Genomic DNA, 101,123 nt, shown 5'->3' with positions numbered 1-101,123 from the left:
TAATCTTTCACCGCCCAAAATTGGTCACTCGAGGAGTATTAAAAAAAATTCTGTCATTAGATATCTACTGAAAAAAAAAAAAAAAAACAATTCCATGAGCAGCTACAAAATTCCAGGTTTTCCTAATTTTTTCAGGTTACAGACGCTCTCTTGACTCGCAATTGCTAAAAATTTCAATCTCGAACCAAGACTCAGCCTCGTTAGCCTTGTTGATTTCCACGGCGTGGTAACCATTTCATTTTTAAACGCAGGTATAATTTATTTCGTTAGTACATATAGGGACCATGGAGAAACACGCGAGCCCCGCGGTGTACAGAATGAACATGGAACGTCGAGGGATATATTCAAGTTGTCGTTGGATCGGTAGCTTAATTATTGTGTAGCTTGTCAGAGGGCCTGCAGCAACTTCAGCAGCGAGTCTGCAGGTAGCCGGAAAGAAAAGTATATGACAACGATCGTCAACGGCGCTTATTATTAAAGAATATTGATACGACACGCTGTGTCGACACGGAGTCGCATTTCCTTCGGTATAATTATCGAGTCGAAGAGCTTACGACGGCTTCTTCTCAGATTAGGTAGCAATTTCACTCGTTTGATCATTTACAATTATTATTGAGCACTGCCTGATTACGATTGGTAATTACAATTACATTTGTGATTTGTAATTAGGAGAAAAGCTTATTAATGAAAATTACGCGTGTATTTTGTGACCGGGGTAAAATACCGTGCAGATTATATTTTTATCTTGCGAGTCGATTCGAAGAAATGTTATACAAGTTTTAATTTGCTTTTATTTTGTTATCGGGGCCAAATACAATACGAGTTAGATTTGGTTTTTGCACATAGAGCGGAACAAAGTAAATTTACATTTTCACGTTATTTCGGTCTGATTAAAAAACACAAAATTTGATTTGTATTGTATTTAGCCCTGATCACAAAATGCAAGTGCGATTTGTATAGTTTTTTTTCTTCTACTACGTAAACCATGTATTTTGTATCGCAGTTTACTCTAATTAAAAATTATGCAATTCGTACTCTACTTCGTTCTAATTGTAAAATTGTAATTTTTACTCTACTCCGTTCCGATTTCTATTTCTTTCCGATTACAAAACGCTGATATAATTTTTATTTCACGTCATCCGATTCACGAATGTAATTTTTTACATTTCATTGTCCTCTCAGTTACAAATTATAATTTTCAATTTTTAACAGGCTAATTACAACGCTGCCTGTATCACTGCTAAAAAGGTGCAGGCGGCTAATCGCTTGTGACAAAAATAGCCCCAAGAACACGAAGAGGGTAATTTATGGGTCTTGGTTGATCTCGCCGCATAGTCAAGTAAACGTGCGAAAACGACGGTCCTCGTCCTTTCGCCTACAGCTCGGATTCTATTACCCTCGAAACATGCCGTGACAAAGACACCCCGCTGGGCATTCGCTGCTGGACCGTGGAGAATTTGGAAACTAGCTTGCCAAAAACTCGAGAGACGGACGGGAAAGCATTTTGAGATGAAAATGGCTCGATTGTGCTCAACGTTAAATTCGTCGTTTGCCAAACGTCTTGCAACTGTTCACATTGAGTTTGAAAATTCGTCCCGACGCATGACGATTCAATCGAGAAAATAAATTTTTGGGGTATTTCAATCGGGTTCGCAATTTTCGCTTAGTTGTTCACAATGTGAAGTGATTGTTCGGAAGTACGGTGCGAAAGCATTTTGTGTAAATAAGAAAGACGATAAAAATCTTGTATCGAGTTTACGGGCCTCGATTATATACGTCTTTTACGATATTCTGGTATGAACTTTTGTACAACTTGAGTTTGTGTTGAGTCACAAATACGTAAATAGGCACGGATAACAGGAAAGTAAAGAAAAAATATATATTTCTATGAGGAGAGTTTGAGAGAAAAATTTTGTCGTGAAAGAATATACGTATTTTGAATGTGTTGAAATAATTAAAAAATCAGCTTTATCGGGATTTTGTCATTATAATTTAAACTGCATCGTCAATCTAAGAGCATTATTGTTTTTCGGTTCCAATCGGAGAATTCCAGGATGTCATCGAACATTTTAAATTTCAGTCAAATTGCATTGATTGCGGAAGCATGATTTTTACGGAAAAACTCTTATTTCGATAATTGAATAATTTTCTGAAATTCGATCAGTCGTATAGTGAAAAATAACATACTTCGCAAACTCAACTACTTTGAGGCTAGTATATAAAATGCAAATTTTGCAAACAGCATTACATTTTTTACTCGTTTTTGTTTTTTCATCAAATTATTACAATTAACATCATCCTCGTTTTTTTTTTTTAATCTCCGCAGGCACGGAAATCGAAATCACCGTAACTGAGACCAAATCGAGGAATCCGGATCAGAGAGCTCTTACAAGGGTTGGCTGCGTTTTGTTTTTGTAATTCAAGACGGGCCGTGTTTTTTGTGTGTCGTGTGTGTGTCGAGGCCTAGGTGACACCGATAACGAAGAACCTGGAGGCTCGGCTAGCCGGTCCTGAGGATAATTTGTTACGCTGATGATCGTCCTCGCGTTCACCATCCCTTCCTACCTTCCTCCACGCGTTCTTTTTCTTCTTCTTCTTCTTTCTCGAACAACAGAAACGTGCAACATCTCGAGTTTCACAGAACGCTCGGTGCTCCTGCAGGGTTGCAGGATGATCTCTGACGATCTTCCGAGAAGAGAATTATACGGCACGGCAGCTTTTCTCTTTCGGCTCAAATTTGTCCCACATATAGAAGCTCGAAAAAATAACGGTACATAACATAAAACGCAAAGGAGGGCTGAAACGCGTGATTTACCGACGGCTACCGAAGCCTCGACACCAATCAGAGACCATATAACTAAACAAAGAGCCGGTTATCTCGGAATCTTGCTGCACCACCGCTGCGCAGGAGACGCGGAAGAATTAGAAATGAGAAGAAACAGGGAAAAGAAAAATGTCCAATAGTATAAATAACGTCAGGTCGGGTCCCTCATCAAGATCGCATTATTTATTTCTGTTTAACGTTTCTTTCTCTCCTTGTCCTCGTACAAAATAAATGTTATTTACGCACTGGAACAAAGAAGAATGAAAAAAGAATAATCTGCAGGCCGTTTCGGCGTTTATTGAAACGTACCGTTAAACTTTTGTACAACGATTTTCTTCGTATATATATATACCGATAATTAATATTCCCACCTTATTGAAAATCAAGTTTTTTTCCAACTGGTAATCATTTTGTTCTTAATGATCTATAATTCGAGTTGGAGAAAAAAAAAAAAAAAAAAAAAGATAATAATTTATACGCCGAAACGAGATGGAATTTCTCACAACAGCTGTAAAACCGTTTTATATAGGTATCGTTATTATTGAGTCCGTAGATTTTCCCCCAATAAAGACATAATTTCGGTAAAGATAATATCGCGGATCTGTACATACATAGCTATAATAAATAAACGCAGGTTCTTTTCGAGGGTCCGTTTTTTGCCTATTATATACCTGCCCAAAATCAAGCATGATCTGAATGCTAATTTTTTGTCTCACTGTTTTCCTTCGTTATTTAATTTTTTTATTTATTTTTTCTCTCACTCACCAAGCTTCGACACCGATCCAACCTTGCGATAGTCACACAAGACCATCGAGTCTCTGGAATAAATTTTCCGTGCAGCGGTTCCTTTTCTTCCGTTAAAATTCACCCGACTTTCCTCCCCCTAAATGAGGCCGACTTTAAAGGACGTAGAGAGCTGGTCTCCGCGACGAGAAAAAAGAAAATAATAAATCAAACGAGATCAGGAAAAAGAAAAGAAACGGTTCTCACGTGGCGCCATATATAACATTTATATTGTTATAAATCGTAATTAACTGCAACCAAGCGGGATTAAACAGACTTGGCGATTATATTTCCTAATGGGCTGTACGGTGTACATAACGAGAACTCTAAAACGATAAGTATAACAGACAAATAGGACAAGGATCGAAGATAAGATCACCCCTATATCGTATTGATGCGCATTCAGGGTTAGACGAACGACGCAACAATATAACCGTGTATATAATACATATGTACCTACATGAACTTTTCCAATAAGACGCCTGCAGCTCACAGCTCGAGTTCCGAGGGTGAGTGTAATAAATTTTTATTTGGTTTTCTTTCTTCAACTTCCGGGTTGTTATACGTAATATGGGACAGCGTTTCTTGTCTTTGCGTATTTTTACTCAGTATTTTATTTATGTTTTGGTTTTTCGGTATCATTTTTCAGCTGATTATGGGCACTTGAAAATAACTTTTCAACGGGTATGGAAGATATACTATTGTGATGTATAAATTTGACACATGGTGCAATAATATCATCTAGATGAGGGTAAAAATTTGTCAATTATATGTCCATTAAACGATCAAACGTTTTTTACGTCTTTGAATTATAATTTTCATAGTAATTTAGTGTCATTTAGAGAACGTTGAGTTTTAATTCCAAAAAAACAAACCAAAAAAAAAAAATTCGAAATTTATTACTCAATCTAAGTCACGTAACTTTATATCATAATTGACTCAAAATATGATTGAAGAAATTAATAATTCTACGATGTATGATGAAATACGTATTAAAAGATAAATTAGATTTTTTTTCACAATTCTTATCTATCACTATACAACAATCATTGAAGACTTTATTGTTGAGTAAATAATTACGAAATAAAAATAAAACAGCATTTCACGGCTTAAAGTTGACGTTTTACCGACAGGTAAATTGAGAAAATTCATCCGCGGAGAAGAAATTATCTTTTAAAATTATCGCACAAAGATAAATCATTTCATTTTTGGCATTGTATGGATCACTTGTCCCACGAGTCTGCAGTCTTGATAAAAAAAAAATCATCAACGCCATCAGACCGAGCTTGATCCTCGTAATATTCTCGATGAATACCTGCATCGCCATTTGTCACGTGCATTATATGCCTATTCGATCAACGAATATGCATGGCGTGTACCGTATGCGCATATATGTATATACAACTGCACGACTTGACGCGCGGAAATTCCGCATCGCAGCAGCATCTGCAACGTCGAGTTCTCGGCCTCGAGGCCTGAGATGAATATGTTCCCAACCATTAATATATGGCCTACGTAGCCATTGTTGCGAATTAGCCGGCATTCAGGCAGCTTTGTTGAACGCGACGGGGGTTGGACTCGGTTTAATGGTTTATAATATGGTGGCTGGATCGAAGGGGAAACTTTTATCCATCCCCCGTTACTCCGTGCACGTAATGCAAGACGAAGAAAAATGGTTTCGACTTTTTTTTTTCGTATGCTAGGCAATCGATCGAAATCTAAAGTTCGTAGGTGATAATTATACAAATTATCATCAAGCGCTAGATGGTAAAGTTATTTTCACACTGAGTAAATTATTTTCATCTGTAGAAATTTGAGCCTGTTTTGTACGCGGGTAAAAATATCTAGCTCAAGCTGATGAAATTGAATTTTAATTAGAAAGTTTTCTAAGAATAAAAAGGTCGTTAATTAATGGGTAAATTCCACTGTTTAATTTGTAACGATAAGACTCACAATAATAGATATTAAAATACGATCAAAGCTCTGTATAAAATCATTGTAACGGAAATTTTGTACAATAGACCTAAAATTCAATCGTTTCAAACAAATTTTCACGCAAAGGATATTTTGTTTTAATTAAATGCAACTTGATCATTGACTTGTGACACAACTTTCGAACGAATCTTCTTCGTTATTACCTATTCTCTTTCGATACTTTTTATTCGAACCTGTTGCACGATCTCAAATTCGCATTTCATTACAAGCCGCGGTATAAATACGATAAAGATGATGAAAATTGATGAACTTAATAATTCTTGGTTATTATTTCCTATCATGCCAGTAGCCTGGGGGTTAAAAAACTTCTACGAACTGATATCCTGCAGCGGTGGCGAGCGAGTCAAGAGGTCGTTCTCGGCTTAATTACCATGTAAATTAATTATTATTCACGCGGGTCAGTTTCTTCTCTCCGTTTCTTTTTTCGCGGTTTTATATGCGGACAAGTTTAACCGAAATAATGATGTGCTTATAAGGCGTGTTTATGAACTGCATAATATATCGTGCCGTATGATCAGCTACGCGGTAACTACGCGTTGAAACAGTGCCGACCGTTTGAATATATTTTTCGACATTTATACACACAAACACCTAGGATTTTTTTCGGGACCTAAACGTCTTGTAATTAAATGTAAATTTTTGATTAACGTTATTTTTTTTTTCTCCTTGTTCCTAGAATTACAGACCAATTTCGTGCGGCCAAGGCTATACAAGTGATTGTAAAAATACCACTAATGATCACTTTAACCGTGCAGCAGAAGAACGATTGCCTAATCCCCGTATAAACCTTGAAAAATGTATTCGCGGTCTGGAATTATAATATAGGTATGTCTAAGTAATTTCGGCCAGCCATAATATTAACGAAAATTGATACATACAAATATTCCGTTTTAGTTGAATCGTAACGTAATAATACGGTAGCCAAGAAGAAGATTATGAATTATGATCGTTCTCTCGATGATCGATATAACAACATTGAGATTGTAAATAAGATAGAAGTCAAATGTATATAGAACTAAGAAATCCGTATTAAGAAAGCATAAATTTTGTTAATTCTATTTACACGTGTCAATCGGTTTATTGGTTTTTTAATTTTTTCTGCCATAATAGTTGGATGTGATTAATTACCGCAGAATTTTATTGGTGAAATTGCTAAATCGTTATGCAGCGTTGATGAATAGGATGTGATTTATAATTATCTCATTACGGGTATGGGAATCTCATGACGGTGCCTGTTACGCTCATGTAACACCAACAACGTGACGGGAACGTCACAGCAGCACAATCAATAAGTATAATAATCAGCGATACATTACACGAGCGGCTTAATGTTCAATTTTAACGATTCCTGTTATATACGTATACATGTAATATGTATAAGCATATACAAAGATGTGTGTGCAAACATGCTGACCAATTATAATATTATTTAACGCGTAATTATAACTGTGGAAAAGACATTTCGCTCGTACATCATCCTGACAACTTTAATTAACATTCCTAACTAATCTTAGATCTTAATTATTCTCTACCCTTAATTTCCTACCCGCCACCTCGACTCTTCACCCTCACGCGATCTGTGAGAACCTACTTGCAGTTATAAAAAAACATATAGCACGGTACAAGCCATTGTGTTTTTTTTTACCGACTGTTGGTAACATAGAAAGGAGCTCAAACCCGACCCTTCAGGGGATAAGTTATTATTCAGATAATTGATTTCTAAAGAAAATGCGTGAAAAATTAATCGAACATCGGGCAAAGATTGGCAATTTCGTGCTAAAGAGATTGCAAGACAACATAATCGCTTCGTAGTCGTTAGTTAGTAATAAATAAACTGGCGTTAATTATTCGTCGCGATTGTGTTTCGTCGATAACTTGACAGCGATAATCGGAAAGTGGCGGAACTAGGAGGATCCGCAGAGCGATGAACTGCTCGGATGCTTCGTTCGTCTGGCGTGATGGAAAAAAACATGTTGACCAGAAAAATGGCTGACGTCGCATCGGGTCTAAGAGCAGTCAGAGACAAGGTAGCAGCCGCATCGTCGAGAAGACATCCGGTACGTCTTCGTAAAATTCAAATAACCTATCTCACGTAGAGCTCAAAGTTAGCGAATCATAATTCACAAATTTTTTTCGGTTGTTACATAAGCCTCTTTGTACCTACGGCACTCGTCCGTAAATATTGACGGTTATGACGGCGTGATGCGTTCTTTAGTCTCTTGATCACAGACGTTCAATTTTTTGCCAAATTCATAAACCCAGAGAATCGAGTCTTCGCTACGATCTGTCAGTTTTGTTTTCGTACCGTGTCGCCTTATTTCTCCTACATTCAATCGCATATTTGTTACATTATTTTCGTACGCACCTTGTTTTCCTCAGTGTGTTTACGCAGCTGTTCACTTGGCGATCGATGCTCTACACTCTCATTTACCGCTTGTCGTCCACGACGCTGGCCGAAGTCTGATCGTCAACTGTTCTCATGCGCCCTCTTCCTTACCGGCAATCGATACGGCAACAATACAGCCCGAACTTACGTTAGCTAGATAAAAAATTAACACGATATTCGAGCGTGACGCGACCGGGGGCCGTACACTATTCAGGAAAGAAAAGATTGACATCACACTCCACATTTCCATTTCCACAAACCGAACGCGAACTCACTTGATGTTCAGAATCCGACCCGAGTTTGACGGCGGCCCGAATAGCACTGACCATAATTCCATCCGGATCAAAACAGAACCTGTACACAATGTCAAGCCTGGAGAATCGCGTAAACAAACGTATAGGTAGTAAACAAACGGAAAGTCTCGAACTCTGGGAAACCTCTGAGTCTATGAGAAGTACATGATATACACCGTTACAACGAAATTGAGAACATTTTTTCACCGACAAATTATTGTTTATTCACCATTGTTATAATATTACACATCCAATGTGCATTGTATTTATATCCCATCTGCTGATATTTTCTGAACTCGCAACGATTTTTTTTACATCTTCTATTGATATGTACCTTGGGGTGATCTTTAGTTAGGGTGTTGATGATTTATTTTCAGACCACCCCCCAAATCGACTATAAATAATTCAAAAACAATTTCCTAATTCTTTCAGATTTTTATATCAATTCTAATCCGTGCCTGTAAATGGATGGATATCGCCATTTAAAATACACCTGTTTCAGGTACATTCTCAGCATATAATTTATTGTAAGAGTGACGGTGTTCGAATCAATCTGTAATTGCGAGGATTTAGTGAGTATTAGTACTACTATCTGAGAAAAAATTCACATCATCATACCAACCAATCTCGACGAATTGCACACCCTAGAAATTTGACTTTTTCTTTTTATTTATAAGAAATGCAATTGTCTATATTACCTGGTATGATGATGTGAATTTTTTCTCAGATAGTAGCACTGATGCTCATTAGAACCTCACATTCATGGATTTTTACGAACATTATTACTCTTACAGTAAAATATATACTAAGAACGTGTCTGATACACGTGTATTTTAAATTGGGAAATCCTTCCTCTTACAGTCACGGGTTACAGTTGATATAAAAATCTGAAAAAAAATGTGAATTGTTTTTGAATTATTTATAGTTGATTTGGTGGGGTGATCCGGAATAAATTCGTCAACATTCTAAATGAGGACCACCCTAACGTACTTACTTATTTTTAATGCTAATGGATTTATACTTTTCAACGGAAAATTTTGACATACATTGTCTGTGTGTAATTACAAGTTTCTTATACGTACTTACGCGTGTCCGATACATATTATACATTTTTAATTTATGGGACATTCGTTGTCTTCTCTTTATCTCGACCATTAATTTGAAATTACGAAAATTGAAGTCACAGGAGTACGTACAGTTTAGATTTGGAATTCAAGCAATACACCGTCGTAATTCGTGTAATTTCCCATATATTTACAATTTGGAAACAGTCTGTACATAATTACTGACCAGTGTACGAACTTTCAGAGTATAAAATTTGGAATCAAATTTCAGAACAAAATAAGCTTTTTCAACATCGTGAATAACTGTTGCATTTAGAGGGTACAAAATAAAACTTTTATACCAATCATTACAAGAGATCTAAACAAAAACTAGTTTTTCAAACCAAGCACAAATCAAAGGGCGTATATTTTGTCGGCTAAGAATTTTGACAATCATTTCCGTTGTCAGCTGCTTATTTTTTTCTTATTTTAATGCAGGAATTAGCGCATTTCCAGCCTCGACTAGTTGCCGTGAGCAAAACTAAACCTGCCGCACTTGTGATCGAGGCTTATGAGGCGGGTCAAAGGCATTTTGGTGAAAATTACGTTAACGAATTGTTAGAGAAGGGACACAACCCGGATATATTATCAAAATGCAAGGACATACGGTGGCATTTCATCGGCCACCTACAAAGCAACAAGATAAACAAAGTCCTAGCCGTTCCAAATTTGTACATCATCGAAACTGTACATTCCAAACAGCTTGCGACTGGGCTGAACAATGCCTGGCCAAAATTTCGAAAAACTGAAGAGTCTCTGCTGAAGGTGATGGTACAGATAAACACAAGCGGCGAAGAAGGTGATAAAAAATTCTATATTTTTTGTTAAATTTAAAGTTGATAAAAACTGTTGAGCTGTCTTTCAACGAAAGATATGCTTCTACTTTTAATGCTTCATGATTAATGATCCTCTTCTGTCGTGCATAGAAAAAAATGGCTGCCAACCGAGCGAGGCTTCTAACTTGGTGAAACACGTGATAGAGAATTGTAAAAATTTGAAATTCACCGGTATAATGACGATCGGAAAGTACGGTTACGATCCCAGCGCTGGTCCAAATCCGGATTTCCTCAAACTGAAAGAATTGCACAGTAAGATTTGCCAGGAATTGAATCTCGATAGCAGAGCCGTCGAGCTTTCCATGGGAATGTCGAGCGACTACGAACATGCCGTAAGCCCAGTCATGGAATTGAAAAAAAATTCCAGATTCATATCGGCACATTCGTACTTTTGTATTGCAGATCGAACTCGGTAGTACAAACATCAGGATTGGATCATCGATCTTTGGATACAGACCCAAGAAAGGAGAATGAAGGGGAATCTCTGCAAATGATGTTCAAAACGCATAAGTAACAGCACCGAAGAGAACCGAAGAATACTTGAACCTGAAATGTACTTGATTTACGCTTACAGACACAATATGTTATACGTATAATATTACCCGAATCGTTTTGGGAGTACTATGAAGAATAGTCGGAACCGTTCGACAAACGCTTTATTACAATTGACCGCAATTGGAGTACTTAAATCACTGCACCTAGTACTTATTGGTCGCGAGTACGTTAACGTATGTATACCTTAAATCGAACGGTGGTCGTATCGTGAATAAAATCCAAAACTTTTTATCACTGTTGTTTTGAGGTATCATTGCTATTTCACGAGTGATTCTAAATCTCTTTCATAAGCTTCCGCTTCCTTTTCGATGTCCCTGGTCTTTTCCACGTTGCGAAGACCGCAAATATCTTGGCAGAATTTCACGTAGTCTATGAACGTGTCTCCGTCCTTTTTGTAGAGCGGCGCCTCCTCCAGGGCACGTTCTGCTTCTTTTGCCGAGAATTTATCACCCCAGGCCTGAAGATCGCGCTTCAATCTGAAAGATTTGAAATGATGATTTGAATTGTCTATCCTGATATTTTATATAAGTTTATTCACCTTTCTTCCGATATCATTCCGTTCCCGAGATAATCCCAGTTCGATAATGCCGCTAGCAGCTCTTCTTCAGGGTCCAGTTCGACAACTTTGTACCTGCTCATGTTTAAAGCATTATCGTTAACCCGGAAATCGACGCTTCGCTGAACGCTGCGAAGTTTACATCCAATTTATTGGAAGAGCCTAATTTTTTTGATGTTCTGGCATCCACACTATACTCTTAAGGGTTTTTAAGAATTTCTACAGCCTAATGATCAGTGTTCAGAAAATGTTGCGACCTCTCAATTTCCGGTAAATAACTTCCGAGCCATAATTCTGAACACTGATCAAAGAACTCCACAGTTTTATGTTCGCGTAAGCGATATACTTGAAATCTAGTTGAGCTTGTCATGAAAGACTGGTAAAAAAAGGTCTACCCAAAAAAAATACCAACCCAAACAGCTTAACAAACGCGTCAAAGTCGACATCACTAGACGACATTTCGGCGAGCATTTGGTCGAGTGCTTCATCAGCAACATCCGGTTTTCCCATCGAGGTAAAGGTGAACTTCAAGTCCTCTTTGTCGATGTATCCGTCTCTGTTGATGTCGAAGAGGTGAAAAGCCTGAAAAGTGTTGAAAATGGTTCTTAACATTGTAATGGAATGATGACTAAACAATGCAACTGTCAAGACTCACCTCCTTCAGTTCAGCCAACTTCCGGAAGTCCGTCTCCCGCAGCATGGTGACATTCTTTTTTTGTACTTTGGACGATGTTTCGACATCCGGTTTTTCCTCGGCCGTCTCATTGTTCTGCGACGAATCATCGGCTGTGAGTTCTCCTTGAATGACATGTTCTTCTTCCTGGATTTCGATTGCCGCATCACCATTCTCCGCTGGTGAAACGGTCGACGATTTTCTGCTCGAGCTTTTGGACTTTCCCTCGGGCGTTTTAAGCGACTTCTTCTTCTTCTGTAATGGTGATCGAGAAAGAACACAAATTGTGTGAAAAAGATATCGAAACTGTACTGATACACTGTAAGAAAACGCAGTGTCGACTCTTGTAGACTAGAATTTGGTACAAATTCAAGACCGTCTGATGTCAATTATATAACACTATCCGATGCTGAACTTCCGAAATGGCCATAAAAAATGGTCCACACTAGCCAATTACAGTTAACTTCAGTACCACCTTTTTTTACAATGTATACTGCATTCCCAAATTGCATATGATGAAAGAGACCTTATCTTTGCTGGGATTAGACTCCTTGAGTTGTTCAGAGGCGACCGTTGAGTCGGACATGATGTAAATTCAGTTTATGGACTGAAAAATGACGCGAAACGCCGTCGAATTGAGTCGAGACGTAATGTGGACCAACAACTGCCTTCTCAAACGTTGACACGGGTAGTTTTATAGAAGCGCGGTAAGTGCCCGACCCCCACTTGTGGAATGAAATTAAATTCATCTCCAGCAGCGAGATGTTTTTCTAGATAGAAGATGAAAGTATTCCTGAGCAGGGGCGCGTTTTTTTCCTGGACCGAATTTTAGTGGAGGGGTAAACACGGACGGTGTGCCATTCGTCAAATTTAAAATTCAAATCCAAATTCTTTGAGAGAGAGAAATCGACTCCCCCCAAATCGCCAACATGGCGCTCGGCACCGTTCTCACTGCCTAATCGGGATCGACGATGAGTGACGAATTTCATCAGCTGCGACCCTGCAGATCCAGTCTGGAATATATGGTCCATTCCGATTACGCCCACCGTCATAATTCGCGTCACTTGGCAAGTACTCATCGTATTTGCGCTTCCTGTTTCCACCTGTTCCTCGGATGTTACAATTTTCTTCCTCTGGCCCGTTAACGCCGGAGGTTGTAACTCCGCGGATAAGTGGATCGCTTCAGTCTCGAAGAAGACGGCGTTCCCCAGCCTGCGCATCCTCCGGAATCGGTGAGTCTGATGATGTTTTTCACCCTTCTTTACACTGAGAAAAATTTTTAGTTCCGGTTACCGCTCATTCCTTAACCATTGTCATTTTTCATCACAATGGAAAAATATAGCTCTAGGTACAAAATGAAAATTAGTTTTTCACCTGTTACCGGAAAGTCTAGTATCCGTTACTATTCTTTCTCATTACGATCACTGTTACTATATTTTCTTGTAACTGTTGCGAAAATTTAACGCTTGTACAACAATAAATTGATGTTAATGCCTTATTTAACTAAAAATGTAGAGTAAACCGCACAAACTGATTTTGCGTTGCGATTACCAAGAAAGGATCGACAATAGCGTAAAATGGTTGCTTGTACCTCGTTTTTCGTAATACAAACAATATTCAAACAGTTTTTTTTTAACGATACCTGTTTGATTGAATTTTTTTAGTTACTATAACAAATGAAATTTTTCTCAGTGTACTTTTTGGTGTTAATTGATTGCATGCAATTCATCAACGTGAATATAGATTGAAGGTTCCGCTGCTGCGTGGTGTGTTGGAAAAAGAAACATTTATGTTCATATTCAGATATTAGTTTTGATGGTTTATAGCCCCTTTAATTTCGACAACGCCAAAGTTCCCAAATATTTCCGTAGGTCCGTATGAATGATAGTGAATTATTGTTAAGATATTATTATGAATATTGACCAAACGCGTTTGTAAATTTCAAAATGAGCCAAAACCGCTGTTTCTCCGCAAATATTTCCCACCTATTTTTTTATCACAAAAAGGGACAAAGTAGGGAAGACCGAGACAAAAACGAAAAATCATTGTTTTTGCTCAAATTTTTGGAGTCCGTCGTGCCGCAGAATTTTTTTTTTTTTCTTCTAAATTACGGAAATTAATAATGAATTTGTTCGAGACAGATCAAAAAGCAACAAAATATAATTAGCGACTTAGGGGGTCCGTCGGTCCCCGGTCTACCCTACATACATTTTGAACACCATGTAACAATTTCACTTGTCGACTAATGAACTAGAGTGTAGTTTTTGTATAGTATTACTTCATGAAAAAAATAATTCGCTGAACCTGCAAATTTCAGTGTTAATATCTAAAAAACAGAAATTTCAACTGTCGAATTGGACTTTTTACTGCAACGGTAAAGATTTCGCAAATATACCCAAGTGGTATTCCTAATGTAGCAAACCCGTTAATGAAAGTTGCAAAATTCTAGGTGTTGCTACAAATTTCCTTGCTGTCTCTGTATACTTCATATTAAAATTTTCTAGTCCACCGAATTATTTTCTTTCGTATTTCAACGCAGAATACAGATCAGATTTTGATTATTCAAACTCTTCCAACCGATTGCGTGAATATTTATTGACTATACAGAAGATACAACTTTTTTAAAAATATGTTGCTCATTGGCAGCGTTGATAATATTTTTAAATTATGAATATAGTATAAAATCATTACGTTTCTGGTAACACGCCAAAGATGTTTTATCAGTTCTGATGAATTTAGGTTCAGTTTCCTTTTTTAATTTGAATAGATGTTAAAAAATAACTTCCAGATCACTTACAATTAGTTTCATATTTTTTTTATATTACTTTTCTGATTATCCGGAATCTACGGCGTCTTTTATCTGACTTGACCGCAACCCGCAACAAAATTTCGTATCCCTGGTAAATTCATTACAGGGAAAAAATATTTTCTGAATTACTTATTCCATATGATCTTTATTCCCGAATGCACTCAAATGGAACGATAGATCCGAGAAATTAAAGCAAAGGAATTATAGATACGAGAAAATTATTCGTAGAATAATCATAAAAAGATAATAAATTTCACTGCAAAAGAACCTTATTTCGTCTTGGTTTTCACGTAATTTTTTCTTCTAGAAGTTTAAAGCGACACATTTTTTTACATAAATATCGCATTAAAAACGAATTCACTCTCGAAAGTTTTGAACTCTTACCACCAATGAAATTCGTACAGCTGTTGCCTGTTCAAATATTTGTTTATATACAGCTTATCAAAATGTAACTATTTTGAATTTTGATGTCGTTCCAAGTTTATGATGAAGAGGCGTCTTCTCTTGGGTATACGGTGCCAGCAAAATTATAGATGCTTAAAGATGAAGATTGGGGCGGACAGATGATGAGCTTAATAATATCGAGGTTAACTGCGTTATTTTGGTTCAAGCGGTCACCCGGTAATCGTTTAACTCAAAATCCCACTATTTAGACGACCGAGTCACCAAGATTCCAGAAACGAACCGCGATCAACGTTGCTCGTAACTAAACCTTGCAATTGAATTATGACTCAAGACAAATTCTCGTAATTTTCTATCACGCAGCTCGGAAATAATTCATCATATGAATATATTTCACGTAAAGTATCGTAGATCAGCTGTTCGCTAAAGTTATGAAAACATAATTTATGAAATATTTGACAGACGAATTCGAATCCTGGCACTTGGTCAACATGGACGCCGTTCACTCGCTTGCAATTCTATTTCAAATCTACGGTAATTTCTAGTACTCGTCAGCTATCGGGCAACATTTCACGCCAAATAAAATCACGGCAAGAATATATAATCTAGTCATCGTTTCACCCGCCAAGAGAGCGTAGACATTGAAAATTTTTTATTCCGTTATTCACGCGTTTCACATGTAAAATGCATATGCCTGTATGAAATCGGAATTTTGCGCTTCCTTCTTTTTTTTTAACATGCACGATTTTGTGCACATCGTTCAACTATGATTGGCGAAAAATTAGCTAACTCTAAGAATTTTTTATAAATTCAATATGATATAAGAGTTGAGTACACACTAAAACAGAGTTTTTTCTACCGCATACGTTATTAATTCTTACACCATGACTGAAATGTCAAAATGCGATATTAATATTTTTTACGTTTTTGAGGCGACTGACACGGGTGAATACTGATCTTATCGCGGCTTAATTTAACTCTTTCGATAAGATCTTTCGAGTTCGCCTTAAAAATAAAAATATCATAGCTTGAAAAGAGTTAAAATATAGCTAGAAGAAAAATTCTTATTTCTAAATAAATTCTATAAAGGCGCTGAGTTTAGGAAGTTATAATGCTATGGTTATTATTCGCGACATTTCATCGGTGTGCTATTGCATAAATTCTCTGAACAGCTTATAAGATCTGTTAGAATTAAAAATAGCGATAAAGGTTGTTGCAAAAATAGGGAACATTACGTTGTGTTCATACCAAACGGGAACTTTGAAAAAATCATCTTAAGTGTTTGAAAAAGAAACTTGAGAAAACGTCTCATGTATTTAGGTCGTTGGCGCGATTGCAAAATTATCTAACTTTTTGAAAACGAACTGAAAACGAAACTATAGAGAAAAAAAAAAAGTTGGTGGTAAGTTGAGACATAATTATATAATAATAATAGAAATCCGCCTGGGCTTTGAAATAATTTTTTATTAGATGAAAGATAACGTGTGATGGATATGTCTTTGAATATGCGTATGGATATGATGAATGATGATACGGTGAAATGAGAGAATTGACAATCTCACAGGTTGAAACAATAATCCGGCGATAGTTAATTTATGTCATTTTACAATATGATAATGAGTGGTACGTACCTATGTAGGACAACATCGCAAGATTTTTCCCCTCCGCCGAAATATCGATCGCAAGATTTTCTAAACGTGGAATAACTCGAGTTCTAGTATCCTATATATGTTATGAGATATCTATAACATACACGATATATACATACATGTACATATATATATATATATATATTATATGCGGAGCTTGACGTGTGAATTGTATTTAAATAATTAAAGTATTATATATTAACAATGTAGTAATATTAAGTACATAAGTATTTTGGATTTTTTTATTCAAAAAAAAAAACTCTGCATGTTGCGTGGAGATGTTTTTCCGAACTGCAGCCGTTATTCACGCAGTTTTTCGACCATGCGCGTCATTTCTCCATTGTACGTTTATTGTTCTTCATTTTGTATGTGGTTTATTATTTTTCCAATACTTTTCAACTTGTCTCACGCATCGACGGAGTCTCTTTTCCTGTGCATCTTGACAATTGTTATATTCACGACTCCCTCTGCCTCGCCAGTTTAATTTAAACCGGTCCACGAGTCAATCCTGCGACGATGGTGGTGATAGTGATTGTTTGTTTTGTTGTTTGCTGTTTGCGAGGTCTGGTCGTCCTTCTTACTCGTCTTCTTCGTCGCCGGTTCCGGTCAACATGGCGATCAGGGACTGTGTGTCGATGAATCCTTTGTCGTCGATGTACATCTGGTCGAACGCGTCGTTGACCTCTCGTGGGGTGAATTTGTCTCCCCAGGTCAAGAGGGCGTGCCTCAGCCTGAAAAAGTTCCAAAATAATTTTGCACTCATAGCTCAACTTGTTAACCAACTGATTAATCACGTCACTTTTCTTTCTTGTAACGAACTTCGTAAATCGATTGATATACGCAGTACATCAGAGTGCCTCAGATCTTACTTTTAGTATCAGCAACGAATTTTTTAATCTCAGACTTAGATCGTACGATTTTAGCATCATAGCACTCGCCATGTTTCGAAATGCATATTGATATGATAAATTTATGTCTAAAATGCAGATTGTCGGATCAATCCTGACAAATTTTGTATTCACCTTTCACCGTCGATTTTGCCGTTCTCGTCGTAGGTGTTGAAGGCCTTGATGACAACATCATCGTCGTCCTGACCTGTGATGAAGAAAAAAAAGTGGCATCAAACTAGGGCTTACGATTTTATACACTTTGGAAACGCCACCACTTTTTGTTACATCAAATTTTCAAAGTCAATGTCCGTAAAATACTTAACTGAAAAATTGGAATTTGGATAAAAATCAACATGGCCGCTGTTGATGCGCTTCACATTCTACTTTGGCTAAACAGACGTTTTCACAACTTTCCAGTTATCGAGCAAAATTTCAGGCGAAACAAAAAGATGGCAAGAGCAGTTCAGATGCCATTTTACTCTGGATAGAGGCCTAGGAGCAGAGTATTTGGGCTTGTGAATTCGATGAACATGGCGAACGTACCTGATCCAGACATGCGGGCAGCGAAAAGGTTGAGCAGTTGGGTGAAGTTGATGGGTCCTGGAGCCTCACCGAGCATCTCGTCAAGTTCCTTCTCGGTAGCGAGTTTACCGAGTGAGTCCATTGTGGCAGCAAGGTCGTTCTTGCCAATAATACCATCCTTGTCGTGGTCCATTAGCTGGAAAGCCTGTAGATCGGTCCAAAGTGAGTTAGGAGCATTTCCGAGCAAGAGACAAACTGATTATCATCTTTTCAACCAACACTTTCCAACTCATTTTCAAAGACAGCTAGAAGATATCCTCGGCCCCGTGTTAAGATTAGCGTGTTCTAGGCCACGCGAGATCATTCTGTTTGTGGATTGCAAGAATTGAGGAAATAGTTCGATACGCTCAAAGGATGATTTCGACCACTCCCCTCACGGAAAAAAACCCACAACTCATAGATGATGCTAAATTCCCCTAACAAAAAAGTCGAGGATATAAATTTACACCCAAGTTGAGGGTTTTTTCCGTGAAGGTCGAGCTACGCGAATGACTGTAAATAATGCCACCATGACCCTGCTTGGAAAATTATGAATGATCTCGTACACAGTCTCGAGTTGCAAACTACTCGTTTGAATGGGACTAGATAATTTCCAAAAACTCCGAACCTCCTTGAACTCAGCGACCTGCTTCTGTGAGAACATGGAGAAGACGCTGGAGCCGGAACGCTTGGCCTTTCGGCTTCCACGGCTGCTTGCTCTCTGGCTGGCGGTTTGGGATGGTGGTTTTGCTGGTTCTGGTTCAGGTTCGGGTTCGGGTGCAGGCGCTGGCGCCGCCGCCTCCTCCTTCTTCTTGGGCTTCTTCTTCTTCTCCTTATCCGCCTGTAATCGTAGTAAAGCGTCAATAATTGGCGGTTCCGTTCTTCACTACCCGAAAAATGATTGATTTCGTTTATTTGGGACTTTTTAGGTAATTGGGTTGCTGGTATGGTTAGTTCATCTGTGAAACATAGTCTCTTGGACTATAAGAGCATGATCATACTAGTATTACTTTACAACTCTGAGGTGAGTTACCCAATCCCGTAATAGTTGAACGGTAAGCTTGAAATATAATAAATGTTCAATGAAACAGTTCACTAAACATTTTCAGTCGATTCTATTACGATTACTATTTTGATGTACAATTCATTTCAACCGGCTCAGGAATGGTTCTCACGTATTTCAACATAGATCTGTACATGGAACATAGTCATTTAAACTGACCATAAAACTTTCAGGGCAAGATGATCCAGAAACCTCATCATGCCGCAAATCTTGGCAAGTAATCTGAACTGTTGATGAAGGATGAATGGATCATGACGACTCGACAACTGTGAACGGACATGACAGTCGGCAGTCAATTCAGCCCTGACGATTACGCGATAATTAGGCAATGTAACGAGCTTCTCAGACCCTGGGATGATCCAAGCGTGGCGGGTTAAATCACCAGGGAAGTCTTGATCGTGCCATGAAAATTTCTAAGGCGTCCCTCGCGTAGAGCTGAGTCTAATTATAAACTTGGCACCGGCCAAGACGTATTTAGACACCGGGGGCGGATTACGCCTCGACCAACGAGACCGGATCTCGAGTTACCGTTTCATTACGTAATTTTCTTATTTCGTACCGCTCGGAAGATTGTGAAAATCGACGTACTCCTTTTCCGCTATTGAACCGGTTTCATACATGTATGAAATTCATTCTTTTTCTGTTTTAGGTGTGTTTACGTAATTCAAAAACATACCGACTTTTTCGCAAGGCGAATGCGTGCGATGGTGGACGCATTTTTTAAACGGTGATCATTTCAAAATTCCCAATTTACCGTTGTTTTCCGTTACACGCTTACCGTGTACCAAGGAAATCTCCTTTCAAGGTGTTTTGATAATTGCTTATTCGTTTTCATTCAACAAAATTAGTGAACAACTTTACAGCTGTCTAAATTTGATTCACAGTCACGTGGAAGATGATTTCAAATTACGTGCAGCGAGATATGAAGAGTGTATTAGTTCATCACGCGTGGATTCCAAGTCGTTCGCGTAGATCTTGGTGCCAAATTCCTCACCGCTATGTTTCTGAATGATATATCAACCGGCTGCAATAACGGGCTTCCACGTACGATTCATTCGAATAGAGCTTGCATAAAAGCTTGCTGATACGCGAAATTTGAAAATATTTCATTTCTAAGTAATGGCAATAGTCACGATACTCCGGGAAAGAAGCCAGACACCCTAACGAGTCTAACGGTGAAGCACTTGGTAATTCTTGTAAAAAGGAAACACTGTACATTTATAATTGAACACACGTAATCCAATTGTCCAAATGAAATGCAGCCCTTGCATCTTCGTGCGATAATGGCATTTGTAATCGGTGTCACACTTTTCCTTACATCACATCCGGCGTATACGGTATTTTGTTCGTTAAACAACATTCACTTGTCATTTTTCCCGTGACTATCAATTTGTACGACATCTTCACTTCCGTTGAAAGCACTTGAGGTGGGCTAATATGTTGATTCGTTTTTTTTATCTTTTTACATTTCGTTTAAACTTGATCGTAATTAATTTTTGTTTTGGGAGGGGAGATCATCCTGGATTTCGTGCGGGTATCGTGTTGGTTTTCTACTTACCATGACTAGTGTTGGTTTCTGGGAGGATGGTACGAGATGGTCACTACGAACCAACTGTCGGACTCGTAGAGGTGGACTTCTCTAAGTAACTTTCGTCCATTCCCCCACCATCCGGAACTTGAGTGGTCGGGGTGGTCTGCCCGGCTACAACGCCAACGTCTATCTGACCATATTTAGTGCGAGGGGAACGAAAATAGCGCCCTTACAACGTTCGAAACTAAAACAGTTACCCAGGCTGCGGGGACTAAGCCTGGAGATCCACGCTGCCATTACCAGTCTTACCCGATCGAGGGGGAGTTCGCCTTTCACTAAACCAAAATATATAAGTCAAGGGTGCGCCGATCCCACCCGTTCTTTCCCAAATACCGATGAGCGCGACGGCCATTGAGGGAACCAGTGTCTCACGGAAACTGAATATTATAGGTCCCAAACATTGTTTCTTCTCTCGAGTACCGTAACTTCTGGCGATTTCGATAAAATTGTGGTTGATTTATGCCGTTCAAACGTCAAAAACCACATTTGAATGACATTTGGACACATGGATCCATTTTTGAGTAAAATCAGTTGGTCGGGACGCGGTTGACGGTATACGTATATTCGACTTCACAAGGCATGTTCTCTTCCAAAAACACGACATTTCCGCTTGTACCTGAAAATCTGGAAAGAACAATTTGGAATTGAAAATCTTGTTTATTTACTAGAGTTTGAGGTTGGAAGCAGAGAAATTCCCCCACTCAAAGGGAAATGGTATGTATCCAGAAGAAATCAGTGCTTTACGAAGTCAAATTGGAATAACGGCGTACCGTCAACCTCAAGACAACCAACTTCAAAGAGTGAACATAAACTATGGATGTTTAGAATCCTACAAAATTTATAGCACCCGAAAAAAATTGTCATCTGTGTTCTATAGTATGTAATCAGTTTCCTCGACACACTATTCCTCTTAAGCGTTCAGGTCTTATAACAACCAACGACGCTGCTTCTTGACTGCTTATAGGTCGCAGCCCCATTTCCTTTTGGTAGGAAGATTCAGAATTGACCTGATTTCTCGGACTTGATAAACGAAAGTCGAGCTTGGATTCAAGTGAGTGCATTTGACCTTCGAGATTATACTTAGTCTGCACGATTTCTGGCTGAATTATGATCACCTTTGGTTGGTTGTGATATAATCGCTACCACCTGCGACTAGCTATATGGCTTCGCCGTTGATTCACGCAGTTTTCGTTCTCAGCTTCCGATCTCTCAAGAGATATTCCAAGCACGTGGGTCCAGGAATAACTCTCTCTGCCCGACATTTGAGCTCCAGGATGCGTCAATGCTGCCGCCGGGAGTCGATGTATGTACTTTTAACAGGTAATCGCGCCCCGGTCTCGTCGTCCAGGGATTTAATCTCTTCTTGATATCCCTATGAAGTGACACTGATCGTCGCATTTATTCCACCGTTTATAAACAGTCCTGTGCAGCAAGAAAAAATCATTTCGTAGGTTTTCGAGGGTTTCATGGGGTGGAATTTATACCGTGCCAAAAATCTGCGGGAGGCTTACATCAATGTTCGTATATACAGTTAGCTCAGTCACACCTTTATGGAAACGATGTGCGGTGATATGTGATATTGTAATTGGTATTAGCCGAATTCCTACACCTTCAACACCGGCATCACTGCAAAAGGAGTCGCTATATCTGAGACGCCAGCCTTCTAAAATTAACTCGAGCGTCACTTATGTTTCACTCGCGTATACAATATTCCTCAGCCTTTTCGTGTTCCTATTATACCTTTTTGTCGCTAGTTTCTGTCTCTTATTTTTGTTTCTCTCTCTATCTCTCTTACGTTCTTTGATTTTCCTTCATTACAGAAGATGACCCAAATACTTGGTTTTATCATAAAAACAGCGCCGAGACATGGATCACTTTAATTTTTACTCAGACATGATGCGATTATGCAGTTTGAGCTTATTTCAAGTTGGGAAAATTAGAGAAGAATTTTTTTCAATATCTAAAGTTTCCCACCATTATGCAGATACGGATTTTTTCAGCTTGAGTTTAATCTGTAAAAATCGCGGAAAAGTGATGGAACGCTGCAGACGATAACAAAGGGAAGCAGTTTTATTTCTGGACAGTCGGCACAGATACAATGCCATCGTTTTTTACGTAATTTATTTTTGTACCCTTCCGCCAGAAGTTTCATACTACTGCGCATATCTATATATACACATATTATGTAGTGTTTCACTAAATGATAATACACGATTACCATCATACACATGTTTGTATTTCTCATAATTATCAGGAACAGTTGCACCCATTGAATGAAAATGATCAGTCTATTCCAAACTTTTAAGAGTTCACATTAAAAAAGACAATTGTTTTGAACTGAAGACACCACTGGACTGGATAATGATTTTTCAAATCTAGGCTGTATCATGTATTCCACAGCAGACATTAAACTATAGGTATGTTGAACATTAACGTCGACTCAACAAGATTAAAAATCGTTGATATATCCATCATTTATCTTTTCATTGAAATTCAGATGGACTTCGATAACGCTATTCGCGTGCTATCGGGGCGAATATTCGCACAATCTGCTGAGAGGCTGGATATTTTTCTTTCTCTGCACCTTTTGTTCAAATTCCATTTACCGAATCCAACGGACACTCTTTGACGTCTTTCCTTCTCGGGACGCTTTGACGGTCTTCCTGAAAGGCCTCTCATAGTTGATGTTACCTCACAATTTCTACAGAAACAAGAATATCAAAAAAAGTAATTTCGGTACACGATAACTGTATCTGAATGGGACATTGACGACAAAAACCAGAGGAAAAAACTTGGTTGAGAATTCGTGCTGCCATTCCACTGATTAATGTAGTATCTAAACTGTACGTAAGCACCTGTGAATACCGTAAGACGGATTTCTGGGTTCCGATTGAGAACCGTTAAGACGTGGGACAGAAAATGAATTCACAATGGGATCAGACCTGAAATCGAAGAACTAATTAATAAAACACTGAAAGCTTATCATCATCTATAAGTATTTCGAAAAGTAATTTGAGTCCATTCGTAGTCAAGCTTTTGGTTTTTCTCGAAGTATTAATTACACGTCTTCAAGAAAGTTATGTTTACATGAGATCATTGATTATTTTTAGCTATATTTAAAGCGGTTAAACTTCTCCTATAACACTTCAAATATAAAAAAAGGATTATGATGTAAAGATAAATGTCCCAAGCCTTTAAACAAGTATGTAATTCGATTTCAGTTCGGAGCATGATCATTAATGTTCTGTACTTGTAGCATACCTTGGTATCGAAGTGTCCTGTTCCATCCGTGGTTCGTTTATCGAAGTCTGCGACGCATTTTTCGTTATGTTTGACAGAAGTTTACAACGAAATCCCGACGATCGAGAGGAGCATTCGGACCTGGTTGGTTTGGAAAGGTTCACACTTTTCAAGGGCGGCATGAACCGGTGCCTTTCTTGCAAGCTGGCCCACCAGGCCCCGCTGGCATTACTATTCGTTTTTTCGAAATATCCGTCGAGTTTTTTTTCAAGGCAGTGAGAGAGAGAGAGAGACATGTAAAACGAAATTAAAGCACTTGAATGCCGTGTATTTCCTCACAGAAAAAACACCCAATTTGGGTGTGAATTGGCACCCCCAACTCATAGATAATGCTGAATTCTCATAAGAAAAAAGTTGATGGTACGAATTTACACCCAAGTTGGGCGTTTATTTCCATGAGGGTTCATGCAGCAATTTAGGAAACTACATTCTGTTATGGGCTAATACGGTTTTACTCTGAGTAAAAACTTTGTTGTGAGGTGAAAAATAATCGTTGATAAAAAGTAGAGAGAGTAAGTTAAAAAGTACACGTCATTGGCGCTCGATCGATGGTGACCTGGATTCTGGATTACAGGTGAAGAAATATCGTCATAGTGTGTCACAGCCAAGACATCTTCGCTCGTTTTCAATCTGGAATGCATGAAATTCATCGTTGTGTGACAATTTTGGAGCTGCAATTTATCACAGTTGTAGAATTTAATCGGATTAGGCTGCAGTACTTAATCACTATTCCAAAATAAATTTGCGGGTGGAAGAATTATTTCTTTCAATAAAAAAAAAATCAGTTTATCGTATCCGATTCATCGAAATTTAATGAAAAAATTAGGAATAAATTATACTCACTGACGCTTGTTCGTGTTGATGCGATGATTGTAAGCTACGGAGGCTAGGAAATCGGCGCTCATTACTCGCTTCCGTTGATTCAGCCTGTGGTTACTGCATAACGGAAGTCCACGTTCATTACCATAACGCATTAATGTATAAAAATGTTACAAACAAAATACTAAAACTTACCTGCATTTCAGACAATCGCACTTTATCCTGCCGTTTTTTAATCTATCCCGATGCCCTTCGATTCGTCGAGCCTTTCGTCTTAATATCATTGAATAAGCATCGCGGTGGCAACGGCTGTAGGATGTGTAAAAAAATGTTCACCCTATAATTCCTTGGTGAGTATAAATTGGATGGACAACGAATATTTTTGATAGAACAAATTTATGCAGTTACAGTATTTTCCCCATACACGTGCTGAGAAATCGCACCGTTCCCTTGGCGAATTTAGGAAAAAATTCTGGCGAAAAAAACCTTCTGAACATCACAGCTATATCATTAGACTCTGTCATTTGGTACCAAATCATTCTAGTTTACTCTGACTACGGTTAATTTACGATTCCATTGACATTACTCGATGTTCAGATCATGAACATTTGTCCAATTGTCAGCTACTCGAAAAAACAAACGGTGAAAAGCCAGAACTCGTTCACAGGGATCAATTTCAGATCAATTCTTTCACATTACCGGAATCACAGTTGCATCGTCAAACAAGGCTATAAGATGTGTGTATTGTTGCGCAAAAAATTTGACTGGGCCCGATAAATGTATTCATTTTTAGATTTTTTACTGGATCTTTATCATTTTCTCGTGACTATTCTGATGGAACGTGCAAATAAACGTTTAAAATATCAATGTCGCAACATTGCCCCTGATGATCTGCAATTCGTGTAGCGTAGATGATAGTTCAGAAAAAATCACCAACAGGTGACGCCAGTATTGAATAAACCCATCTATCGGTAATTTAACGTACTGAGTACCAGCTCTTTAAATATTACCTTACTTTTTGAGCATGGTTTCATGGATCTCTGGGGAAGCGAATGAACTTTCTGCTCGTAAAGATGTGGTTAGAAACCGACTGATTTTGCCGATTCAAACGAGGAATAAAAATACAAAATTAACATGGCAGTGTCATTTTGTGGTAAAAGAATAATCCTTACACGGTCCAGCCTGCTTAAAACCCCAAGGAGGAACGGATACATCGTACTGTAAGTAATTATTAAAAGGGCACAGGTGCATTTCAATTTCTAGGTTACCGTTTCGTCATTGAATGCAATCGCCCCGATTTTCACTGGCTGCTCGATGTTTAATTGATGAATTTTTTTTTGTCTCACCAGAAGATGCCTCGATTTCCTGTTTTTACACCTGCTTCCGATAACTCGGCGTATTTCAATATTAATAAAAACATTTCCAGCCGCACAACCTGTCTGCCGAGTGTTTCCAGTCGGCAGAGCTGCATGCACATCAGTTTTTTCACTTCCAATAATTTTTATTCTTTCCCTGAAACGATCACTCAGTATCACTCTTCATCGTAGAAATTATGCACTGTGTTCCTAAACTCCATTCAAGCGCCGTATCATCCGATTTACATTTCCATTTGCCCGGATGATTAGTAAAGGCAAGCATTTAAAGTTGTATCATTTCAAATGATACATATTTTTTTGTTATACAAAAGATAAGACTTTGGTTTCTTTTATATAACTAACCGAGACAAATCTTTACACCTCCTGATGTATATCAAAGCTATAATAATAATGTACCTAAAATATGTGTCAATTAAGCTTGATAGAACTTGCAAAGCTATCCAAGAGTAAAAAATGGCAATTTTAAATCCAAATATTCGATTGCATCATACTCTTTCATTACCATAACTCAGGATAAGCATAAAAACTAAATTTTTCGATCAAGCTTCATTCATTGAATCTTCAGATACATGAATGTACTGTTAAATAGCTGCTTCCGAGTTACTTCATGGTATTGTAAACAAGTTGGGAACCAGTGTAGATGGTCCGAAATAACTCTTCTAACGTTGTAATGATATACTTATTTCGAAAAATTAATAAAATGAATCACATCTAAATCGTGAGAGATTAGTCCTTCCAATTTAGAATAGTATATTATTGGCTAATTTTCACTTACATTTGCAAATGAAAAGTACAAAAAGAGAGTAGATACCTTTTCAATTTCTAACAGATATGTGATAAATCTTACATTTATGAGTCAGTTTTTGAAACGAATAGTCATGTTATTACTGAGATTAATTACCTGATCTTTTTTCCATTTAATCATTCTGAGTTCTAAATTTCAACCAGAGTACCTGAAATCGGCGAAGATCTACCAGGAAAAAATCCGCTGCTCAAAGATGACGGATTTCCAGAATTCAATCGGCTCTCAATTGAGAAGTGCGTTGCTGCGATTGGAAAACAATCTGTGGAATTCGAACAAGGCGTCAGGCATATAGGAGAGACCATCGAAAGTGAATGAAATTGTTTTTTGCCATAATTCTTTATACCTAGTGAGATATTTTTACTTCATATCTTTACTACTAATGTTTTTGAAAATTGTTCTTATAGAAATGGAGTCTCCTGACATATTTAACGACGTCTTGAATCCCATCGATGATCTCGCCATTCCGTTAGATACGACGTGGGGTTTGGCCAAGACACTCTACCTCGGAAATCAAAGCCTCATGCCAACTAAATGTTACATGAATATCCACGAGAGAGCTAGGAATGCCAGATCGTCCAAGTATATCATCAAGCCGATATATCAGGCGTGTAAAAATGCCAAGGAAGATGGGAGTTTGAAAATGACCGAGGAGCAGCGAAGACTTGTTTCCAAATTTGCGTTGGAGGGAAAATTGAACGGGTTCGAGGTTGCTCCTTCTAATATGGACAGCTTCAACCTCGCACTTTTTAAAATACGTGAAAGACAGACTGAATTTTCAGATAAATTAAAGGTATTTTGATAAAACTTGAGTACTCAACAAATCGTTAGGCTAATTTAGAACTAGAAAAAAGGGAAATTTATGCTAGATACATTAAATACATTAGCGAAAAAATTATCACTTTTGAGATCTGGATGACAGCATGATACGATTGATTTCTGGCAAAACTGATCTTATCATTTGTTCTACAGGTTGCAACGGAGCAATTTAACCACATAGTAAGCGACCCTAATGTAGTCAAAGACTTTCCTCTGGAGTTTCTGAAAAGCATCGCTGTAGATTCTTCGCAACCAGAGAAAGGCCCTTGGAAAATAACACTGCAGCCTTTCATCAAGAACACGTTTTTAGGTACCAGAGATCAATTGTATAATAATTTTGCATCCTTGACGTGAAATACAAGCAGTATCTGTTACAACAATTTAAGCGGTTGTACGCAAGTAGTTGTGTTTAAAAAATTGCGTGAAATATTGAATTTCATATCTTGATATTCGATAATTCAACTCGATTGAGGTTTGTTTATTTAAAAGAATATAGATTGAGCTTCATGTATATATTTTTTTCGTTGAAATCAATCAGTAGAAAGCCTTATAATATTGATAACATCAACCATTTCGCTTGGTAATATTATTTGCCACATCTACAATATCTCAGAATCAGCACCCCCGATTTACTTCAAACTTGCCAGCAGTATTCTTGGATAATTTATCGTCTTTGCCATAATGTGAATTTTTTTTTTCATGAACAATAGCGACCCATTGGCTATAAAATTCGATTTTTAATTATTGTGAATATTGTAAAACATCACGGAGCGAAATATTTAACATTATAGTCAATGGATATACTTCGTATTGATTGACACTGATTGAAAAATTATGTAAATGAACCGTGATCTGTATATGTTTAGGTAAAAGAGAACCCAATCAAGTGGAATGATTGGTTGTTGAAATATAAATTTCGAAAATTCACTCACTTTTTCAGACATCCACTCGTATATACAATCTGAAGCATACGAGGAAATGTCAGCAATGTGAATAAATAATTATTACAGAATACTGTCCCGATCGCAATCTCAGATGTAAAGTTTGGGTCGCCGACCGCCAGCGTTCGGTGCCGTGGACTGAACGGCATGTAGCAACGAGCGTGGCTCTGGAACATCTCAGAGACGCACGGGCTAGGAAAGCAAAATACCTTGGATATAAGTCCTACACTCACATGAGCATGGAAACGAAAATGGCTGGAAGTGTAGAAAATATTTATAACGTTTTAGACTCGCTGTTGGAGACAGGTGAATGCCAACTTGGAATTTGGAGAATGATACGCATTGAAAGCCGATGATCTATACTCGATGGTTAAAAACTTGCAATTTTCAGCGTGGCCTGCGCAGCTGCAGGAATTGGACACCTTGAAATCGTTTGCATATGACAGAGGTTTTGAGAGCAATCTTCAGCTCTGGGATGTCCCGTACTGGAGCAGAAAACAACGAACGACTTTGCACGGGTGAATAGAGATGATTGAATATTGTGTATGCTTGACAAAGTAACGATTGACAGAAAAAAAAAAATTAGGTCACGTTTATGTTCCAAAACAGCATCAACGAAGCCCATTTACAGGAATACTTTCCTCTGCCGCAAGTGCTGTTCAGTCTTTTTAAGCTGTTGGAAAGATTATTTGATATAAAGTTCATTGAGCGAAAAACCGCAGATGTCTGGCATCAGGACGTTCGACTGATCGACATTGTAGAAGGAAATGAAATTGAGCCCATTGCTAGTTTCTATTTGGATCCGTACGCCAGACAGAACGAGAAAGTTCGGATAGAGGAAAGCTCGGGATGGATGGTGGCTATTCGGAACAGGAGCGCCATTACGCAGACAAATCCTCTCGCCGCTCTCATATTCAATTTCCAACCGCCTCACCAGGACAAACCCTCCTTACTAACGTTCAAGGACCTTCAGGTCCTCTTTGCCAAGGTGAAAAATAGTTTACAAAATCATTCAATCGCACTTTCAACGTAATTAATTCATTTGAGAAAATTTAACAAGGTGTATTGCGTTTCTAGTTCGGTCACGCCTTGCAGCATTTATTAACCAAAACGAATCACTCCGAGGTTGCCGGATTCTCAAACGTCGAATGGGACGCTGTGGGAATAAGCAGCAACTTCATTTTGAATTGGTAAAGAGTGTTTCATTCTATTCTGCATTATTAAGTCGCAGGTGGTATTTTTTCAAAAGTCTTCAGTTCCAAAACCGTGAAATAAAAAGATCAAATTGGACAAATGCCGATCATAGTTGACACAACTTGACCGTGTTCCAAAATTTTTCTCGTCTTTTTTACCAGGCTGTATGAATATTCGACATTAAAAGATATCGGAACACATTACAAGACTGGAGAATCATTGCCGAAAGAGATAATCGAGGGATTGGCAAATATCAGATCTCATATGGCAGGCTACACGCTTTGCAAGGAGCTTTACCTGTCTCGGCTCGACTTGGAGCTGCATTTAAATGCGTAAGCAGTTTTTAGCACCCGACTACTAATCTTTGAGGATACCCAATTGTTATTGTTTATCCAACTCGACAAATAATTTGTTTCCAGAGATATATTCTGGCTGGACCTTGTGAAAAAACTTTGGAAAAACCACTTCGCGTTTGCCTTGGATAAAAGGGACGGTCATGTCTGTTCGTTTGAGGATATATTCAGTGGCGACTGGGGAGCTGCGTATTATAGGTGAGAATGATCATCAATGGAATTAGTTCTGTGAACAAGGCGCAACCTTATTTACCGAACCAGGCCATTGTTTTCTCTGAAATTGCCTGAAACGCTGTAATAAAATGTTATTTTTCATCGTCAGTCATTTGTGGGCGCAAATGGTGGCCGCCGATGCGTACAGCGCTTTCCAAGAGGTTGCGCCAGGCGACGAACAGCAACAGGCTGAAATTGGAAAGCGGTTTAAGGACACGTTTCTGTCGAGCGGTGGAGCGTGCCATCCAAGCGAAGTCTTCAGACGGTTTAGAGGCAGGGATCCGAGCCCCAACGCGCTGATAAAAAATCTTGGCTTAAAGTCGCAGGCTAAAATTCACTGAGGTTTCAGAAACGAACACATTGGTTATTGAACGTAATGATTATTGTATTGTCGTGCGGATTACGTCAACGGATTTTCGTCCGGCGTATAGCTTGGGATGAGATCGAGAGAAAGTGAGAATAGATATCTATTTTCTAGATACATTTTAATTTTACAACGCACGATCTCTGCTCGCTTCAAGGAACATCAATTGATTATGAAGGCAATGATTTCGGTATCACATTAACAGTTGGCAAAACTGGTAAGAGAGCGAGACAAAGATAATCTGTGTGAATAAATCGTTGTCCTCGGACTGATGATCCGGTAATCTACGGGCCGTTTAATCTCTTCTTGATTAATTTAAACCAGTCTCGCTTGTTATCTCGCCAACTCTGAATTTTCGTCAAGTATTCTCCAATCGTTTTCAATGTTGCAGAGCGAAAAGGGTTGATATTCAATGAAATTTTAACGCCGTTTTACACGGAGTATCCTAGAAATTTTCGGACGTTGCATTATTTCTCCTTAAAAGTTGGTGAATATTAAATTAAAATGAAATGTTTTCATCGCAAATTAGTTATCTTCAGAGCTTTCAAAGATAATTTTTACAATCCGTTTGCACGGTCTCCTATCATTTGGCCTTAATTGTTTACCCGGCCATGTTATCTTTAAGTTTATCGTTGAATGACCCCCAGGTAAGAAACAAAGGCGAACTTCTATCATTTATAGAAATATTATGTATAATGTCTTTATAGTGTATTTAACATATGATTCATTCAAGTATATATAGTGTAATATATAAGTGAAAATTAATTACAATTATACAAAAAAATTCTTTACAATATATAGGATAGTACTCAGATCGTACTACGCAAGTTAAGAAAAATCACCAATTCACAAAAATCGAATTAAGGAATAGGTTCAAATCTAATAAAGTGAAAACTTTACGATTCAGAACCTTGGAATTTTTTTTGTTATTTCTCATACAAATTACGCAACTAAGTACACTGAATTCGGTATAGATTTACGACTTCTCAACCGTTTGGTTCCGTCTTCCTTTTAATATAAAAAATCTTTTCCGTCATTGCTCTTTTCATCGACCTGGCAATACGTCTATATTACAATTACACCTCGAATCCAATATTCGTCATATTGCTGAAAATACAGTTGCTTCTGGACGTAAAAAATGCACACACCTGTTTCGAGTCAAAGCTTCTCGAGCGATCCGTTGGTGATAGATGTTAATTCCGTGTTCAGGGCATTTTTTGATAAATTTCATCGATGAAAATATTCGTTTAAAGTGCGATTAACGTATAAATTTAACGAATATACGCTAAAACGGTGTCAGTTCATTAAAACTGCTGGCGACGATCAAACCATTGTGTTACGCATACGACCGAGACTTTCTATTTCCGATTCTAGGATGTCTCCTTTCTGTAATGAAAAAACAATATCTTTTACTTGATCGGAAATTATAAAAAAAAAGAGTAGAGCTTATGTAACACGTTCTAGATTTTTTTTATTACATGTAAACAACGGTGGTACCAACCTTCAGATACTCCGGAGGATTGCGTGCAAATCCAACGCCACCAGGAGTTCCGGTTAAAATTACATCACCGGGTAGCAGAGTAACAAATCTGAAAAAAAAAACGAATAACCTATTGCTTGAAAAAGATACAAGTTTACTGTGAGAAAATAAAAATACGAATGCAATGTTGAGAGCTTATTTTTATATTCCCTTGACTTCCGAGTTTCTCTATTCTTTTTTTTCAGGTAAATCGAAAACTGCCTAGACTTGGCGATATTCTGATTAAATCCAGTCGATCGAAATGATCCTGACATGTGGGTTTCATTTTATTTTTCCAAAGAACGTTTAAGGAAACTCACTGAGAAAGGTAGGCAACGATATCATGGGGCTTGAAAATGAGTTCGCTGGTATTTCCATCCTGCTTGAGCTGACCGTTGACCCACGTTTTTACAGACAGATTGTTTATGTCACATATCGCCTCTTTTGTAACGACGGCAGGCCCCAGAGGACAGAAATTGTCCATGGCCTTGCCGAGGAGAAATTGGCCGCCATTTCGACTTCCTTTTTGCCAGTCACGGGCAGATAAGTCCTGGGCGATCGTGTAGCCGAATATGTAGTCCTCAGCTTCATGGTTGTTCAGCGCCTTACCCTTCTTTCCAATCACTATCGCCAGTTCCACTTCCCAATCAACTTTCTACGAGACGTTAACATGAGTGTTAAGGATGACCGTGTGGACCTTTAATCCGACCACCCTCTGAATTAAAGTTTAGAAAAAAGGGGAAGAAATCGTTTGAATTATGCTCAAGCAATGTTATTTTCGCATGAATGATAGGGAACAGTAACGAATAAAACAAAATTTGTACTGTGTAATAAAAATGAATCTAAGCAATTTCGAATAACACAAGCTTTCGATAAAATATTGATGATTTGAGAAAAGGTTTCATACTTAGAACGTTACAAATTATTGAATTTTGGTTGTTTTGGCGGGAATCTAATGATTTGGTCTCGTTTTAATCATTGACCAGATCTTGGCAAATTGTTTGAAAAAACGTTCAAGAAATCTTACAGTATTGTATAGTTGTAAGGCGCAAATATGTTGTACTGTATTTTCATAAATCTATTTTTATACACTTGGAAATAAGTATTCGTAGAACTTTTTTAGACTGTATGTGTAGATCTTCATGAACAAAATGCATATAAAAACATCATAATCGAGTCACAAAACGCAGAGTTCAATCATTTCAAACGTTTCACCTATAAAATCTCTTTTCAAATTGTTGATTGATGTCTTAGCTTGTCTTATTAGAATTTGTGTATATCCATTTCTATTACACGAAAGGGATGTTCTTTCATTCGTGTTTTCTAACAATTACTCTAATAACATCGCTGGACAGTTTTTAAACGATTTTTTCTGTTTTCCTGAAACTTTTGATTCCGATGTTGAAACCGTTCATCCTCAAAGCAATCTAGAATTTCTTGAAAAACTTACTTGAAATATCTCAAACGTTTCAGTCTCTCTAAACTTTTAAACAAGGTTTCTTATAGTTTCAGAAATTTGTAATTTGATTGAAAAGATTCAGGGACAAATCTACTTCTTCAAAGGTTCAAAGCCTTAAATCGTTGATAGTATATGACCAACAATTACAGAATATGTTACCAATCGGTATAATAAATGTCACAACACACATCGCTGTGATCACTTACATCGGATATGCTGGGTAAAACGACGTCATCATTCGGTCCTACGATATTGCTGGGAAATTTACTGAACATGACAGGACTTTTTGGGGGTTCCAGCCCTTGTTCCTTGCAGTGTCCACTGTAGTTTAAGCCAACGCAGGCTAGTTTGTCCATCCGGGTAACTGGGGGAAGGAAGTTAACGTCGGCTTCTTGCACTATGCTTCTGCCTTCGACTACTATCCTGAAAAGGCGATAGCAAGGATCATTGAAAAAGATATCGACATTATGGAAAATCCATTTAAAACGATTTGAACTTTAGAGCATTCATCACAAAACGAAATTATACCATTATGCGAAAAAATTGGACAAGCCATATGATTTTGGCATTAAGATTGGTTGGTCGGAGCCATCGTAGAGTGAAATCAAATGAATCAACCAGTTCTTCAACAATCCCCAACTAATTTGAAATAAAGCACCGAAATCTAAGCTTTTGTTTATATCAATAGTATTTTTGGATTTTGTATTTCTAAATAGTACTTCTTCGCTTTGGAATATAATAATTTAGCAAACAATCGAGGTGCGAAAATGAATAGAAGGTACCGATTTTTGGCCAATCCACTTCATCAAGGAGAACAAAATAGCAATGAAAACAAATTTTTCATCCATAACGGTCGAAACCATTAAATTAGCCATAACGCTATAATTAGGAATAGACATCGTATGCCTGTTTGAAAAGTATGTTGTAATTTTCGTGCTCGTTCCGAAATATTTACCCAAGTTGTAATTTCTCTTTTAAATTTACACGTTACGAGTGGTATATTATTAAATTTTCCCTCTGCATAGGCTACCGGTAAGTAATAGAACTTTGAGAATCTGGCTAATCAAAAACATTATAATGGATATGATTTTTTTTTTTGATAAATTTCACGTATTTCTTTAAATCAAAAAAGAAATTTCGATCTAGTGAAAGAGTGTCCAAAAAAGAGTCTTATTTTTTATACATGTCAGGTAGTTTCATTTTTTTTATGTCCAGCTGATTATCTTTACGTAATTTAATTGACAGGAAAAAAAAATTTCAGATATAGCGTATCTTACAAGTTATTATTACGTATACGAAATCAAGTACATGATACGATATTACGCAACATTGCAGTTATACTGACACGTCTATATATGTATATATATATATATATAATAATAAATTGCCTTCAAACTGTGCTTTATCTAAATTCGTCGTGATATCGCTAGAACCCCTGATCAAAACCAGAGGAGGCGTCAAAAAATTCAAGGCTATATGGGACATTCCATATCGACTCAACCAATGATTTTTCCTCGTCATTTTTGATTTCTTTCCGAATTTTTATACGATTCTATGATCTCAAAATAGCACTTCTGAATTTTTAAACATTTTTTTCCTACAACCGTTAATTTGCTATGATTATTGAAACCCATCTAAAATTGGCATTGTCTTAAAATCTCAAAAATCTTATTTTTCATTGCAATCATTCTGAAATCGGCCCATGATAAGGCGATTTTTATAGATTTTTTAAGCACCTTAATAATCCTAAACAAACAAAACACCATATTTAAGGTTCCGAAAATTCTCAAAAAATGACCGAAAATTCTGTGTTTGGTTCCGAATCTTTTTGCACAAAAACACAGAATTTAGGTAATATTTGGTGAATTTACAAAACATTCAAACATGGTGTTTTTTTTGTTCACGATGTTTTAAGTGTTAAAAAACATCTCCCCATCATGGGCCGGAGTTAGAGTGATCGGAGTGGAAATTAAGAGTTTGAAAATTTTATGAGATTTTTCAAAAATACCAATTTTTAGATAGGTTTGAATAATCACAAAAAATTTACGGTTGTAGGAAACAATCTAAAAATTCAAGAGTAATTTCTTGAGATGAGAGAATCGTATAAAAAATCCTGAAAGAAATCAAAAATGACGAGGAAAAATCATTGGTCGAGTTGACATGGAATGCCCCGTACGTACATGTAGGTACAAGTTTTTGCCTCTCGCATCACACACACACAAAACTTTCTTTTTTCAAGCCCCGAGTTTCTTTTCTTGCTTCACTGAAAAGAAACGAATCGTTTTCTTTTGTTTTTTTTTCATCTAAAATAAAATTATGTGTATATCTTCAATAATTTAAACCATCGTCAATTGAATTCGAACAGTTAAAAATCCAAACTGAATTATAATGGTGAAATGACAGTGATTCAGTGTTGTGGTGATGTTCTTCAAAATTTTTACCCTCTTTAGGTTCATTTTATTCAAAAAACCATTGTTGATAATAATTATCTTTAATAACAATATTTCCAACAAATTTCGATGAAAAATCTTCTCTAATCGAAAATCGGCTGATAAGTAAATGTTATCTTTGATTCCGCGCCATAGCACAACTTTTTAATTATCACACAGGAGGAATAACAGAATTACTGTAGCACGATTAAAATTGGATGCTGATTGGGGGTATAATAATCAGTCGGGTGGAAAATATTTTTTGTTCGGTAAGATAATCATTTTCAAGGTAAATATACGTGGGCAAATATACGTGGGGCATTGCAGGAATTAACAGACAAATTTTCAGCACCACACGTGAATAAGGAATCAATTCGTCACAACAAGCTCGTTTGTTAGTTAACGTTTGGTATTCAACCTCGCTCTGTCGTCACGTGAGCAGGTGCTTTTTATAGACGTATATTGTATTCCACACTACACACTCATCAGACGATTTTATACGTGCCATACATTTAAACAGTGAAATGTTTTTTTTTTTTTTTTTTTTATGTGAGGTCAAAAATATTTATTTAAAACACACGGGTATGTTTCATCACTTGCTGTGCAATCAAACAGATACTGACCAACCTTTTCACAGTCTCCATTAAACTCTCGTTCCTATAATGGAATACCGAAATATTGCAATAAGTATTTTGGTGGCAAAATATCAGCGTAAAACAATATAATAGATCGAATTCGACAAAATTTCGGTCGCAGCCCAGTCGATTTATGGAATGCCCTGTATATTCTCCCCTACTTTCCGCCCATTGATTAACGGTCAAATTACACCCTGCCTAAGGCACCACCATAGACTTTTTTTCACGTCATTTGAAATTAAAATATGCAGATGCGGTAATACTTGGGTATTTTTAGATGTGTTTTTTTTTCTCTTTATTTTGTTCAATGTGAAGAAGAATTAGCAGTGAGAAAGAATAACGAATCTTTTTCCTTTAATGTTGACTCGCGACTTACTGCTGAACGTTCTCATAATTACGTAATACTAATTATACGCGCCCTTGACTGCAAATTCCGGCATTACTGTAAAACTAAAATACCCTGATTTTAATTTTTGTCAGAAACTAATTTTGCATCTTTATTACTCTTAACGAGGTATGTTTCCATATGAGTAATATCCGAGGTAATATCAGTGATTTCCTGGAGATTGATTTAAAGAATTACTGGATTGTTGAATTAACTTAACCGATAAGCATTTTACGATCAAGTTTTTATTAGCAATTCTTTGGTATACTCGAGTTAGAACAGTTGCTCTAGTCTCAGAAATACTTCGGATTAATGGGAATTTAGAAAAAAAACTAAAAACATTGGGAAATTTACGCATTAATTGCTTAAATTCATATTTAATATCGATCGTACGCCGAAATCTTGATAGAATCAAAAAAGCTTTCCTTAGCCAATAAATCACTTTTTTTAGCTCAAGTATAACAGGTGTCTAATTCCATATAACTTGGCAAAAACTTTCTTCAATTCTAAGAGTTTCCAACGATTCCGTACTGATTTCAAACTATTTTCAATGGTTTCAAACTTATTCCGAGGCGTTTCAAACGGTTCCGAACTGATTTATAGCAATTTTAAACGGTTTACAAATGATTACGAACGGTTTCAAACTAATTCCAAGGAGTTTCAACCAATTTCAAAGCAATTTCAAACTACTTAACCTTTAGCGGCCACACGGGGTAACTAGTTACCCCAGGCTCAGAAATTATTAGCCCCTCCAGTAATTTTGCAAAATAAATAGATATACTTTTTGAATGATCAGCGGATACTGTTATTTTTTTATGATATTGGTATATGTTGTGCGTACAATTCTAAAATTTTAGCCCTTCATATCAAAAAATGGCGGAGTAATGAATTTTTTTCTAAAAAAATGCCATTTTTTTTGCTGAATTGTCACATATATGACCAGTTTTTAGAGCGCCATCTATAAATTGACCGATAAAAATCATTAGAAATGTTGAATAACTCTTCAACAAACATGAAGCAATCGGTTGGAAGTCTTAAAACACCCACATACATGTCTTGTACAACTAGGTTTTTCAGCGTGGGGTAATGAGTTACCCCATGTGGCCGCTAAGGGTTAAACGGTTTCAAACTAATTCCAAGAAGTTTCAAATGATTTATAAGTGGTTTTAGATTATTTTAAACGATATCTATATCATTAAGAATCGTTTCAAACTAATTCTAACGAGTTTCAAACGATTTCGCTGTGGTTCTAATCGATTCCAAATAAACTCAAAATAATTACAAGCGGTTTCGCAATCATTTCAAGTAAATGCTAGCGATTTCGGAGGTACTGTAACCAAAAGTGGTTCCCGATTCTAACGAATGAATAGCCTCCCTAGTCTCGCGTGAGTCTGACCAAGATCCGTCCGTATCTACTTACTGCCAGCTCTCGTGCCACGAGGCCGACCCCATAAATCCGTATCTACTCGTCGGCGAATAAACACAGGCGGGAAGAACCTGGACTATCTCTACCGAGAAAGAAATGAATCTTTTGCACCGCGATTAAATTAACGATGTATAATTTAATAAATCTTTTACCTCTTCACATTTTTTAGTAGGTCCTCACCGCCTTCCAAGAATTTTTTCAGGTTGTTCGGGATCCTGGAATCGACAGCCGATATGTCGGTGATGTCGCCGCCCGGTTGAAGTTGTACCCCCAGGTGCTGGGGGCCCCCATTTTTATTCACAAATTGTACGAACCTGTCGCATTATGAAAAATACATAAATTACAAAACAACCGTACATATGTGGAAGATAATAACGAATAATAATAACAGCTGCGCAGCTACTCAGAGATGCTTGGCTGGTAGGCATACAAGTATCTTTTTAACATTTTCAGCTGCCCGCATGTTACGCAACAACGAACGGGATTGCATGTGTAAATCGAGTCGTGTCTACCTGCATAATATATCACGGCTGTGCATTTTTTTTCATCTATGTGAACATACTTTACGAATTGGTAGATAGCTGAATGTGTCGCAATCATTTAAGGCATCTTTCGTTACATAATTATAATTATTTATACTTGTGCCGCTGGTTCTTGATAATTTATTATACAACGCTTGTATCTGCGTTTATAAACCATCACAGCTGAATAACGTTCGGGGTTTTAGTATTTAATTATATGTATACGTGTAAACATGTGTTGAAAATTAGTCTGGTAGTTGATTTTTAAGCATGTTTCGCAATACGAGTCGTGTATTCTTGACAAGGAAAACACAGAAGAGGGAAAGAACCGCAGACGAACGATGCAACAACATGATGACTAATTGAGAATAATCAAATTCAGAAACATCGAATTAGCTGGTTATTATTAATAGTAAAAAGGCGATACAATTTACATAGATAAACGTGAGTTTATTCACGAAAGCAAGAGTATAACAGGTATAAGATCGAATTGAGGAAGTTCTCAAATAACGCATTATGTTACGTAGGTATAACAATTAGCCTTTCAATGCTCCGTTAGGAAGCTATAAATGCAGTTTATAAGTTTAATTAACCGCTTGTCTTGACGAAAATTTGTATGGTTTTCTGACGCGTACACATTCGCGTACAATGGGATGAGATTAATCGCACAAGGTCCATTGTGCAGGTATCAGAGGGATGGAAATAAGAGAAATACGCAAAACAGTATTAAACGGGAAGTGCGATAAACAGAGGAGCCGAAGATGCGGGGCGCTTGCGCTCGGCGAACGACGAATCGAAATACGTTGCGTATCAGGCAGGTAGGTAAAGCAGCGTGTAACGTTCGCGTATTCACTCACCTCATTTCGAGCGATCCGGTAGTTGAGAAGCTTCTGCTTGCGACTCGCATTAAATGTGTCGTTGCGCTTTTGAAAGCCGTTTTATCGGCTCCGGAGGGGCGCTTGGTCGATAGACACGCCCTGGTTATCACTCTGATCGTTCCCTTGAGTGGCATGATTTTTGCACTGCGTTGATTGCCTGTTTTTTATTTTTATATAGATGTACGATGGTGTATTATTATTATTAAAATTGTACAATCGTGTTGTGGAAAAATATCTGATATGTAATCGGGCCTCGCGATAGGATCGATTCACGCCGTGATAACGCTCCAAATTTCACCGTTCGCGATGTTTTCCGCACTTTACGCAGACCCTTTTCCGATTTCAGATTCAGCTCGCACTCAGAAGCGCTCACCGCGCCTGACCAAATCGGACTGAAGAGTGAATTTAGCGTGCCGTTGTCGTCGTGTCTACGCGCAGCGTGCCGGCCGGTTCCGCCGGCAACTCATTGCGATTTCTGCCTACCTTCACTCAGATAAAGACTCACAGTCTTGGGTTATTTTTCGTAAGATTTGCCGGGTATGGAGGTAATAGCAGTTTCAAGTATTATCGACCAAGCAACTGACTACGTCGGTAAGAGAAGTTCTTCATGACCAACAACTATCGGGTGCAAGACGTTGGCAGTATACCGTCGTCATAGCGAAATTGAAAAGCTGATAAAATCCCGTACAAGACTTATGTATGTTGAAATTATACAAGGGAAAAATAAATGCCAGCAAATACGTGAACGTGTATCATTCATATTTACCTGAATATGAATATCAGATCTTTCATAGGCGAAGTAGTATCTGGAAGACCCTCAATTTATTTTTTTAAAGGTTTTTTTACAAATGCAACTTTGACTTGGAGATATTTTGGAAAAATTTCGAACCAATTCATTTTTAGTTCTATTTGTTTCATGAGTGTTTTTACGAAGAGTTTTTTGTTTTTTTTCGCTTTGTTGGGCACTTTTAAAGTTATGAATTGAAAATATTCAATGTCTCAGAGTTTGAAAATATCCGAAAGATTCTAAAACACTTTCCTTTTTGCTAGAAGCACGTTGAAAATATGTCGAAGGCGAAACCTATTTTACGAGTTTCTACCAAAATTTGGAAGCGGTAATTAGATTTTGAAAAAAATTGTGTAAGTTCTTGAATAAATATAAAAATGAATAATGAAAATCAATCTATCATGACTGGAAAAATTGAAAAAAAGAACACACTACAAAAAATCCCTAGCGATGTGACTTCTGCTAATAACTATAAAAGCAAGTGAAACAACATTTGTACTAAGCAAAAGAAGTGATATAGAAGAAATTCGAATAATGTGAGTTGAAATATCAACAGTCTGAGAACAGGTTTACATATTTAATTAGAATGTACTAGATGACCAAACTTAGGTGCTTTTATTCTAACCCTTACATTTTTAGGCTCATTTTCCTCACTGATCAGGTTCCCATCAATTGCCTCAAAAATATGCAAGAAATCTTACCTATCGTTCAACAGTTTTTATCTTTTGATTCTTGCTGATTTTTCTGCCTTATCCTTGGCTAACTTTTATTCTAGTTTTTCACATTTTGTTACATTATATGTAAAATTGGTACGAGTTCAATATATACATCTAACCTCACGAATTGATACATGTAAGGTTTGAGAAATGTATATTATACAGAATTACTTCAAAGACGGTTTAGTTCTGGTGAAAATGAATTCCTCTCTAGAGTGATACGGAGTGTAAGGATCATTGACGTAGAATCTAGGCCTTCGCCAGAAATTGGTTACCATCGTGTCCAGCAGCCAAGATTGTGTAGCATTTACGAAGACGTGCTGTCTTAGCCGTCTTCTATTCGCTGGCGACTTCTTCCAGAGTTTCTTATGTCGGCCTGTCTTTGTGCGAATCCAACAACCCCTAAAGTAGTAACACATTAAATTAAAGAAACATTACTACAAAATATATCAGAAACATGACCAAGGATTCAAGTAGGGTGAGCCGCATTACTTTTTGGTAAGCAAAAATTACCCTTGTTACAGTTTTCTGAATAGGTTGCACACAGAGACTTGAAATCAATCTTGGTCTTTGTATCAAAAGGTTTGGGAACGATTATTTGTTATTTCCTTTGTATGTTTTGAATAAATTCAAAAACCGGCACTTAGTTGAGAATTTGTAAATGTGCATCGGGTTATTTTACCACTTAGAAATTCAAGAATACAAAGTCATATCTGCGTATTTCTAATCAATGAAAGAAAACTTCATCAGTACAAAGATTACCAGTTCAGTCTGTAGAATCGCTTGATGACCGCCTTCACACATTTTCGTTTCCCTTTCTGGAGTGAAAACTTAGTCAACGTTCTCACAGGGACTTGCGTTGACTGAATAGGAACTGGCAAAAGCATCCCTGCTAGAGGTTCGCTGAGTGATAATAAGAAGGAATAAAAGACAGAATGAAATATGTAAAGTGTTATAAATTTCATTTAATGGCCGTTACCTGATTATCGAAACTCGCGAATCCCTAGCCGAGTCTACGAGGGGTCGAAAATAAGTAGAAAGGGCGCTGAAACATCGGCAATTTGTCGTCGCGGTCGTAAATCCAGCAGGGATGAGTTTAGAGAAATTTGAATATCCTGCGCTTACTCCGGCTGCGCGCGCAGTTCCAGCGGCTGGAAAATCAAAATGGCAGTGAGCTCAGCACTGCTAACTTAACCTCAAAACTTGTTGTAATCCAGCTGCAATTTCCCCCGCGGACGCCGTAAGAGCGTGAAATGTAGGTGGAAACACGGAGAGGCCGATTGCCAGGTTGAGGAACGAGCCGCGGTCGAAAAATCCCGGCGAAAACCGGGGCACTCACCTCGCCAAGCCAGACCGACGATGCGCAGCATTCTGCAGCCGCTCGGTTAGTTCCGCGATTCCGCGGTCCACGATCAGCTGTTTGACTGCTGGGCCCCACGTTAGACCGTCGTTCCTTTTTTCCCCCTTGGCTGAGCGACCGGCCGCCCGCGAAAAATGTTCCGAATTGGATTAAAATTCCCGTGCAACGGTCTGAATCGGGTACGTAGAGCGTCTTCCGCTGGTCCAAATCGCCAGCGAAATCATGCGTCTGTCCGTCGCTCGCGGTATCATCTCATAGATTTTTTACACGTTTATTAATGTTTCCGGCCATGGCGAAGCTCGAGGGCTGACACGAAGGTCGGCCAAATCGCCTTCCTCGGCACCTCGGCTCGAGGATCGTCAGTGTTTTTTTTTACTTTCACTTATTAACCAACACCTTGGCTGTCTCCCATCAGTTTCCGTTGGGAAAGTTTCAGTCGTGTTGATATCTTCATTGGCTTCTCTTCTGATCCGATGACAAGATGGCTTGACTCAGACACAGCAGCTTACATAATTCTATGTTACTCTGATCAGCTTCGCGTCATATGTACTAACACCCTGACCCTATGTTTTCAGGTTAAGAAACACGGGTATTCCAGACTCTATCTGCTCAACGCCAGGTATCACGAGACACGAACTCCCATCAAATGCGAACCCGATGGCAGGTGAGACTCGATTCTCTGTTTTCATTCGGCGCCACTCTTGTCAGTTTCTGGTTCGATCCCCACTTTGATGTGTCAACACTTAAAAATTTATCGTGTCGAAACCTTGACGTTGAAAACTTCACAGCAAACCAAGTTTTCGTATGATGTGGCTCAGCACGATATAACTGCAACCCTATTATAAAATCTGATATTTTGCCTCTATTTCATTGATTTTATTCATTTATTTATTACTTTGTATTTGACTCGTAGTTAAATTTCTTCGAAGCAAAACGCTGGCGCAGTTGAGATCCTCAGAAACTACTTAATGACAAAAGCACCGATGGTTTGAGTCAAGGGTTGTATCAAATAGTACTGCGATTGGTTTTTCTTGAATCCTCTAGCGTCAAAGTTTCACAGACCTTATATTTTCCCCTTTTAATTATCCAGAAACAGATTTGAACTAGATTTTATCTCAAAAACATTTCCTCGATTCACTGCAGTTTGTTTAAGCTGGTATTTTTTTTTGGCAACGTGTAAATTACAGTGGCCAGTTTCTGCTTTCAGACTTCTAAAGGACGTTAAACTTACGTCCAGATTTTCTGGACCTAAGTATTCGACCGAAGCACCAAAAAGGTATTTGAAATGTGTGAACCGAGATATTCGGTCAGCTTGCATGTTGTAAAAGTATATTTTTCTGCTGTTTAACGAGACTACCGGTTTTGTTTGCATGTGGGGGTTTTGATAGTGGGTGAAATTTGAAAATAAAACCACATTTTCAGCCTGTAATTTCTTTACTCTTGAATGAGGTTTTAATCATTTTGCTTATAATTATTTATGCCAAATTTGCATGATGTGAAGTATTGAAAAAATAATTGCATTACAATCATTCATTTCCTAACGTCAAATCTTCTGCAGAGAGAAAACCCGAGGTTCAGGTGGCCTGATAACACTCGGAGCTTTGACAATCGGAACGTTTGGTATTCTCGCTTATGCCAAGCAAGATCCAGAGTTCAGAGAAACGTTGGAAAAATGGATTCCCGGCAGCAACAAAGTGATCCAAATCATCTTTCAAGAGGAACGATCACTCTTCGATTCTCTGAGAGATCTTTACGAGAGAGTTACGCAAAGGTAATCATAGTACAATCAAAATACTTTTCTAAGGTAACTTGAGCACTAAACACCTGATTCAAATCTTGTCTGGTATTCATTTTTCACGAACTTTATTGATGAGATAAAAACTGAAACAAACAATGCAATAAAGCGGAACCTGACAATAGAACTCCATCTAAAAGTTTTCGTTAAAAATGGCTCATTCGACTATCTTTTTGCAGCTCCAGTCAGCCAGATTGGAATCCATCGGAAGTAGGGAAGAATCCAGTGATATCAGCCTGTAAGAGGACCATAGAGAATTATATACGTGAGCCCTGTCCCTCCCATCCTTATTATCCTTACTTGCTGATTAAAAGATTATGGTACAGTTCAAATGCCGCATAATCGTGCATGGCTTAAAGAAAATCCGATTCGCTTACTACCAGTATGATACAAAACAAGCTGAAGCAGTCAATACTGTGAATGAAAATTCGGACCGAACTGTGCCATGTAGTTTCTCCCAGGTTACACTGCCCTGCATGATTATTTTTAAACATTAATTACTGACTTACAAACTGTAATTTGGTAACTTGACTAATTATTTGAACTGAAAGCGAGTGAAAAACATTGTGTATGTGTTGAGTGGACAACTGCACAACTTACTCGACTAACAATTCATGTGTTGCTTTAGCTCCGAAATCAGCATTTGAGACATTGTCTGATGTTAAGGAACCGCCGAAGAATGAACAGTTTTACCAAATCCGCTTCGTCGGGGACCCAAAAGACGAAGTTGAACTCGGTACGTTGATAACGACGGTCAACGCCTATTTCTGCTAATTATTTTTCATTAAAAACAGCTTTCGAATAACGTATAACTGTCCCAATAGTCCAGAAACCTAACAATATTCCCAAGCTCGTTACCAGCAACAAATTATTCACCATTGCGCACATTTTACAGCTTCGAAAGAGGTTTCTTCACCAGCCAAGGATCATCAGGACACTTTGCTGCCTGAAAATCTTGTCGAACTTGAGGCGTCCTGTGGACAGGCTGCTGCAAGAGCCATCGAAGCTTATCATACAGCAACGTGCGCGATCGAGAAGTACAATAAAGACGTAGTCAAAGTAGTAGAAAACACCGAAAACACAGATGTTCAATTTTGGGACAGGTGAGAATGCGAGCATCAGTTCGATATCGTTGAGAAGTTATAAAATCCAACACAGTCTGTAAAACTCTAGTTTCAGTTTGACTCTAAATTTTTTTCATGTTTTTACTTACGTTCTTGTGTTTTTGTTCTTTATATGAAAGATTGAAGGATGCGACAGAGGCGAGGAAAAAGGCGCTGGCTGAGGCGGAGAACAGCGCAGGCGAGGCTTTGCGTTCTTTGAGAACATTGTCGAGCCTGATCGACGACCCGAAGCTCGCTGCATCCCCTGTTTCGAAAACAGTCGCGAGACGAAACATCAAAAAGATAATCGACGACGTTGACGAGGCAAAGCAGAAGTTTGACAAAGAGGCGCAGAGCGCCAATGTCACCGAAAGGTATTGGAAACAGGTTCTCAGAGCGAGAAAAAACTTCGAAGACGAGCTGGAAATTCTTTTCCCAAAAGTCAACATCGCCGAGAAGAAATTCTCCGTCGACGAGGATTCCTTCGACCTTTTCGTACTCCACATGTATCATAAAGTTAACGCTCTAACCAAGGAACTTCAACGACTTCAGGTGAGAATCAGCTATTTAAAAAGATGCGAAACACGAATAAAAAGAGGAAAAAATAGTCGAAGGTCTATAAAGTTAAAAAATGGGCCAACACCTTTTTTTTGTCTATTTGAATCGCGGCAAATGCAAATTCTGACTCTGAAAACCATTCAAAAGTTAACTGATACTTTAGACTTCAGATTTTATTGATATTAAGCATTTTGTTACTCACTATCATTGTTTCCTTTAGACGGTAAATGCCGCGAAATTGGAGCACGCGTTAAAATTGGTTGGTGACGAAGCTGAGCGAGCCAAAATTGAAGCTCAGATCTGCAACGAAGTAAACAAGGAAAGGCAGATTCTGCAGGATGATTTCGCAAAGAAGGTAAGAGGCAACGATTTTCCAAAATCAATTTGGCACCAGCAAATGTGAGCCAGATTTTGTTAGCTGTAGTAGAGCTTGTGCATGACAGAAACATTGATAAATAAATGTTCTTACCTCTGAACAGATCTATTTTTAATAGACACAAAAAAACTGAAAAGTATAATTCACTTTGCGTTTTTATCAATAGTACTAATTTCCAACAAATTTCAATACAATGAATCGTCAATAAGCGGAAATAGTGTGGAGTTGGGAATTGTTCGATAGGCTTTAAACCGTTTAATCGTTTGAAAATTGTTATAAATTGAGGAAAAAGTGACCAATGTTAAGAAAGTTCAGAAAAATCGATTATTTATTTAGGAAATTGATGCCAAAAACTGTATCGAATGTGTAAGTAAATATGAAGTAATCGGTCCATGCTTGGTTGGATAATTAAAACGGTGGGAAGCGCTCACAATGAAAACGAATGGTAGAAAGTTGTGCAAAGAAAAAGTTTTCAAACAAGTCACTGAACTCCGAACTTGACTGCCCTTGAATTTTTTGCTGATTCTGTTTTTTTCTCTTTTCGTTTTTCTCACTGAAACTTTGAAAATAAACCTGTTAATATGATTAATTAGAAACACTTCTCCGCGATATTGGAAAGTAAGAAAAAATGGTAAGGCTCGATAAACGGCTAGCCTTTACGTTAGCGGCCAGCGTTGATCTTCTGAATATTTTTTTGTTTGTTTTAGTTTCTATATAATTTGACAGGTATTGACACAGTCATAATTTTCGATTTGATCAATTGTTCGAAGAAAAGTTCGGCTGAATTAAAAGAGCTTAAAAAGCGTCGCGGAGTCTTGCGCGCAAAAAATGAACGAGAATAAAGTTATTAACGTTAACGCCACAAAAAATTGAAACGAAAATCACTTTTTGTAATTTTTTGAATGATTTTGAAGGGTTTCAGTTCCAAAATATGAGAATGTTCTATTTCATTATGGTTGAAGGGATTACTCCTAGAATTTATTTCTCAACAAAAAATTATTTGATTGAATTCGAATTCATTTTGTTCAAAAGCGCGTAGATCCATTTTCATTTCCATCCTTTTTTAATTAGAATCAATTGAAAGGAAGCATTGTTATTACCAATAACGTCAATCATTTCAGTCGATGTTTTGCGGTGTGCACGGTATCTCAAAAACGGCATAACCGATTTAATTCAAATTTGAGGACAATATTCTCGAAGACTTTATCTTTTTTACCACAATCCGGATTTGCATTTTCTACAAAATGGTGATCGTTTGTAGTTGAAATTCGACTTATCGTCCGGTATTTATGACGTCTTTTATTTAATTACGAAAAAACGTGATAATTATAAGAAAAGTAAGATCTTGGCAAAGAGGATCAACTATCCAAGGATATTGTATCAAAATTTGAAGTACATCAGCTGAGCCGTTTTTGAGATCTTGTGGGCATGACGAAACATGTCACCGATCGAAATGGTTTACGTTGTTGCCAATGAATATTTCTCCTATCAATTTATTTTAATGAAAAAATACGTAAGTGATACTGGATCTACATAATTTGGAATAAAATAAACACCAATTGAATTGAATAATTGGTTTACGAGTTATAAATTTCCATGATCCATACTCTTGAGTATTTTTGACCATGGGATCACGTGAGAGATTTAAGAGGGTGCCCTGGTCGATTTTGACGTTGACATATATATCTCCAAATGTCGAAGTCCATGTATCTGAAAGGCAAAAACGGGCTTAACAGCTCCATTCTATACACAATTTTGAACAAAAACCCTCTAATGCAGTTTCATTCGATGCAGAAATAAAGAAATCGCAATATTAAATTTGGAGAATGTATGCCATTACTTTATTTCTGCGTCAAATGAATATGTATGCACATACGTCATGCATGTGTGTGTATGGGGTATTGCACGTCAAATTGAACGGTCGGTTTCCCTGACCCATTTTAATCTGATTGCCCTTTCATACAATCAAAATACATATTGAAAAGATGACCTATGAATTTTTTCAAATTTTTTCGACACATGATTTCTTCACGATAACTCGTCCAATAAATTGATTTCAACAATGTTTTGATTTTTCGCGCCTACGTACCTTAAAACCTGACCGACATATGAGAAAAGTTCCTTCACGAAAATTTTAGGTTCTCTTGTGAACTTCTCGAGAGTATCTTTTTCGGATTTTTCATATCCCGTTTCAGTATAGTTTTGATACAAAATGCGCGCAAATTATTCGTAACTGACAAGTGCCCTGATCAAACGTGCTACAATTTATGCACAGCGTGCGATTTTCAACGCGTAAGGTTGTCTCAAAACTTCGTAGTGGGCGGTGCAGTGGTTCAGAAGATATGTCAACAAATATTCACACGGTGGCGGGAATTCGGTTCAAAGTTCGCGGCGTGGCAAGAAATTTGCTTACCCTGCGCGTGTCGCTGCTGCGCATCGAGCGCGATCTTCAATTGTTACGCTTGTTGTTTATAACCTCAGTTGACGAGTTTTTCTTGAGGAGTATATTTCGGTCTATCATTTATCACGATTCCTGACATGATATGTGAATTCCCTACTGCCGGACAATATTTTCGAAGCGTATTCATCCATGGTAAGAATTCAACGATGTGTCGCCTATCGTAATACCGACTGTATTAACTTTCACCGTTCATACCGCCACATGTACGTAGATGAGGAATTTTACAGTTCCACGTAAACTGTTACTTGTAACTTTTGAACTACTTTTCCGCCCGCTACGATACTCATATAGACAATCTTTGGTATTGAAAAAGACATGCAATGTAAAAATTTCAGCCAATTCGATCGAGGCACTATTTTGTAACAGAAGATTTTCCAAAATTTTTCATCAAAACTATACTTTAACGGGGCACGAAAAATCGCATAAGGTTATTTTTAGAAATTTCATACAAAGATGCGAAACTTTTGCATAGGAACTTTTTCCATATGTCATCTGAATTTCAAGCTACGTTAACTAGAAAAACTAAGAAATCGTCAAAAGCTGATTTATCAACTAGCTGTGGTAAGAAAATTCTTGGTCAGGAAAATCTCAAAAAATTTAGATTTGATGCTTTCAATACGAACTTCAAGTGAGTAAAAGAGCGAAAACATCAAAAGTGGTCAGGGAAAAAATCTCGATTTTTCGTTGGATTTGACGGGGAATCTCCCATTTCATGGGATGCTATAGTCAATCCTTACCGACGGCGTTAAATCTCCTCTATTTAGGCCATTATTAGAAGCTGTGCATGGCAACGGAAAAGCGGGCACAATACATGCAATTCTGAACAAAAACACGCCGATACATTTTGATTTTACGGCAAAAATGCATCGGTGTGTTTCTGTCGAGAATTGCATGTAAAATTCGGCTATCAATCCTTTTTTTCATTCGTGATCCGCAGACTTGGATAAAATTTAGAGACATATGAAAGTTCACGTCTAAATTAAATATGGCATTCCCTCAATGAATCTCACGCAATCCCAAAGTTCTAAACAACGATTCGTCCCTTAAAAATACGTACCTAGTTACGCCAACGTCACGGGTCCCAAATCTTTACGAAAGTAACGTACGGATGCAAATATCGTCGGCACGTTGCCGCCTCTTTGATACCCAGATAAAGGATTTCGGAGGGTGCATGCATGCCTGCATGCATTCATGCATCCATCCAGAGTTCGGAATTCGACTCCGTACGTAGTGTGAGCGAGAGAAAAATAGAGAAGTCCAGAAATGGATAGAGATGTGGATAAGGGGGCGATGCGGCGAGAGGCGTGGGTCACCGGGTTAGTCCCGCAGCCTTTTGCAAGTTGACGATATTGCGCGAGGAGAGGACGAGGAGTGCGGTTCCTCTTTCCCTCCCCCTCCTCACCAGCCACCAGCCACCCTTTTCCCCGAAAGAGATAATATTGCCTCCTGCCTCGCGGAATATTGGCCCATGGCCAAATGGAAATAGATAAAAAGTTCACCGTTATGCCGTGGATCCGCTGCAGTGGACCTTCCATTATTGATGGAGTAGCTAATAGGCGTACTCGGACCGCATTCGGCCATTGTCGCACCGTCGATTGTTGTCCAAATTCCAACCAGGTCCTCTGATGTACCCACAACAATATTTAAAATTAGCCTACTCTTTCCTCCTATTCTCTGTTCTTACTGAATTTTCCTATACCCCAACTTTGTGTCTATGGTACCTCAGTTTTACTCATCGTTCTAGTTTGCTTTCTAGTTATTTTTATTTATTTATTTTAAGTAATTTTCAATTATCACAATGAGAAAAATTTCATTTGTCATAGTAACTAGAAAAATTCAGTAAAACAGGTATCGTTAAAAAACAACTGTTTGAATATTTTTGGAATTACGAAAAACGAGGTACGCTCAAACCATTTTGCGCTATTGTCGATACTTTTTTGGTAATCACAGTACAAAATCAGTTTGTTCAGTTTACTATACTCTTTTTTAGTTAAATAAGGCTTTAACGTCACTTTATTGTTGCACAAGCGTTAAATTTTCACACTAGTTACAAGAAAATATAATGACAGTGATCATAATAAGAAAGAATAGTAACGGATACTAGACTTTCTGGTAACGGCTAGAAAACTAATTTTCATTTTGTAAAGGACTGAGCGGTAACCGGCAATAAAATTTTTCTCAGTACATAATTTTCAGTGATTACTAAAAAAAAATTTTGAACACATCAAATATTTTTCTTCAATATTATCTACAACAAAGTAAATTATTCGTTAGATTTATTCCAAGTCAATGAGACACATCATCTGTACTTTCAACGACTTTTCTAGTTTTCTCTTTATTTCGAGGCACTCGCACTTATCGCTTTACAAGCTCAAGTGCCGTTGGAAAAAAAAAAGTATAGAGGCGGAGAAAATATTTAATCGCTTCTTTGAGGAGAGACAAGAAATTTCGTGGATAAAAATTTTTGCAAGAGCTTGATTTAGCGCAACCTAATAAAACGTGTACACATCTGTCTATGATATTACGTAAGTAGTTCGCGATGTTCGGACGGTTACGAAGTTGATGTTGCCACTGCTAACGAAGCCCTTTAGCATAACTTGGCACGGAGTTTAATGATCCTTATGCAAATAACCTTACTTATGATCGGAATTTACATCCGTGAAACTTTATCGCAAGTCCCTTACATTATATATATAGTAAAGGGAATTTTTTTTTCCCGATTTGAGCATCATTTGCTTTTTATAAAATTTAAACTTAAATTCGTTTTCTTCGTTTCGTTCTTGAATTTAAAGAAAAATCGAATTTTATCAAGATGAAGTTTCTTTTGATTGTATTTTTTACCACGAGAAATCGTTATTAAACATAAATCTTGAGAAAAAAATTTGACCTTGAAAAACAAACTTCAAAAAAACAAAAAAAAATTTACTCTGCATTTTCATACCATTTTCGAATCGTGACGAAAAGATGTGTTTTTATTAAAGTTGTCAAATTTAAGAACGTCCATCTTCGTATCAAGGATATTTCGGGTCATCGCAGTTTTATAAAATGTCGGAAAAGATTCGAAAAATTATGGGTATCATTTTTGATCGAAACAAATCAAAAATTAAATCGGACGTCAGAATGTCAGGGGGTCAGGCCAATGACCCGTTGGTTTGCCGTGGAATGCCCCATATATATTTTGTACGCATAGATGCGTACGAAACGTGTGTTCAAGACATGCAAATTCGCACATGCGATTAATCATTTTTTTTTTTTTTTCACTATATAAGAAAGGAACGAAAAAGAAAAATGTACAGATACATATAATACAAGCAGACGTGAGTTTTACCCCGTAGGTACAATCTCGTAACGAGCTTTACGTTTAATACCGATTTTGACGAATTTGTAAGACAGTATTTTTTATACAACGAGGAGTCAAGCTTAGGTAAAAACTTGGCAGATGAATAGTTTGATTTTTTTTTCCATGCTTTTTATTTCCTCAGTGCATGTAGCAGCTGACTATATTACTGATTCAATTTACATATCGAATTCCACCGTGCAAGTTTTATAGTTCAACTTGTACAGGCACGATTGATTAAATATTTCTTTTCAAAGTACCTCGAATGGATGAATTGTATATTCAATATCGAATTATATACACGACGGCAGTATAAATACATGTGATGAGGTATATTTGAATATGAAAAACAAGTTATTCACTCAAGTTCGATCAGCAATTTCGAGCGTCCGCAACGTTAGAAAGAGAAATAGTTTTCATTTTCCGGCAAATAAATTGGTTTTCGTCAGTGCAAGTGGTGAATATTTTTTTTTTTTTTCCCAAACTAGAACTTTATTGCGTTTTTTCTTAATTCCTTTATTTTTTTTTTTTTTTTTGCTGGATTCTCCTCTGCATACTTTTCTCCACTTTACGTGATAATTCGGTTGAATATAAAGTTTTCCGAACTGCAAAGAAGAAGAAAAACCGTTCACAAAGAAACTCTGTGACAGAAATACATACATATACATGTATACGTACGTCTTAAAATTGTCTGCCCGGCTTCTCAGTCTTATACCGCTATTGATCGTTATACCACGTATAGGTATAGACGTAGATATCGAAAAATTGAAGTTGATTGATTATCGTTTCTCGACGCAGCGCCGAGAGTTTCGAAGTTTCGGATTATCACGTGTTCAAATAAAAAATGTTGGATCCAGATTCTCATGGCTGGTATGATACCGAAATACAAGTTACATCGAATTTAAATATATATATATAATATATTAGGGTGGTCGTTGAAGAAGTAATTTTTGAATTTCGACTAGCGCGCCAATCAAATCGGCTCCAAATAATTCGAAAATAATTCCCCAATTTTTCCAGCGTTTACCTCAACTCTAACCCGCGCCGCAAAGAAGGTGGATTTTTTCCCATTTAAAATACATGTGTTTCGGACACATTCTCGGCATGTATTTTATTATAAGAGTAGTAATGTTGAAAAAAATCTGTAACTGCAAGGTTTTAATGTGCATTGCTGATAATGTCTGGGAAAAATTTATATCGTCATACCAGACAATCCAGACGAATCGCATATCCTTGAAATCTGGCTTTTTTCCATTTTGAAGAACTGCAGTTTGTTTAGATCACTTGGTAACGTGATGTGATTTTTTTCTCAGATAGTGGCATTTATGCACATTAAAATCTCGCAGTTAGAGATTTTTTTCAACGTCATTACTCTTACAATAAAATATAATCTGAGAATGTGTCCGAAAAATCTGTAGTTTAAATGGGGAAATCCATGATCTTGAGGCCACGCGTTAGATTTCAAATAAGAATCTGAAAAAATTAGGAAATTATTTTTGAATTATTTGGAGCTGATTTGGAGAGCGCGCCGGTCTGAATTCAAAAATGACCTTTTTAAGGACTGCTCTGATATCTGTACATATGTTGTTTTTCTTTTTGTATAAGCATACATTATGTGTACGAATTGTCATCATTTTATCGTTTCGAGTACGAGAAAGAGACGAGGAAAAAGAAAAATTCACTGACCGTTTGAAGAGTTTGTCAATTTTTAACTACTCTCATTTATTTCTATAATATAAAAACCTGGATCTGGGTTCAAACTGAGAATAAGTTTTGTAGCTATAATTTAAGATTCTAGTACATGTTGCTATTCTATTCGGTTACGGTAATTCGTACTATATTTTTCTCAGACTAATGCGATAATTTGAGATATGCGCAACAATGAATTGATTTCAAAGTTTCATTTAACCGAACAAAAAAAAAAAAAAGAAAAAAATGTAGCGAATCAAACAAACAGATTCAATATCGCATTAACCAGAAAATATAGTATCGTCAACTACAATTACACGAAATAGAATCGAACTTTTTAATACCCATGAGAATTTTTCTCTCTGCGGTAATAATCGAAGAATTTTAATAATACAGCCGATAACAGCGAATGAAATCGATAATTCAATGTGTAAAATAAAAATACGTCACTGTATACGTATATTATCGCTGGTCATTTGGTGGTCGTACTAAACTTCCCGCAGGGGGAAAACGCGTGCGGTTTTCGAATCGTTGCCGCGACCACAAAAATCATCATCCCCCGGTGTACCGCAGTCTACATACGCATATATACATTCGCATGCCTATATATCTTGTTTTATGTCCACCGAACGTTCGCTGATATAGCCAAAATATTTCACGTAGCTGTACAGTCAAATTTAATCCTGGTTTACCGCATGCGTGGCGTGTAGGTAAAATAAGTTACGTTATACGATCCACTGAAGCAGCTTTTATTCCGTATCGTGTATATATACGCGAATGTATTATGCGTATTATTGATATACGTACGGCATAATTTTTGAGTAATTTATTCTCTTGTGCACACAAAGTATCGATTTATTTGGTTAATTTTTTTTTTTTCTGCTAACGTATCAGCGACTTTTCACTCAGCCTTTCTTTCCGCGTCGTTTTTTTTTATATATACTTGTACTTTAAAACCGTTATGTCACGATTTTTAATTGTCGCAGCATTTTAGAAATAGTTGTGATTTATGGTGATTTCAAACTATCCGTTTTGCCACTTCTAATGATTAATAGTAATGATTCCATGTGATTTTCTTGTACCTTGCAGATTTCGTCTTGTTCCAAATTCATTTCCACATCAAGGTTTAAATAGAACGAGCGTAAAACAAAAAAGAGAGAGAAACCGCGCCCGCGTTGGGTTTTAATTTTCATTAATTACTTTTATTTACCGGAGTTAAAAATATTTGAAGCTGTAGTTCAAATTTTACCCGAACAAGGCAACAAGAAAGTTTCTTTGGAAAAATTTTTTCTGCTTTTCATACGTACGTGAAGTTAACAATGATAATTGCAAAATTTACAGTCAATTCAACATCCCTATTTTCGATGTACAAACAACACAGACGTACCTTGGCACACAAAATGACGTCACACATATATTACATACGTTTCTTGAACCTGTCGTATAATCCGCTCCGTATTTATTTCGATCTAATAGAGAAAAAGGAACTGCCCAAATAGTTTGTCCCTGAACTATACCGAATTACAAAACGACAAGAGAACAAAAACAAAAATAAAAACCGAAAAGTAAAAAAAAAAAGAAAACTCCCCCAATAATTAAAGTGAAAATCGAGACAAAATCCGGTGCAAATAATTTGACTCCGATTAATAACGTCCCGGGTATATAATTATCCATGGCGTTATTATAATAACACACACAGGCATATTATTATTTCACCCAGCCATTGAGAGAGAGAGAGCTTAAAGTTGCCCCGGTTAGGCAGTGACCCGGGTGAAATCTGCTCTCTCTCGATCCCTGCGTTTGCCCTTCCGCCCTTTTTACCCTTTCCCTTTCACGTGTGATCGGATTGATGTATTTTGTGTGCACGACGTATGTACGCCCCCCCCCCCCCCCCCCCCCTTCTGCAGCCGAAGCCCTTTTCTCTCTCTGTATCCGTGTTGTTCGCGGATACTCCTAGAGGAGTGATACTTCACCGGATGACCCCTCTGTGTACCCGTCTACGAGTATACGAATCAATATGTATGTATAGATATAATGTGTGTACGCATTTTAACACAGAGCGGAAGTTCGAAGGCGTTACTTTTACCCCGTTAGAAACTCGCTTTATTCTTAATCTTCGTGCGATTTTTTTTTTTAATGTCAAAAAAAGTGACGAATCATCTCATTTCTCACAGTTGTTAAGAAATTATTTTCATATAATCGGATACTGTATGGTTATAATTGGGAATTGATTTGTGGCACTGATGTGACATCTGGTGGGGATAAAATGCGGTAATCCCAAATTGGACATATTTAATTACGAACGATATTCTTCGTCGTTTCTTTTGCGATAAATCGATCTTTTGCACGAAAACTAAAAAATCACAGCTTGCACTGAGTCGTCTCTAGACTTTTGTATTTCCATAATTGACTTAAAACAGTCCACTGATAATCCAGTTTTTGACGCCATTATTGATTTTCGTTTTCAATAACGGTTTTAATACTGCTGGATTTGCAAGGAAATTTGAAATTATTAGCATAATTATTAGTGTGATTATCAATTTTGTCAATTGTCACTTTTCTGGTTATTGAAATGTTGAGTTGGTTTGTTTAGTTTCGTGTCTTTTTTTCAAATTACAGCAATAGTTTTAACATATAGTACGACTGATTTTCATTTTGTACCTAGAATCGTATTTTTCTGTTACGGTAAAACGTAAAAATAGTCAAAGACCGCACGGTAAATATAAGTAAAAATTTTACTCGACACATTTTTGGGGAAACTCGTTATTCCGCAAATTTAAACTGTTCTGAAATTCGGTGGAAATCGAACGACGCTGCAGTCTTGTCGAAATTGCGTTCTGTAAATTCAAATTCTATAAAACTCTGAAATTGCTGTACAGCAATTTTTTTCTTCATCGTTTTGTCAGACGTCGATGTTACCAACTTTAACCTCGTATAAAAGTTGATTGCAAAGAAAATAAAAAGAAGATAAGACAAGGCTGTAAAACAGTATGTTTCGTGTCAATTTCCATCGTCTAAAAAACCAATTCCATTATACTATAAAAGTACAATCGAGTATGATAAGAATCGAGGTTAAATCTTCCGTTGTTAATTCTTGTGACTCGAAAACATAAAGATTCTGTGAAATTCGTAACATTCATTACTGACCGAAATCAATCATGTAAAAAAGTGATGAACAATAAAAACAGCAACGACACAAAAAAATTTTCCTCAAGTTTTCCGGATGAAGGGGTGAAAAAAAAAAAAAAAAAAAAAATAAAATAAATGTACGTTAAAAACAAAAACAGAAACTTATAAATTTTTTTCTAAATCTTTTTGCCGCAGCTTCTGGCGGAGACGAAAAAATACAACGACGAACTGAGGACGCAGCTGAAACTCCAGGCTCAAATCCACGCCGATCATCTTCGCGACGCTCTGTCCCAAAAAGATCGGGAAACTCAGAGGGTGATAAATCGGACCTTGAGCGAACAAGTCGAGGCCGAAGCGAGCAAGTATAAAATCCAACTCGCCGCCGTTGTTGGAAGGCTGCAAGGACTCGACGCGGCGCTGAAGGGTACGTAAAAAAAAAAAAGAAAAAAAAAAAAAAAGGGAAAGTCTTTTACCCAAATTTTCAAGTATTTTACTTCTGAAGTGCTCGTAATTAGATCGCTTTGACTCTCTTATTACTTGAGTGATTCTGTTTTGTTTTCTATCTAAGAAAATATCGTAAACGGAAATTTAACCATCGAATCATGGATTCTGAACCGATTAAATATGATTCTGTACAGTCGTGTACAGGTTTCTATTTTAACTTGTAGTTTCGTTAACTTTAGTAATTTCAACGACGAATCGAAATTTGAAAATAGACAGAAAACCGTTTAGAATAAATGTGCCCAACTCACTTCAATTTCAATTGAAAAAAGTTTCATTTTGCCCTCGCACCGAATTTCGTTGCATCTTTTATTTATCTGGGTCCTAAAATTAAAAAAAAAAGTATTTCCTTTAAAAATTTAAAATTTCTAATGAAAACGGTCCAAGTTTAAAGAAAATTGGGTTTTATCGATTTTGACTTGACGGGTGTTGATTTTCGAGTTTTATTTAACTTTTTGACAAAACAGTTTGCGAAGATAAATAAGAATATTCATCTCGCTGTTTTATCAGAGGTGAAATGAAACTTGAAAACCAACATCCGTAAAATGAAAATTGCTGAAAATCAATCTTCTTTAACCCTTTAATTAAACCAAGCATTTTTCTCGTCGAAATTTTTTTTTTTTTTGTTTTCAACTCTTGTACACTTTTCTGAGTCAATATACAAGGTGTACAATTTTAATCAATTCATTCGAAAATATCAAAAACCATAAGTGTCAGTGAAAAATATTTCAGACAAAACTTGTAAGGTTCAAAGAGGGAACAAAGATAAGAGTGTCAGTCGCCAAACTTGAGTCACACAACGTAGGTCGGGTTTCTATTTTTCGCAACTCGGTTGCTTCCCTCTCACTTTTTCTTTTCTCTCATTCTCTCGCCCCGCGACTAATTCACGACCCTTTTCTTTTCCTCCTCTTTTCCTCTCTTCCTATTATCTCTCAAATGTCCCGCTGTATTCACACGCCTCGGTTCTACGCCGCTCCATTTACCATTTTCACTGTCTCTCTTCTTTAAGGTTTTTCCGACGTCCGTATTTCCCTTGTATACCACAAACTTACTTCTTTCACGCCTAGACGTTACCGTCTCTCTGTATGAATTTCCCCTCATTTCTCCTCAACGTCAATGCGTGGAAAAATCCTCGCTCTTCTCTTTCGTCCGACATTTTTTTTTTTTTGGTCTTTTTTCTCTTTTTTTCCATCCAAGTCTCATTTTGTTTTTAAAACAACATCCCTTACTTCTTATACCTAGACATAAATTCTTCTTTCCCAATACTGAATACAACACCGATCCTCAAAAGATTTCCCAACGGAAAATGGAAACTCGTATTTGTGTTCGGTTATTCAATTTATTCTTCACTCCGACACTGTTTTCTAAAACCATTATTTTATACATTTTTCACACAATATTTCAACCCTTTTTTACCAATATTATAACAACACACCGTAAATAACTTACACGACTTACTCTCAACTGTATAAAAATTGCCGTAGCCAAAAATTCACAATATAAAATTTTTACTTTATTGCCGAAAACTTGGCGGATTTTCAAATTAAAAAAATTCCACCATTTAATTTCTTTCAACGTTACACTTCTCAAAATCAGCTCATATATGTGATTCTGGTTTTTAATCGCTTTCTCAAGATTTACTTTTCTTTCATTATTTTTCAACTATTTGTGCTAAATTAACGTTGAGCTAGTTTTTTCTTTTTCCTTTTTTTTCCCCCCACTCTCTCTTAAAATTGTACAAAATTCGGCGTTTTATGGGTGAAATTATACTTACTATATATATATCTAACTCCACGTCAAGTACCTCGTAGATTTTTTCGTTGTGATTTTTCCAGCTGAACGGGGGTAAATTGTAGCTGGATATATCATATATCCTGTCCATATAACCGTACCTTTTACCTATGCAGCAGTATTTTCAATTTTGCAGCCCATCCTGCATGCCAATATACTTACGCGTACTCCGGTGTATGCATACATTTTTTATTTGATTTCTTTTTTTTTTTCAACCTCCGATATTTACTGCTCGGAGCTTTCCGTACACAAGAGTTCAAGTTCGTTCGATTTCGAAATCGAGGACACGTGGGCAAGTAGCTGTATATGTATTTACATAATTTTTTTTATTTTTTATTTGAATGAAAAAAAAAAGATTTACATATATCAATGTATCTACAGCATCGCATATATATATATATATATGAAGAAAAAGTGGTTAGACAATGTTGTCAAAAATATCTTGTGTCAAGATATATACGTATATTATAGCGCGGAAATTATTTCTGAAATCGAATATTTTATTCGCTTTGTTTGTATGAAAAATAAGAACTGGATCAGAGTAGAAATGTAGAAAATCACAATATTGAATTAAAAAAGCGAGAACGAATAAGAATATATCAGAATTTCGACGATTTTGTATTCTAGTTTTATATAAGTTAGTTTTCTACTTTTCTACATTTTGACTTTCTACGTACAAAAATTCTGTGAGATGTATATTTGCGTCTATGATATTTCTGCAGTGTTATATTATTATTTTCTGATCGTTTTTCATTTTGACCCCCCTAACCTAAAAAAATTTGATTGTGTAATGAACCTGTCGAAAAAAGCATTCGTAATTTTTTCGAAGTTCTTATCATGTCAGGACATTTTTTTTTTATTTTTGAATCATTTTTTGAATAAACTTTCTTGCTGAAGATACTTGACAAAATTTAAATCTAAATAAATAGTAAAAATTTATCGAGTGATTGATTGGCCCGTAATAATACGTGGCTCAAAATTTATGAAAAAATTAATACTTTTAAGGATAGTTTTTGCGAAAAAATAAAACACTCATAACGAATAACAAATTCCTCGCTCACAATTAACGGGAATTAGCTAATTTTGCGGATTTGTAATTACTTCACATTTTTTTTTCACAAATCTCCGATTTAAGACGGCAACAACATTTTTTGACGTTTTTCAGTATATATTTTCGTTTTTGAATTATATGCACTTTAAAATTTAAACTAGGAACTTTTGGAAAATTATCATGGAAGAAAAAATTGAGATTAAGAAATCACGAATGATTCTTTCAATAGAAAGATTGCAGTTCAGAAAAATTATGTAAATCAAAAATTCGACCTTCAGTCGTACATGGAAATCGTTAGTTATTATAATATTTGACTAATAAATTATCGATAATGATATTTGAAGAATAAACAGTCGACTGATAATTTTTTGAAATATTTGATAGTTGATTATTCACAATCAATAATTTCTACAAGTGGCAACAAAAAAAATCATTTTCGAACATACTTCTCGTGTAGAAAAAAGGAACGCCAAAAAAAAAATTTCTGTAAGATCCGAGCGTTAGATTTCAGAACTCCGTCCACTTGGGCAAAAATTGCCCGTATTCTGATGAATTTTTACCCTAACGCCTACGGAAATGATTAGCTTTTATCGCACATCCGGTAATTTTGTGTCCTAATAGCTTCTTTCTTTTTTTTTTTTTTTTTTTTTTGTTACACGAGAAAAAGTCAAGTATCGCACTTTTCACGCGCCTCTTCGCATCTAATTTTACAGTCAATTTGGCGACCAGAAAAACGTTCCCTTTTATCTTCTCCCTTCTATCTCTTAATTTTGGAAATTTCGTTCCTCGATAAGTTCAGAGAGATATCAAATCTTAAAAATGACGAAGGCTGTGAGGTGAGGTTTTTTTCCGTCAAAGTCGTCATTTCTAAATTGTATTACCTGCAAAAATGTTGATGATGTGCTGGAGAACTTATCGTTTATGCTGCGAGGAAGCAAACGTGAAAATCTGATCTCAAACATGTTCTAAAAGTGAATCTTTGAAATTTGGTCCCCAGACTAAAAATTATTGATATTTTATCAGCGGAGAATGTTTCGATCATGCGATCAGCGTAAACGACGTACGTAAAAAAGCTACAGGTCGTGACATTTTTTTTCAGTCAAATTTTTCCCCCAATCACTTCGTTTTTATAATTGTAGTTCACAGAGCTTAGCTTCAACAGAAATTTGTTTGACGTTCGTTTTGTGTTTTTTGCTTCTCGTTTCATCTTCATTCCCGTTTCCTGCACAGATATGTATGTAAAAATTCTCGCAAAAATCACTCCTCTCCTTTTTCTCTCTCCAAAATCGGAGGTAAGTATGGAAAAAACTGTCACGCGAATTTTCGATTGACGGATAAAAGTGTTTCAAGCTGACATTTTTTAAATCGTATAACAGTTTTAAAATAGGTGCTTTGATGTCCTCGTAAAGGCGTAGAATTTTTTCACCATTTTTGTAAACGTCAGGCACGACAACGTATACGATATACATGCATGCGAACATCGCTGTAATCGATTCTTATGAATCTCTTGAGTAGGTTTTCAAGGTACAAGGTATACCTATAGGTAATAGATATGTAACATTATACGTGGATACTTATGTAATATATCAAATGCACGATGAGATCGTCGAACTGTGAAAAAAGTACCGATAGGTTGGATCTACATCCGTGAAGATTTCACCTCCGCTCCTTTTTCGTATCTCAGTATTATATCTAATCTCGAGTGGAGAACGGAATAAAAAATGAAAAGAGATGTAGGAAACGGTGAAAATTAAATTTAATTATTTTTATATCTGATTTTTTTCGTACTTAGCCGCCAGTGAGTTTATATTCACTGTTACATTTTTGGTAAAATTTTTACGTTGCATCGTATAGTGTTTCAATATTATCGTTTATCACTTAAGTCAAAATTCCGAATTTGAAAAGTTCCGAAAGCGTCAAATTTCATTTTTTTTTTTTTTTTTTTTTTTGGTTTTGAAAGTCGAAGTGAAAAAATCAAATTTCGATGAAACATCACAGTTTCGAATTGTCCGAAATCCGACGCTCGAAGTTTCGAAAGTGCGAAAATGAGAAAATTAAAAAATCTGAAACATCGAAGTTCTGAAGGATCGAGGATTTTCAGTTCTGCGAATTTCTGGCTTGGTGAAATTTCACCAACTTGATTTTTGTTTGTTTTGGATTTTCAATATTTTAACGTTCGGAATCCTGATCATTCCGATTTTGAGTTTTTCTCATATTTTACACCCACTCGTTGAGTAAACTACACTGTGTGAGTATATTTTAACTTTCGGAACTTTGCTCTATCGAAACCTAAAGTTTTGGAACCTTGCATCTCGGAACTTTGAACGGTGAAATTTCCGATCACTAAAAACTTTGTGGTTTAGTAAAAGTTCGCTTTCTTTACATCAAGTTCCGCCACCAAATAATACGGAATTAGGTGCTTTCGAAACTTGAAATCCTTTTTTTTTACTATTCACAAATTTTACCATCGTATAATACTATTTACTAACAAGTAATTAAACAGGCTTCTTACGCACAGGGAAACCCTGGAAAATCGGGAAAACTCAGGGAATTTCTTACAGCAGGGAAAAGTCAGGGAAAAATCAGGGAATTTCGAAAATAAGACTGGAATTTTAAGTTTCTTGAAGAAATAAACTCGTTCTTATACGTACATTACTTGATATCAAACCTCCTTTCGTTTTTTTTCTTACTGAAAATCGCTGGCTGTTGTTTGTAAATTAGTAGTCGGACAGTAAATTAATTACTCGGTAATATCGAAGGTACTAGTATTAATAAGCAAAAAAATTGTCATTAATCAGCGGCATATTTCTTGGAAGGTTACTGAAAAAAATCCTATTTTCAGACTGGAAAACCTGAAAAATTCAGGGAATTTCGGGTTTCAAAAAACGTACGAACCCTGTTGAACGAGAGAGTTAAAAAGACTGCAAGTGTCGATTTTTTTATTTATTTATTTATTTATTTTTTTTAATAAGTTTGTAACAAAAAATATATATATATATGTAATTATAAATATAATTCGTGTATAACGTACATCGTCTCTAATATAATCGGTACAATTTCCCGTTGAACTTACAATTAGAGGCCGCGTTCAGGCCAATTCTCGCGAGGGTTGGAAACAAAAGGTTAAAACGTATGCAGCATGTGTTGCAATTATAACTTCGGACATTTATCTTCACGGTGCGAAGAAGCTCTTACCCTAGCTCCCCTCCTCCACCCCTTTCATATTGCCCTCTCTTTTTCCCTCTCAAGTGGTATCATTAGCACGGAACTCCCGCTCCTCGGAATAGGGGTTAATCTCGTCGAGCCCAGTTTCACACCCCTGCTGCAGCGTATTTCTTACTTACCGCTATTCTCTTTCTATCTTCTTCGCTGCGTCTTTAAGAGGAAATTGAAAGAACGAAGAATTGACGTGTAAATCGAATAGGGGTGGTTCCACGCTGGCTAAAGTCTATAACTGTCGAAGAAATATCTCATCATCTTCGAATACGTGAAACTTGAAGTGAGAAATTTTATACCTACAAAATTTCAGAGGCGATTGATGAAGAAATAAGATTAAGAAGGGAAAAAGCGACTTGGGAATTTGAATTTTTAACACTTCTCAATTCTTCTGACCAATTTTTTACGCAGCGATATCTCGAAAACGAATCAAAGGATTGTGACAATTTTGACATCGTTTAAGGCGATTCTTTCCAACTTGGAACCAATTAAAAAATCCGCTTATTCGTTCCCGAGTTATATACAAAAATATACGTTTTCCCGTCCTTCAAAAACTCGAAAACGAATAAACTGATTTAAATTAAAATTGATCGGATATCCGGACTCCGCATCTTAAGTTCTTTTTTTTTTTTTTTCTTCCCTATAGCGAGAATGAAAATCTTTTTTGTCAAGAATCCGTGCTACAATTTTCGCTAATCAAGCCCTCGATTCTTCTCCAATCACCGACGTTTTTTCGCCTGCAAAAAAAAAAATCTATAATTCAAGGAACATCCCAGTTTTGTTTACCTCGAATACGAGTTCAGGGACTTATTCATATATCGGAGATAGTCGCGATAGGTGCGAAACTAATCCGCAAGCCGATTTTCCGCCCGAATAAAACCGCCGGCGGATCGCTCCTCGTTCCAGCTCATATTTCTCTGTAAAATATACGTAGAATTTGTGTATCTATACATGTATAATATACATATATATATATAACCTGCATCCAACCGTATGCGATTTATCCGAAAGAAGAAGAAATAGAGCGATGCTGCAGGTGCGGCGACAATCTGCGGAGTACTTTGATTGATACATAAGGACACAAAGGCGGGCGCAAGCCAGACTTTATATTTTACCCCTGAGTGAATCGGGCTTTGATTCATATACGCGTGCGAAGGATTTTACTATGTCTATAAGTTTATATCTCCGTGTATAACATGTCGGCCGATGCGATTCAGTGATTTTTGACCAGCTTCAAAATCTTTCGAAAAGCAAATTTGCTTTTTTTTTTTGTTTTTATATGAAAAAAAGACAATTAATTGGCTTTTAAAAGTCTTATTAAAATATAGTGCAACTGTATACTTGAACGTAGAAAAAAATGAAAGTTTTACGAAAGTTTTTAGGTGTCTAAAAACACAGAAAGAGATCGTTTACCATCGTGATCTTCTGATCGGTTTAAAATTTACCATTTTTGGTCAATATTTTTGTTCAGATTGTACAATTAGGACGGTTTTTCACGGTTTTTGGCTATTACTGCTTGTGGGGAATTTTTCGGAAAATGTAAAACAGATTAGTTTGAGAGTTTTTAAAGTCCGCCTACACTAAAAAAAAAAATTGCGGAAAAATTGAAGAATATGGGGATTGGAACTTAGTTGAGGTGATTTGGAATATTGTATTGATACAATATTCGTACAATTTTTAGGATCGTCTTACTTTGGTTAGGAAAAATATACGTCAATCCATTTTATTACGATTCCGTACCGAACCTCTGTTCCCGAATTTTCAACAATTCCTGCACAAAAAAAAAAATCTGACCCAATGTTTTTCTGTGTAAGAAAATTTCATCTATTCAAATATAAAATCCACCTTAAGGTAGACCCCCAAGAACTACCAAAAAACACATTTTCATTTCTGTATGATAAGCAAAACGGATCAAAATAAATTGGATAGATATTTGTTTTTGTACAAAAAAGTGGACATCGCAAAGTATAAACTAAAATTTTTGAAGTTAGGTGAATATGGGATTGTAATTAAATCCGTTCCAATATCCCAGGAATATTTATCCCACTTTATTTAATATATATATATATATATTTATACTATTTCATCCCCATATTATTTTCATTCCACTCCGAAATTTCTACTTTGTCACAGAACAAAAATTGAAACAGTTATTTTCCTCTCCGTCTCACCTTCAGGATTGAGAATGTCGAAGAAACGTGTATTTTTTTTGCTATTCCTGAAGTCTCATCTCAAAATGGATTTAATGTTCGGAAAATTCGGTCATTCTTATATAAAAAACACGTCAAGTTTTATTTTTTTCGCAGATAATGCTAAACATTCGAATATGATATAAAATTGATCAACACGTGTTTACTAATTTCTTTCTTCAACCAACTGAATTCTGAAATAATTGATTTTCGACTCTCGACGAATAACATATCGCAGAAGATGTTTTTCGCAAGACTTAAATCTGCGGAGATTAGGGATCTAACTTGAAGTCCAAACGGCTTGTTTTCATCTTCGGTGAAAAGTCTCTCTTATAACGAGGCAACTTCTGTGTCATAGCGGGGTGTCTTTCAATAAATCGAAAACCATATCGATAATAATATTTACCGCGTCTACGCAAGGCATATCCGCTTGCACTTTATATTTGATCGTCGATCGAATTTTCAAAATTTATAGTTTTGGGATCGGTGATGAATAAAGGAATGAAATTAAATGCAACTATTAAAAAACACACGCAATTCTACATTTTTTTTTTTTATCTTCTTCTCAATCTTCAAGAAATGCTTATGCCTTAATAATAAAACATTTATATCGTTATGATCGAAGTTGAAGTATACAGCCAATTACTTTTAGATTTGAAGAAGCTTGGAGAAAAAAAAATAAATATTAAACGAACAATGAATACTCGTACAAAACAAACAGAGATTCGTGACGAAATTTGAGCCATGAAAACTATATAATAAATACAGGTGTAACATAGGTGTGATGTGAATACCTGTGTGAAGGGAGAACTTAAACGAAAATCTGAAAATTTGTACGCGTCACGCGAGAGCTTCTCTCTCTGTGTGTGTGTGTGTGTGTATACGTAAAACGTATATGTGTATAATATACAGTCAGATTCAGCGCCTAGATTAACTGCCGGATATAAAACTTCCGAAAGGTCGTTTATTCTATTTTATTTCACCTCTCTCTCACTCTACTTCTCACTTTGTCTTTTTCTCTTGCGCTTTCAACGTTTCGCTTTTTTCTCCCATCACTTTGACAAATTTCCGCAAACTCTGTACAGCTGTAGAATTAATTTTTCGATCTATATTCATCCGTACGATATTTATAAAAGTAATTATCAATAACAACGGTCGTAAATCACAGCAATAAATTGTCCGAAACAAATAACTTTACGTATTTAAAGTAATTGTATGTCACCCTGGATGAAAATTTGAATTTCGCAAAATTCGATATCGCAATCTTTGCCAGCACCTTGAAACGATCACTCGGCGTGGACAAAATCGGAGCTTCACCGGGTACGTAGGCACTCGATAATTGTCCAAGAGCCGTTTCGGGGCGAGGCTAGATATCCTGCGGGTCCTTGCAGCGGCGGATCGGAGGATAATAAGGTATTCAAAGTAAGCCAATTGAGAGACTCGGGAATTCCGCGGCTAATCTTGACCCGCGGTAAGCTCTGCGGTTGCACGTATAGACCAGTAGCCAGCATCCTGAAAGCTTTACGAGTATACCGATACGAATGTCTCAGTCCGTCCTGCAGCGCGAAGCTTCGGCTACTTGTCACCGTGTATCAGCCATTCCAAGCCAAGTTTATTCATCTCTTTATTTATTTATTCACAGGGATACGTATTTAAGTCGTTCGATCAAAAAGCACGAGTATTCATTAATCGATGTTTTAGATTTTTATGCTAGATTCTTTCTCCCAGCGTAACACGTTTTCAAACACACCAAAATAGATACGAACAGGTTTGATAATGTAAAAAACAGTTGATTGCTAAATTTCAAAGCTAAAATCTGAAATTTCTTATTTCGTTCTATAGAACCATTATTTTTTTTATGCTTTATTCTTTTTTGTTACAGGTTAGATACTGTAATTTCTGAATAATCGAAACTTTATGATATCGATCATAGTTAGATATTTCTGGTCTAAAATCTTTAAAAATATCTACAATGTTTGTTTGTGTTTTTTATTTTTTTTTCTTGGTTTGTTTTCTTTATTACAAAACCAATCAAAAAGTATAAAATCCCTTCCGAATCTTGCAGACTTATTCAAAACTTGTACCTCAAGAATGAATCAGGGTTAACTGCATCCGAATAAATGAAAAACTTGAATTAGTTTCAACTAGACGATCGTGAAAATATGTCGATAGAAATATTTTGTTCATCAAATAAATATATCGTTCAATTTATTTGGTAATTATAATAAATTTTTGTTCAAATCAGTGCAGTTTTGTCGAAGAATAAAATAATTAATATCTAGGAGGAAAAAACATATTCCGTTTAGCAAACTTGATCGCCATTCCAGGCAATGTGAACAAATCTGTTTTCTTTACGTTGACGCGAACTGTTCGATGCAAAGAACGGAAAATAATTTGGCAAACTAAATACGCCCGTTTGATTTGGCACGGAATGCCCTGTGTATCGTGCAGTGTCCTATACTTTGCGCCCCATCGGACAGACTCGATCCTCTGATCCTCGACTTGAACTTTGCTCCTTCAAACCGAGAGGCAAGGATCCTTCAACTTCCTTGAGCTGATCCACATCCTTTCGATGTGTATGTTGGCTCGAGTATAGGTTGTACACGTACCTTATACCTACATACCTACGTACCTTAGCAGTTCACTTTATTTTATCTTTACGCGAACGAGCAGTAAGGAGGTAAATTGAATCGAGATTCGTTCGATAAATCGAATAAACTTCACCTCAAGCTTATTATTATTTAATTTTATTTTGTTTATTTATTTCTTCGCCGACTTACAAAGGGGTGAGGTTGAAATTCCGAATTCGAAAAGTTCCGAAAGCGCGGATATGAGAAAATTTACAAATTGGAAACATCGAAATTCCGAATGGTCGAAGGTTTTCAATTCTGTGAATTTCTGGCTTGGTGAAATTTCACCAATTTGATTTATCTCTGTTTTGGATTTTCGATATTTTTACGTTCGGAATCCTGGTCATTCTGTTTTTCGGTGTTTCTGATTTTTTACACCTACTCGTTCAGTAAACTATGCTGCCTAGGTGTATTTTTATTTTCAGAATTTCACTCTGTCGAAACATTGTTTTTCGAAAGTTCGCTCTATTGGAATTTTGCTCTATCTTGACTTTAATTTTCAGAATCTTGCACTTCGAAACATTAAACCGCCGGGTTTCCGACTATTCCAAACTTTGTTATTTCCTAAACGTTAGATTTTAAGTTTCGCCATCAAATAATTCTGTGCTTTCGGAACTTTTCCAATTTGGAACTTCAATTCTGCCCCCTTACAAGTTTAGGATAATCGTTTTATAAATTGCAAATTTATCTGAGCAATATAATGTGTCACAACAATATTATGATCATTGTATTTTGCCAATTTGCAAAACAAACTCGGTACATTTTTTTTTCTCTTCACCAAATAATTCTCATCTGAAATCTTGCTTGTTAATTTTCGATTTCTTTTCTTCGTTTTATCTTCAATTTATTGATGGCGTCTATTTTTTTGTTCGTTCTTCGTTATTCTCACCGAAGATTAATTTGTGTGTGATTTTTGTAAATTGTTTTAAACAACCTTAAAGATGAAGTTAATAATAAATATGTGAAAGTGTTTGTATCTCTGAAACAAACGTATATATATACGATCTTATTTGCTTGCGTCCATTTTTTTTTTTCGTTTTCCTTATTCTTTTTTTTTTCCGAAGCTCGATTTGTCGAGTAAATTAGTTGAATGTTCTTTATTTTTATCAATCGTCTGAAAGAACGTGAAAGGTGATGTTCAAAATAAATTCACATGAGCATTTGTATTTTGAATTATCTATAATCTCTTCGACACGTTTGACAATTTTAAATCCAAGCACCTATACTTGACTACTGTTGGATCAAATAGTCAGTAAATGAAAAACGGAAATAAAAAATATAATTGAACTTCGATTTCGAAAAGCCCGAAAAAGTTGAAGCTGAAATTTCAGGGGGTAAATTTAGTCGTTTGCACTCTAAAAAATGTATATAAATTTGCAAAATTGCGTCTTTTTCGCCCTGATTAACGTATAAATTCCTTCCCTTAGTTTCCTTCAAGGGTTAAAAAAAAAAAAAAAGTATCAATTAATCGCAATCAGTTGATGAAGAGAAAAAGAAGGTAATGTACGAAAGGAACAAAGAATTGTTATGAATGTACAAGATGAAAAGGAAGTAGGGAACAAAGTAAAATTAAATATAAATAAATACAAGAAGAACAACAGAGACCACGGTCCTCCCTCTGTTTCAATCCACTTTCTGTCTGCGGTATTTCTCCGCTGGTCTCGCTGTTTTGGTGTATATGTAGAAGATTAGCGTGTAGGATTAATTTTCATCCCCGAGCAAAGCAGGGAGGGTGAAAGATGAAATTAACACCGTTATATCAAATATCAAACTGTTTTATACATGCGTAAATTTAACCACGTATATTGATCGTTCCGCATACTTTTCATACACGTATATGTACATATAACCATATACGCATGTACGTAATGTTTATACGGGAATTTTATTACCGGCAATTATTTTAATTTATCAAAGTGAAAACCAGAACCGGAGCGAAAAGACGAGAGAGAGAGAGAGAAGAGAAAAATTAATTTCTCATGCAATATTTACTGCAAAATTTATTCCGCTTCGTATATTGTTGCAGTTAATCGATATATATATATATATATATTATATATAGGGCATTTCGTGACAAATCATCGAGCTTGTGAACCGAACATTTTAAATTTTTGTATTAAAAAAGAAAAAGATAAGCTTTCTGGTATAAAATTGTATAGAGTATGTATTTTTGAAAGCATTCTTGATTTTTTCAAATTTCATTCCAATCCTCAACCAAATACATGACATAATTTTTTGCGAGTATTTTTATGATAAAAATATCAAAAATCTAACATATTAATTGTTTTTTTTTTTTTTTTTCTTTCGATTGTGTCATTTTATTTTTCCGAGTTTTACACGCACTAATTTCTCAAATATCTGTAACTTTCGAACGGATTAGAACGAAAATTTGAAAGAAATGAGGGATTTTTTTCTTGAACGAACAGTTCACAGCTTGGATAAAATAAAAGATGGCCAAATTCAAATTCATCGGGTCAAAGCTTCTTGATTTGTCACGGAATGTTCCGTACATTATACAGGTCACAGTGTAATATTATATAACCTTAACTAGTCAAGATTTGTACAATATTTTTTTTTTTTTTAATCGTACAACGTGACGATACTAATTTATGCATTTTTTTTCCTTTCTCTATGCTCGTCGATTTCTTTCTTCTCCCCCGAAATAAAGACTTTTCTGCTATTTATGTTGCATCGTATTTATGGGGCTTCTTGTGAGGGGGAACTGCAATATAACATAACCTGTATATGCCGGGTTAAGAATGAACCGACGGAATTTGGGATAAAATATGCACTCTCTGCCGCCGCGGATTGGATTGAACAAGAATGAATATACACGGAGAAAAGCGTATAGCCCGCGTAACGTTGACAAAGTTCGCAATTTCATACTCAGCGATAAATTCTACACTACATACCTTGCAAGCAACGCGAGTGTGTGTGTGTGTGTGTAATGTACGCCTGTATATTTCTCTTCCTGCGGACGGGAAACGGATGAAAAAGTAAATGCAATACAAAGGTAGTGAGAAAAAAAGTCGATAAAAAAGTTAAATATATATATATACAATAATTTTTTCGCACCGTGAGTAGAAAAATAAATTTTACGTTACTAATTGAAACGACAGATTTATAAATCGAAAGTAGACACGCGCTATGTTGAAAGTTCGCGCAGTTGTTTTAGCAACCGTTAACCAACCGGATTGTGTTTCTGGATGAGAAAAAGTGTTTTTATTAAATTTACTAATTCATTAATTTCGAAAATTCGTTAAAGTATATTCATAATTATTTGCAACGAGTTCTGGGTTTGATATAAAGTATAATATGACCGTAAAATGTAGCGAGCAAATGAATTTTTTGACTTACAAAAACAATGTCGTTTCATTAAACGAAGAACGTGGAACCTTAAATTTTGACTGAGCAAAAAGTAAAAAAAAAAAGAAAAGAAAAGAAAACATTGAAAAGAGAGATCTGTGTTATTTTATTTCTTACAAACTGGAATGCCAATAATCTTATGCAATGGGTATTTTTTTTTTTTTTTTCTACACACGCAACGAGGAACCGAAAAGGGAAGTAAAGAAATGTAACAATCAATTACTTGTCTCTGTTTCAGCCCGGCTCGAGGAAGAAAAATCCTCATCTAACGCCCAGATGCTCTGGGGCGCCTGTCAAGCCCTTGCGAGAGCTGTAAAAGTCGCACCTCCGGGTGTCAAAGCTGAAGATGCCGTCAGGCCGTTGGAGGCAGAAATCAAAGCGGTTTCAAAAGCAGCCAGTGAGTTGATATTCTGTGTAAAGAGTTTATCCCGGCTATCTTCGTTTCAAGGGGAACGTGAAACAGATTTTTTTTCTTCCACTTTTTCAGACAAAAACGAACGAACGTCAAAATCAAAACATACTTTCAAAATTATACTTCACTTTGTCGTTCTTCTTTAATGAAATTCGTTGAAATTTTTTTGCCATCGTGAGCAACATAAATTTTTAATCTTATACATTTTCAAGTTCGAGATATTGGTCTGTAAATATATCATTGCGGATCTAACGAAATAACTCTGGTTAAGAAAACAAAAAATTTATCGTGTTCTGAAATTGCGACCATGTCGTCGAAGATAAAAAAAAAAAAAATAGAACACGATTCAAAAAAGGTTTTTCGAACAATTCGCATCACTCCCTATATATTCGTTCTTGCAGAATTAATTTCTTCGTCATATTGTCATTATTTATTCGTTGACGCGGATAATTTTCTTGATTGAACGTCCCTTTGCTAATTTTCATTCTCTTCTCCCCCATTCTTCGGGGGGGATGGTGTTAATTTTTTAGATGGTTCAGATCCGTTGGTGAATGCGGTGATAAACGGCATACCCGAGATAGCGTCTAAGAGAGGAGTTTTCCCGGAGGATGCACTCAGAGAAAGGTTCCTCAAGGTGATTGTCCTTCTTATTCTCCTTCTTCAGCCTCGTGTTATTATACTTACTTACTACCTTGTATATAAGGTGTACTTACCGGGTTTAACTGCTCACATGTTATACCGCTACTGCCTCGGATTTCTCAAGCGAAGGCAAATACCTTATATACCGCTTTGTACCGTTTAAGGATCGTTCAGGTGTACAGTCTAGTTAGAAAATTAACGAGTCAACAAACAAGTAGAAAAAATAAAAAAAAAGTTAAAAAAATGGTCAATCAAGGTTTAAAGATACGGAGAAACGAACTAATTGAGTTCATTGTTACAACATTACCATTTTATCGATACGAGGAAGCATTAAATTAGAATTCACAACCGATCTGTATACTTAAGATAATTTCGAGTGGCTATTCACCTAGAGAACAATTGACAAACGACGTTGAACCAGTTCAAAGTTATTTCAGACGGTTTCACACCGATTTCAAAGTTTCCCAAACAATCTCAAACAATTTAAGAATGGTTTAAACCCAATTTCAACCCAAAATGAGGAGCTTCAAACGATTACAAAGTGGTTTCAAGTGATTTTAAATAGCCTCAAAATGATTCCAATTGGTTTCTAGCCAATTTCAATGAGTTTTAAACGACATCGAAGTAGTTTCAAGTGATTTTAAACAGTTTCAAACCGATTTCGTGGAGTTTCAAACGATATGAAGGTGGTTTCAAGTCAATTTCAAACGATCTCAAAATAATGTCCAATTGGTTTCTCATCAAATTCAATGAGTTTTAAACAATCCAATGTGGTTTCATGTGATTTGAAATGGTTTTAAACTAATTTCGAAGAATTTGAAACGATTTAAAGTATTTTTGCGTGTTTTCAAGCATTTTTGAATTGTATACCATTTAAAATTGATTCGAACGAGTCTCGAACGATTTCTAACGGTTTCAAAATTATTACACATGATTTCTAAGTTATTTCACACGAGTTTAAGTGAATTGGAATCAAAAGTTGTTTGCGATTTTAACGAGTGAATAGACTCGGATAATTTATTCCTCAATAGAAAAAAAGTACGAAAGTCTTGTTGCGCAAAAAATAAATATATTTATATATATTCAACGCTGAGCAACCCCTTAGACAGTTTTCCAGACCTGTTTTCCATCATATTTTTTTTTTACTTAACGTCTCCCGAGGCTTCTTTGTTCGGACTGTACACCATGTACGTTTTTAAAGTGCCTCCTCGTGGTTCCGCGGAAAACAGAGAGCAAGAGAGAGACTCTCCTTCCTTGATCTTTTTCACGTTTCGTCGTCTCTGATTCTACAGCTAAATCCGCTTTCGTTCAGTTTCTGTTTTCTTATACATATCTTCTTGCTCATTTTCATAGAATAGATACCGTCTCGTAAAAGAGAGTAAAATCTCCAGTGTGGAAACGAAAGCAATTTGGATACTTGAAATAACAATCGCAACAGTGTGAGAAGAAAAAAGGTACAGCACAGATAATAATATCTTGACGTTTGATTCCCAGGTTGAAAACATGGCGAGGCGGTTAGCGCTTGTGCCAGAAAACGGTGCCTCCTTACCAATTTACCTCCTCAGCTATCTGCAAAGCTTTCTTCTCGTCAAGGCGGTCAGTCCAATACCGAAGGCAGAGCTTGACGACCAGCCGATTGATCCTTCAGCATTGAGTACTTACGACGTTTTGCAGCGGGCTCGGTAAGTCTGATGAGATAACTGGAAATCAAGTTATTTTTGTTGTGTAGATATGATAAACTTTTGGATTCTGATATATTTTTTTTTTATAGAATTTAATATACTCCCCCCTACGAGACGATCGAAAATTGAGTATTTATCAGATTTATATATTCTTAAAGTATGATAAATTTTTTTAAAATCATGAAATTGTGATGAAGAACTCAGATAATTATAGCGATTTCCAACTTAAAACTCTTTGAAAATTTTGAGAAAAATTTAGTATTTATTAACAGTCAATTTGACGTTGCAATGACTCATTTTACCCGGTAAAGTATTTTTCCGAATCTGACTAAGAATTAGAAACTTGTTTTTATTTTACTTTTTTACCTTGGTGTTGTCCAATATTGAGTCTCTCAGTATAAGAGTTCATCAAAAAAAAAAAATTAACCGCTGTCGAGTGAAGTTTGAAAAATCAAAAATCGACGTTAAAGCTCCTGCTTACAAGTTTAGAATAATTTTTCTTTCACGTGATTTCTCAAAAAGTCATCGTAATGCTGGCGAATAAATTATTTCAACAAATACCGAATGAAATTAACAAAAATTATTGATCTCCGTTTTACCAACGACTTGAATTCGATGCTTCTTGCGGCGATTGAATAATCGTACGAAATAAGCAAAGAAATGGAAGAAACAACGACCAAATGAGAAAGAAATCGAGAAAAAATAAGAGGGATAAAAAAAAGGGCCATTAAAAAATCTTCAAAGAATCCTTTTCGGTTACTGTTGCCTATTTTTTCACGATCTCAGGTTTCCCTCCGACTGGCAGCCGGGAAAAAGAAAACCGGAAGCATCCTCTTGGGAAATATGAACACATACCGGGGTGGCGATGCAATCTCTGCCCTCGGTCCTTCTCCTTCTCTTTCTCTTTTCCTGGAATGAAATATCCAAAATACTTTGCGGTAACTGTGATCAAACAACGTTTTCCCCGCAAGGCGTGCAGAAACTTTTCCACGTTATATTCAGTGCTAACCAATTCTCCTTTGCGCGCTCGTGTTTGTATCTGTACTTGTAATACACGTATACAAAGGGTGTCCCGTTTCAAACGATTCGTCACGCTAGGTTTTTTAGGCGAAAAGTAGTCGATCAGTTTCGGAAATCGATGTGATTTCAGGTCCCTCTTTGATTCGGATTTAATATCGATTCACACACTTTGCGATGTCCTTGCCTGCCAACTCTGATGTTCGGTTTGTTCAGGTTTATTGTTCAGCTCGTCGTTTTATCTGTGAATTAAGTTATTTTGGGTCGTGCCAACTAGCATTACGCGTGATTAAAATAATTCTCTTTACTCGACAGTTTTATTCAAAATACAAATTTATTATCTAATAACAAATTCTTCTCGATCAATTCTTAGCGTTAGGTTTTTACAAAGTCTTATTCACTCGTAAGATTGTTTAATTATGGTCGCAGTAGCAATATTGTGAGTTTGGAGTTTCCGAATCTAAAAGTTGTTTGATTGCAATTAATTTACTCTGCACGTGAATTTGGAACTGGTTCGAATTGTGTTCTAAGCTTGTTAGTTCTGTACTGACTGTGATCTAAAAATGATTCTTTACCGTCCGATGTCTAATTATGTTCTGTATTATTCGATGTTAAATTACGTTTCGGAAAGTAGGAATGGAAGTAGGAGGAGTTTGATAATGAGCTTTTCATTGGTTAGCTAGGTTCTTTGGTAAGTCAGCAAAAGACGGTTGGTCTATGAGGGACTTCTTGTCTATTCGCGTTTCTAGGAATAGAGCTTGTTGCGAAATGTTTCTGAATTTCTTGTCTCACGCTCTTCGCGTTTCGGTTTGCAGGTATACCTTACTTGTCTTATTGTGTTTAAAATCTATCGCAAGAGTTCATTATTCCGAATCTGAGATTACGCATCCTAGGTTCAGGCTGATGTTGGAAGGTTGGACTTAATAACCGATGGTACGATGCATAAAAATTATGAATGCAACAATGCTGTACAGTTATGATAGTAACTGTGTGGATCGATATAGATCTAAGATCTTATCGTAATATCGTGTCAGACGCTGTCATGGTAATTGCAGATCAGTAATTATTACCGGCTGGGTCGTAACACCGCTGCAATTTCGAAATTTTTCTAAAGACAAATATAAAAAATGATTAACGATACGAATACAGCCCATTTTTAATTTTTTTGAAAAAGGTCCACAGAAAAGGAACAGTCTTCTGTAAAATTGGATACCTTGTATATGGGGAAGTACGGAGCTTCGTGAAAGCTTATTACAACCATTGTCTTCACCCTCTAAACCATCCGTTCTCGAAAGTCCGAGGTCCGAAAAGTTTTGAGCCGATTTCACGGCGAACGTCTCGTTTCTTCGGTCGAGTTAAGTTTAGTTCTTGTCCCTTTAGCGGAAGAAAATTGATCGATAAATCTTTAGCTAAAATATATCAATCGTATTCGAATTACTCTTAGTTGTACACTGTCGACGAGCAGGTTTGCTAATCGAACTGGAAATATTGATAACCCAGAATAGTCACGGATTTTTGTTTCATTTGGAAAATCTGAAATAGTTTGGAAAACTTGTCAAATTTATGGATACACTGAAACTTTAAACTCGAAATTTCACATCGTAATTGCAAATATTACAGTTTCAACTAAATACTTTACGTAATGACTGCGGAATTCAGTTTCGAACGATAATGTCAGTGAAGCATAAAGTGTGTAAAATAACTCAAAAATAATCTGTTATAATCATTGGTTGAATTTTCTTTTTGTTGATTATTTCAATTTTTAAAAGAGCCGAGATCTATTGAAAATCACTATTTTGGTTTTGGAAAATATGGAAAAGTCAGGAAGTTTTTACGATTCAAAATTAATGGCAACACTGAGTAAGCATTTGAATGCATACTCCTGTAACTTGAGACTACATTCATTCGATTCGAGTGAATTTGCAAAGATTTTATAAATTTCAGTTTTTTGACAAATACGTTGAAGATATCTGCAGCAAAGAAAAAAAATTCTACTTTTCTATAACGTCGAATTTTTGATTGAATACTGTTTTGTTTTATCCTCGATTACTCTCGTTTCATTTCGCAATGTGTGAAAAATGAGAATATTTTATGTATAACGATTTTCGAGAATTTAACGGTTTTGAAATACAGTTTATTTTCCTCGTTTTTTACATCTATTTACCTGTTTCTTATGTGGATTCGGAAATTCTAACCTAACCGAATGTAACGTGATTCAGTATTAAAAAAAATATATTATATATTATACAGAAAAGAATTCTTAGAACAAAATACTGGTTTTGTGAATAGCTGGGAAACAAATCAAACCATGCCGAAAATAAGGAGATGTTTCGTTACGGGATATTTTGATAATAATTTTGAAGAAAAAAAATAAAAATTGTAGATTTGAATTGTTAATTACTCTTGTTTTTTTATTCTTGCCGATCTTTCGACAATTTCAATACAACATAGCTTGACTTCGAAATTGGAAACGACATTCCATCGCATGGCGCATATATCGGTGTGGGTACAGCGACATTCAACGAATATTTCACGTATTACTTTCTGCGCAGATCGACTTTTCCAGCAGCCTTTGCGTTCCGCCCCTGACGAGGCAATTTGCTATTCTCCTTTATACGCTTTTCTGTAATTTTCACGCGTACGCGTAGGCTCGGTGTATATCTACATATACGTGGTACATTCCATGCCAAATTAACCAATTTTGACCCTCATTATTTTTAATTTCGGTGTAACTTTTTTTAGGCGATAATAGCATTCGTGAAACCCTAAATTAATTAGAAAAAAATTTCATACCACCGCTTTTGAGACGCAAACTTTCTAACTTGTTTTAACATAAGTTCCGTTTTTATTAGAATTTCTCAAAAAATTGTCAAAAATTTCATCTCTTGTTCCGATCATTTCAAAGATTGGCCTTATGACACAACAATTTCCTTCTACCCCCCTTTTTTTTTTAATACCATGAAGTTTGAAATTAACAAAAATCAATGTTTACATTGTAAAAAAAAAATTATACAAATCTTGTCATAGATCAATTTATATTCATTTTCCTATTTTTGCAAGCACTTTGGTAATCTGATAAAATATTTTAAAAATTACAAAAAATTGACTTCATCTTCTACATAATATTGACGTAATTTTCACTGATTGCAGAGCGTCTCGAAATTTTGTTGATCGTTGATATCACACAAAACGCTGTCCATTAATTTTTATCGATCCAAAAGTCTTCAAACTCCTCGAAGTAAAATGAGGAAACATTCATCTGAACTGAAATGGAAAATTGTTGAGAATCTCTCAAGAATTCTAAAAAAAAAACAGAAAAGAATGTGGAACTTTTCGAAGGTCTAAATATTAGTAAATTGAAAATTAAAAGTGATTCTACGGAATTGCAAATTGCAAAAAAATTAGATTTTAGAGATACCCCCTAAAAAGTTTTGGCAAAATAACAAACAGTGAGGTTCGAAATTTCTTTATTTGACATGGAGTGCCCGTTGTATTAAAGGTATACGTACCACGGGGTACGTTATACAGGATGCTTAGAATTGGCGAAACGATCCTGCAGGCGCGTCGGACGTAATCATTTATTATTAAAATTAATTATTGAGCCCTCTTTACGACGAAGTGGGGAAAATTCCGACTTGGATAACGCTCTGCAAACCCTGTATATACCTATACCTCTGTGTACCTTTGGTCGTTATCCGTTTTCACCTCTACGCACATACCTTTTACCCACGTATACGTACATGTATATCATATACTGGCTCGCCTGCGAGAATCGGGCGAACTTTCGTCCTAAGTACACGTGAAATGACCAAACACGCTGACGTATTTTACTTGGCAGAAATCACACGATATTGTTAATAATTTACTCACACAGATATTATCCAATATTGAAATACATAATAAATATGTAAGAACGTAAAGAGTCGAAATTCGAAAGAGTGTAGAAATTATTTGTAGTCTCACAAATTTATCTAAAAATATATGTATATATACATTAGGGTGGTTAAATTATTTTAATAAAAATGTTACTGTTTGACGAAAAAAAGATTCTCCCACAAGATGAGCGCTTTAGTCGAAGTTTTATTTTCTATTTATTTAACATGGGAAAGTTTCACTTTTCGCTAAAAGTTGAAATACTCGTAAAATATTCGATATTTTTTATATTCATGTATAGATACTTGAAGCTGATTCTTCAAGCTTTTCAAAACTCTTTCTTTTCTCTTCTTTCGCTAAACATCTGTACCTAGTTTTCGGATGATTCTAACGTGTGTCCTAATGATGATAACTATGGTTTGTTAAAGAGGTTTGGAAGGCTTGAAGAATCAGATTCAAGGATCATACACAAATTTGACGAATATTGAAGGTCCGTGAAACTTGGCAGAGTCGTTGGTTATAAGGATGAGAACAAAGCCCGAATATTTTGAAATTTTATAATTATTGTTTCCTTATATATAAGCCTAATAAAATTGAAAAGAAATATATTATAGAATTCTGATAAAATTTTGAAATTTTCAGGGCATGTTCCTATCATTATAAGCAATAACTTTGCCAAATTTCAAATCGGTTCCTCAATTTATACCAAACTCATACAAAACGGAATAAATGGTTATAAAAACTACATGTATTTTACATTTGAAACTTTGACAGCTTAGGGGCACGTGTTCAAGTTGACGTAGAGGCTTAAAACTTTACACAAATTTTTTTTTAATGATTTCGAACAGATCTGGTGGGAGTTCCAATGAAAATTTTTCCGACCCCCAAATAAGGACCACCCTAATATACATAATATATATATATACACACATTTATCTTTATATACATATATGGGGCATTCCGTACCAAAACGGTCAAAATTCTACGGCGAGGTCTCAGATTTTTTTAATAATTTTTTGTATGAAAGGACATGACAAAAAACTCATTCGGTAATTTTTTCAGAATTTTTCGACCCAGCGTACCTGAGTTATGATTTAAAAACTCGAAAAAAAACCCACTTTCTAAAATCTGAAAAAATTCTGAAACATCTTACAACATATAACAAAATTTTTGACGCTTATTAGAAGATGGAGATTTCATAAATTCAAACGACAAATTGAAAAAAAAAAAAGTTATTTATATATGTATATTTATATTCCTTCGTGCAATCCAAAGGTTATTGCAATATTTATATATTTATATGCGTTTTACAATACTGCAAGTCTTATAACCTGCATGTATTAAGGTATAAATTTTTACGGTACGATCCGGAATGTGTGGAGTTTCAGATGTATTGCGAGAAATTGCAACAAACATTTTTCTCCTTATTTCATTTTCACTCGCAGATTTATCGATAAAATATTATTAAGTGACAAATTATTATCATCTGTTTATGTGTAAATATCGTAAAGTTCAACTATCGACGTATTTTATAGTAATTCGATCTTATTTATCGGATCTTTCTTTTCTTTATCATTACAAAAAGTCGACGTTTTGCAAAGTGCTGATTTTGCTTTAATTATTTGAACAAGAGTGATTAGGTTGCAGATGGAAGATGATAGAAGTATTGAAAAAATAAAACAAAAACAACCAATAACAACCATATCAAAATATTCAAAAGGGTTTTTTCTCTTCTCTCGGACTTTGTTTTCAACAGAATAATTGAAATTATTGAACTTTCGAATAATGAACATTATTTTTCCTTAAGATTATTTATTTTTTTTTTAAATAACCACAAGTATAAAAATTTCTGCCGTTTTATGTGCGCCAAAATAAAAACTAGGCAGAGAGAAAATCTTTCCCAGCGCGACTATATGTATAACATGTGACATGTAGCAGCTGCAAGCTCAATGAAGCGCAAATAGTCTGAGCATCGAAAGCTTCGCGACCTGACGACCCGTTCTGCAGTTCTAACCGCAGTTCTCGTTGCTGGGTTGTTCTTGTTACAGTTCTTGTTCTTGTTTCGAAAACTACATTAACTCGAGGAGCTAGTTTATCGGGACTCCCATGGCATGGCATTGCATTGCGGTGAGAGAACGTTATAAGCCAAATTCAATGCTCAACTTGCTCCGTACACGGTATCACATCAAACCCCGTAGCGTTCACGTCTAATCAGAACGAATTTCATGCACACGGCATTGTCAATTGTAGAGGAGAATTGAGAAAGGCTGAAAGTGTCTGCAACAAAAAATTTTGAACAACGAAGAAGAACGTTTTTTTTTTTGCTGTACAGTTATTCCTTCGTGGAATTTATTTTTGAAAAAAGTAGCACGTATAGCATTCTTTCATTTCTCGTCTTCTATTGGAAATGTTAGTCTGTATCCTAAAAGTTCACAAGATTTCTTCGCGACAACTCGTCCAATAAATTGGTTTCAACAATTTTATGAATTTTCGCGCTTACGTAGCTTGAAACCTGGACGACATACGAGAAAAGTTCCTTCACAAAAATTTTAGGTTCTCTTGTGAACTTCTCGAGAGTATTATTTTCGGATTTTTCATATCCCGTTTCAGTATAGTTTTGACACAAAATGCGCGCAAATTATTCGTAACTGAAAAGTTCCCTGATCGAACGTGCTACAATTTATGCACAGCGTGCCATTTTCAACGCGTAAGGTTGTCTCAAAACTTCGCAGTGGGCGGTGCAGTGGTTCAGAAGATATGTCAACAAATATTCACACGGTGGCGGGAATTCGGTTCAAAGTTCGCGGCGTGGCAAGAAATTTGCTTACCCTGCGCGTGTCGCTGCTGCGCATCGAGCGCGATCTTCAATTGTTACGCTTGTTGTTTATAACCTCAGTTGACGAGTTTTTCTCGAGGAATATATTTCGGTCTATCATTTATCACGATTCCTGACATGATATGTGAATTCCCTACTGCCGGACAATATTTTCGAAGCGTATTCATCCATGGTAAGAATTCAACGATGTGTCGCGTATCGTAATACCGACTGTATTAACTTTCACCGTTCATACCGTCACACGTACGTAGATGAGGAATTTTACAGTTACACGTAAACTGTTACTTGTAACTTTTGAACTACTTTTCCGCCCGCTGCGATACTCATATAGACGATCTTTGGTATTGAAAAAGACATGCAATGTAAAAATTTCAGCCAATTCGATCGAGGCACTATTTTGTAACAGAAGATTTTCCAAAATTTTTCATCAAAACTGTACTTTAACGGGGCACGAAAAATCGCATGAGGTTATTTTTAGAAATTTCATACAAAGATGCGAAACTTTTGCATAGGAACTTTTTCCATATGTCATCTGAATTTCAAGCTACGTTAACTAGAAAAACTAAGAAATCGTCAAAAGCTGATTTATCAACTAGCTGTGGTAAGAAAATTCTTGGTCAGGAAAATCTCAAAAAATTTAGATTTGATGCTTTCAATACGAACTTCAAGTGAGTAAAATGGCGAAAACAAACACGCAATTCACACAAATTATATTCATTCATTATCATTGATTTAATATAAATTGAAAATGCCATGTACAGAACCGAGTATATTGAATTTAGTTCTGCACACATCGAAGCGGTAAAAATTCAATTCTAGATTTTCCAGGGAACTTAAGCGGAATCCGAAGTCAAATATTTTATAACCACGAACCGTCGTGTCGAGCGAAACATAAAAATGGTAGTTATATTTTTATTTCATTTTCCGTGGGTACATATTCATGCTCCTTTTTCCTCTCCTTTTTCTTATCCCTATAGTTTCAATTTATATGCGAGGAGGCGATTTTGTCGATTCAACTTATTTCCCTTCTTCTTGTTTTTACCCTCGCCTCCTTTGTTTTTTCGCGTACGATGAATTTCTTCCAGCAGAGCGCTAGGCAAACCGCAGGAGGTGAAAGTATTCCAACATATATAGGGTGATACAAATTGTATAAGGAATGAGAGTTTAAAGTCACATTATACGGTAATTCTGCAATCAGGGGGGTGGGGGGCCAGTTAGAAAAAAAAAAAGAAAAAAAAACTTGAGAAACACAGTCACGTCATGCGGTTTTGAAGCAGGATTTTATTCAAAGGGAAACAGCTAAAATGGAGGCTGTTCAGACGTGTGTGTGTGTGTTTTTCTGTACGCGCGCGTGTTTGCGTACGGCGTATAAACTTTTGCGTAAAGTACAAAAAACACCTTGCGGTATAAGTTGAAGAGGATGAAATGGGGTAGGGGGATTAATTGCCCGGTGAAAATTACCGTCCTCGTCGTACGTATTGTATATAATGTAAAAGGGTTATGCGTGTATTATATATATATATATATATTATATATATATGTATATATATGGTGTAAAAAGAGGCAGAGGGTAGAGAGGCGAGTGGAAAGGAAAGCCGCGATTAAAAAAGCTCCGCTCTCGTTATCCCATTGAACATGATTTTCGCGATCTCGGATAAAAGGGTTTTTACCCCGCAAAACGTTAAGTAAACGTTGCGCGTTACATGCGCCAGTGTATAATAGAATCGCATCAGGAACCCTTTGCAAGGGATTTGTTTTTATATACCTACCTTATATACCGATCCGCGTGAAAAATTTAAAAACCCTCCGGGAATCTCAGATATTCTCTCATTTTCTTTTGCAAACTTTTCCGACGTTCCTTTTTTTCTTTTTGTTCATGCTTATTACACACGCAATGAGAATAAAAAAAAAACTCTGAGCGAAATGCCGCGACGAATTTTATCCTGAGATTATCCATAAATTTCACACTACAATGTTATAGTACTTTTGTATTTGCGGGAAAAAAAACACACGCGAAATTTACTTGGAATAATTTTATTATCCGATCGAGTCATAAATTCAGTTTCGTATATGATTGTATGATTATGTAATTCCAACAGGAATCATAATGTGATGCAATCATCGCTGAGTTTCGGTAATCGAGTACCTAAAATCAAATTTTCCTGAACGCAATTTACAAGTTTACTTTTTCTTTTCTTTCGTGATAATAGCGTACGATCTTTTATTTAGTTTAGAAGAGAAATTTCGGTAGATTAATTTTTAGGAGAGGAGAGAGTAATTGACTGTAACGAATCAGACCTCGAAATTGCGATTTTCAAGTGTCGAATGTCGTACACCCGACGACAATGAAGAGAACAAGTTTAAAAAAATTCTAGCAAGCTTGTTTGGAAGTTACGAAACTTTTCGAACGGAAGATATGAGCTTTGGCCTTCCTGGATTTTTAATTTCTGACGACATTACGTCGTTCACTGAACCGCAAAATGCACCTAATGCTTTATCGTATAACTTGAAGAGTAACTGAAATTGGAGATAATTAGTTGAATATTTCCTAGCTTTACTATGTGATAGAAGCGAATATGAGCAAAATCGAATACTACACGTTAAGATATTAAAAATTTGAGAGAATTTTTTATCATTGGAACGTTCGAAGGAATTAAAATCTTGTGTTTTTGATTCGATTCTAACGATTTTGGGTTTATTTTGATTATAGACCAGATTCCCACAAATCGTCTGAAAAAGTTTTGGGAAAGCTTACATTATAGTATAGCTTACATTATAGTATAGTTGTAAAAATCAAATGTAATTGTTGACGAACAGCCATTGTACGGTACTTATACAAATACATCTTTATCCATTCTGAAAATAACTATTTGTGAAAGGATTTTAGAACCGAGATGTTAACATCAGTTTGAGCGTTATCACTATAAAACCTTTTCTCCCAAATTATTAATATCTAATTAGTTTGTGTTATTTGAATTCTGCTCTGATTTATATCTTATGCTGCACATTAGGAATGTTGTTTCAGTCGTTTTACCATCATTGATGCATATGATATCATCGAATTTTGATTTTTCGAACAGTTTCTTCTCTTCTCCCAACTTTCCGTTCAGAATGGGTACGCACTCTTGGCCGCAGTGATTCTTAAACGACTAATCTTTTAGACTTACCGGTTAGGTTGGTAATGCAGATTAGCCCGCAGCGCCACCTTCGGCCAGCCGCAAAATTAACTCAATCTTTAAAAACATAACGTAACCCATGGCTATGGAATCTAACCCGAAAACATAAAATTCAACGGCCATGAGTAGTTTTGTTACGTTATAAAAGGAATCTAACCTAAAACTACAAAATTCAACGGCCATGAGTAGTTTTGTTACGTTATAAAAGGAATCTAACCTAAAAATACAAAATTCTACGGTCATGGATTATGTTACGTTTACAAAGATTGACCGAGTTTCGCGGCCGGCCGGTGATGGCGCTGCGAGCTGATTTTGTATTACCAACTTAACCGACTCGTCGAAAAACGGAACCGTCTCAGAATCGCTGCAGAGAAGTTTATCTGTGATACATTCGTATATTAAATGTACAAAACATCCATGGTCTTTTATTTTTCAGATACTGGCTCGACCGCGGTGACTTCAAGATGACACTGCGGTACATGAATCTGCTGAAAGGCGCGCCAAGGTCTGTGGCAAATGACTGGATAAACGAGGCAACGATTCTTCTCGAAACACAGCAAGCGGTCGACACTTTGATAGCTCACGCAGGTGCCGCTGGTCTCGTTTTCTTCGGTGGTGGAGATTCGGCGAAGGTACGGAAAATTATTTGTTTATTATTCATATACGGGTTGCCCCCTGCGACATTAAAGTAAGTGCGAGCAGTCTGGCACACAACTCACCGCCCATAGGTACAAGAAAAAGTAACATAAATAATAACGATAAAATAGCATTTAATTGTCAATCAAGGAAAACAATAATAATGAAAATGACCAACTCGCTACTCAAAACAAAATAGATTGGCTTTACATAACGTCTTTTAAATATGTCCAACCATCTCGCATAACAGTTGGCCAACTGATCTGTAGCAAATCTCTCCAGGGGGAATTGAAACAAAACATTGTTGGTAATTATCGCTGAGCATTCTCCCCGGAACGTGCATTTTAAAAGTGCCAACTACCTCGGGGCAATTGATCAAATTGTTAAAAATTTTAAATAAGATAACAGTAATCGAGGTAACTTCTGTACGAAGCGAGGGAACAGATATTTACAGTTCTCGCAATATCGGCATAGTCGTGGTTCTCCAGTCAGAAGTCCACCTAATCTAAATGCCATCTACCTAATGAACTTATGCTTACGAATTATACAAATTTTATTTATTTTTTTATCACGATATTACTACACAAAAACGATTAACGATTTTTCAAATTACTCATTTTTGCATATTCAATTCTCGGTTTAATTGAGGCGCCGGAATCCGCGAAAATCGTATCCAAAATTTTTTTTCAGCCCCTTTTTGTGACTCCCTATTTTTCATTAGATAGAAATTTTATTCCGCTGTCGCATCGGTACAATAACAAAACAAAATGAAATGCTCGCAAAAATCAATGACAATTATTTTATCCGTAATTTTTTCGTTTTTGTTAGACTAGAAAATTGTTAAAAGTTTCAATATTGATGGCTTTGAGTCTCATCTTCTTTTTCAAGTTTCAAAATTTTTCCTTCACTTGAGTCATAAAATCGAGTCTGAATTCATACAAATGTACTTATACAATTTTTCTCAATATCGATGGAGAAAATTATTATTCACTTCTGATTATTCCAAATTCATTGCAGTGATTTTTATTATTTTTTGTTTTTCTTGTTGTTTCTTATCAGTAATTAAAATAGAATCGTTCCAAAATAGCGTAAAATTCTAACTTGGCTAGATAAACAAATGGCGGTAAAATGAACTTAGAAATATTCAACGCGATTATTGTAACCACATTTATTAACTTTTGCAACGTCTTATCTGAACCTGTAAAATATTTGGCGATATTTTGACCCCGTTACGTTCATTTTTTTTCAACTCTTCACAACGTCTGATCTGAAAGTTGAAAATATTTGGCGACATTTTAAGCTCATTCCGTGCATTTTTCTTCTCTTCTCTGTTTCTTTCTCTCTCTCTCTTTGTTTTTTTTGCGTTTCTTCTTGTTTCTTGTTGACCCGACATTCCCTGCACGTCTCGGCGTCTTACGTTTCCCGACACGTCGCATCCCCGCGGTATCAGCTGCACCCTATACAACGCATCGCCATGGGGATATGGACGAAAGGGCTGAGTGCCTGACTGCCACCTGCGTTCCGTGTCAGCATTGCGAAAATAATGTCCCGCACACACGGCCCTCGTCCTTCTTCGTCTTCTCCTTCTTCTTCTCTCCTCCCTCCTCCTTCGTCTATAATTTACGATCGTGAAATTTGTATTTCGCTCGATCCGATACGAAGCTTAGACCACATTTTGTGCTTAAATGCCTGAAACTCACGATTACGAAATCCATTTTAAGTTACATCCTCAGGACCCACCAAAAAATACATTTTCTCGAACTTGTCGAAGTGAGATCCTTAGATACTGACAAAAAACTGATAAATCAATTCAGATCCAATTTTCATTCGCTGAGAATTTCTCGATCCACTGAAAAATGGCTACTTTGTCACACTGAAGAATTGTATCCATATATTTTCATCCCCTTGACGTATAAAGGTGCCAAAGTGTGTACAAAAATGTGTTTTTGACAGTTCCTGAGAATCTGCCTCGAAATGGATTTAATGTTTGAAAATATCAGGCATTTTTACACGGAAAACATATCAGATCGAAGATAAAGTTTCGTTTTAAAAACGAGATAAAATTCATGAACGTGTTTTTCGTAAACGGTCTAGACCTAAAAGCCCGATAATTCGAGGATTTTCATATTCCTGTGTGCATATTTTTTTCTACACTCTGTTTCTTCGAATCTGTTACAGAATCAGTCAGCAGCCGGTAAGAAGTAACTAGCATGAAATGGTAACGTATATTATACATTGAAAATAAAGAGCTGCCGAAACTATTATAACGGATACATAAGAGAGGGAATGAAAAAAGCTCAAGCTAGCCAGCCAGTCGTCAGCCTGCCTTAATATTCACACGGCGTTGTACAGTGTGTGTTTGTTTTTTTTTTTCCTTCCTTTTCTTCCTCCACATTCTATATTTTAGTAAATTAATATGAATTAAAAAAGAAACGAGCAACAAGAGAAGAAAAAAAAGTTGAATAAATAGAAAAAATCAAGTGATTCGTGTATAATTTTATTTGCAAATTTGTTGTCGTAGTAATAATTGAAAAGCGATTCAAAAAACGAACCGTTGATCGAAACGCGGTGGTGCGAACAATCCATAATAAATCATTATAGAAACGATAAAGAATCATGGGCTTTAATATGAAAAATTTTTAGAAGAAAAAGTTGAGCAAAAAAATTTAATGACATTACGCGAGTGAGGAGAAAAAAAAGATTATCATTCGTTAAACGCGAAATGAAGAATTATATGCAATAATAAATGAGAAAACGAAGAATCATCCGGTTGTAGCGACGAATGACATTATTGAATATTTCTATTTCATTGTAGTTGATATATATATACGATATAAATTATACGCAGACAATTATGATGGTATTAATTAGATATTTTGAAAAAAAATTCTCTCTTCGTATACTAATAATTTTATATAGGTGACGAAGAAAACAAACAAACAAACAAACGAACTAAAAATCAACAAGTCTTTAGAGCGATTGTGCTTTTCGATCTCGAGTTATTTGTCCCTATGTCATAGGCATACACGTACACACACGTTTGTATATACAGAACGAATTATGGATAAAACCGCTTTATTCAATCTCGTCGGATGAATAATAAATACCCTCAAGGTCGTCTTATTTAATTACATCGATATTCATATACAATAGTGAAATATGTATGTACATATATATGTGTGTGTATATAGAGTGTATACGTGCCGCGAAAAACAGGAATACCGAAAAAGAATCCGGTATTTTTCCTACTGGGAAAAAACCGGGAAAAACCGGAAATTTTCTGGTACTCCGAGATAATAAGATAAATTTTGCACATTCAGTGCGTAATTCATATTTTGTAGAAGACATTTTTTCCCATTCTGCCTGGTTGACATTGTATAATAATATCGCGTGTCTAATGGTCTAATAACGTATGCAGCAAAAAGTCGTATAATTTCTTCTTTTCGCGGCATTCGCTATAAAAGCACTCAAAACGCATGTTTACACACTAAAATTAGTTGGAATAACGGATGGAAATGGTAAAAGACCTGTTTGCAGGTGGATACGCGATTTCAGCAGCACCAAAATACAGTTTTATTTATCACATTTGTCGATGATACATGGACGTATCCGCCAACTGTTTTTCTTTTTCTTTATCGCAAATGCTTCAAAACCCGTTGAAATGTAAAGGCTTATTGATGTCGGGAGGCGTCTACTAATTTTTATCAAAAAAAAAAATCATATTGGACGTAACGTATAAGGAGGCTTACGGTCGTACTTATGCGGATACATGCGACCTTACACCATTGGAGAACGTGATTATTTTTCGTAAAGTTCGTGATGAAAAGACATAACGGACAGTACGACATTTTACCGTTAATCGAGCAATTTTTCTATCTCAACGTTTCTGAATGTATCTTCATATTTTTCGCGTAAATACAAGCGGAGGAAAAGTACACGTTTTTACGTTTACGCGTGGTAAAAGGTCGTATAACGGCGCATACGTCCATCATCTGCCATAAGACACGCGATGTACCCGATGCCGAATAAAAGCTCCAACATATTTCAGGTATTCAAATTATTAGTGTTATCGCTGTGATTTCAGATTTCAATGATAGAATTTCATATTTCGCAAACTATAAACAACATTCATGAAGACTAGAATACGGTGTTACAAAAATATATGAATGATTTGTTATTTCTTCGATATGAAAATTAACGCGACTATACTAAATAATACCGGTAATCTATGCCAAGGTACCCGGAAAATTCGGGAAAAACCCGGGCTTTTCTTTTCTGGTTCCCGCATACACCCTGATATATACATACATATATATATACATATATATATTGTACAGACCCTGCACGAAAAATATCCCAACAAATTCATCCCAATTGTTAATATGTTAATACTGTAATACCAAATCCAACCGAGGAATTGGAGAGTAAAAAACATTGCACGGAGAATTGTATTTTTTTTTTCTTTATTGCACCCGTGTGCGCTTAATTTTTGTGTGAAAATAGTGTTGGAAATTCTTCTGAATCGGTAAGTAATATAAAATATATGTATATCACTATCTATAAAAGGATCGAAATGAACCTATAAAGTTGACTTTTTTTTAAGACGCATAGAGTTTTTTTTTTTTTTTTTTAGACCTATGAAGTAAGCTTATTTACCGCTCTCTATATTATTCTCATATTTTCGAGTACATCATTACAATATGTTTCAATATATTCAGTATTATACGCAATAAATGTTTGCAAAACAGGAAGAAATGAAAATTAATCGGTTAAATTTGGATGCTTGAAAAACTGCTAATCGGATGACGATCAGTATTTCGGCACAGGGTTGAAAAAATAAGAATTTTAATTTTTTTTTTTTTTTTATTTCATGCATTTAACAACAATTTTCCAATCGGTGCCTAACTGAGCTTTTTCTCTAAAATTTTAAAAGAACAAGCAGGCTGACGGGTGTGAGTCAAAATTTTGATGACCTTTCCGCGTTTTTAACTGTCGTTAATTCGACGTTCGGGATCTCGTCCCGTCGACTTTTTGGATTTTCGCATTTTTGCACACCACCCCGAGCTGACGGTTTTTATTATCGTTGGTCGAGTATTATTGCTACCAAAGTTTTGAACGCGACTGGTTCAACTCCGCGTCAAATATCCTTCGCGATGATGGTCTTAACCGCAGTTCTCAATTTGCATTCATAACTGCAAGCGGGGGGAAGTGCAATGTGCAATGTAGAACTGTGATTGGCATCGGCGGGCTGCAGTGCCGAACGACAATGAGTTTATCGCGCCTAAAACACCCGCTGGTGTGTAATAGGAAGCCTGTAGGTACGAGGTTCGAAGGTGGTTAGGTTTGTATACGTGTTTACCGGGTGACTCGAATTATTATTCATGCAGTCCTGGCTGCTTTGAATTTCAAACCCCGTCGACTCGTCCGCGTAACTCGGCTCCTATGCATCCATGTAGGTACGTGTGTTTATATTTGTACTGCAAGTCTGATGGGTTTTGTTATTTATTACGATTCACCGAAAAAAAAAAAAAATTTCCTTAATCGCATATGCGTGAGAAAACTGGTCTAATATAACAATTTTTTATTCATTTACTGATCGGTTTGCGAGATATACAGTGAAACGCCTGATTTGACACGGATCAAAGTTCGTTTGATTCAAGTGTGCGATATCTGATTCCATATTCAAATTTACAGCTGTTAGATTTGAGATTTATTTTTTCATACTCAGCGTTAAGTAATATCTTGATTTTGCGTTGCATTTTTGCGTGAATTTCGCAATATTATGCAAGTATTATTCGAGATGGTTTTTCTTTTCAGGAATGTCAATTGTTAGTTAACTGGTCGAATTAGTATTTTCTTACAATTAATTGTTCATGAAAATGTAATTATTTCTCATACACGAAAGAAAAGGAGGGGAGGAAGGAAAAAGATTTAAAAACAAAGCTGATGCGGTGTGAATCAGTTTATTCTTTCAAATGCAAAGATATAGTAATTGGTTTTAAATGTTGTACCGCTGGAGAGGTCGTTTTACATTTATTTCGAACAACTTTCAAATCGCCTGAAATATCTCTGACATTTTTGAAATTACATGAAATCCTTGAGATCGCCCGAAGTCCTCTTGAATCTTATGAAATTTTAAGAAATATTGTGAAATCATCGTCGCACAATATGTGAAATTTTTTCAAATACATGTAACTCTTTACAATCCTCTGAAATTCTTTGAAATCTCATGAATTCGTCTGAAATGTCGTTGAATCATCGGAAATCTTTGAAATCCCTAAACTCCCGTGTAATCCTAAAAAGCCGTCTAAATTGTTCGAAATCGTGTAAAATGCTGTGAAATTATTCTAAATCTGAAGTCTTTGAAGTATTTTGGAATCTTATTAAAAATCTTAAAATTTTTTAAAAACTTGCGAAACATTATGTAAACCAATCATTTGATAGAAATTTCTTACACGTAATGTGAAAAGCATTCAGAATTACGAAAAATCCATTTAACCATTTTCTCCGATATTGTGCGCCAGAGTAAATTAAACACGACTCATTTTTTTTTCCTTTTTTTTTTTCTTGTAAAATCTTTAAACCTTCACTCGAATTCCTTTACTTGAAATCCTTTACGCCGAATTACCGTACAAATCGTCGATTATAACGCGAGATGGAAAGTCGGGACTCCCGATCAGTCAGTTTCGTGCATCGAAACGCGAAAGCTGGTTGAACCAAATCTTGGAATACATCACTATTCCACTATTGGATTTTGATGGAGAAACTAGAGTGCTGTGTAGACTTTCGTCTTTCTCACATCCAACCCCCGTAAAAAGAACAGGCGTTTATCTGAAACGTGAAGAACGAAGAGCGCGAAAATCAATCGAGGAAATCGACACATCAGGTATGGAAATATCATTTTTATTTCTTACATCAGAAACATTACACGTACGTGTATATATATATGTAGGTATGGGCATATTTATTATATACTTTGCAGAGCGAGTTTTTGAAAATGTTATGTATTTTAGGACTATAAAAAATAAAAAATCGAATTTACCGCGTCACATGTTAATTAAGTAATTCTGTTTGGTTTTTGACATCTTGAGTACATAACAAGTGGATAATTTTTCACGAATCTGTAATTCACGACGAACAGAAAAAAAAAACACGCGTTACATTTTTATCGATATTTTTTTTTTCGTTTTCGAGCTACATATTCATTCGAATAGTTGCAACTGCGAATTTTTGAAAAATCTATAACCGAAGAATCAAACGAGGTAAATATTTCGAACGAAATAAAGAATAAAAAAAATAAATAAAATAATTAGCAGACCAAAAAATTCGGTCTTAAAATCTTGTCCGATTTCCTGAAGAACAAAAAAAAACAAAAAACAAACAAGTTTTTAATCGAAAATATTCGACGTTTTTTTATTCATCGTGAATGTTTTTCTTGGATCATCGATAGTGATTATACCCATACTTTAGTTAGCGACAATTCTTCAGCATCAGATGCGAGTAAATGCAATACGACGCCGTGTAAAGGTAGGTATACACAGGAAGTTGGAAAAGGTACGGCAGTTAATACCACTTTGGACGTTCAAGTGGAGGAATTAAGTTGCAATTTGCCGTTCGTTGTCGAGGATTATACCCTAACTAGGTTTGGAACGAGCTCGAAGCATTCGGCTTGGGATGTCCGCAAAGCCTCGAGCATTCGAGGCACCGAGTTCCGCGGCTTGAGGGGGGCTGCTATGCCTGTTAATACGCGTATCTTACAATCAACCCCTTCCTTCGGCTCGCCTCGGCTCTACGTGGAAAAGCCTCGGAAACGGCGCTTTCCGACTTTCAGGGACCGGGAATCGTCCGAGAACTTTTATCGAGGAGTTCTCGAGTTCGAAATAAATGCTTTCGTTAATTTCATTTCGTTAGAATTATTGTACTCGTTGTTCTATGATGATTTTATCAAAAGTGTGGGTAATCGGAGCGACAAAATTTATACAAAAAAGAGCTGAGATTATATCGATATTTTATTTCGAAGCAAAATATCTAGTACGTTCTTTCTATTTCGGTTCAAGATTGATTATTTTTGCTGAAAAAATTATTATTCGCAAGTTATAATCGGGACAGGTTGTTTTCTTTTTTGGCCAGTAACAAATTCTGTATTTTGGTTTTATAATCAAAATCAGTATGAGTAGGATCTCGAAAAAATCAATATTCAACGATACCGGCATGATAAAAAAAATGTTTTATTGTATTGCAGAGACTAATGTTTTGGATAAAATAATTTATCGCGTAGATAAAAATTCGAAAAATTTAATAAATTTTGCTTAGCCGTTTCGGAACAATTTGTAATGAAGAATCGATATTCAAGTTTGCGTTTGTAATTCTTGTACTTCCATTTCTCTCTTTGGTTTTCCAGAAAAATCATCGTATAATAGACTCAACGTACTTTTAAATTTTGGTAAATACACAACTTGCCAATATCTCCTGACAAAATTAAGAAAACAAATTTCAATAAGAACTGTATAGATGCGAGCAAAAGATGTCACAAATTCGACGTTTAAACAAAATTCGGTTCGCATTTCAATTTTTGATCAAAAGTGCTTTAAATTTTTGAACCAAAGCGATTTAAACGCGAAACTAAAGTTCGTTTAATTGTTATTTACAATAAATGTTTGAGAAAATAGGTAATTTTTCTGAAAATCCTAAATATCGTTCCGGTTTCTACAAATGCAAACTTTATCAAACGAAACTATTCTTTCTTCTATTAGTTACATGGAAGAAATGAAAATTTGACATCTAAAACCGGGACTCAAAATTCGTGTTGACCGGTGTTATTTATCAACATTAAAAAGCCAAAAGCAAACTTTATAAGTAACAAATGAAAATCTTGGTTATTATTCGATGTATAGAATCAAATTTTACTTATCTAAATATAAACTCAAACATAACAATTTTGTTTTATTGACCCGTGTAGTACGTATACGCAATTGCAGGAGTGCGAGCTTTTGACCTTTCCAGCTTTCGCGTTTGGAGGTATGAGAGCCGTTAGCGCCGCACGTATATAACCGAGATATTATCGCGTGTAATATGTTTTTTCTAATACATATACACACACACACACACACATACGCACCCCTATATACCTATATTCATGTACACGCGGAACCGCCGACCAGCGGTTATTGGGGTGATTCCCAGAGCTTGCAGGAAAAGCACTGATCGAACATGTTGGGACTGCGATAACGAGCCTGATGCGTGTCGCCGACACGAACAATCTGCCCTTTCTCTCTTTCCCCCTCTCCCTTTTATATTCTCTTCCTATAGAATAATATATAAGTAATATATAGTCTATTCGATAAAACGACAATGAAGAGCGGCACGCTCGACGATTTCCATCAAACTTCCATCTGGGTCAGAAAAGCAATAAAGCTTCGATCTTACTCTCTTGCGCAGAGCGAATACCTATCCTGAAATAAAATTCAATCTTGGATTCACCTCCATGTCTCTACCCGCAGTTTGTTCATTTCTTTCGACAAGTTTTATGCACGCTTTTCTAAATCCGGTCAGCATGAACACCCGGGAGAAAAATCTATCTGGATACAAAACCATTAGAAATAAATTCTATTCTTCGAAATAGAAAAAAAAAAAAAAAAACATTCAGGTAGAAATCAATTTTAGACTGAATGAAATGAAAGTAAATTATATAATAGGCTCGTATTAAATTTGAATTTTTTTTTCCATTTCAAACGAGTTTAGAAGAATATTTTTTTCGAGCGTGCGATCATTTCACGATATAATTATTGACGAGGGGATGTTTTTATTTTACTTACGGATATCAAGTGACTTATAATGATTTTTAATTTATTATTTAGTTGGTTCCATTAACTCGATCACGAAAAAAAAAAAATAAATAAGTAGATCTAATTAGACGCATCTTTTGTCTGTCTGATCTGATCTAAATACATACAATTTGCAGATATGAATTAATCTGATTACATCTCAAAATATTTTCATCTAATTAAACTAGATTTATAAATTATATATTAGCTTTAATCAGATTAGAAAGAAACTAAATTTGTATCCACTTAAATCAGTTCATTTTTTCCCACAAATTTTCAGTTGATCAATTTATTTACAGTTATTTAATTTTTTAGCGTTCTATATGATTTCCTGTAATCATCTTCAGTTCAAAAAGTGATCCTCACTGATTTCCTACCGCTCCAGACGATTTCGAGTGATTATTGAAATTGATCGAATTACAGGAAATCGCAAAAGAAACACTGCGAATCATCTAAACCGCTGCAAATTCATTGCTGGTCATTCAAAATTACTTGGTCAGCCGGAAGTGAACGAAATTCACTGAAAAGTGAGTTAAAAATCGATAGAAATCACTCGAATCCAGTGATTGAAATAAAATTTAGTCATTTCCGAATTACATAGGATTACATGAAGTCGCAGCAAGTCATCGAAAATCAATCTGAATCAATTGATGAGCCAGAAATCAATGAAAGTGATGACATAACAAGACGCAGACATCAATGAGAAACACTCGACGTACGGACGTACAATTAATTGAATTCCACTAGCTTACTTTCATTAATGCAAGACTCGATAAACCACTTCCACGATTTCCATGATTTCATAAAAAATTTTCACGTTCTGAGTTTCTTTGATTTAAAATTTGATTTGTAACTCTGTTGAATTTACAACCGACTTATAATTGCTTCAGTGAACGACCCTCCATTTCTGTATAATTCTCCCACTCGGATATCAACATGCTGCAAATATTTTTCATATTTTTCAACACGACGTAATGACACAAGTTACAGACGATAGTCGTGAATTCATCGATCGTCATCGTCATAATATTCAGGACTGTTTACCGTGCAATCGAACTGCGTTGTACTAGAAAATAGGTATCGGAATATCGCTCTTAAAATTTTCATATCGCCAGGTAAAAAAGTACCGTCCCACTCGGAAGGTGATTTTCAGAAGAATAAAAAAAAAGTGACCGCGTGGAATCCGATGAACGCTTATGAGGAAGATGAAAAAAAATATATCGATTTTGCATTTTATACCAGAAGCATCAATGAATTTGTTAAAGGAAAAAATAATTATCTACACCCCCCTTTTAACAGATATGATCGTTAATGTTGGATTCAGGTCGAAGAAGACAATTACAATCCATGCGTAGCTCGATTATACGTGACATACGAATATTTCTGTACATGCATGTGTAAAATGCACGTGTGCGTGTGTAAACGACTGACGTTATAAACACGCGAGAATTTGTCCCTTATCGATCGAGGTGATCCCGCAGATTGTTATCCAGATAAGCACGACAAAAGCTTTGTTTTACACCAGGATGTACCTGCAGTATATCCCACTCGTTTGACGGGAATTGCTAAAGACAAATATTTACGCCGGTTTAACTCGCTGGTGAAAATTATTGGGAAATTTGCATTTCAATACAACGGTGTTTAGCGTTTATCTTAATTAAAATCACTACCCCTCGGAAATCAACACCGGGTTCCGAGTCAAAGACGAATTGCTTCAAATTTTCGAATATACGTCAGGTTACACACGGAGAGCGATTTCGGTTTTTGATTACTGTACAGTAGACTGGGCCAAAAAAACTTGAAATTTCAATTTGTTCTTCAATTTTAATTGAGAATAACTTTTGAAAAATTAAATTGAGGCAAAAATATTAAGAGATCTTTTTTGTGGAACATTAAATTTCCTTTAAGAATCTGTCATGATCTTTTTTATACATTCATTGATTCGTTAGTCACAAAATTCCAAATTAAAAAAGTCAAATCGAGAAATTATATCAATTTATTAAGCTTAATTACTCGGAAACGGCTTGTCTGACAAAAATCTATAATCAGACCTTTTTTGTAGGGAATTTAATTTTATAAAGGGATAAGTGAACATAAATTTTTTCACTTCAATATTTCGACAGTTCTGACGTAAAACATCAAATTATTACTAAAAATCAAAAATAGCGATGATAGACCTCTTAAAGTTAATATTAAGGGCTTAAAATTTCATGAAATTTTTTTTTGCCATACTGAATGATATTCTCAATATATTTTTCAAAAAAAAAAAAATAGCCTATTTTTTTGGCCCAGTCTACTGTACAGTATTCGACTAATTTTTATTTCACGTTGTAACCGGGAAGTAAAGTTCCGAATATCAAGTTAAAATGAACTTTTTAGTTCTGATCAAAAAATCTAGTATGTGTTAGTAATAAACTTTTTTGTTGTGCTCACCGGAATGATATTATTTTGGAGGGGGGGGGGGGGGGGGGGGGGGGGGCGCAGTTGAGATAATTTGATATTGCTGCAACTATAAATCGATCTGACTGTCTTATTTAATTGAAAAAAATGTAGTTAAAAAAAAAAAGAAAAAAAAAACAGATTTAATTTTGTAACAGCCAAAAAGTGTAGTACCGGCAACTACAATTGATTACACGAAATAGTCACTTGATATAAAGATGATGACAATAAAATTTATCTCCGTGTTCAATTGTATTTCATCGGTTTCGGTTGTAATAAAAGGTAGAAAAATTGCAGGGCTCCGGTTTTGTGAGGGCTGAATAATGAGTATAAAGTCGGGAGGCGGTTTCCATGTAATTCTTGGGAAGTTAGTATACGTACGTCCCATTTAATAATCGTATTTATAACCTCAGTGAAGAAAGCTTATTATACGTACACGTAAGCTGGGGTAAGCAAATTACGAGGAAAATATTATTTTGCATAAAGTTATTTACGTACCATGGCCTGAGTCTCTGAATTACCTTGAGCGTTTTTTATCCGCCCGAGGTTAATAAAATCTGATGCGATATAGCCGTACAACCCTGTATAATAAAGCAACGTGATGTTGAAGCGACTTACAAGATTGCGTTGCGGTGTGAAAAGTGGGTACATGTATAGAACTTCAATTTCCCCCTTTTTCCTGGATAAACTCGCTTCAGCGAAGATGGATGTAATAAAATTATTGCTTCCTGCGGTGCAAGGAATTCTTTACTATTCGTTTATTTATTACAATAATTTATTCATTTATTTATTTTTGTTTTCTGTGATTCGTCTTTTGAGGAAGAAATTAACCGGCGATAACGGAAAAAATCTCATGTATAAATAAATTTCTTCTTCGTTGTAAGCTGATTCAAACCGTTGCAAAGAAAAAAAAAATTCACACCAAAAAGTAGAGAAAAAATGAAAGAAAATGCGAAAAAATAAATGGCCCAAGCCTCGTGTGATCGCAATTTCGCTTAAATCATTCAACCGCTAGCTGCATTAGCATATTTATTAGGTACCCGAAGTCTTCCTTATTTCGCTAAGCTCTGAAAGCTCCTGCCGGCGTCTTCATCGTCCTTTCATTCACAATTTTTACCCAACTATCGACTGATAATTACGCCAGACTCTGTGTGACTTTCCGATTTTGGAGATTTTCTGATAATACAAGTTGCAGGCGTCGAGCTTATCGATTAAAATATTCAATCTACCAAATAGAATTTACTACGATTGTAAAACAATCTTGAAACATTTGAAACGGAAAATTATGAAAACTATGTCAAAGCTCGAAAATGTGGAAACATTTGATGCGTCGAAATGGCGAAATTAAATTATTGCGTAGTCCAATAATTATGTATTTTGATTTCCAGCAAACGTTATACGTATAAGCAGAAATCATCCGATATGAACTATTCTCGCCAACATCTACGGTTTGATTATTAGTTCGACCTGTTCTACCCGTAGGAAGAAGTCGACAGGCGATACTTTTGAAAAACGATTAATCAAAGGGTTGGAAAAGGGTTAGCCCTGTAGTTAGGAAAAGATTAGAGTATAATATCCTGATATGAGGGATGAAAGAAGAGCTGAAAACGTTGTATCATCACTCCGTGGGATTTGACTAAATTCTTCAAATCGCTATTTGAATATCTTCATTTCCCCGTTAAAAGCTGGGGGGGGGGAAGCTGCGCGCATATAATGTAGAATTTGACAGGGAAGTGGAAATGAATTTTTAATTAGTCGCTACTCGCGAAGTCATTAATCTCTAGGTAAAAGTGTACGTATATCGGCCGTTGGGAGCTTTAGCCTTGGGGAAAAAAGCTGCAAGATCACCGTTGTAAAAAATGATCCCTCAACTAAAACTCCTCGAAATGCGTGGCGGTCGATCTGTATAAAAAAGCTCCTTACCCTCTCTCGATTCTTATTCCTCGACAAAGAGCTTTTACTTCGACAGCACCAGGCGAGTTATCGCAGTATATGAAACGTAATAATTCTCAGGAAAAGAAAATCTCGTAAAGCTCAATCACTTGTCCCTGTTTCAGGCTCTAAATTTTATCTTCGTTTTTTTCTCACACGAGAAAATATCCGGATATTTAATCCTGGCGAAATATTATACA

At 36.2% G+C, this 101,123-nt stretch overlaps 7 protein-coding genes across 9 annotated transcripts; 3 read left to right on the top strand and 4 right to left on the bottom strand.

Moving 5' to 3' along the window:
* Positions 1-7,503: 7,503 nt before the first annotated feature.
* LOC124302943 (pyridoxal phosphate homeostasis protein) lies at positions 7,504-11,006 on the top strand. The gene is made up of 4 exons (XM_046759552.1): positions 7,504-7,659; positions 9,823-10,183; positions 10,311-10,552; positions 10,623-11,006. The coding sequence occupies exons 1-4, from the start codon at positions 7,540-7,542 to the stop codon at positions 10,692-10,694; spliced, it is 795 nt and encodes a 264-aa protein (XP_046615508.1). The 5' UTR covers positions 7,504-7,539; the 3' UTR covers positions 10,695-11,006.
* A 25-nt stretch (positions 11,007-11,031) lies between these two features.
* Positions 11,032-12,657, bottom strand: LOC124302844 (myosin light chain 5-like). Its single transcript, XM_046759413.1, has 5 exons — positions 12,531-12,657; positions 11,987-12,259; positions 11,744-11,913; positions 11,314-11,406; positions 11,032-11,251 (listed from the first exon to the last, which is right to left on the bottom strand). The coding sequence occupies exons 1-5, from the start codon at positions 12,588-12,590 to the stop codon at positions 11,032-11,034; spliced, it is 816 nt and encodes a 271-aa protein (XP_046615369.1). The 5' UTR covers positions 12,591-12,657.
* Positions 12,658-16,659: 4,002 nt separating this feature from the next.
* LOC124302944 (myosin regulatory light chain 2) lies at positions 16,660-21,092 on the bottom strand. The gene is made up of 5 exons (XM_046759553.1): positions 20,937-21,092; positions 18,944-19,156; positions 18,298-18,481; positions 17,887-17,959; positions 16,660-17,595 (listed from the first exon to the last, which is right to left on the bottom strand). Exons 1-5 carry the CDS (start codon positions 20,937-20,939, stop codon positions 17,442-17,444), a joined length of 627 nt encoding a protein of 208 aa, XP_046615509.1. The 5' UTR covers positions 20,940-21,092; the 3' UTR covers positions 16,660-17,441.
* Positions 21,093-26,105: 5,013 nt separating this feature from the next.
* LOC124302930 (probable cytosolic oligopeptidase A) lies at positions 26,106-32,281 on the top strand. The gene is made up of 11 exons (XM_046759532.1): positions 26,106-26,308; positions 27,413-27,576; positions 27,674-28,059; positions 28,239-28,395; positions 29,096-29,332; positions 29,418-29,544; positions 29,636-30,014; positions 30,104-30,216; positions 30,382-30,552; positions 30,640-30,771; positions 30,896-32,281. The coding sequence occupies exons 1-11, from the start codon at positions 26,223-26,225 to the stop codon at positions 31,125-31,127; spliced, it is 2,184 nt and encodes a 727-aa protein (XP_046615488.1). The 5' UTR covers positions 26,106-26,222; the 3' UTR covers positions 31,128-32,281.
* LOC124302936 (fumarylacetoacetate hydrolase domain-containing protein 2A) lies at positions 31,213-40,842 on the bottom strand. Of its 2 annotated transcripts, XM_046759543.1 has the most exons (7): positions 40,382-40,842; positions 39,156-39,317; positions 37,185-37,214; positions 34,335-34,551; positions 32,990-33,324; positions 32,652-32,739; positions 31,213-32,536 (listed from the first exon to the last, which is right to left on the bottom strand). In XM_046759543.1, exons 1-7 carry the CDS (start codon positions 40,534-40,536, stop codon positions 32,474-32,476), a joined length of 1,050 nt encoding a protein of 349 aa, XP_046615499.1. In that variant the 5' UTR covers positions 40,537-40,842; the 3' UTR covers positions 31,213-32,473. The 2 variants fall into 2 exon arrangements, with proteins under 2 accessions (XP_046615499.1, XP_046615500.1); XM_046759544.1 differs by lacking the exon at positions 37,185-37,214 and having other exon boundaries at positions 40,382-40,836.
* Positions 40,843-41,781: 939 nt separating this feature from the next.
* LOC124302945 (39S ribosomal protein L35, mitochondrial) lies at positions 41,782-43,386 on the bottom strand. The gene is made up of 4 exons (XM_046759555.1): positions 43,245-43,386; positions 42,885-43,056; positions 42,668-42,808; positions 41,782-42,307 (listed from the first exon to the last, which is right to left on the bottom strand). The coding sequence occupies exons 1-4, from the start codon at positions 43,273-43,275 to the stop codon at positions 42,073-42,075; spliced, it is 579 nt and encodes a 192-aa protein (XP_046615511.1). The 5' UTR covers positions 43,276-43,386; the 3' UTR covers positions 41,782-42,072.
* LOC124302929 (MICOS complex subunit Mic60) lies at positions 43,310-89,856 on the top strand. Of its 2 annotated transcripts, XM_046759530.1 has the most exons (15): positions 43,310-43,444; positions 43,841-43,929; positions 44,473-44,541; positions 44,824-45,036; positions 45,240-45,298; positions 45,689-45,796; positions 45,956-46,163; positions 46,304-46,715; positions 46,942-47,076; positions 57,909-58,137; positions 72,696-72,854; positions 73,400-73,503; positions 75,003-75,190; positions 86,529-86,724; positions 88,907-89,856. In XM_046759530.1, the coding sequence occupies exons 1-15, from the start codon at positions 43,400-43,402 to the stop codon at positions 88,931-88,933; spliced, it is 2,241 nt and encodes a 746-aa protein (XP_046615486.1). In that variant the 5' UTR covers positions 43,310-43,399; the 3' UTR covers positions 88,934-89,856. The 2 variants fall into 2 exon arrangements, with proteins under 2 accessions (XP_046615486.1, XP_046615487.1); XM_046759531.1 differs by lacking the exon at positions 45,689-45,796.
* Positions 89,857-101,123: the final 11,267 nt, after the last annotated feature.

The sequence above is a fragment of the Neodiprion virginianus genome, chromosome 4 (assembly GCF_021901495.1).
Source record: "Neodiprion virginianus isolate iyNeoVirg1 chromosome 4, iyNeoVirg1.1, whole genome shotgun sequence".
In the NCBI taxonomy this organism is placed as follows: domain Eukaryota; kingdom Metazoa; phylum Arthropoda; class Insecta; order Hymenoptera; family Diprionidae; genus Neodiprion; species Neodiprion virginianus.
This window is presented reverse-complemented; position numbering and strand designations above follow the sequence as displayed.

Bases quoted from the DNA above. Each gene is read 5' to 3' on its own strand.
- LOC124302929 (XM_046759530.1), top strand. From the start codon at position 43,400: ATGTTCCGAATTGGATTAAAATTCCCGTGCAACGGTCTGAATCGG. The intron at 72,855-73,399 runs GTGAGTTGATAT...TTAATTTTTTAG, and splicing joins AGCGGTTTCAAAAGCAGCCA to ATGGTTCAGATCCGTTGGTG. The intron at 86,725-88,906 runs GTACGGAAAATT...AATCTGTTACAG, and splicing joins GTGGTGGAGATTCGGCGAAG to AATCAGTCAGCAGCCGGTAA.
- LOC124302936 (XM_046759543.1), bottom strand. From the start codon at position 40,536: ATGCCACTCAAGGGAACGATCAGAGTGATAACCAGGGCGTGTCTATCG. The intron at 34,552-37,184 runs GTTGGTCAGTAT...TCGCCTTTTCAG, and splicing joins TTAATGGAGACTGTGAAAAG to GATAGTAGTCGAAGGCAGAA. The intron at 32,740-32,989 runs GTGAGTTTCCTT...TTTTTTTTTCAG, and splicing joins ATCGTTGCCTACCTTTCTCA to ATTTGTTACTCTGCTACCCG.
- LOC124302844 (XM_046759413.1), bottom strand. From the start codon at position 12,590: ATGTCCGACTCAACGGTCGCCTCTGAACAACTCAAGGAGTCTAATCCC. The intron at 11,407-11,743 runs GTTGGTATTTTT...AAACATGAGCAG, and splicing joins GCGTTTGTTAAGCTGTTTGG to GTACAAAGTTGTCGAACTGG. The intron at 11,252-11,313 runs GTGAATAAACTT...CAAATCTTTCAG, and splicing joins GGAATGATATCGGAAGAAAG to ATTGAAGCGCGATCTTCAGG.
- LOC124302930 (XM_046759532.1), top strand. From the start codon at position 26,223: ATGGCAGTGTCATTTTGTGGTAAAAGAATAATCCTTACACGGTCCAGC. The intron at 28,396-29,095 runs GTACCAGAGATC...TAATTATTACAG, and splicing joins CATCAAGAACACGTTTTTAG to AATACTGTCCCGATCGCAAT. The intron at 30,015-30,103 runs GTGAAAAATAGT...TTGCGTTTCTAG, and splicing joins TTCAGGTCCTCTTTGCCAAG to TTCGGTCACGCCTTGCAGCA.
- LOC124302945 (XM_046759555.1), bottom strand. From the start codon at position 43,275: ATGCTGCGCATCGTCGGTCTGGCTTGGCGAG. The intron at 43,057-43,244 runs GTGAGTGCCCCG...TTGATTTTCCAG, and splicing joins CGTCGGTCTGGCTTGGCGAG to CCGCTGGAACTGCGCGCGCA. The intron at 42,809-42,884 runs GTAACGGCCATT...ATTATCACTCAG, and splicing joins TCGCGAGTTTCGATAATCAG to CGAACCTCTAGCAGGGATGC.
- LOC124302943 (XM_046759552.1), top strand. From the start codon at position 7,540: ATGCTTCGTTCGTCTGGCGTGATGGAAAAAAACATGTTGACCAGAAAA. The intron at 7,660-9,822 runs GTACGTCTTCGT...ATTTTAATGCAG, and splicing joins CATCGTCGAGAAGACATCCG to GAATTAGCGCATTTCCAGCC. The intron at 10,553-10,622 runs GTAAGCCCAGTC...TTTGTATTGCAG, and splicing joins CGAGCGACTACGAACATGCC to ATCGAACTCGGTAGTACAAA.
- LOC124302944 (XM_046759553.1), bottom strand. The intron at 17,960-18,297 runs GTACGTTCGCCA...TCTTCATCACAG, and splicing joins TGCCCGCATGTCTGGATCAG to GTCAGGACGACGATGATGTT. The intron at 17,596-17,886 runs GTGAATACAAAA...GAACTTTTTCAG, and splicing joins GGCAAAATCGACGGTGAAAG to GCTGAGGCACGCCCTCTTGA.